This window comes from Pygocentrus nattereri, chromosome 1 (assembly GCF_015220715.1).
Source record: "Pygocentrus nattereri isolate fPygNat1 chromosome 1, fPygNat1.pri, whole genome shotgun sequence".
Lineage (NCBI taxonomy): Eukaryota > Metazoa > Chordata > Actinopteri > Characiformes > Serrasalmidae > Pygocentrus > Pygocentrus nattereri.
The window spans coordinates 39,258,942-39,403,120 of record NC_051211.1 but is presented as its reverse complement, the minus strand read 5'-3'; the positions used below and the strand labels follow the sequence as shown (position 1 = coordinate 39,403,120).

The following is a 144,179-nucleotide window of genomic DNA, read 5'->3' as shown; positions in this document are numbered from 1 at the left end:
CCTCCATTTTTGTATTTTATTTCACATAATTTGAGAACACCAGCTGTCATTTACATTGTGTTAAAATTTCATAACCAATGGACCAATAAAAATGGTCCAAATCCATTTAAAATGTTTACCTTCTACTCTTTATAAAGACACTGGAGATGCAAATTAATATATTAATTTATAATATATCTCAAAATTATCGCTGAGCAATACTGAATATTTTTATAATTACGACTGATGTAATAATGGCAGCATTCAGAACATAGCCTATATTAAGGGGCTCACATCCTACATTAGAATTAAGCAGACTGTTATTGTTACTGTGCCTGCAAAACTGACATGAACAATATTTCTTCTTATTGGCTGCCCTGGATTGGGCCTCATTCAAACAGCGGTCTAAGCTGAAACACTCTTTAGAACTTCACTATAAATTGGAGGAGCTGAATAGGTTGATATCCTATAAATGGCCTGGTTTTTGAAACATCGTAAAAGCAATGAATTCAACAAAACAAAGCTGTACATGCTAATGTAAGTGTCCCTTGTGTGTTAAAATATATAAATGTATAAAAGAACTTTTAAATTTGATTAAATTGATTAAACTTACTTTTAAATAAAATTGCCAAATAGCATTCTCTGGAGTGATGCCTTAGAACCACTTTCAGCTTTCTAAAGAACCTTTAACTGGATGGCTTCTTAAAATTCATGTCTTAGAAATCGTTACACAAATATCAAGACCCCTTTTACAGTTTAAAAAACCTATACATTTAAAGAACAGTATAGAACAATATATTCTTTTACTTCTGCTCTTGACAGTGAGGGTTCTTTTACTGTGATGGCATAAAATAATTATTTAAATAACCTTTCAAAGCTTCTAGAAGAAAGTTTTAAAGTTTAAAGAACCTCCAAACCATGTAAACATTCTTAATTAATCAAAGGTTTCCCTATAAAACCTTTTAGTGGATGGTTTTTAGAGAATTCTTTTTGGAAATGTGGAAATCCATGTAATGTCAAGTTTCTAAATGGTATGAAACCTTTACAACATGTAGAGGCTCTTAAAACCTTTAAAAGATTCTTCACCCTCACAAGTTCCTTCCAATGTGTTTTTTAAAGAACCAAAAGTTCTTTTCAATGCTACAAGGACCCTGTGGGGGCAACAGTGAGGATTCAACTGATGCAACACTGTTATTTAAGTATATTTTCCAGCTACTCTCTCCATCACACCTGTAACACATCTGTAGTACTGCATAGCATTTATTACTCATTCATACGCAGATTTGGGTGTCAGTAGGATAGTAGATGTAGATCTTGACTGACAGGTGAATGGCATTTTCAGTCAACATAGGGCTTAAATATCATTGCGATTCTAACACAATATATCAATCGGTTTCAGCAATTAATTCAGCCTTAATGCACACATTAAAATGGTAACACCAGAGACAGTAACACCAGTGACATTTTTAATGAATCGCTGCTACAGAGCATCAAACCTCATGTTGTCAATCATGGAATATCCACTAAAATATGTAAGTTAATCCATTTGTATTCTATTTTTTCCACAGTCACCTAAGAATAAGGCAGCTCACACCATGTCAACTAAAAGCTTCATCTGAAATCATGAGCTAAATGAGAAAATGTTGGACAACTGAAAAGACGTAGTGGACTTACCATGTGCTTTTCTCCATAGATCCTCAGAAAATAGGTAAAAGGAAGTCAGGTGATGTCATCAGTGTGATTATTTTTCAAAATAGATTTTTGTTATGCAGTGACACCAGTGACTTTCAATATATATATTTTATAATATTTATTTAGCATTTGTTTTCATCATGCCATTTAAATAATATATTTCATAGTCATGTAGAGAATATTTTAGTTAAAAACATGTTTTTACTTCTATAAGTAATTATATAATTCTATATAATTGATTTAAAAAACAATATTAGTAAAATTCAAGAAACAGTTCAAGAAGGTGTAATTGTTAAAATAAAACTGTTTTTTATATAAATAAATTCTAATATGTTGTTCAAGTGTAATATATCAGTAAATGCTAGGTACACAAAAATGGATGTTTATGTAAAATTACCCAGATCTTATTAACCTCATCAGATTGTCAGGAAAGGATTCAATTTGGACTTCAATACACTTTCCAAAATACCAAAATTGGTTCTTTGGAGTGATGACATAGGAGAACCAATTAGATAAAGAACCTTCGAATGAGTGATTCCACTGAGAGAATCACATTTGTAAATAAGATAAGCATAAAGAACCTCCACATAATGTAAAGGTTCTACACTTTAAACATAAAGGGTTTTCTTAAAACTGAATGTTCAACTCAAGAACCATTTAGGAAAGATTGGAATGTGTGTGTTTTTTTTGTCTTATGAAAGGTTAATTTAATTTCTGACTCACTATAAGACTCATGGCTATAACATATTCCTGGGCTTTTGAGAGATGAATCACGTTCAGCTTACCTTCCATGCCCTTTCTTCATGTTGCTAGTTTGTTGGTAGTGAACCTGAAGGTCATTTTCTGTTACTGACTGAGATGAATACACTTGAATACGCTGGCTGAATGTACTGTATGACTTTGAACATGTTGTACAGTATGTTGTGTTATCAGTGGTGAAGGATACAGTTTGAAATATAAGATACCTGCAGCCTTAAAACTGAATGTGTCAAAAGGATTCTTTGGAGTGTTCACAGGAACATTAGCTCACTGCTAAAAAAAAACTGAAAGCTTGACAGAGGAAATGGTGGAATGGTTGTCAGTAGTGGATTGACTGAGCTCAGCTCCACTCCAGTTTTCCATAAGGATGGCCAAACACAGAAGTGACCCCCTTCTAAACTTTCACTCATGCACTGAAAACAATGAAAATGAAAGGTTTTTACTAGTATTAGTTTTAGTAATGGTTTGAATTAACTACAATAACCCTTGAGACCCACTGTCCTGCACAGTAAACTATTCCCTGCCCCAGTACACCTGATCCAGCTCCACAATCAGTTGAAGAGATGGAGCAGGTGTGTTGAATCAAAGAATAGCCAGAAGGAGGCTTAAGAAGCATTGTTCTACAGCATCACTCCAAAGATCCCTAAAGAACCCTTCAGTGGATGGTTGAAAAACATCTAATAAAACCAATTAAATAAAAGGTTCTTCAGGGAACCAAAAATAGTTTTTCTATGATATTACTCCACAATCCCCAAAGAACATTTCAATGGATGGTTCGTTTAAAAAAAGAGTTGAAAGGTGCTTTATGGAACCAAACATGATTCTTCTCCAAAAACCAAGCATGATAGCTAAGCAGTGATTAGAAGAGAAAATGGAGAGGACATTCTTTTCTAACAAACAATGGTTCTTTTGATGGTTCCTTTAAAAATGATTTGAACCCACTCAATTGAAATGTTGTTTAGGAAATGAAAAGTAGCTCTTTCATGACATAATTCCAAAAAATACTAAATAACATTTAATGTCTGGTTCCCTAAAAAAATAAACTGAAATCACTCAAATGAAAGGTTCTTTAGGGAGTAGTTCTTCTATGGTATCACTCCAATGATGCCTAAAGAACATGTCATTGGATGCTTCTTTAAAAACTGTAAATAAAATTCCTCTAATAAAAGGTTATTTGAGGTTCTAAAGGGCTTCTCAACTCAGGTCCTGGAGGGCCAGTTCCCTGTACTTTTTAGCGCTTTTCCTGCTCCTAACACACTTAATCCAACTAACTAGCTTAGTACCAACATATTATTTGATGTAAAGTGGCTGTGTTAAAGCAGGAAAAAGCATTGGAATGTGGAGGGCAGGGGACCTCCAAGATCAGGGTTGAGAAACACTGCTTTAGGGATCCTTCCAATCAACTAAAAGGTTCTTTAGGGAGCCAAAAATGGTTCTTTCATGGCATCACTCGAAAATATCTCTAACAAACCTTTCAATAGATGGCTCATTAAAAATCTCATTTAAAACTGCTCAGTTGAAAGATTCTTTGTGAAACAAAAGTGGTTCTTCCATGATATTCACCCGCCCCCCCATACACAGACACACACACACACACACACACACACACACACACACACACACACACACACACACATACACACACATACATTTTCTAAGCCACTTCTCCCCTCAGTGTCGCGGGGGGTGCTGGAGCCTATCCCAGCGGTCATTGGGTGGAAGGCAGGATATACCCTGGACAGGTGGACAGGTTTCCAGTCCATCGCAGGGCTGATATTGATCGAAAGAACCATATTGAGTGTAAACTTCCTATGGATTCACTAAATGCTAAAATATAATACTTCTCTTTATCTGAGGCACTAAATACTTGCATGGTTTTGTGTTGGCAAATTAATACACAGTGAGTAATTTGCACAGCATACTTAACATCTTTGCTAATGCCGTGTTCAAAGCTTCTTTTTTTTTAATTAATTAAAGGAATGCTGCAATAATGTTTCAGTATCCACAGTTCTGTCTGGCTGCGATAAAGAGAATATCTTTTTCCCTTTGGATTAAAGACCTGCAGTTAAAGGAATAAGGATATAGGATGAAGATAGCATATCACACTTAATGGGAGGAAAATGACAAAAGAATTAGCCGAACATATACGCCCTATGAAATGCACTAATATTAATGAAACCAGCTCATTAGACAGGGCAGGCTGAGACACGAAGAAAAACAGAAAAAGGATGAAAAGGATATAAGACAAAAGACATAAAAGCAGAGTGAGCCACACAACAGGCTGTGCACAGGAGTCATGTCTGGTGCTGGAGCAACAAGCTGAATCACATTTCCCTACCACCTCCTTAACATGAAGGACAATAAGCTTCACAAGCTTCAGCAAGCAAAGACAATGGCCACTTGACGCATGACATGAGTTCATTGTGTGATCTTCATTTGCAGTGGATCAGTGAGCAGCAGAATGGGACGGCCTCTGCATCTGTGTCTGCACACAAAATGTAAAAGATGTTGATTTGTGGTGTCAAATTCCTGACATGGAAACAACAGAACCCCGAAAGGCGTTTCAGGATAATTCGTCATTGCCATTCAACTGCTGTCAAAGTGACAAAACTCAGAATGCTCTACTGAACTATAAAGCAATCTTAGAGATGCTGGACGCAATCTGAGAGCAGACTGTAACAATTGCAGGCCCGAAAGTCCAGACGCGGCTGATGAAATTCAACTGAAACTATTTCAGCGTGTGGAACTAAATTAAAAACCAACTATGACAAAAAGATGCTTGGAGAATAATGGGAGGTTTAATCTTAGGTTTGCCAACAGGCTTCTTGCTTCCACACATTTTCTACTATTACCAACTGCAGTGACCATCAAAGCCTTTTATCTGAGGTTTAGACTGTATCCAAGCTTTCTATATAAAGCTTTGTTGCAATCTGTAGGAATAATCTTAAAAAATATTCAGGTTTAAGGAAAATCTTTGTTGATCTTTGTGTCATTATCTGAATTACACTTAGCACATTAATTGAAGTCGATAGAGAATTCATAACAAATGCATTTAACAAAGTATTTATGAAAAGCTTATGCAGGTAATTCCAAAATGATATTTGATATTTTATGAAGTATATGACATTGTATTAACATGAGGGCCCTTAAGCTGAAGTGATGTACATTTGTTCCATTTGTAACACTGTTGTAAAGCATCGTTGCCAAGTATTAAAACCTCTAAGGCTTAGGCCTTAAAGAACACCATAAATACAACATGGTGAAAAAATGTGACAAAAATACTATGACACATAAATGAAAATATATAAATGAAAATGTACTATTGCATATGGTGTGTTTAACATTCTGATGAGCAATTTCAGCTAACCTCTTCAAATCCCAGGCTTATTACACATTAAAGCTTATTATTCAGTAATAACAGGAACTATAGTGCAAACTGGTTGGGCTATAAAATTGTAAACGGTCTTTTATTATTCTCTGACAAAGGAAAATGTGTCTTTGCTAGTCCTCCTCAATCTTTGTGCAGCATTTGACACAATAGACCTTGTTATCTTACTAGACAGACTAGAAAACCTTGTAGGGGTAACAGGAATAGCTCTTTCCTGGTTTCCTACCTCACTGATTGCTATCAGTTTGTTAATGTAAACAGTGAATCATCTGTCCTCCCAAAAGTATGGTGTTCAACTAGGCTCTGTTTTGGGACCTATGTTATTCACAGTATATATGCTACCACTGGGCACCATTATCAGTAAACATGGCATAAATTTCCACTGCTATGCCAATGACACGCAGCGAACTGGATGATAAAATCAAACGTGGCAAGATTGAAGACTGTATAAAAGACATAAAAGACAGGATGTTGAGTAACTTTTCCTACTTAACTCGGATAAAACAGAGGTCCTGCTTCTTGGTCCAAAAGCAGGTAGAAGCAAACTCTCTAACTTAACACTTAAACTTAACAATATCTCAGTTGCATCAAGCTCATCTGTTAAAATTCTTGGTGGTCTCATAGCCCCTGATCTGTCCTTCAACACACATATAACTAATATTACTAGAACAGCCTTCCTGCATCTCCGCATATTGATTAAATTAAGAAATGCATAATCTCTACAGGATGCACAAAGGTAGTTAATGTATTTATTACTTCAAGGCTAGATTACTGTAATGCCCTGCTGTCTGGATGTCCCAGCAAAAGCCTCAAAAAGCTTCAGCTAGTCCAGAACACTGCAGCTAGAGTCCTCACAAGAACCAGAAAATTTGACCATATTAGCCCAATTTTATTAGCCCTACACTGGTTACCAGTTAAATTTCACATTGATTATAAAATTCTATTGGTGACCTATAAAGCTCTAAAGGGACTCGCCCCTCAGTACCTGAATGAACTTCTCTCCTACTATGAACCATCACGCCTACTTAAATCACAAGGTGCTGGCTCACTACTGTTACCTAGAATTAATAAAGTTACATCAGGGGGGAGAGCTTTCTCATACAAAGCCCCCCAGCTTTGGAATAATCTTCCTGTTAATGTTCGGGACTCGACACAGCCTCAGTCTTTAAGTCTAGGCTAAAAACTTACTTGTATAGTCCAGCCTTTGGTAAATAGTTTTCCCTGTCAGATCTAGACCTGCTGGAGTCTCTGCTGCTCTGTTAATCCTGTAATCTGTGATCAGCCACCCATTACAGAACTAACTCTGTGTGTTTTTTCCTTTCTTTGCCGAGGTGAACAGCTGCCCATCCTGTGCGTCTGATGCTGTTGCCTCTTCTGCCTTGATTGGGTACACACAGCAAACCTGCCTTCTGGACCGGCTTGAACTTCTTGCTGTACAACGCTGTGCAATCCTCACTGTCAGATGCTGCTGCTGCCGTTACATAATCATAAGCTAATCAAATTAACCACTGCTCACCTGTTTTTCCTGCTTTCTACAATAATATTATAGTACTTTATACTAACAATGTTTGCTATCTGGCGTCGACCAGAGGATGATGGGTTTGAGTCTTGGGTCCTCTCAAGGTTTCTTCCTCTCGCTCTTAGGGAGTTTTTCTTTGCCACTGATGCCACTATCGACGCTGATGGGGGCTTGGACCCGAATTTTCTTTCTGTCATACTGATTGTTCTGTAAAGCTGCTTTGTGACTACACCTGTTGTAAAAAGCGCTATATAGATAAAATTTGCTTGCTTGCTATTCTTAGGTTATAGAAGTGTGTAATAAAACTTTGGCGACTCAAGGGTTAAATGGTTCTTTACATGGTGAAATAGTTCTTCAGAATGTGCTGTGTATGGTTATACACCCTTAAAATGATGGTTCTTCAGGGTTTCTTTAGTAAATAAAATGGTTCTATATAGAAACATGAACATTCAAAGAACATTTTCCATGATTAAAGGGTTCTTTGCATCGTGACGGGGTTCTTTAGATTGATGGAGAATGCGTTGTAGATGGGTCCTTGTAGAACCTTTTTGAGACTGGTTCTATATAGCACCAAAAAGGATTCTTCTTCCAACATTGTAACAATAGAAGAACTCTTTTTGGTGCTATATGAAACCTTTAAGGTTCTACATAAAACCACATACAGCTCATTCTCCATCATTCTAATGTATAATTTCTTCATCCAAAAAGCTATTTAAGCATGAAATGGTTCCATATAAAATGTATGGCTCTAAATAGATTCATTGCTTTTTAGTAAAGAACCTTGAAGAAACATTTTTAAGAGTGTAGTTTCAATTAGCTACAACAACTTAGTGCAGCCTGTTTCATTTTAAACTGAAAACTCAACGTTATGCAGCAGATATAAACAGATGTGGGGCATTTCTCATTAGGCTGAATGGGAGTTTTGCCAAGCTTGTTCAACCTCACAACAGAACCACGTGAAAAAAATCTAAAAAAAAAAAAAAACTTTAAAGCCCCTTTCACCTGAATGCCATGCCTGAATTAAAGGAAAGGTCTGAAATTGGCTGTTTATTGCAGGATTGTTCCGTCCCTGGTCTCACCTCCGGGCAAAGTTCAGATTCAATTTCCAGCACCGCTGACATTTTGCAATAGCGCGGAGCATCTCCTCTCATTTCCTGCCTATTCAGGGCTCCATGTTGTGCTGGGCTCTTAGCAACTGCTCCTGAAAGCACGTCTAATTAATACACATCTAAATGGCCCCTGGACTTGTTTACTTGCAGTTAACTACCAAGAAAAAAACATGCTTCAATAAAAGAGTGCCCTGTGGCACCTGTAGATGGAGAGAAGACTCGTTTTTTCCCCCTATTTGCTCTTGCTGTGATATTTTTTCCAGTGTTGGTTCAGCATGCATTGTGCATTACTATGAAAAGTCGCATTGTTATACACTTCGTCCCATTATGTAAAACAATGCAAACATGTCTTTAATGGCTTAGGTCCCAAGTGCATTTCTTCAGACTATACCTTTTCTGTCTTCATTCAGTTAGCTGTGTTTTAGTGCTGGCAAAAGCAGCAGCTGAGCATTTTCTCTCTGTTAGTGCATTAACAAACCATATTAAATTCATGTCTTAACCAAAATCTCCATTAATACTCCAACTCTAATCTACTCCATGGCGAGATAGCCTGAAGTCCTGCCTGCATTTTCTGCTTCCTTTTGTTATATATTTTAGACAGTAATAGTCAATGACATTATAGACAGTAATGGAGATTATAGAAGATTTTATGTATAAACATTGTTAAGAAATTCTTAGTTTTAAGTAGAGTTTTAGCAAAAAAAACTAATTTTCAAATTAGTTTTCAAAATTCTGAGAAAATCTCCCTGTTGCTACTATTCTTGCAACCCTGGTTCTGGAGATCTGCCTTCCTGCAGATCTAGATCAAACCATAATATGCCTCCCTGACCCAGCTAATTAGCTTCTGAAGTAGACCCTGATTAGCTGGATCAGATGTATGTGTGTTAAGTTAGGAAGTGGGCAGCATCTAGGTTGGAACTGAACTCTGCAGGAAGGTAGATCTCCAGTGGAATGGTAGGTGTGGATGCTGTAGAAGAATCACTGTGGCTCTCTAAAAAACCTTTTAGAGAATGGTTCCTTGGAGAAACACTTTACTAAATGTGTGAATGTGAAGAACTTTTTAAAATTTAACCCCCTGGGGTCGAAGAATGCACCCGTGCATGAAATTCTGTGTTTCTTTGTTTTTTATGATGATAAATATGGTCCTAACTTTTCCCTAATCTGTAGAGCATGCACTTTCAATTCCATCTTATCGTGAGATCATACGTGACTCACATCCAGATTTATAAGGCTATGAAGAGGGGCTGAGATACACATCATCTGTCTCTCGCCATGCATACTTAGTGGACTGTCTGTGTACACTTTGTGTGAAACTGACCAAAGGACTGACCCATCACGGCAGAAGGTCTTCATTCTTCATTTGGTCAACAACAGAGACACATGTAAAATGGTGTGCAAAGAGTTTACAACTGCTGAAGGGGCTGTAGTGTTTTTGGAAAATACTGATGGGGGCAGTCGTGGGCTGGAGGCTAGGGAACTAGCTCTGCGACCAGAATGTCGCTGGTTCATTCCCCTGAGCTGACAGGACGTGACTGAGGTGCCCTTGAGCAAGGCACCTAACCCCAAACTGCTCCCTGGGCACTGTGGATAGGGCTGCCCAAAGATGAAAACAAAACAAATATTTCTTCTATGGCACTGTGCAAAGATGCCATAGAACCATTTGGTCACAGCTTTTTTTAGAACCTTTGTTTAAACCACAAAAGAACTATGTATGGCAGTTTCTCCATCATAGCGAAGAACCATTTAAGCATGCATTCAACCAAATTCTAATGGTTCCTTCATTAGTTGTCATGATTCTATACATAAACCACTACCTCTATTAAAGAACCTTGGAAAAACTCCTTTTCCAAGGGTGCATATCTCATTTACAAGAGTTGTTCTTTAAAGAACCATCCACTGAAAGGTCCTTTAGAGAACCAAAAGTAGTTCTTTAAAGAACCATCCACTCAATGGTTCTTTAGGGAACCCAAAGTGTGGTTATGGCATTGCTCCAAAGAACATATTTTGGTTTCTGTTTAGCACCTTTACTTTTGAGAGAGAACTATTAAAGCATTATTCACACAACACAGAGCTGTTAATATTTACAGTGGTTGCTTACAGTGTTATGCATCATTTAAAATGTAATATTATTTCTACGGCTTATTGAATTAGGCCGTTCACACCGTTCTCTCTGCACGCAGTGTACTCTTTGAAACGCTTGAGCATTCAGTTATTGAATAATCTTCTTAATTGATCACCCATTTAATCGCTGCAAAAGACATGTTAAATCAAGTGAATAATTAAATCAATTTGGCAGCCCATTGTAGCCTGCAGGCGGTAATAAGGTTGACCTCCCAAATGATTCCTTTCAATGACTTACGCTTTGAAGTCCCACCGTACTTCATCCTTTTAACTTTTATGGTAGGACCTCTCTCACACTCCTAACTGTCTCCACACAGAGCGCTACATGTTTTAACACATTTCATACCTCATACCTTAAACAATAGATTAAAATATGGATTAAATGGAGCCCATACACAGGAATGGTTCAACAAAAACACTAAGTTATGCCTTTTTTCCACTGATACAAGAAATAGTCGATTAGCCTAGACATACATCCAAATTTTGCTCCCTCAGTTTTGAGCTAGAGCTTTGAAGCTAATTTTGCCAACAAACACACAACAGTCACTAGGGGTGTGAACCTCTTGGCACCTCACGATTCGATTACGATTCAGAGGGCCACGATGCGATTATAAAGCGAGTATCGATGCATCTTGATGCATCTTTTTTCTATACAGGATCTCTTTTTTTCTTTCACTGTGTGATGACTTGGTCCTCTTAAAGCAAAGTATATGTAATGCTCTATAATGAATTTACTTCCAATATCTTTTATTAATAAATCAAATGGAAGTGAAGTGGCAAGTGAACTGGAAGGCTCTCATTTGCTGCTTTTGTTTGGAGCACATGAGACGCTGCTGCCACTCATCTGCGATAAAATGCGCTGCTGCGGGGAAGTAATATCCTGTGATAATGGATGTCCATGCAGCACATGTTACAGCCGTCCTGCCTGTTTTTTTTAGTGATTTTATAACTCTGGATTTGGTCATGTTGCAGAGAGTCAGGGGTCACTGTGTTAGTAAAATATCTGCGAGACGGGACGTGCGCCAACATTGCGTGAAAGCCTTGTTTCTCAACAAAATGGCATGCAGATTGCAGGTCATTGAACAACACAGTCTCTCCTGGTTAGTAGAAAACGAAGAGGCAGAGAGAGATTTACGATGAACATTTTGAGATGATTGGACTTGTTCGCATTTATAAGCAGCGCAGTTGGTTTCCTGGAATGTTAAATCTGCAACGAGAGACTGTCAAACACTAAAATGTTCTAAAGCTGAAGTCACTTCTCTTTCGAATTTTCCCGTTTCACCTTAAATTCTGATTCAGATGCCGTTTAAGGTGGAACAGGAAAATTAAAAAAAAAGAAGCTGGAGAATAAGAAGCGACTTCAGCCTCGTAAAACAGTCGAATGATGAGAGACATTTTACAATAAGCTGCTCTACTTCTGAGGAAAGGTTTTCTGGCGGAGATGGGAGGAAAGTGGCTATAGCTGAGCTAAAGCTTAAAGCAGAGCGAAGTAAGTCTGTGTTTTCGTTTATATTGTTTAGCCTATACTAGGACATTATCACACACTGAGACATACTGGACATTAAATGTTGTGGCTCCCAAGTCAGTTTGATTTTTGTTGAAAGGACAAAATGGCTCTTCTGAACATTTGGGTTGTGACTCCTGATCCAACCTGGCTTTAACACAGAGCCGGTCAGATTTCTCACTCATCCAGTTGTGTTTTTGTTATGTGCTGCCACAGACTAGCACAGCACTTATCCACTTCCAGGTTCCGTCATATGTGTTCTGTCAAAATTTTGGTCTAAATTAAAATTTAGAAAATCGTCACCCAAATCTTGTTATGGATGTGGTTCAATTGGGCTGAGAGAAGTTCTCGGAATGTATTCCCTAAAAAGGCAATGTTAGCCTTATAGCTGCAGTGCTAAACTAAAAAAACAAACATATTTTGGCTGATCAACTGTTAAGGGTAGAAAGCAATTGTAAAGTACGTTCATTCTCTGTCCTGGTCTTTCTCTGTCTTTGCCTTTTTCTTGGTCTCCAAGTTCCATGTCTTTTGCTTAGGTCTGCCATTGCCTTTGTTTTCTTGTGCCTTTGTTGTTGTTTTGGTCTGTCTCATCCCTGGTCCTGCCCCCTTGCCGCCTGCTCCACCTCCATGTAGTTTGTAACCCTGCCCTCTCATTAGTCTCAGGTGTTTCTTGTCTCCCTTGAGTGTTTTTATACCCATCTGTTTGCTCAGTCCCTTTGTCTTGCATTATTTATACACCCTGTTGCTGTCTTGCCGATTTGTTTCTGGTTTAGTTCTGTTTTCTTTTTTTTGTTTCTTCATGTATTTATGTGTTAAACACCTTTGCTACCTTTGTTTTTGGACTCTGATAAGTCTGATTTAAATAAAAGCAACTTGCAGTTGCATCCCACCTCATCGCCTCCTTGCGCATTTCTGTTTTTTAACTATTTCACATTTAAAAATATTTTAGATTTACTTAAATTATTAAATATGGTTCTTATTAAAAGTGAAAGGACATCCAGAATAATAGGCTATCATGGTAAATATACCATGATAACCTTTTTTGTCCATACCAGCCACTACTATGTTAAAGGAATGGTTTACTGAAAACTCACACTTATACAATCCACTTTCACTAACAGGAATTAGTGTCATTGTAGAGGTGGGTTTTTCCATTTTTCTCTTTTTACCAAGTTGTTAGCCATGTTTCGGCATTCAAGGCCCAAAATAAAAGGCTTATCCCAAGGTTGACCACTGCTAGCAGCAGTAGATACGAAAGAATACATTAATGAATTGACATGGATAGGTCAAATGCCTCTCAGTATGAAGACAGACAGTGAATAAAGGGTATAGAACGTAAGGTGAGAGTCAACAGACGTGAACTAAAATCTGCCTGCACAGGAGATTAAGGAAGCACAAGCCCCAAATACACACTGGATATCTCTGGCTAATTCATATGCTCAGCCGCACCTCAAGAAGTTCAAAACCACAAACCGCAGATAAACTGCAGGACCTTGGACAGCTCCTGGAGGGCAGAGGAGACGCACTAGAAAAGGATTGTCGATAGAGGAGCAGGATATGGTGAAAACAGTTGCTCTGTGTTGTCTTTTCAATGCATCTTCTTTTTCAAGAGTGGAATATAAAGCTGTTTATTCTTTTATGCTGTAGAAAGATATCATAATGTTTGTGGTGTTCACAGTGTTGTAGAACTCTAAAGCCAGTCTACTAATTCTGTACATTGGGAATGTTTCCATTGTAATGTCATTCTGATTTCACACTCTAGTGTGAAAAAATTGCGTATGATCATTGAATACTTTGCAGTGTCAGGAGATGGTTGGAGAGCATTAACATTGGCCTGCTAATGCATTTCAGTAGCTGCCTATTGTCAATAAAAGAGATTACATCACATTTCTTTCTCGGAATTATTCGAATTTAATCACTTTCACTCTAAGCAACTACAACAAAAGCAAAATGCCACTGCAGCGCACCACAATGCTCAAAACACAAAGACATATAATCGTTTAGCTTTCCTGAGTGACAAATGGTGAAAGAAGGCAGTGGATTCAAGCAAGTCAAAACTCAGATTTAAATGTAAATAGACCTCAAAGGAGTGTGTTGAATGTCTGTTGTAGGAGACTCATGTAGCAGTGGGTGCCATCGAGATCTGTCATCTACAGGATGAGCACCACATATATTGCTAAGTAACATCAAATGTACAGTGGTGTGAAAAAACAGTGGCATTCTTTTGCATGTTTGTTACACTTAAATGTTTCAGATCACCAAACAAATTTAAATATTAGACAAAGATCACACAAGTAAACACAAAATGCAGTTTATAAATGAAGGTCTTTATTATTAAGGGAAAATAAATCCAAACCTACAGGGCCCTGTGTGAAAAAGTGACTGCCCCTCTCGTTAAAACATTAATTAACTGTTGTTTATCACATCTTTGGAAAGCTGAGTTCAATTTCCCTAGCCATACCCAGGTGTGATTACTGCCACACCTGTTCTTAATCAAGAAATCACTTAAATAGGACCTGCCTGACAAAGTGAAGTAGACCAAAAGATCATCAAAAGCTAGACATCATACTGTGATCCAAAGAAATTCAGGAACAAATGAGAAACAAAGTAATTGAGATCTATCAGTCTGGAAAAGGTTATAAAGTCATTTCTAAAGCTTTGGGACTCCTGTGAACCACAGTGAGAGCCATTATCCACAAATGGTGAAAACATGTAACAGTGGTGAACCTTCCCAGGAGTGGCTGGCCGACCAAAATTACCCCAAGAGTGCAGCAATGACTCATTCAAGAGGTCACAAAAGACCCCACAGCAACATTCAAAGAACTGCAGCCCTCACTTGCCTCAGTTAAGGTCAGTGTTCATGACTCCACCATAAGGAAAAGAATGGGCAAAAATGGCCTGCATGGCAGAGTTCCAAGACGAAAACCACTTGATGGTCCCCAAAACTTTTGGGAGAATACTCGTTGGACTGATGAGACAAATGTTGAACTTTTTGGAAGGTGTATGTCCCATTACATCTGGTGTAGAAGTAACACAGCATTTCAGAAAAGGAACATCATACCAGCAGTAAAATATGGTGGTGGTAGTGTGATGGTCTGAGGCTGTTTTGCCGCTTCATGACCTGGAAGACCAAAAAATCCTGAAGGAGAATGTCCAGCCATCTGTTTGTGACCTCAAGCTCTAGTGCAGTTGGGTTCTGCAGCAGGACAATGATCCAAAACACACCAGCAAGTCCACCTCTGAATGGCTTAAGAATAACAAAATTAAGACTTTGGAGTGGACTAGTCATAGTCCTGACCTGAATCCAGTTGAGATGCTGTGGCATGATCTTAAAAAGGCGGTTCATGCTCGGAAACCCTCCAATGTGGCTGAATTAGATGAGTGGGCCAAAATTCCTCCACAGCGCTGTAAAAGACTCATTGCCAGTTGTCGCAAACACTTTATTGCAGTTGTTGCTGCTAAGGGTGGCCCAACCAGTTATTAGGTTTAGGGGTGATCACTTTTTCACACAGAGCCCTGTAGGTCTTTCACTACAGGTCCTGTACTCCTTTTCCCTTAATAATAAAGACCTTCATTTATAAACTGCATTTTGTGTTTACCGGTGTGATCTTTGTCTAATATTTAAATGTGTTTGGTGATCTGAAAATTTAAGTGTGACAAACATGCAAAAGAATAAGAAATCAGGAAGGGGGCAAACACTTTTTCACACTACTGTAGATGCAGTGTATAAGGTGACATTGAGCCAATATACCTGAGAACCATTGCTAGCACTAGCTATGTTCTCAAAGTAGGTGGCATGTACTGTTGTTACAGAAGAAGGCTGGTAGTTCTCACAGGTCATTTATAACATTCATGTTTTAAAACAAAGCAAAACTATTATACATTGTATGAATTTGCAAATCACATAAAACAATGGACTGGACACCCCAGAGTCCAGAAATCAACTTCACTGAATGCATTTGAGATTACTTAGAGTTTAAGAAGAAAAAAATGCAACTAGCTTCTAAGACTGAACTTTCAAGGTGTGGAAAAATATCCCTGCTAATTTCTTTGAAAAGCTAAATGCAAGTCTACTGAAAAAATTCTAAAAAAACCCAAAGAATTTTATATTATTTTTGTCATTATATTTGGGCTCATGTTTTCACACAATTTGTCTGTGAAATATGTTTTCTGCCTTTTTTTCCTTTCACTGAAAAATGAATGACTTGAAATTAATGGCTGTTTTGACCAGAAAATAAATTAATGAAAAGTAAAGCAGTTAAAACTGCATCGAGATCTTCATCAAGGTTATGGAGACTTGTTGGTGTGGGCAGCCGTTTTAGACAGAAAATCTGTATTCACAAACCACCTCAGGAGTAGGAGTGCTGATCTAAAATCTATATTTCCAATAGGATCTGATCCAAGATCAGTCCTTCTTTCTAAATACCAGCCCTGGTACTGTCTGAAGTGGCTGCAGTGAAGTTTTGTTGATATTTGTATCGCAGAGTAAATCATGCTGTGCTCTAAACCACGTTAACTGGTCTGTGAATCCTTAATGAAGACCTGGGTGTGGTTTGATCAGGGTAAGAGATGTTTGGGAGATGTATTTTTACAGAAAGGATTTTGAGCTGTTTGGGTGACTATTGAGTTCTAGTGTTTGTTTTTGTTGAAGGAAATTTCAAAATTTGGACTTTAAACATGTCCTGGCTGATTGACTACATCTAGGGTAAGTAGAAACCTGGCCAAATTAGATTTTCCCCCAAACTATTTAGAGCACTCTTACTGGTCCATATATAATTAAATGTTAACACAACATAAAGAGCAGCTGAAATGTTCCAATGATGTGAAAAAAATTAAGATCTGGAATAAAAAAGAGCTACAAGTGTTTAATATTGCTTTGAGAATATGTTTATATTAATCATTAGCTAGTACACTGTTTCATATTCAAAGCGCGGCCATGACGTTATTTGAAAACAAAAAAATCTGTTTGGTTCACAGATCGATGGTGATTTATATGTCTGGGAAATTAATCATAGTGGCCAGTTTTGAAAGAGCAGACGGTCTCTCTGGGCTCTGCTGGTGTTCTCTGTGACAGAATGAAGAATCAGGTTGTTGTTTATGGCTGTAAAGATGGAGCACCTCTGCTTAGCATAACAAATCCAATGCAAGCTGATAGGCCCTGGTTCATAATTACCCAAGCAGCCAATGCATTGGACACTCTGCTATTCAACAACACAATGCAGCTGGTTGTTTAATTCAGCTCTCAACATGAAGAACATGAGTGGGAGGTTGTAGCCACCATGAAAATGACGCAACCAGTATAGGCCTTTAACATACTGTAGATCAGAGATGAGTCAACTAAACCTACACTCAAGAAAAATGTTGTTACTTCAGTGAAATAATAAGCAAAAAACAAACAAAAAAAAAGTATAACACCAATTCCAATGAAGTTGGGACGTTGTGTAAAACATAAATAACAACAGAATACGATGACTTGCAAATCCTTTTCAACCTATATTCAATTGAATACACTACAAAGTCAAGATATTTAATGTTCAAACGGATAAACTTTATTGTTTTTTGCAAATATTCACTCATTTTGAATTTGATGAATTTGAATTTGCAACACGTTCCAAAGTAGTTGGGACAGGGGCAACAAAAGACTGGGAAAGTTGAGGAATGCTCAAAAAACACCTGTTTGGAACATTCCACAGGTGAACAGGTTAATTGGAAACAGGTGAGTGTCATGATTGGCTATAAAGGGAGCATCCCTGTTCTCAGTCGTTCACAAGCAAGGATGGGGTGAGGTTCACCACTTTGTGAACAACTGTGTGAGCAAATAGTCCAACAGTTTAAGAACAACGTTTCTCAATGTGCAATTGCAAGGAATTTAGGGATTTCATCATCAGGGTTGTACAAAACCAACTTGAGGAAAAAAAGCACCAGGTTGAAAAACTATTTAACTACTGAGTAACTTATAGAACTGTAACTTCTTAGTGCAGCTGACATCTATCAAGATAAGAAGTAAAGTTTGTTACCAGTTAGCAGTCCATTGTTAGCAGTCCTGTCATTTAGAAGCACTTTGGTGTAAAATAAAATGATAAACCTCAGAAGTCAGACTTGTGACTAATCACAAAACAGTACAGATGCTGCCTCCAACAAATAATAGCCTAATGAAACAGAAAAACAAATGTTTATGACTACAGTGAAACTCACTTAAAAGTAGATACATTTTCAAGGTGTTTGAGACAAAGTGAAAGTATTATTATTTGAAGATATTGGAAAGTAAAAATTGGTCAAAATCTCTCAGATGTAGGTGTCCCTTCTAAGTACTAAGTTCAGCTACAGTAAGGTGCAACCATTGTTAGGACATTCAGACATTCAATTGCACACAAATTACTTGTGCATTCGCTGTAGAAAAGCATTGCCAATAGAACAGGAAGCATTTGAGCTCACCTTGTCCCATTCAAAGTGTTAGTTAGAGAAGCTCCCAAATACTGGGGTGTTGAGCAGTGGACTAGTGCTGTATGGAGGCATGGGGACCCAAATATCTTTGGGATGAACTAGAGTGGAGTCTGTGATCTAGTATAAATCATCCAATTTCAGAAAGTGAACTCACTAATGCTCTTGTAAATGCAATCAAATCCTCACAGCAGTCTTCCAACATCTAGTGTAAAGCCTTCCAACATTTAGTGTAAAGAGCAGAGGCTGTTAAAGAGTTAGAGTTTGCTGTTGTAGGTAACCGAAAACCAGGCAGGTTGGAAACAGCTATGACCAATGCCACTATGCTAATTTTAGCTTGATTATATAAAAAAGCTAATCCAAAGGAAAGGATGACACGCAAATCTGTGAAGCACTCCATATTTTTGGGGGGGGAGGGGCAACCGTGGGCTGGAGGCTAGAGAACAAACCTTGTGACCGGAATCATGGATGCTATGTCCTCTGGGATAAAGATTACTCAGCTTGTTATCAGTGCACAGTTTAAAATCCAGTATTCATTATGGTAAAGGGGTGCATTAGTGTACACGAAATGGGTAAACGCACATCTGCATGGCTGCTGATCACACTCACCCAATACACAGCTTCTTCACTCTGCTGCCATCAGTGAGAAGACTGTGGGGTCTTTGGGCCAGGACCAGCATACTGGGGGACAGCGTCATCCATCAAGTTGTCAGGATGCTCAACTCTCTCCCTACACTCCCCAACACAGAATTCTGACAGTATTGGCCAAACACAGGTTCCTGACCCCCACTCCCCAATACTGAACTCTGATATTCTCAGGGACAGTTATGCACCCCTAACAGACTGTGTTCTGTTATGCTCTCATCACTTTAACTGCTCCATAAGCTCTAATTGCACTATTTATATCCACAGACCTTAATCTGTATGTGTCTTATGTCACAGTGTTAATTTCAGGACCTCTTATATTTCTATTATTTTTTTATTATTCAATTTTTTTTTACAATTAGTATTTATTTATATGATTAGTGTTTATTAGTGTCTATTTAAATTCACACTTTTCCTGTTTACTGTTTAATGTTTTTGTTACACCGTGAGGTCTGAGATTAATGCAATTTCAATACTCTGTATGTCCTGTACATATTGTAATATTGACAAAAAAGCTGACCTGACTTGACTTGATCTGGTTCCATTAATGTTGAATAGTATATACAGCTTATTTCAGCAAGACAATATGAAATCATATTCTGCATGAATTACAACAGCATTAAAAGAGTCCAGGTGCTAAACTGTCACCCACTGAAACATTTGCTGCATTATGAAATTAAAAGTACAACAAAGGAGTCCCCAAACTATTGAGCAGCTGAAATCCCATATCAAACGAGAATGAAAAAACATTTCACTTACAAAACTACAGCAGTCAGTCTCCTCAGTTCCCAAACGCTTACAGAGTGTTCCTAAAAGTTAAGGGGATGAAACACTGCAGTAAACATGCAACTTTTTTGGAATGTGTTGTTGACATCAAATTCAAAATGGACATATGTTTTATATATATATAAAAAAAACATTTTCAACATTTCATTTGTTGTCTTTGTAGTATTTTCCTGTAAAATATGGATTACATGATTTGCATATCATTGCATCCTATTTTTAATCAGATCAGACACAGTGTTTTGTTGTAATTTGTATGTTGGCAAATTCATAATTTCCAGCATACTTACTTTTGGCTAGGTATACAACATAGCCTTGCTTGGTAGTAAACTGGAATGCAATTGTTATGTTGTGACTTTAGCCACAGTTTCATCAGTTTAATTAGGCTCATTTTTCTATGAAACATGTCCAACTTGACATTTTGTAATTTGGTGTAATATTAGCAGGCTGGCAAATTTGCCAACATCTTCTCCACCCTTCTCATTTTGACTAGGTAAACAAGTCCTGCTCAGTGTAGCATTTTAAACTTGAAACCAAAGATGTGATGCTAAATACAGTGTGTTACATCTTCTTAGGTTGAAATAATATGAAATAGGTTTTGCCAAAGTTCTGTGAAGCTTGTCCAATGTGGCAGGAGTTGCTACATAAGTACACACTGGTGGGCGGACCATGGATAAGTCAATTTACCTTGCTTGGAGAGAAAATTAGATAGCATCTCATTTGCCTCTACTTTGTTGAGGAGAATAATTTGTCTTTGCACAGGCAATCTTTTTCAGCTTGAGCCTTATTAACAAACAGGTAGAGTAAAGCAGGCAGAGAGATCCATTCTGATCTCCATTTTGGAGCAGGCCAGCGAGGCCGGGCTCTAGGGATGAACCCACACAGATGCGCTCTATGCGCTATCCTGTTGTTTCACACAGGGTAATTATTTAGACATTATTGGACGTGACAGGCAGGAACAAACCACACGGATGCTCCAGGTATCGAGAGGAGCAGGAAAGCAGTCATGGATAAATCACATGTGCAGAGGAAAAAAAAGGTTCATGGTGGAGTTTAAAGTCTCATTTTCCACTGAGAGCGACTATCATGCTCCCACGCTCCCAGGATACTCTTTGATTGACATTTGAAAAGGGCACTGCCTAGTGATGAGACATCTATGTCATTTATTATTTTATTAGCTGAATTATTGAGGTTAATGCTGGTGGTAGATGCTTGTGCTTTCCCTCCTCTCACCTCCAGTCGTTCATTACTTGTGGCGGTTTATAGGTTTATTGGTTTATTTGGATCCCCGTTAGCTGTGCCAGTGGTGATGGATCTCTGGTGGACATTCTCATGCAGTGACTCTTGTTTTCTATGATATTGAAACTAAATGGCTGTTTATTTAAGGATGTACCAACATATGAGTTGTAGCCCAAATCCAATATCTGATATTTTTCATGCTTATATCTACTCACACTAATACATAACCTTTTTTTACATGTATAAACTTGGACTTCATTTACTTGGATTAGCACCCCAGAGAAATACAACCCAACCCAAATGTTTGGTTGGTGTCCTGTACATGAGTATGACTATTAGGATCCTCATCCACATTGCTCTCGAATATTCTCCCTCCATTCCTGCTTATCTAGAATGTTCTCTACCATTCACACTGTTCTGCATCAGGCTGTCCCATTTATATTGTTCTAGTATGTTCTGCTTAGTTCATATTGTTCATGAAATGGTCTCCTTATTTACACTGTTCTTAAATATTCTGCTCCTTTTAACTGTGCTCTTCCTCTTCACTCTCTTCACTATATTCAATGTTCTTCTCATCCACATTGTCCTAAAAAAATTCTACCTCATTCACACCATGCTAGAATATTAAACTCCATTTAAAGAGTGCTCAAGCATCTTTGAGTATTCTCTCTCATTCGCACCTCTCTTAATATTAGTATCCATTTAGATGGTTCTAGAATGTTCTCCTCATTCAAACTGCTCAAGGATGTTCTCCTCCATTCACACTGCTGTACAACGTTCTCGTACATTAAACTGTTCAAGAATGTCTCTTTTACATGGTTCTAGAATGTTGTTTCTAAGTCACACTGCTCTAGAATGTTCCCCTGTGATCCCACTGATCTAGAACGTTCCTTCCAATTTATACTGCTCTAGATAGTTTCCCCAATTCACACAGCTCTAGAACATCCATGTTCTCACCGTTCTAGCATGTGCATGGTTCTAGAATGTTCTCCCAATTAAACTGCTCTGGGATGTTCTCCTCCATTCACACTGCTCTACATTAAAAGAATACACTACACTGTCAAAGAATGCTCCTCTTATTCACACGGTTCTAGAATGTTCGCCCCAAATCACACTGCTCTAGAACATGCTCCTCTAATACTGTAATAAAATGCCATGCTCATTCATTGCTCTAGAATGTTCCCCTCTAAACTCCTGCTCTAGAAAGTTCCCCATTTAACACTGCTCTAGAACATCCATGTTGTCACTGTTCTACCATGTTCTTGAAAAAAAAAATTCTGTTTGGTTTTAGGCCACATCACAGTACAGAAACATCACTAGTAAAAATTGTAAATGATCTTTTATTATTCTCTGATGAAGTAAATGTGTCTCTAAACGTAAATGTGTAGTTCTTCTTGATCTTAGTGCAGCATTTGACACAATAGACCATGCTATGTTACTAGATAGACTGGAAAACAGTCTAGCAGTGATAAGAGGAATAGCTCTTTCCTGGTTCAGGTTGTCCCTCACTGATCGCTATCAGTTCGTTAATGTAAAGGGTGAATCATCTGTCCTTGCAAAAGTAAAGTATGGTGTTCCACAAGGCTCTGTTTTAGGACCTCTATTGTTTACAATTTATATGTTACCACTGGGCACCATTATCAGTAAAGACAGTATAAATTTCTCTGCTATGCCAATGACACTCAGTTATATATATCAAGCGAACAGGATGATAAAATCAAACTTGGCAAGATTGAGGACTGTGTAAAAGACATAAAAGACTGAAAAGGTAGTTCATGTATTTATTACTTCAAGGCTAGATTACTGTAATGCCCTGCTGTCTGGATGTCCCAGCAAAAAACCTCAAAAAGCTTCAGCTAGTCCAGAACGCTGCAACCAGAGTCCTCACAAGAATCAGAAAATTTGACCATATTAGCCCAGATTTATCAACCCTACACTGGTTACCAGTTAAATTTCGCATTATTAAATTCTATTATTGACCTATAAAGCTCTAAACCGACTCGCCCCTCAGTACCTGAGTGAACTTCTCTCCTACTATAAACCATCACACCTACTTAGATCACAAGGTGCTGGCTCACTACTGTTACCTAGAATTAATAAAGTTACATCAGGGGGGAGAGCTTCCTCATACAAAGCCCCCCAGCTTTGGAATAATCTTCCTGTTAATGTTCGGGACTCGACACAGCCTCAGTCTTTAAGTCTAGGCTAAAAACTTACTTGTATAGTCAAGCCTTTGGTAATTAGTCTTCGCTATCAGATCTAGACCTGTTGGAGTCTCTGCTGCTTTGTTATGCTGTAATTTTTACAGAACTAACTCTGTGTTTTCTTCTTTTCTTTGCCGAGGTGAACAGCTGCCCATCCTGTGTGTCTGATGCTGTTGGCCCTTCTGCCCTGATCGGGTGTCACTGCTCACCAGCCATCGGCTTGACCACCACTGTTGCTGCTGCTGCATAATCATAAACTAATCAAATTAGGCACTGATTTCATTTTTTCCCCACTTTGTTCTATAACACATCATAGTAACAATGTGTGACCAGAGGTCGAAACCAGATAGGTTTCTTCCTCTTTTAGGGAGTTTTTCCTTGCCACTGTTACCACTGGCTTGCTCATGGGGGTTTGGACCTGCATTTTTCTTTTCTTTCTTTCTGTAATACTGATTGGTCTGTAAAGCTGCTTTGTGACAACACCGGTTGTAAAAAGCGCTATCTAAATAAACTTTTCTTGCTTGCTTATCTATTTGCACTGCTCTACAATGTTTTCCGCATTTTTACTGTTCTAGCATGTTGTGCTCCCCTTCACACTATTCTAGGATGTTCTCCCTTTTTTCCATTGTTCCAGCCAAGTTCTTTGTCTATTTTCATTGATTCATTGGTCTGTTCTTTCTAATCATTCTAATTCATATGTCAGCACTATAATGTTGGTCTTTATGGCTGCTTGTTGAGTTGGTGTACTCTGGCCTTAAGAAATTAATGAATCAGAAAGTTTTTAGGCTGTTGGGTTTTGGCCCTTATACATATATATTATATTATGTTATTATGTAAATTACTATATAAACAAAAGTAAGGACATACCTCCTAACTATTGAGTTCAGATGTTTCACTGAGTGGGGTGGACAAGTACTTAAGTGCACAGTACCCATCTTCTGTTGAATCACTTACTAAAGAGTTCCAAATTGCCTCTGGAATCAACATCAACAGCAAAAGCACTGTGCATTAGAAGCTTCACAAAATGTGTTTCATGTCCGAGCAACTGTACATAAGGCTAAGATCAAAATGCACAATACCAAACAGGGTTTGAGTGGTGTAAAGTGCACTGCCACTGGACTCTGGAGTGATGAAATACTTTTCTATCTAGCAGTCTAATGGAAATGTCTGGGTTTGGTGAATGCCAGGAGAATGTTACCTGCCTGACTGTATTGTGGCAGCTGTAAAGTTTAGTGGAAGAGGGATAATGCTACGGGGTTGTTTTTCAGGGGTTGGCCTAGAACCTTTAGTTCCAGTGAAGGGAAATCGTAATGCTTTAGTATACCATGACATTTTGGACAATTGTTTGCTTCCATCATTGTGGGAACAGTTTGGGGAAGGCCCTTTTCTGTTCCAGCATGACTGTCCCCTGGTACACAAAGCAAGGTTCATAAAGGCATGGCTGGGTGAGTTTGGTGTGGAAGAACTTGACTGGCTGGCACAGAGCCCTGACCTCAACCCCTGACCTGAACACCTTTGGGATGAACTAGAACAGATACTGCGAGCCAGAACCTCTCATTCAACGTCCCATGACTTTTGTTCATAAATTGTATTTGGCTGATTCAGGATCCTAATCATGGGACCACATCATTTGTGTTTATACAATTGCATTCAAAACAAAAAGTGGCTGTGGGTCAATATAGATTAGTTTACATTGAGCATGTTTTAGAATAGGCCTTAATTCACAAAGGGGCTGATGTCCTCCAGTGGCATATCTACTGTATATCCTTTTGACTGCAGCTCTATGCTCTAATCATATCACATTATGTTAGCATAATTGGAATACCTGATGAATTCTTCTTCAAAGCTGCCTCAGGAAGCAAATACTGCTCTTGATAATGCAACAATTGGCTTACTGCCTCAAGAGTTAGATTGTCATGTTTCCTTTACAGATCAATTAAAGAATGCAATTTAATGTCTCACACAGGTTTTCCATCACGTCCTTACTCTATTCACTGTGACTGCGTCAGTCAAGATGGTCCAGCGAGACCAGCACTAGGTTGATCAAGCACTTCCCAGCGTTCCTGACCTCCATTACTGATTTCTAATTATAGCCTCCTGATTGGGTAAAGGGGCTGTGCTAATGGAGGAGAGATGAGAGAAGATCACTTCTCCTGTGCTTTTGCACCATGGCAACAGATGCTATTTCTGTCAATATACAGTATTTCTATTTCACCCCTGCGCTTTCAAACAAGTTGACTTTCAAAGAGTCACTATTCAAGTGAAAAGATTAGTGCTGTGTTGTCACGCCACATATGAGCCTGGGCTGAATTTTCAGGGATAACACTGAACGGATAGTGCAATGAGTTCTTTTTCCAGTCACTTATACACTCTTAAAAAAATGTTCTTCAAGGGTTCTTTAGTGAAGACAATTTTATATGGAACCATGAACCCATTTGCATGCTTACAGGGCTCTTTACATGGGGAAATGGTTCTTCAGATTGATGGAGAATGTGTTATATGTGGTTCTATATACCATAAAGTATTCTGGTATTGTTACAATACTGTGTTTGTAACAATAGAAGAACCATTTCAGTGGTATATAGAGCCATTTTCAAAAAGATTTTGTAAAGAACTATATACATCACATTCTCCAAGAGTCTGAAGAATGGTTTCACCATGCAAAGAACCATTAAAGCATGTAAACAGTAGTAAGAGAGTTCATGGTCCTATGTAGAACCATTGTGTTTACCAAAGAACCCTTGAAGAACCATCTTTGTAAGAGCGTACACAACAAAAAGTCATGTTGTCATGTCATGTTATCATGTTGCTTTTGCATTACTTGCAGCGAGAGTCAATAAACCGTAATGAACAAGTCTTGCAGTTGGAGTAATCATCATGATCTCCTGCACTCTTAAAATAAAGGAGTCAAGTAGGGTTCTTTAGAATGATGCCACACAAGAACCACTTATGGTTCCGTAATCAACCTTTCAGTGGATGGTTCTTTAAAGCACTGTTGTTGCAAAAGAGAAAAGAACCTTTTTAAAATTTAAGTAATCATGAGATTTTACGGTAACCGCCCACGGAGGAGGTTGTAGCAAATAACTGAGATGGTGCAGAGCTTTTAAAACTGTCTGAACACGCTCTTGCCTATTTATACACATAAATAGCTCAAATGGGTGAAAGATAAAGGTGAAAAGATGAAGCAGAAAGAGAAAAAGGTACAGCCATCTGAACAACTTCATTCGAATATTTTCAAGTAGTTTGGATAAATCTTTGTTTGGTAGAAGTTAAAAGAAATACCAACTTCAGATGACACTCCATTTACTTTAAAATCAAACATTCCTAATGTCTTTCTAATGGCAGAACAGAAAATAAATGGCCTATTCGGCTACTTTCGCAAGCTTAGCAAGCCAACAACTGTTCTTTTCTCATCAGTGCATAGACTGTGTTAACTGCACGTGACCATGAGACTGAATTAGGCTCTCTTACAGCTATAAAATAAAAACAATGTAAAATGGTGGGAAGGTAATAAATTGACCCTGTTGCCATGCAGATACAAAAGAATATTAATATCTCCTTGAACCTTTTCATCAGTAAACAAGGACTTCTTACACAATGGTATGTTGCATTTAAATCCTAATATTGTGTACAAAGCACAAGTTCAATGTAGAAAGATCTTGCTGGTGGGCATTCAGTGTAAATAACGAAGGAACTCTACTTTGGAGGTCTTCACTCTTAAGGTGAACTGACCATATCTTATCCGTTGGAAATGTGCAATAAATAAGAGGCGGCTTCACTGCATGTTGATTAGGTACTAATAAGATAATGTGTAAAGTGTAAAACATTCTTCAAGCCTGAGCTCCAGGCCAGCCAATATAACATCACCACAATTTTTAATCTCAAATTACGTTTCATTGGGCGAGTGTCTGGTTGATTTATGACTGAAATGAATAAAGTACATGATCATTTATTTCCCATCTGGAAGCTCATAATTCTAGTTATTATGAGGTTAGGCTACTCCAGAGAGCTCAGTTTGGGTCCTGAAGGGCTGGAGTCCAGCGGTTTGGCGAATTTCCCTTTCTAACACATCTGATTCTGTTCGTCTGGTAATGATGAGATATAGTAGAGCTGAAACCGACATAGCAGACTTCTGCTCTCAATATGTTGACTACATCAAAATGTGAACATGTGTATGTCAGAATAGTACTACAGATGACATAGAGTATCCAAGCCTTATTATTCATCATTCATGAGCTGCCTTTGGTAAACTAAAGAAAATATAGAACCACCAACACTTAAAGAACCCTTTGCATGATTACAGGGTACTTTGCATCATCAAAGCATTCTTTAGATTAATGGAACATTAATAAATGAAAAGGATACAATATAGAACCTAAAAGGGTTCTTATATTGTTATAATGTCATGGTTGTAATTCTAGAAGAACCCTTTTTGGTGCTGTATAGAACCCTTTTCAAAAAGGTTCTATATAAATCCATATACAACAATTCTCCATTAATTTGAAGAACCGTTCACGAAAAGGGCTCTTTGAGTGCTCAACGTTCTATATTCTTTACTAAAGGACTTTTGATCTTTTTTAAGTGTGTAGTACATCAAAGTCTGTGTGGAAACAATGGACACTATTCAATCCCAACACTCTACTGGTCCAGATGACTAGCAGACAGTTTTACACACAAATCATAATGTTTTCATCAATATGTTACTTGACTGAAGAAAATATGCATTTTTGGCAGCGACAATTCTTACACACTGATTTTCAGATTTTGGGACACATTCAACTGCTCACCATGTGGCCACGAGGGACAGGGATGCAGCCTCACCTCCTGCTCTAAAATGTAGGGGTGTGGCTGAAATAAGGCTCCGCCTCTGGATGGACGTTCTTAGTGTTTCAGTAGTGACATGGGACAGTATTTTAAAAATGTTTTTAAATAAAACATTTAACTCATGAAAGATCAAAATCTTTCAACTTTAAAATAAATCAAAAAGATCTTTTAAAAATAATTGTTTTTTTGTGTTATTTTGTAATATAAGTAAGTATTTCTTTCACAAGTATAAATTTAGGGTAGGTTCTACTGCAGCTTCTTCCCAATAGAAAATACCCAATAAATGATGATTTTACATATGCATATAGTTTATTGCTATCTCAATTAATGTCTTGGGTTCAAATAGATCATGAATTAGTCTTTGTAAGCAGCTAAGGTTTTTTTTTGGTTTTATTTTTTGCATCAGTATTTCAAGATCACTGATAATACAAGCTTGCAAATATGCAGTTGAATGTTTGTGAATTTATTTAATTGAAATAACAAAATAATTAAAATGTTTGCTGTTAAAGGTTTAAAGTTTAAAGACTGTATTGTGCCCAGCTGTGGACTGAAACCTCCAAACTCACTTGGATGCTACATTAAATATGCAGGAGAACAGTGAACTGCTGAGAATAAAGTGTGGTATTTAATACTCAACTTCTGGCTTAAGCCTGTTGCGTTAGAGCAGAGTCTCTAACCTCTGATGTAGAAATGCTGATTTAATTAATTTAATACTTACTGAAGCCCGGCGAGACCATAAGGTAGTTATAATTTTTTGGATTGTTATCTTGAGATCACGACTTAATTACCTTGATAATATAGAAAGCTGTAACTACCTCATGGTCTGCCTGGAGTAATTCTCTCGTTTTTTTTTTACTGTGAACGTGTTAGTTTGGCATAAAATGTAAAATGTTTTTTTCACAGTTCGACTCTTTCATGAAACCTGTCAGGCGGTCATTCCTCTGCCCGGCCTCCGTCTCAGAATGTCTGTCCTTCAGACTCCAATCCGCAGGAAAGCTCCCCACGTTTTACCGGGAGCACCCGCACAGACAGACACCAAGAATTCTGAGGCGTTTTTTTTTTTCATACCCGTTTTCCGTAAAACTCCGCCTCCTGCGCTATGATTGGGCAGTTGTCCATACACTTTCTTCAGTTTTATACATATTAATAAATGTAAAACAGATGACGTTCAACACACTTTGAAAATATTTATTTCTATCTGTGTATAAAATATATCATTTTTATTTTTTGTGTAAATAACTGTGTGTGTGTGTGTGTGTGTGTGTGTGTGTGTGTGTGTGTGTGTGTGTGTGTGTGTGTGTGTGTGTGTACGTCCATGCAAAATAGACTTCTGACAAACTGAAATGTCCAAAATGGTAAGACATTACTGTGGGCTGCTGTTCATGAGGCTACATAACCCTACATAACTGTTTATGAATGCTCATTACAAGAGGCATCATCTGTCATAAAGGCTACTTTAGCTGACTTTGATCAAAATTGGCAAATGTAAATCGAATGACGAATGTTGAAACAAGCATTTATAAACATTTATGTAGAGTTATGTCAATTGTCATGACAACCTTGTGTATCATGTTGCCTCATGACCAGCGCCCTACAGTAAAGTCTTACCAAATACATTATTGTGTGCAAACAATAATCAAAATTTACAGGTGAGGATTCTGATGGTCTAAGCCAGGGGTGCACCACTCGGTGTCTGGTGTCCGGCACAGTTTGATGATTTTCCTGCTCAACCACAGCTGATTACACTCATCTGTTACTTGTCAGGTTTAGGGGGTGTGTTTGAGAAGGGAAACCTCAGCACTGTGCTGGACACCGGCCCTCCACGTCCGGAGCTGTGCACCTCTTGTCTAAGCACTCAACGATTTTAAATAGTTTTGGTCCAAAAATATGCCGGAAAATCTTTAGTCATCACGGATCATTAATGTGTCAATCGGGGGTTTCTGTGTTTTTCACATATCAAAAAGTGCAAAATCACAAATTACAATATGTATTAAATTAATTAAAACACGGCTGTAGTTTAATGAAAATAACTGATAGAAATCGGTGCCGAATAGCCACAACAAGTCTATACAAGATGTGCAGCACGGAGTAGCACAGAGCAATTCATTGAGGTTGAACTAACTAGCCAATCATTGCGCAGGACGCGAACACTGCAAGCCAATCCGAGCGCAGAAGAGGCGGGGCTTCTATGAAAACGGGTATGGAGTGGAACGAAAACCCGAGTCGTGCTCTGATTGGCTGCTTGCTCCTCGTCATTCCAGGCTGCAGGAGGATGAAGGGGCTGTAGTGTTCAGTGTGGAGAGCGCATATGCAGCCGGGGAGCCGAGAGAATTAATACTGAACAAACACACGAAAAGAGACGCTATGCAGGACAGAAACGCGGCTCTGACGACGCGGACTGTCTGAGGGAGCCGCTCGCTCAGCGCGGTCTCAGCCACGCGTTCTGTGTTGGGACTTGTGGGGGGATGACAAGACGAAGACGAACGAGAGAGGAATTTTAATGACTGCGTTCTGGGGGTTTTGTGAATGAGGTTCCTTTCATGTTGACGCGGTTCTGGTGCAAGTTTGCGCGCCGCTGCCGGAGCAGGCTGGCTGAACGCTGACGGAGAGAACAGAATGATCTGTTGGCCCTGCTGACTTAATTTTTGTTCTTGGCTCTCTCTCTCTCTCTCTCTCGCTCGCTCTCTCTCTCTCTCCCCCATCCACTCTGTCGCCCAGCCGCGCGCTCCGCTCCGTCTGTGTGTGTGGATGTGAGGGAGTGAGAGTGTGAGGGAAGTTGAGGAGAACTCCTCCGTCATGTCTGTCTCTCTCTCTCTAGCCGGATCTGCTCGGCCTGCTGCTGGTGGTGGGCTGTGGGTTCTGGGGTTGTGGAGCTCTGCGCGCGGCGGCTGCTGCTCCTTCTTTTATGAGCTCCACCGTTGCTGAGATTTGGGCTGCTCGCCGTCTCGAGCCGACCAGTGCTGAAGTCCGTCTGTCCGTCCGTCCGTCCGCGCTGTTGGAGAACGATCTGCCAGAGAGGAGCGCGTCAGCTGGCGAGGTAAGCGCGAAGACCCCCAGCCCTCTAGCCCCAAGACACCCAGAGCTTTATGTGCGGTGAAAGACGGTACCAGCTCCTGTTTTTGCACCATTTCTTCTGGCATGAGTGACAGAAACATTATTACGCCCCAGTACTTTTTATTATAGCTAATAGTTGACGTTCCTGCACAGTTCTGCATCATAAGTCACAGTAATGTCAGTACGTCTACACAGCTTTACATCTTTTGCATCACTTGTTTTTTGCACACTTTCTGCTTGTTGTGCACCTTTTTTGCATCTTTTTCTGGCATGAGTGACAGAAACACCTCTATTATGCCTAAATAGCTCATTGTTTTCATTTGTCTTTGCTGCTTTTTAAAGAACTGTGGAAAGATGAGTGATTTTCTAGTTTGGTTTTTACATAAGTGTTTTTATGATTATTATGGTTTTATAGCTTTATGTGCAGCGCAGCTGATATTCCTGCACAGTTTTGCATCAACATCAGCTAAATGTCTGCACTGTGGTGCATCACTAATTTACAGAAATGTCAGTACACAATTTTGCTTCTTTTACATCACGTTTGCACACTCTCTGCAAATTTTGCACCATTTAGGCATCTTTGTGATCTTTGTGATGCCTAAATACAGCGTCTATTGATTTGCAGCTTTTTGAGTAATGTTTGAAATATGAGTGGCATCTGTGTTTTTTTTAAATATTTTTCATTATAAATATTTAGATTTTACAGCTTTATGTGGAGTATAGCTGATGTTTCTTCACAGTTTTGCAGAAACAACAGCTGTACGTCTTTGCACCCTTTGTTTTCACAGACTTTGTATTGCATCTGTTGCTTCTTTGCAGCTTTTTCTGGAGTGAGTGGCAGAAAACTCACTCATGCCTGAACATTCTTCTGCGTTGTTTTTCTTACTTCATTGCTTGGGCTGGTTTTTGGGGACTGATTGAAATGTCAGCCATGGCTGCACAAGTTTTGCACCTTTTTGCAGACTTTTACTGTTAAAACGATCATTTTGCAGCTTAAAGCAGAGAGATGTCTACACAGTTTTGTTCAACGACACTCAGAAACGAAACACATATTAAAGGCAACGCATTCCTGTTATACAAAAAAGATATATACTCCTACATTCCTGTTATAGAAGTGAGAACATTTCTTATAGGTTGGATTTGCGCACTAAATAGCCCGTCAGATAATAGAGGACACTTAGAAACTATTGCAGTTTTAGCTGATTTATAATAATGGATTTTGTCTAAATAAGCAAAGGAAAATATGCAGTGGTCCCATATGACCTAACTCACTGTCACAGCATACTGTCCTATATAGCCTAATGTCCCATAGTACCTGACCCTGCGCTGTATTTGAAAGCAGCGCTATGGTGAACATACAGCAAAGCATGCAGATGATATAATCTACCGAACAAATGTTCAGTGCCACATACACTGCTTAAAGAGACAGGGTTAACAAATGATGCAATTACGGAAACTTGCAGTTCTCCCTAAACATGTTCATTCATTGTTCAACAAAGTTCAAAACGAGACTTTCATTCATTGTTGAGTGTTGCTGCAGTAAATAAGAAAGTGAAAAACTGCAAATGGGTGGTAGAATATGTTTCAGACAGGCTGTACGTTTTGTAACGTATCTAGTTCTGCATACAGTGCGGATGCTCTAAAGACAACACAGAAGCACGTGGCGGCTTTAGCTTGAGGGATTTTGCCTTCTGGATTTTGAGTAAATCCCTAAAATAACTATTGAACTGGCCAGATTTCAGAAATGGAAAGCCAATCAGATGGCTTTTGAAAGGGGGTCCCTGCGGTTGCTATGCCACGGTTTACTTATTTCAGCCAGACTGTAATGAGCATTGAGAGACAGCTTGCAATTTCTTTGAAGTTCAAGCTCAAATTGGTCAGAACAGGGTCAAGTACTTATCATGAAGGGCTATAATTTTGTAATAGACCCTTATGATGCAATTTGGCAAGTCTGAACTTTCTTTAAACACATCACTATACTCCTTTCGTTCTGTCTCTGAGAATGGACGCCGAAAGCTGCCTGCTCTCTAAGGAGTTTATTTGTAGCTGAAGAATTTAACGAACGTCCTATTTTTCTGTGACCTTATTTCCGTCCTGAGGTTGTCATGTGTCCACTGAGCTATTTTTACATAACCTTTGATGATTGAATGGACTCATCTTTGGCTGTTAAGGTGAAATGTGCCAGCAGTTGTGCTTTTGTGAATCTGTGAATTTATGGCGGTTTAACATGTTACTGTGGTAACAGCTTCAAGTGGTGGTAAAAAACACCAAATCTACCATTTGTTGCTGGAAAAAAAATTGATTCATTGATTTATTTCATGCAAATGATAGACACTAGAGTTCCTACATAAACATAACTGAACCTTTAAACATTGGGTGGTATGATGTCTGACATTATGATGCACCAAACATAGAAGAGTTTGATAATGCAAATTAATCATTAATTGTGACCTCACAAATGTGTCTTGTGAACACAAGACCAATCACAATCACACGTGTTTCTGGAGGAGTTGAATTCCAGTCATTTGCATGATCCAGCGGATCCAAAGCGTCTGCACAGTGTTGTCAGACAGTCTCTGTTTTAGGTTATCTGAATAGCCATTAAGTTGCAGATGGGTATTAAATTTCTCGAGTAAGCCATACATGACCTCACCCACAGGCTGCTCATATACACAGTGGATGTGTCCGAAGCTGTGGGATGTTGGTCGTAATGGCTTCAGCTGGAGCAGCTGATGAAGCTGTTGTTGGGCTGGTTGTTGCAGGGACTCCTCTTTTCTCCTGATGATGTTCATTTGTGTGCTGCATCGGGGTTTTTGCTCCAGCACCATATTCACTGTGGTGCTGACTACACTCAGTCCTGACACTGTCCCATTATAGAGCCCTCAGTGGGACCACTTCATCCACTCACAAACACACACGCACAAAGGCATATATTTTTTCCAGAAGTTTCTAATTAGGGATCGACTCAGATTAGTAAAATGCATCTCAAAATTGGTTAAATTTAACTACATTTGTTTAGCCCAATACATGTCTTGCTAGAATCTCAGAGCTAAGGGACAGACTGGGTTTTGTTGCTCCAAGTAAGCAAGAACTGCTTACATTGACAGGAAGGGGCCATTGAACTGACATATAAAATGACCAACCACAGACTGTTGCGTTTTTATGACTTATAAGAGTAAAAGACTATTAAAAGCAGCGCTACAACAAAAACGAACCTGCATGAAACAAATTCCCATTTGCAAATACATGAAGATATCTTATTAATTTAAGGTGTAATAATATGTCATTGCCACAATGCATTGTGATATCACAATGTAAAACTTTGATAACGGGAAATATAGAGATACATGACCATGCGGTTTGGAGAATGGACATTCTATTAACCGTGTCATAAGTCTCCAGCGGTCTGCCCAAAGTGAGGTCTTTTAGCATGTACATAACTGTTCTAAAATGTGATTATTGTGCAGCATCAGCTCTGTTTTTAGCAGGACGCTATGTAGAATCAATTAGATACAAATAAGATCACATCATGAATCTTGTGGTAATTGTTCTTTTATTAATTTGTTTTTTTCAATTCCATTTCTTATTTTTACCACTACCCCTTGTTTTCAAGTGTCACTTTGCCCCTTGAAACTGAGTTACAAGGGATATTGGTTGAAATTTACAACCCTCAAATAAAAAAGGAACATCACTTCATTAACAGGCTATTAGCGGTGCTCTGTAGGCAACCCTGCCAGTCTGCAGTGACAGAGGAGGGTAAAGTTCAGTAACCTCGCTGCTGGGCTTTATTTAAATTTAGGGATTAATTTGGGAAGGGGCCACGCAGAACGGAGGGTTAATGGCTAAGAGGTAGGGGCAGGATGTGAAATGAGATTGGGCCTATATGACTTCTGATACTATTATTCACTATACCTGGCAATTGTGATGTGTTTTAAGTTACCGTCATAAAGAGATAATCATGAGAAGCCAACCATGGGTACAGCCATGTTTGTTTACATGGACATGAATCACTGCGTTCTGGAGATGAGGACAGCAATGTTTTACTGACATTATGTGGTGACATGGGTGGGTTATCCTCTGTTAATAATACACACTTAGTATGTTCTTCTGGGGTTCTTTAGTAAAAACAATGGCTCTGTTTAGAGCCAAGTTCTGTCTAGAACCATTTTATGCTTAAATGGGTCTTTGCATGGTGAATTAGTTATTCAGATTAAAGGAGAATGTGTTATATATGATTAAACCTAGCGCCAAGTAGGGTTCTTCTATTATTATGGTATCAAGAACGCTTTTTGGTGCCGTTATTTTCAAGAATGCACTGTGTAGAATCACATGTAACACATTCTCCATCAATCAGAAGAAGCATTTCACCAGGGAAAGAACCATTTAAGCATACAAGGATTCTATATAGAGCTCATGGTTACTAAAGAACCCCTGAAAAACCTTCTTTTTCAAGTTTTCAGCATTAACACCACTTACTTTTGAGTTTGAGGTAACGACTCTTGTGGCCGTTTGCGTTAGGCTAACTGAGTTCAACTTTGCCTGCTGCATACTGTGTGTCTGACACACGCCACAGAGCACAAAATACCAACAGGACAAATTAGACCAGCTTTTTTCAAGCCAGAAGAGCCCACTGAGCTGGCTGACAAAGCGGAACATTTCCTGGGCACAGCTAATGAAGACTAAAGGCAGGTTTCACTTACATTGATTATGACTAATGTGTGTTACCATGTTTTGGCTGCATATTTTTGGGATACACTGCATGTTATGAGAAGACAAATCAGCAGACAGATTTACTGAATAGGTCAAACATCCTAAACACAGTGTTTGAATCTCACCGTTAGGACTGTACTATCCAGAGACCAGCCACGTCAGATCCGACTATTGGGACTGTACTTGTGAAAGAGGTAATGCAGTTACATTGTTTGTTAAGCTTTTAAGCGGTCAGCACCGCACTCCAGCACACCTCCTGCCCCCTGCTCTTGTGTCGTTAGTAATGACTATTGTCATCATTTGTTTTAAGTATTGTGAGAATACTATATCATGAACACACTATCATGAATCATGGGCTGAATAGATAATTACACCGTTATTTCTTAGTGACTGCTTCAAATAAAAAAAGTCCAGAATAACTTTTATAGAAAAACTGCACTAAAAAAACAGGGCGTAGAGCAGACGATCTAGTTAATGTGCATATGCTCATGTCAACAGCTTACTCCAATGTTATAGATTGGATTGAAGATATTATCAGAGAAAATTGATGAAGAGACCTGGATTTTTACTTAGTATTCTTTTCCTGCCGCACATGTATATACCCTTAATCTGACTTCTTTAGCTTTTCTATATCTGTCTACATGCACAAACAGTAAGATGAAGAATAATAAACACTAAATGCTCATTTCAACATTACAACTGCAAAATGACAATGAACAGGACCATATTATGTGCAGAGAAGGACATGTAACCTCCTAAATAGATGCTGACGAGTGTTAAAAGAAAACTGCAGCAAGAAGTTTGAATTTTGCTGTGATTCTTTAGTGATTTATTAATGAGTTGCTAAGCAGTGTTAGAGATGAACGTTGTGTATGTAGAAATAAATCTGATTCTGGGTCACTCATGTAGACCCAGTGTTTCTCATTATCAGGCTACAGAAATGCTTGTAAATATGTGTTGCGTGAGTTATTGCCAAAATCACTTTTTCTGAGGTTATTTGATTATTTTATATATGTTCTGTTCTGTGTTCTGTTTTTTTTTTTCAAATGTACCCGTTCCAGTGCCTGGCTGTCTTTTGAATTCTCTGGTGATGGGAATAAGAGAGGCTGTCTCTCTTTTATCTCAATGAGAATTTTGAATGGCGCATAGCTGAGCTGGGATACAAACCTCTAAACTCAGAGCAGTATGACATAGTTGTGTGCAAAAGTTTGAACACCCTGTTTTGTTGATTTTCTAAGTGACAAATCCTCTACAGAGAGCACACTCTGGGATTTTCTGCTAATTGTAATGCAAAATCTCTATTTATTTACTGAGGTTGGCATATTGAAATAAAAGAATATAGAACATAAAATATAAAATGGACTGTAACTTTTGCGCAAGCCATATTATGAGTGTGTGTGTGTGTGTATGTGGTTTTTTTACACAATATATTAAGTACAGCAAATAAACAGTAAGTGTGCATTAACATGTGCAGATGTGTTCTCTGTAGAGAATCTGTTTTCGTATTTTCACTCACAACAAAACATCATTTGGCCAGTAGTGCCCAACCTTTTGTATGCGACTGTACCTCTGCACTACTAAGCAGTGGCTCAGTTCGGATTGGTATATCAGTTTATCGGTTTAATCTGTATGCTGACAGTTAAAACCATAACAATCCAGGTTTATTTCATATTAATTATTCAGTAACTACAGGGACATTGCAATGCAAACTAATGGTCCTGTTCTTAGGTTATAGAATCTGCATTATGGCTTGTTAGAGGTTAAAGAGAATAAAGATCATCTTTATTTTCATTTGGGAAGAGCGTAATAAATATTTACTGACAACGTTGGATATGTTGCAAGTAGAAATAGAAAAGTAAAAATCATCTGCATATGTACTCATCACATTTATTCTATATTACTAAGGAATTGTATTGTCTCATATGTAATATTTGAAACATTGAAAAGAATAGTTCTCTTGCAAATTGAAATCACATCATACTATCGCCAAGCCTGAGATCTAAACCTGTGCTAAGCAGTTCACTGCTTTTACTGCATGTACCCTCGCAAAAGAAGCATGGCATTATGGAAACGAAGAATGTCTAAAGTGTTTTGTGCTTTTCGAAACTTCTCTCCACCCTAAGATTTCATCCTCAAGCCTTGAATGAGCTTTCCTTCACCTCACCTTTTCAAGCACCAGCTCATTAGCATCAACACTCCCTTCCTCTCCAACTAGCGTACACATTCCATTCGTCACTTGCTTTTTTTCCCTCCCTGCATTTCCCCCCAGGATTCTTCCTTCCTTCCTCACTGTCAGTTTCTCAATGTGTTTACTTATCTCCTCACTGCTGTGGATAAGACCTTGAATCTCCGTCACTGCAGAGCATAAGATATAAGCAATAAAGGAAGCAATTGTATCTAAATAAATTCTGTGCAGGAGCAGTAGATGCAGGCATTTTAATCTCGCTGTGCCCCAACATGAGTCACGCAGCGGAGTGAGGAGTCAAGGTAAGACTCTGTGAGCATTCCAGTGCATGACTCAGTCTTATCAAAACACTTTACAAGAGCTTTGCTGCAAAACTCTCAAGGGTAGATATACATTCTTTGGAGGTGTTTTCAGTCTGTTTGAAGAAATCGCTTGACAGCGTTCCTCTGTGCTATCTGAGACCTGTTGGCCAGGCTTTTCACGGGCATGTTTATATAAGTTCTTATTCCATAAACTAACATGCAAGGGCATGAGCTTCTTTTAAGTGTATATTCTTACTGAAGTCTTCTTAGTTAAGAAAATTAACACTACAACAATACAGTTTAGAGTTGCATGTTGCCACTGTCCGAAGAAAACCATTTCCATTTTTGTTAATTTTTGTTTTTCTACATCATTTCAACACACTGGCTGTGTGTTTCACACGTTATGTGAAAATTTCATAATGAATGGACCAAAGGTCTAAAATAACCTCTAAAAACTTCTTTTCATTAACTTACATTGAAAGAGAGCCTCCTATTAGTTTACCATTTTTTTTCTTTGGACACCGACGATATAGAACTTAACACTTACTATTGGCTGTTTCATATGGATGCATAATGATACTGATTTCATATCTATAATGGCAGATGTTTACTGTAAAAATATATTGAAATTGGACAAGTGTTTAGATTTCCAAACTGATATTTGATGATGTATTTAGCACTCTCTGGAAGAGCATATTTGGTTGTGCTGCATTTGTAACCCTCTACAAAATAAATGATAGATTTCTACATAATTTCTATGCAGGTGGATTTCTTTCCAGTTTCTGTATTTTTTTTAAATACTTATGTATCAGCACCGGTATCTGCATCAGCATATGTGTACATGCAAAAAGTTGGAGATCAGCATCGGCACAGAGTTCCCATATCAGTGCATCGCTAGTGTTTCTTGATGTTGTAAATCAGCATTATGCTCACATTAAACTTCCTCCCCACCTTGTTCTTATATCTAAATCTTTGACAGACTGTAACTTCAGTCACTGGTTTATCTCCTGTATCTTTCCTCTGTATAATCTCAGTGCCTGTCTTTAATCTTCCTTGTCCAGTTGCATCATAAATCTACTGTCAGATATACCCCAGAGGAGTCTTGGTGCTCTTAGTGTTTCTTCTTTATGCTTCCTCTTGTTCTCCTTTCGAGTCTTGGTTCCTCTCAGTAGCTCTTCCTCATTCTTTTAGGGAGTATTTCTTTGCGAGTCTGGGTTCTTTTCAGTGGTTCTTCCTTAAGGTCTTATGGTGTTTCTTTTTGTGAGTTCTTGGTTTTTGAGACTTGATTCCTTCCAGTAATGCTTCCTCATTTATTCATGGTCAAGTCTCAGTTCCACTAAGTGGTTCTTTCTTATGCCCTTAGAATTCTCCTTTTGGGTCTGGGCTCCTCTCAGTGGTTCATTCTCATGCTTTTAAAGAGTTTTTCTTTGTAAGTGTGGGTTCCTCTCAGTGGTTCTTCCTCAAAATCTTAGGAAGATTTCTTTCTAATTCTTGTGAATTCTTGGTTCTTGAGTCTAGTAGTGCTTCCTAATTTATTTATGGATAAGTCTCAGTTTCTTTTGAGTGGTTCATCCTCATACACTTAGAGTTTCTCCTCTTGGGTTGTGGTTCCTCTCAGTGATTTTTCCTCAAGATCTTAGAGACTTTGCTTTTTTGGGTCTTGTTTCCTCTCATTGTTTCTTCCTTGTACTCATAGAGACTTGCTCTTTTTTGTGTGTTGGTTCTTATCAGTGTTTCTTTCTGATGCTCTTAAGGACGTTTTCAGGATTTCTTCTTCATCTTTTAGGTAGTCTTTCCTTTTGAGTCTTTTTCCTTTCCGTGTTGTTTAAACCCAGATTGAAAGCCAGATTGAGACCCAGATTCAGCTCAATAAGTCAGTTCTAACCAGAAACACATAGGAAGTACCTCAAGGGAGCCATAGAGACAGCAATATGAAGCTCATTCAGAAATTTGTCCTCCTCATTAGTCATTAGTCATTTAGCTTGATGCCGGGTTGCCATTGTGGGATGCTGCCCAGTATCACAGATGTCATTTCTGAGTGAGTACAGTTACACCTGACTGCAGGAATAACCATTATTTTAGCTTGTTTGCTCCCACTGTGAGTTGAAGCCAGTTCCCATTGTAAGGAGTCATTTGTGTCACCAGTTATGCAATAATGAAGGCTGATGCACATCTTTCTCTGAAGCTCATGGAGCCATTCAACACATCTTTTATACTACAAATTGAATTTCGTCAAGCAGCTCAGTCCACAAGAAGGAGAGTACTCACTTTCCACTCTGTGCTGTAGTGAGTTGATACTGTTGCAAATTGATTCTATCAGTAGGTATACACTCTAAAAATAAACGTTGCTGTATGGGCACATGGTTCTAGATAAAACATTCAACTGCTATAGAATTTAGGTGTCGAGGGGCCTTCCCATCCTTTCTACCCAATGAAAGCACAGCCAGTTGCACTGTCCTGGACACTAGACAAAAGTAGTAATAGGACTTTGTTTTATAGAAGTAGTGACTCAGCAACTCATAGACATAGCTGTACTTCATATATTGATTTTTAAATGGCTGAGTTGGCTCAGAAGATTTCATAAGATTTGAATAAGAGGCAATGGTGGCTTCAGGACCATGGACAGCATTTGTCAGCGGTACCTTGCCTTGCTTTTCCAAGCTGTGTCCCATTCCAAACTCTTGTTTTTAACTAGGGCTTGACCAGTTAAATGTTGTGGCTCAAAATATTAAGGAGCTGTAATATTATACCTGATAATATTGTCTAATATTTTCAAATATGATTGTCATACTGATAAACTGGGATTTGTTTGTGATTATTGGCCAACCGATACGATGGCCTGGCTGTGTTTTCAAAATGAACATAATAACTCTCTTGGTGCTGTTAATATTGTTCAGAGTATTGCACATTTTGATAGAGTGAGTGGGCTTGACCATACAGAGCGTCTGCAGATGGTTAGAGTTGGAGGCGAATGGCCATCTGTTGTCCTCCCAGTTAAGTGTTTGCAGGCAGAGCTGTATTGATATGGTGAGTTGTGTTCACACTTTTTCAAGGAGAGGCCTCTCCATTTCACCTGGCTGTTAAAAATCTTCTAAAGAAGCGTTTCAACACCTGGGGTCCATTGATCTGGCCAGTATTGAGCTGAGCTCAGCCAGACTCGGTTAGGTGCCACCTCTGCCACAGGCTAATAACACACAATCTGCTTAGCTTTTATTTAGAGGCTTTCTGATCTGATTTCATCTCTTCTTTTCTTTTTCAAACTACTTTTATTGGTTTGTTTCTTTGTTTCATTGTTGCTTTCTTTCCTTAGACTATTCTTTCTGTCTTTATTTCTTTATTTCTGTATTTATTCATTCTTTTAATTATTAATGCTCTATTTGCTAATTTTTTTTTTCTTTTGGTGATATTTTCTTTTGCATGTTTTTCATTCGTAATCTTTTTTAAATTTTTCTTTTCTTTTCTCTTTCTTGTTATATTATTTTCTTTCTTTCCTCTTTTGATCTTTTTTCCTTTCTGTCTACACTATATTGCCAAAAGTACTCGCTCGTCTGCCTTCACACGCATATGAAATTCCCATAAAATAACCCATAGGGTTTAATATGATGTCGGCCCACCCTTTGCAGCTATAGCACCTTCAGCTCTTCTGGGAAGGCTTTCCACAAGGTTTAGGAGTGTGTTTATGGAAATTTTTTACCATTCTTCCAGAAGTGCATTTGTGAGTTCAGACACTGACATTGAACGAGAAGGCCTGGCTTGCAGTCTCTACTCTAATTTATCCCAAAGGTGTTCTGTCAGGTTGAGGTCAGGACTCAGTGCAGGCCAGTCAAGTTCTGTCATTTTACATGGCCTACTGCTTTGTGGCTGATTTGCTGTCATTCCCAATCACTTGCACTTTGTTATAATACCACTGGCAGTGGATTGTGAAATATTTAGTAGTAGAAAATTTCTTAACTGGATTTGTTGCACAGGTGGCATCCTATCACAGTACCATGCTGGAATTCATTGAGCTCCTGAGAGTGACCCATTCTTTCACAAATGTCTGTAGAAGCAGTCTGCATGGCTAGGTGCTTGGTTTTATACACCTGTGGCCATGGAAGTGATTGGAACACCTGAATTCAATTATTTGGATGGCTGACTGAATACTTTTGTAAATGTAACATTTTTAAGAAGTTCTCTGATTTGATCCGTCTTCATTTCCTATCTTAAACTGCTTTTAGCTTTTCTTTCTTTCTTTCTCTCTGTTGTTACTAATGTAACAAATAATCTTTGTTTTTTTTCTTGTGGTAATAGTTTCTTCATTTTTTTTATTCTTTTTCTTTTTGCATTTTTTCTTTCTCTTTCTTTCTGTTTGATCCTTTTTCTTTTCTGTCGTAGAATTTTTAGAAGCTCTTTTCTTTTTCTTTCTTAAACTTCTTTCTTTCTTTCTTTCTTTCTTTCTTTCTTTCTTTCTTTCTTTCTTTCTTTCTTTGCCAGTCTCCCTTCCTTATCTCATTTTTCTCTCGTCCTCGTGCTCATTTCCAGCTGTTGGTCACATGTGTCATGCTCATCTCTATAAACAGTGCTCCACTGCTGCAGGGACAGTGGTGGGATTACATGCTTTATACACACAGTAACATATCAAAAGCTTGCTGTTCTGTAACACATTGAAATAGATTAGCACATAGCAGCCCAGCTCCCATAGACCATAACCTGGATCCATTTGTCAAATGCATGACATGCTGAGGGCATGGACTATTTTGTGGTGCATATATATGTGCACATTATATATATGAAGATAAGGCGAAATGAGATGGGCCATTGGCTGGTTGGAAGCTCCAGATGCTTAATGTGCTAATTTTTTATTATGGATTCAAGTGGCGCTATGTGTCGTTTCCAAGTGCACCATTTGCATAAGTGGAATGAGTTTTAATGTGACGTCCTGTAGCCCAGAGCGAGTATCATAATGGCCCATTGCAGTGGCTGGATGCGCTGCATGTGACTGCGATGGGGTGAGCTCATCGATTCACCTCCATTTGTTTTCTTCTCCTTTATCACTCTGCTAAGCTTCACGGATTGGACAGGAAGCAGTGAATTCTGAGGTGTATGCGTGTGTGTACACGCTGTCATGCTTCAATGCCGCTGCATATTTGTGCTGTTGACAGACTGTACGCTATGACGGCTCTGCTAAGGCTTCTAGACCTCATTTATGGACACAGCAAATCTCTTTATTCTATAAAGAATGACTGACAGGTATCTCTAAAGAGCGTCTCAGAGGAGGGCTCTGCTGAGATTACAACCCAGACAAATCACCGACTGAGTCCAGCCCTGACGACACACAGATACAGCTTGTTTTCACTTTGCATTGGCTAATTCAGGCGGTTTCATTTCAGAATCTGTTCGTCCCATTTACATTCTAGGCTTCATTCTCCAGTGCAGTTATGATCTAGATCTGTCAGTGAGTTTCTCTCTGTAATTTGATTCTGTTGTTTGGAACAGAAGAGCGAGGGGGCCTGTCAAACAGATGGCTGAAGGATTTGAAGTTTATTTGAATTTCAGTGGTGCTGATGTATTTCATTCATTATTTGTTCTGTGCTCATGTGGATTATGTGGTTGGGATTTAGCGCTACTTGCAGGGCTTACAACTGTAAGTCTGGAGAGAAACCTCAGTGCAGCTACACTATAAAAATAAAGGTTACTGATTTGGTTCTTGTTTCAAAAATAAGGTTCTAGGAAAAAAGACATTAATTAGTGTAGAATATTTACATGATATGGGGGTTCTTTAAGCACTAAAACTTCAAGACTTTTATTACATCCCCAATATTATTATTTAGAGATACAACTGTTGAATATTCATTCATTGTGGAATATTCTATTGTAAATGATCTGGATGGTCTATTATAATAGGAAGCTTTTTTAAATCATGTGCAAAAATAATTGAACACCTGGTCAAATTCTGTGTTTTGTTAATTTTCTAAAAGTAAAGAAAAGTTCATTCATCCTCCACAGAGAACACATTTAAATATGATATTTTACTCCAAATGTATTGTGTTATTTGTGTTTCTGTGAAAACATATAAAATATTCAGCAAACTAACGGAATTGTGCATTAAAATATGCAAAAGTTTATTCATTGTAGAGGATTTGTTAGCCTATTTTTATTTAGAAAATAGTAATGGAAAATATGCTGATGAATAAATAAAAAGGTAAACTGATTAATCATTATATTTATCAGCAAGTAGAATAAATGCTATTCTGGGGGATTCTGTCCAATTTGGCAACACTGGTTACTGGTGCTGTCCGAGTGTGTCCGTGATCACAGCTGTGCAGTCTTTTTAACCTTCAACTTAAAAATGAAAACAACTATTTTTTGGTGAACTCTAGTCAGTAAATGGAGGGGAGATTTAAGTTTTTGATGTAGCACATTATAAAGCATGTCAGCGTCTTCTTCCAGTGCAGTTTCCTGCTGTTTTGGACATTCACACACATTCACACTATTTATTTTTAGACGTAAACTCAACTGAGAGCTTTTAAGCCGTCTAAAGATCTGGAACAGTAGAAAACTTACTTTGGACTGCATCTGGAATTATAGGGCCCATATCATGGAAAACAAAATTTAAATGGAAACTAAACTGCAAAACAGCCCATTTTGAATTCATTGTTTTTGTGATGTCACACATTTATCTATTCAGCCCACATCAGTTTAGCTCTGTCCATGCGCACTGAAGTTAAGCAGTGCTTCATGCTTTTTTGAACGTTTAAGGGATAAAGAGAGGTTAAAAAATAATGTAACAATGTAAAACAATGTAAAAATGAATTATGAACTTTTATTTTGGTACATAAAATGGCTCTCAGTGAAAACAGTAAAATACAAGAAACAAAATGGACACCGTCACTTCACATCAGATGTTTAGGAATCTTCTGTATACCTGTAGCCAACTGCTGTGTGCTACTGGTGACAAGACACATTCATTTCCCCACTGAGGTGTGTGGTTTCGTAAAGTGATAAAAGTGTTGGTTATTCCAATTTGTTTATACTTTTTTGGATATTTTAATGATCTAATTCATCAAATATTATTAAATATTTGCTGCAGTCCTATTATTATTCAATGGTTACATGGAATCAGTGCAAAAGAGGTCTTAGGTTATTGGAATGAGGAATATGAGTCTGGAGCCGCTAACTGTTTGTGGAGTTTAAACTTTAAACGATAAAAAGATTCTACACACATTCACAAAATATTTTTTAAGGAATCTTTTTTTGTGTTTTTCAAGGATTTCACAATCAATGCATAGTAAAAGCATAGTTAACTTTCTTTGGAGGATCAGGAGAAAAATGTAATTTTGCCTTGCTTATGTCTTGTAAGATTCCTGCTCCACCTAATCTCTTCAAATTATATTGAATTGGCTTTGTTGGGTTACTGAGGCAACAATCTTGTTCATGCTTTGGCCATTTTGTACGAATGTCTGCTCTTCTTAACACTTCTGGCCTTGGAGGCTGTTTTGGCTGAAATATTTTCATGCCAGCACTTGCATATCCATTTGTAACACGTAGTCATTTTTATCGGTCATTTTCACTGTTATTATTGCCTCCTGTCATGCTTTTAAAAGTCTTTCTGGTTTGAAGGGCCCTTGTAAATGTAAATGTATTCCTTCACTGAACCTCTCTACAGCATCCACGCGTGGTAGAGGAGTACAGAGCCTTGTTGAATTTGCATTGAGGATTGTAATAGCTTAAATGATGGGGCATAAATGCATGAGGGTCAAAAGGGGGAACTTTTTTTCTCTACTTCTCAACTTAACCATTGGGGTAAATTGAAGTCATTCCCCATTTAGTTTGCATTGATTTCCTGTAGTGACTGAATAATAAGCCTTTGAATGAAGTAAAGCTGGGGTGTTAAGTTAAGGTGTTAAGGGGTTAAGTAACCTTTTAAAAATACAGAAAAATGTGGTCAAAATGAAAGGAAAAATATTATGAAATAATAGCATCACCACTCACGCATGCTCTTACCTCAGCACAATAATTTGGTATTTTGAATAAGTTGTATTCTATGAACAGAAAAGTTCAGAGATCTTCTAGCGCAAAATGCTGTTATACCTTCTTGGGTAATCTCACATTTAAAGGGCTCATATCCAGTCATAGTAAATTTGTACATGACTGTTTTCCAGCCTCTGTTTTTCCTTTAGTATTAAACAGGCTATTTTTGTTACTGTACCTTTAAGAATGATATAGAAAATGATATCTGTTCTGATTTACCGTCATGCATTGAGCCTCATTCAAAAAGGAGTTTGAAATGAAACAATCAGTAAAACCTCACTGTGAGTGGGAGGGGCTGAATTGCTAGGCTGTATGGGTGCAGTTATCACAAAATGTTTTACAGCTTGGACTGTATGGACTCAAGAGGGAATGGTACGTTTTGAAACTTTACCATTGTTTACCAGCAAGCCCAAAGTTTTATTACACACTTTCTGTAACCTAAGAATAGATCAGCTGGTTTGCTCTGAAGTCCCTGTAGTTACTGAATAATAAGCCTTAGTTTGTAATAAATACAGGATTTAGAAGGTTAAACTCTTTGATTTACAATAAGTGATGAACTTTGATGTCCTTTAAGTACTAGTGTGATTTTTTTTTTTGTGGATTTGTTTTGGGGGATGTGGATGTAGAGATATTTTTATAGGGCACATTGTTATTTAAGGTGATGGTTCTTTCTGTAGGGAATTGCAAATGCATCCCACAAAAAAGACCTAGTTTTGACAGTAAATCATAAAAACGATAGTGTGCCTGAGTAAAACAATGTTTGCAAAGTTGTTTGGTTTGTTTATGGCATTATTAGTTTACCAGTGCTGTGGAGTTCATGTCTCCAGCATGACGGAAGACGTGAGGGAAGATGTGAGGAAAGCTACTCTAGTGTATTTTAAGGGGTTTCATGGCAGAATTAGGCTGAGAACCACTGATTTAAAGAACTCGCAGGCAGGAATAGACTGAATGTGTTTAATCTGTGTTTGAAAAAGTCAGTGGTGGGGTGAGGTGCCACTGGGAGGCGTCCAGGAGGCATCTGGGTCAGATGCCCAAGCCACTTCAGCTGGCTCCTCTCAATGTGGAGGAGTAGCAGCTCTACTCTGAGCTCCTCTCAGATGAGCGAGCTCCTTACTGTATCAAATAGAGTGTAGCCCGCCACCTTACGAAGAAAACTAATTTCTGCCACTTGTATTCGCAATCTTGTTCTTTCGGTCATTACTCACAGCTCATGACCATAGGTGAGGGTCAGAATGTGGACCAACCGGTAAACAGAGAGCTTTGCCTTATGGCTCAGCTCCCTCTTCACCACTACAGTCCGGTACAGTGACCGCATTACTGCTGCCGCCTGTCCCAGCCTGCAGCCGATCTCACGATCCCTGTTCTGTGAACAAGACCCCAAGATACTTAAACTCCTCCACCTGGGACAAGTCCTTTCCCCTTACCTGGAGTGGGCATGCTATCCTTTTCCAGGCTAAGACCATGGACTCAGACTTGGAGTTGCTGATCCGCATACCAACCGCTTCCCACTCAGCTGCAAACTGCTCCACAGAGCGCTGGAGGCATCCATGTGATTCAGCAAACAAAACAACATCATTTGCAAAAAGCAGAGATGCCACCCTCCGGCCTCCACACATAATGCCCTCCTGACCCCGGCTATGCCCTGACATTCTGTCCATGCATATCACGAACAGGAGTGGAGACCGGGCACAACCCTGGTGGAGTCCAACGCTAACACTGAAAGAGTCTAACTTAATGCTGATTATACAAACACAGCTTTCACTCCGGGAGTACAGAGATTGAATGGCCTGGAGTAGTAGCCGTGGCACCTCATACTCCCAGAGGACCTCCCACAAGATATCTCAGGGAACACGGTCGTAAGCCTTCTCCAAGTCCACAAAACACATGTAGACTGTTTGGCAAACTCCCATGCCCCCTCAACAATCTGTGAGAGGATGAAAAGCTGGTCTATTGTTCCATGGCCGGGACGGAATCTGCATTTTTCCTCCTCAATCTGAGGTTCAACTATCGGTCGAAGTCTCCTTTTCAGCACCTTGTCATAGACTTTCCCAGGGAGGCTGAGCAATGTGATACCCCAATAGTTGGCACACACCCTCTGGTCCCCCTTTTTAAAGATAGGGACCACCACCCAGTCTGCCAGTCCAAGGGTACTGTTCCTGAGGTCCATTCAATGGTGTGTTAGCCACAACAGCCCCACAATATTCAGAGCCTTAAGCATCTCCAGACGAATCTCATCCACCCCTGGTGCCTTACCACTGAGGAGCTTGCCAACTACCTTAGTGACCTCCACCAGGGAAATGGAACTTGACACACCAGAAGCCTCTGGCCCTGACTCCCATGAGGGAGGCATGTCTCCCGGATTAAGGAGTTCCTCAGCGTGCTCCTTCCACCGACTGACAATATCCTCATTTGAAGTCAGAGTTTCTCCACCCTTGCTGAATACAGCTTGGGCGCAGCCACCCTGACTGCTCCTGAGTTGCCGGACAGTTGCCCAGAACCTCCTTGAGGCTGAACGAAAGTCTTTTTCCATAGCCTCACCAAACTCCTCCCATTCCCTGGATTTTGCTTCTGCCACCGTAGCGGCTGCCACCTTTTTTTGCCTGTCGGTACCTATCTGCTGAGTCGAGAGTCCTTCGGGCCATTCAGTCCCTAAAGGCCTCTTTCTTCAGCTTGATGGCCTCCCTTACCACAGGTGTCCACCAGGAGGTTCTTGGGGTACCGCCCCGACAGGCACTCACAAACTTTTGGCCACAGCTACACCTGGCAGATTCCACAATGGAGGTTTTGAACAGTGTCCATTTAGACCCCATGTCCCCTACCTCCTCCGGGACATGAGAAAAGCTCTGCCAGAGGTGGGAGTTGAAATCATTCTGAACAGGGGCCTCCTACAGTCATTCCCAGCACACCCTAACTGTTTTCTTTGGCCTACTGGGTCTGACCATCGGTCTTCCCTGCCATCTGATCCAACTCACCACCAGATGGTGATCAGTTGACAGCTCAGCACCTCTCTTCACCCGAGTGTCCAGAACATATGGTACCAAGTCAGATAAAACGACAATAAAGTCGATCATTGACCTTTGAACCAAGGAGCTCTTGTACCATGTACTCTTATGAACATCCTTGTGTTTGAACTTGGTGTTTGTTATGGACAATCCACGCCTGGCTCAGAAATCCAATAGCAATTCACCATTCGGGTTTAGATCTGGCAGGCCGTTCTTCATAATCATGCCTCTCCAGGTCTCCCAGGAATTGCATGAGTATTGAAATCTCCCAGTAAGACTATGGAGTCTGTAGGTGGGACCCTTTCCAGAATTCTGCCCACTCTCTCCAAGAAGGCAGAATACTCTGACCTGTTGTTTGCTGCATAAGCACAGACAACAGTCAGAGTTTTCCTCTCTGCGATATTAATTCGCATTGAGATGACCCTCTCGTCCACCAGGACAAACTGCACGGTCGCCAGCCGGGGACTTGTGAGTATCCCCACACCCGCCTAGTGCCTCTCACCCTGTGCAACCCCTGAGTAGGAGAGGGACCAACCCCTATCCAGGAGTTTTCTTCCAGAGCCGACACTGTGGGTGGAGGTGAGCCCAACTATATCTAGCTGGTACCTCTCAAGCTCCGGCTCCTTCCCCCCCAGTGAGGTTACATTCCACGTGCCTAGAGCCAGTTTCTGCCGCAGGGGCCTCGGCCACCAGGGGCCTAGGCCACCAAGGGCCTCCCTGCCTCTCCCACTGCCCCTACGTCACTGCACCGCTCCCCCATGCTGGACCTTGCGGGTGGTGGGCCCACATGGTCTCCCCACGTAGCCTCTGTGGGCTGCCCGGCCACCAGGCACTCACCGAGGAACACCACCCCCAGGCCTGGCTCCAGGGGTTGGTCCCGGTGACCCTCACTCGGGCAGGGTACACAATTGTTTGTGTCCTTTGTGTATGGAGTTTTTGGACATCAAATTCAGTTTAATATGGGCCCTTTAATAGCCTGTTTTATTTCCTAACAAAGGAAAATATACTGTGGTCTTCCACCAATGGCTGGTGATGCATGGAAGATAATTAGTTTGTGAAGTGGCCCATTTGCATTCATTATCAGGTTCAAGTTGTTTTTGATATGGGTAGTGACACAAACCTTTTCTTTCTTTCGTAAAACACTGATTTTATTATGCTACAGTTTGTTATTCAGGACGCAGCAGTACCCTAATCTCCCTGTTGCCAACAGGGTGTCTGTCAAAATGCGGTGGTCTCCTATAGCATGTTAATGAGGGCCTAAGTAAGATAATAGAAAATGAAACACATTCTACGCCTCTAATCAATATGTTTTCTCTGGACAAGCGGGGCTCCATTTTCCCCCAGCAAAGCGTCGGAGTGCTCTCCTCAGCATAATTGGCTCCTCTTGATGATGAGAGAAGGGGGAAGGAGGAGGGGTGGAGAAAAGGGGCCAGAGAGAGGGAAAGAGACAGACACAGAGAGAGGGAGGTAGAGGAGTCTCTCCAGCTTCTGGAGAAGATACTGAGAGAAAGCTCTTCACCTTTGAGCTTCTCATTCTGGCTGCCTGACAGGAACTGCACTCAGAGGCACAGGAAACATGTGGTCTTCCCTCATCTGTACTGCAGGAGAGATTAATAGACTTCTCCAATTACCTCAGACAGTGGAGGTGTTGGATTGGAGCAAACGTGACAGGCTTAATACGCTGGTTAAGAAGACTCCACGGCACAGCATGGCCTAGTTATACAGTCTGAGCTGTTTCCATGCGGCCTTGTTTTTCCCTAATGTGAGTTTAGGAACCCATTAACGGAAGGGGACGACAGTCCAATGCTCTTAAGGATGTGAGCGCTGTTCTCTCCATTCAAAGTGACTTTATAGAAGTCACATTAGATTTGGTTCCAATCATTGCTAATGAGGTCCTGCCTCTTTCATCAGCCGGAGTAGTGGCTCTCCATTAGCTTTTTCACTGGTTTCATGTAAGGATGTGTACAAGTTATCGAAAACTTGCTCAGCTGTTTCAGGTGTCAGTATTCAATGCACTATTCAGGTATTCGTTATGAGCATCAGAGGAATTCAAGGAGATAATTCAGTGAAATGCTGGATTTATGTTTTAGCAGAGCTGTGAAGTTGGGATGCATGACGACGAATCATATTGGTTATTATATACGTTATCAAGACTGATATATAAATATATCTGTATAACTTCAGTATAAGTAAGAGGGGCTAAACTGCTGTAGGCTGAAATGGATGGATATATGTACATAAAGTAGTTTTTATGACATCACAAACGTGAATTGACAGTGGACTGTTTTGCAGCTGAGTTTCATATGTATGCACTATATCAACTAGGGAATGTTTACATACTACATAAAAAACTTTTATGAAAAAATTATAAATATATAATCCTCATTTCTTATTCTTTTGTATGTATGTCACACTTAAATGTTTCAGATCACCAAACACATTTAAATATTATACAACGATCACACAAGTAAACACAAAATGCAGTTTATAAATGAAGGTCTTTATTATTAAGGGAAAAAGGAGTCCAAACCTACAGGGCCCTATGTGAAAAAGTGATTGCCCCTAAACCTAATAACTGGTTGGGCCACCCTTAGCAGCAACAACTGCAATCAAGCGTTTGCGATAACTGGCAATGAGTCTTTTACAGCGCTGTGGAGGAATTTTGGCCCACTCATCTTTGCAGAATTGTTGTAATTCAGCCACATTGGAGGGTTTCCAAGCATGAACCACCTTTTTAAGATCATGCCACAGCATGTCAACTGGATTCAGGTCAGGACTATGACTAGGCCACTCCAAAGTCTTAATTTTATTTTTCTTAAGCCATTCAGAGGTGGACTTGCTGGTGTGTTTTGGATCATTGTCCTGCTGCAGAGCCCAAGTGCACTTCAGCTTGAGGTCACAAAGAGATGGCCGGACAGATTTTTTTGGTATACAGCAGAATTCATGGTTCCATTTACCACAGCAAGTCTTCCAGGTCATGAAGCAGCAAAACAGCCCCAGACCATCACACTACCACCACCATATTTTAATGTTGGCATGATGTTCCTTTTCTGAGATACTTCTACGCCAGACGTAATGGGACATACACCTTCCAAAAAGTTTTGGAACTTTTGTCTCGTTAGTCCACAGAGAGTCTTGGGGATCATCACGATGTTTTTTCTGGCAAAACTGAGATGAGCCTTTATGTTCTTTTTCCTCAGCAGTGGTTTTCGTCTTGGAACTCTGCCATGCAGGCCATTTTTGATGTCTCTTTCTTATGGTGGAGTCATGAACACTGACCTTAACTGAGGCAAGTGAATGTTGTTGTGGGGTCTTTTGTGACCTCTTGAATGAGTCGTCGCTGCACTCTTGGTGTAATTTTGGTCAGCTGGCCACTCCTGCGAAGGGTTCATACATATATATATATATATTGCTTTCAGGAGACACATATGCAAGGATATAGGGCTCCCAGTCTTGTCTTCTTTACAAAGTAAGAGTCTTTGGTGCTTTCATTCTGCAGCCATGATGTGAAGGATGCTCTGATGACCATGCAACTTAATTTCCTTCCCCTAATCCCTACAGCTTGTTTTGGGTTAGCGTAGTGTCCATCGTTCCTTCTCATCATCCTTTCTGCTTCTAACTTGCATGCCATTTTGTTTGCCTATAACAGCCCACCTGCTTTCGCCGTGATGCACCTTGGTCGGTTGAATTGCTGCCATTTCTTTCAGATCATAATGATACAGCTAAAATGGCTTGTTCCCAAGCAGTTAAATCTGAAATGTCTGAATGAAAGGGAATGTAGCAGTGGCAGTAGCAACAGCAGCAGCAGCAGCAACTGCGTACTTGCCTGCGTTTTGTCAGCTGTCGCACTACATTGCCTGTGGCTGATGTCTAAATATGGATTCCCTCCCACTGGAGGTTAAGGGATGAAACCAACTGCTGCCCGCCTGAACTGCCATGCAGTGTAAGTCGCCTCAGCACACTTCAGCTCCCATTTGCAAGGCCGTAGACCCACGTGGCAACATTGTGGTAATAAGCTGTGAAGATGTCTCCTTCTTTTATAGCACTTCGTCTACGGGGCATAAGGGCAATAATTATCTTCTCTGACTGACTTGTCTTACTGAAGCACGTGACATGAGGTCAGGTACATGGATTTTTCTTTGTCAGGGACCAGCACGTAAAATGGTTTGAGGAGATAACAGATGTGTGGTGTGCGTTGCTTTGTTCAATGTCTTTGTGTTGTGTGCCACTTTGTCACTGATAGCGGCTACCGCAGACTGCTATATCACCATTGTCACAGTATAAATGGCCGGGCTCCAACCTATATTATTGCCACGTCACCTTGGCTTCGCCCCTTTAGAGTGTTTATTCTGTAATCTTGCCTTTTAGTTTAATTTCAAAATGCTGTATATCCATTTATAACAAGTTTGGATATAACCAGTTTTTGACATATAATGGAAAACACATTTTTATTTTTTTGATAAATGTGGTATTCATCATAATATTGCATTGATATTACTTGTATGTATAAAGGCCACTCCCAGCAATGCATATTATGAAGAAAAAAAAACCTGTTATGCCTGTCCCAATTATTATATATTGCATCACTTAACTGCAGTTATTTGAGATGATTGCAATTATTTAAGCTGGAACCATTTCACACAGTTGTTAGATTTCAGAGTCGTGTTATGCTGCTTGTCGTATGCTTATCATCATTGAAAATACAGAGAAAAAACAGTGTTCTAACATGTTCAGTAGGCAATGCTGAGTACTGTTTGTTTCTTAGCTCTGCAGCTAATTCTCGTTTTTAGTGTGTATCCTGAATTAGGCCCAATCCCATTTCTTCCTTTTACCCCTACCCCTTGTTTTTCGAGTGTCACCCTAACCCCTTGGAATGGAGTTACAAGGGGTAGTGGTTGAAATCTTGCCCTACAAAATAAGACAAACAAAAAAAATGTTGCTTCATTAACACCTACTAGCGCTGCTCTGATAAAAGAGAAGGGAAAACTTCAGCAACCTTGCTGCTGGGCTTTAGTTACATTTAGGTCATCATATGCTTTTCAGGAGGGGGTATAAGACAATTATTTATTATTGCCTACTGCTAATTCTTTGGTGATACAATGCTGAAGTCAGATATTCGCCAGCTTCTTGTTCGAATTTTCCCGTTCCACCTTAAATGGTGCTGCAGTTCCATTCTGGCGCTTCAGGCATCAACACTGCTCGACGGGAAAATTGCTAGCTACTGAAATTTTTCATGCTTGTTATGAAGAAAATGACCATAATACATTGAAACGACATTAAATATTAAGATAAATACAACAGTTATCATCGTTTTTTATCTGAGAAAATACTTACATTTGTGGGTTTCTTTGGTCGTTCGCGCAGCCATCTTGCTGGTTTTTCTTTTTTTCTGATACTGCTCCATTTGTGCTTTTGAAAAACCTCCGTTTGGAGGGCCATATAGTCCTAAAACTTCACCCTACCCATCTATCTCAACATAAATTGGGACACCCTAACCCTAGACGTGAACGTGCAAAACCGAGGGCTAAGGGCTAAGTGGTAGGGGCAAGGGGTAAAATGGGATTTGGCCTTAGTGTTCTTTGGCTTATATTTTTACTCTTGTGAAGAACGTAGCTTTATTTGACTCTACACTTAATTTCGCATAACTATAGACATTTGTGTGGGGTTTGTGTGTAGATTAGTATGCAAATAGTTAGCTAATCAGGAATTTGGCAATTTATATTATTGTACTGTGTAATCTATTAATTATTTTACTGTAATAATTGCACACAGTGACCAAGAAAGGACAATTAAATCATTAATCGCAATTATTTATATGGCAGTTCATATCCGACCAAAATTTTAGGATCATGATAGGCCCAGAAAGTGGGCTATAATATGTTAAAAACCCTTTGATTATTGTCTATTGTCTGCACCTGTCTTGCTTAATCTGTGTAGTGTATTTAAAGAACATTACGCAGGCAAGTTGTATTCATTGTTCATGTCAAGTATTGAGAGAGGGGCTGATGCTCAGGAACTTGTCCTGTACAGGTTTGATACCACTTAAAAGCATGACACCCCACTCAATATGCGGCACACAGTAAAACAACAAAAGCAGAAATGAAATACTAACACTCTCCAGCCACAAGGTTTGAAGTGACAAAAGAATTCACAAATCACAGTTTGAAAGTACAAATTAAATGGCAAAAAATATGAAAAGTGAAAAAAAAAATGATGGGATTCATTGCAGATGTTCTCTTGTCGAGCATGCTGGGTTTAGTCAGCAATAGAAGTTTATTTTCTGTGTCGTCTTGTAGTTTTTATGTTTAGTATGTTCTTTAAAAGCATGAATGAAACAACAGATGAAAATGGTTTTCAGTCTGGAATTTTCATTTCATCACACCACTAGATACTGTATTAATAAATGAACAAATAGTAACTAAGTTAGCTTATCACTGCACTTTTTAAAGCTGATCACTTGTGAATGAAACGTTGTGAAAGTGTATTTTATAGCTTTTAGAGACAAGTGGCACAAAATACTGACATTAGTGCATGTGTTCCTGTTGTTGTAGTAGCTGCTTTAAGTCAAAATACACTTCATTTCACACAGCTGTGCCCTCACCAGTCCAAGAAAAGTCTTTACCTGGAAACCGAGACAAGGCTGAGTAAAAAAGATGCAGAGCCCGAGAAAATACCGAAACCATTCATTTGCAATATTGAAATCAAAATATGACTCGAGTTCTACAACACAAATAGGCCCTGATTGGTCCAAAAGCTGTTAATTATTTGAAATTTTATTGTTTGAACTTTTAACCTGTCCACAATCCTGACAAAATCCAGGATTCCAGGATTAAAATTGAACTATGCTTAAAGCGAGCTGGCCTAGCAAGTAGTCCGGCTAGATGAGACCCCTGGTGTGTTAGAGCAAGGAGAACGCCAAGGACCATTTTACTCCAAGACCATTTTCATGTGAGCATTTGCGAACTGGATGAAGAGATCTTGAAAAATGCTGTTGAAGTTAATAGAACCCAGATACATGGTCATGAAGTATTGATCTAGCTGGACTTAGCACTGTAAACATTGTGATGAGAGTTTACTGAGATGTTCTGAAGAAACCGTTCTGCAAAATTCAAGGTGATGTTATGCAAGGCTGTGTGGCTCATATCTCTGGAGAAAATCTGCTGGATGCACAGGAAATCTGTGCCCACACACCTCTCCGCTTCAGCGTACTGAATGTTTGTTCCCTCCTTCTTATACTTTCCCTTTTCTCCTCACTCTCTTTACACAGTGCCATGCACCCTCTGGCAAACAGCTGTTGCCCACATAGAGGTCTCTCAGCCTCCTGATCGTGTCCTCTCCGGCCACAGAGGATGCTGGGAATTTGTCGTGGGCGCAGGAAGTTCCTGGCTGCGTCCCTCGCACTGCTCTTCATCCCAGCCCTCACCTGGCTCTACCTGTCTGCTGCCAACTTCTCAGGTAGGGGTCTGTAGTGCCGTAGTCGGCTGTCAGCGACGTGGTTGTGCCTATACAGTGTTACCTGCCTTATTTAATGTTTACAAGACATTATATCCCTCTGTCTCTTTCTTTCTCTCTCTTTTTTCTCTATCTTTCACTCTTGATCTCTCACTCTATTTCTTTCTCTTTCTCAGCTTTTTGTGTTTCTTTCTTTCTTTCTTTCTTTCTTTCTTTCTTTCCCTTTCTTTTACTCTCTCTCTCTTTCCATCAATTTACCTTTTTTGTCTCTATTATGCTTTTTTTAGCACCATTTGATGTTATTATTTTAATATTCAGATATGTCTCCATCCCTCTTTTTTCACTGCTGTTTATTTATTGTATATTCTTTTTTATTTGTGTACATATTTCTCTCCCCCTCACTCTCACTCTCTCTAACTCTCTCTCTCGGGTAATTTTTCTTTTCTCTCCGACTGAAGAATGGTCCACTCTTTCTAATACGCTCTTGTTAGCACTATTTGGTCAGCTTGACCTTTCTCATTCCTTTGCATTATTAGCTAAGTAAGACGAAAGCTGAATTTGCATAACTATGGCTTGACATAATTCTGCTTCTGAGTGACCCAGAAAAAAAGCCCCATTACACTCAAGAGTGACTCGGCAGTAGAGCGCTGCAGATCTTCACTTTCAGGAGTAAATGTATACGCCGCAATTCTAATCTGCACATCCTTCTCTGTGTAAAGCTTTCTTTTTTGCAGTCAGCTTGGGACGTCTAGTTTTATAGCTTAAGTAAAGATTACCTCATATCTCCAAAATGCTGAATGATATGGGGAAAAAATCAAAATGGAATTCTAAGGCTTTGATATGACAGCAGCGAAATACTTATCTATAGCCAGATTTGGCTGGAATTAAATTTACATGTTGTCATGTTGGGTGGGGTAAATTTGTCTTTTAAAGGTGTTTTACTCAGTCATTTTATTTTCATCAGGATCTGTTATGCTGGTGTGTGTTTCTCTCTCCTCCCCTTAGAAAATTGTAGTCAGAATTACCAGCTGTATTTAACGGAATTAAGGGGTTTGATCTAATTTTAGTCCTGTCCTTATACGCATCTGCATGGTTGTCCAGGAAAAATGTATTTTGACCACTCCTGCTCACCATATTTAGTCCCCTAGTGCTTTCAATATTAAACACTTCTCAAATCATGAAACAAAGGAGGCTTTAAAGGTATCTCTCAACCATCCTGTGCACACTTATAGAGCTTTAGAATGAGGAGATTGACTACAGCAAAAGTGAGATCCCACAGATTACTTAAAGAGGTGATTAGAGGTATAAAGCATGTTTATATTCACAATATCATCGACTTTTATTTTTCTCTGATCATATGACTATGTGAGAGGCAAACAACTGGGTTTATAGAAAATACAACCTACTAGAAACTCAGTTTCGATAACAGAGCGTTATCACTAAAGAGTAGGCCTGTCACAATTATATGAGGTTGTAACGAGACAGTCAGTCAGATGCTCGTGAATAAAAAGAGTAAAAGAAGCTTTACTTGTTAGTACGTTATCCAAAGCCGTCATCAGAAAACAGGCAGGGGTCAAATCCAGTAAAGAGAAAATAAGAAAATGGATGAACATAACAAACAAGATCAGGAAAACAAATACATCCAATTGTTGAGGCAAAAAGGCAAAGTTCAAAACAGAGTAGCAAAGTCAGAACCATAATGGAATACAAACCACTCAGTAGCTCTAAACAGAAGCAATATCTCACAAGCCCGGTCTTATAACTTATATAAGAGTCCTACAAAGTGTCAGAGCCAAAGGGATGGGCAACCGAGGTGACTGCATTTGTATATCATTGTTCCCAGAAGAAAACTTCAAATTTCCAAAATGGTCACTTCACAGGAGAACAAAAAACCTACTTTAATTTTAATGTAAGTCATTGGAATCAGATATTTTCCCAAGTCATTTTGGGTCGTTTGTTTTGGTCCATTCTTTATGAAATTTACACACAATGTAAAGGGCAACAGATATTTTGAGATTATGTCAAAAACTGAAAAGCACCAAAAATTGAGATACAAGGTTTTTGTCTGACAACAGCGATAAGATAATTACAGTTATTTTCCACAGCCCTCAGATTACACAGTTATACTGCATCACAACATACAAAATATCAGTTGGGTGCATTTTCATAGACACATTAATTGAGATGCATCATTTAACTTAGTGCTGTCACACTTTTGTTAGCTATTAGGTAAATGGCTTATGCTAATATCATTAACATGTGTAATTGCAATGTTTTTGCTCATATTTTCACAATTAAGAGAAACATAAATTTTAACACATGACTCTGTGTAACTGTTGACAAATATGTCAAATATTCAGAATTATTTGTAATAATAATAACAAAATAATAGTAATAATATGACATTTAATTTGTATAGCATATTTCCCAAGCCCAGTACCACTTTACAAAAGTATCAAAATACACAATGAACAATAAATTCAACAACACTCTCACACACATATACACACACACACACATGCACACGGCTCCCCAGCTGGCAGGTTGAAAACTCCCCAGATCTCCCCTATAATCACTTTGCCAGCCTGGAAAAGTCCATAGCTGTGGAGGGAAGGCCCCATAACTGCAGTGTAGTGCCACACAGGCAGCTGCCCTGGTAAGCCTGTTGCCCAGAAAAAGTCCTTAGCATTGGCTAGCATTGGTTGAATTGCTCAAGTAGCTTCGAAGCTGCAGTGTAGCGTCACTCAAGCAGACGAACGCTACTAGGCCAGGCAGCCTTATACTGCATTGTAGTGTCACTCAAGTGGCAGAGAAGCCTCTAAACCATGGGTGAAAGCCACTCTTGGCCGCTATCTTAGTGTGACGGCAAACTGCTCAGCCAGCGGGGAAACATCAAAACATACTCACAAACAATAAAAATGAATAAATCTGATGTAAAGCGGTAGCTATATTGTGCTAGCATACTTACACTAGAACCCAAACACACACACACACACACATATATATATATATATATACATCCATCCATTTTCTAAGCCGCTTCTCTGTCAGGGTCGCGGGGGGGTGCTGGAGCCTATCCCAGCAGTCTTCGGGCGAAAGGCAGGATACACCCTGGACAGGTCGCCAGTCCATCACAGATATACTAGAAAGTAATTAAATATTAAGTATTGCAATACTTAAAAAAGTTATATAATACTTTATATAATAAAAATTTCCCAATTGTGACAGGCTTACTAAGGAGACGTATAAAAATTGCATTAGAGGTTCCCCCCACAATAGCCTAACCCAATCCAAACAGGGCTTTGGATTGAAAAAACTACATATATATATATAGACACTGTCATGCGTTTCTGCTTCCAATGTAGTGCCGCCAAGTCTCCAGCATATGTTCTTCTAAAATATAGTGCTGCCAAAACGGCCGATTCCTGAAATGCACAGCACCACCTCTGTTGTTTTTGTTTCATGATGTGGAAAATGTAAGTTTGTAGGAAAGGAAAAAAAAGACGGTTCTGCAGAAACATGATTATCACCTCGTCTTCAGTGACCCAGAAAATATGAAAAGGTCGCGGTAAGATGCGCCTGAAGTAACAGTTGAGGGGGAAAAACAGCTACTCAAACACAGTGGTTTGAAAATAGATCATCCTCGCCCCCCTGCGCTGGAACACTTCCAGCAATTGTGCTGTGGAGATTTCCATACACCTCTGAATTATTTAACAGTAGCCACAGTTAAAGGAGTAATCTACTGGAACATGAGCCTTGAGAGGCGTATATCATCCACCACATTAATAAGGCTAATAAACATGTGCACAATAGGTTCACTCCTGTATTTACACTGCTAGATTGATTTCAGGGGCCAATGTGTGAATCCTGTAGTTACAGGAAAATGCTTCTACATTAATATAAAGACTTAAAGGCACCTTACAAGGTCTGGGCCATGTTACTTCATGTACAATTAATATGACTAGTGTGTTGGAGTGTGTGGAGGACGTACAAGTGGGCCTGAAAAAATACGCTAATCCACTTTAAGAAAGTAAGTCTTTCTTAAGCCTAGCAACATGCATTAAAGTGTGTGTGGTTTTTCTCTGAGTAAATGTGAAGTTCAGCAAAAAAAGCACAGAATTTGACCTCAACGTGCAGACGGTGAGTGTGTAAGAAAGTGGTGACCCTGATTATTGATTAAGCCTGTGTCCCTCATGGCTTATACACCTTCAAAATACCTCTTCTTTTTATTATTTCTCACTTTAGGCTCAAACATAGTGCAGACTCTAAACATTTAATCGATATCACATTTGTGCTTGTAAGTAGTAGAGAGATATTTTATGATTTGAATTTGACGTAAAAGTCATTGTTTGCTCTGCCTTGTTTTCCAGAAAGAAAAACAAGACTGTGCCATATTTATTTTTTTAGCAGATAGAAAAAGTCAAAAGTGCAGACTTGAAACTGTTGACACTGAATATAAATCAAATATAAATATAGTTCTGTATGTAAATAACTATAATTAGGATTTTGACCATGTACGTCTTTATCAACATATATCGAAAACAGCCATGAAATCGATGTGTAATATTTTTTCCCTATTCATTTTGCATGCATGAGCATTCTGTACACCAGTCTATTATCTGAAACTCCAATTCTGGTTTCACTTTATTTAGGCCCTGTGAGTGAAAACCAGATGACTGCTGTCAGAATAAGATGCTGTGTGTTTTTTTGTTCTTAGTTATAGTTTAATGTTTAATCATCATGAGTTCTGTTTTGACCTGTTCAACACACTGAAACTTTCACATCAAGTCCAGTGCGTTTTATTTGACACTGGCTATGTTTACATGCAAAGACTTTTACCCGACTGATTGAATACTTTCCGATTGCAGATTTAGACTGAGGTGTTTATATGCTCACACTACTCAATAATCAGCTTCTAAGCTATGACATGAACGCAGAACATACTTACACATTCCGAATGGGAATGTAATCAAATACAAGCGTTTACATGGCCATTATTCTTCTATTTAACAGATTATTTACAGGATTATCCACCTCATTCAGTCCAATAGAAATCGTACTCTGAATAGCCTCAGTTGGACTATTATCTATACTATCTATTCCAATTGAGGTGCATACATGGGCATATTCTATTCCAATTGAGTTAAGAAGCTAATGAGGTAATTTGCTGGAGCCAAAGGTGGATGTGGTGCTAGTGCTAATAGGCTTTGTTAGGACCTTTTGAATCGTCGTCAAAATGGGCAGAGTAGTGCAGGGACAGCGATCTAAGGAAACAACTGGAGAACAGTGTGAGTAAAAACACAGAAGAAATCTGGAATCTGCTTCCTCAACCTTCATCCTAGTTCCTCTGCTTGTTCTCTCCAGTGAATACTCTTGGTCTATCTCTGAACACAGGAGCTTTCTTCTTCAGTGCTTCCTCTATTTTGCTCATTGGCTAGGAACCCCTTCTCCTGAGGCAGTTAAAGTGGTCTTGTGAATGGGCTTGTACTGTAGCTTAGATGCAGAGTAATCATACCAGCATTATACAGGGCTTCACAGCCTTTTTCCACAAATTTGACAAGTTAAAAAAGGCTACTGCACTCCAGATGCATTAGGTGAATGACAAGCAGTGTTAAAAGAAAAAAAAGCACTACTCAGCATCTTAGTAGTACTGTACTTTATTAAACCCAGGGCAGAGCACAAATCCATAGTAGGTGACGTGACTTTAAACTTACTTTAAGACAAAACATACTGCCAAAAGTAAATGGACACCTGACCATTACACCTTATATGCGCTTGTTGAACATCCTCTTCCCAAACCATGGGCTTTAATATGTAATTGTCCCTCACAGCACAACCTTTGTGGCTATAACAGCCTCCACTGTTCTGGAGACTCTGGGAATTTATACTCATTCAGTCAAAAGAGCGCTTGTGAGGTCAAGCACTGATTTTGGAACAAGGCCTGGTTTATAGTTGACGTTACAATTTATCCCAAAGGTGTTCTGTAGGGTTGTGGTCAGGGCTTTGGGCAGGCCTCTGGAGTTCCTCCCCCCCAACTCATCCAACCATGTCTGGGACTCGCTTTGTGCACAGGGCAGAGTCAAGCTGTAACAGCACTCTGACTTCCCCAAATTGTACCACAAAGACAGCCTCAGATCATTATCCCTTTTTTATCAAACTGTTGGCACTATGTGTTTCAGTAGATAGTGTTCTCCTGGCAGGTGCCAAAGCCAGATGTGTGCTTCATCAATCCAAAGAGCATGTGTCCACTGCTCCAGAGTCTGGTGCCAGGGTTCTGTACACCACTCCAGCCTTTGCTTGGCATTGCGCACAGTGATCTTAGGGTTGTTTGCAGCTGCTCGGCCATGGAAACCCATTTTATAAAAGCATCTGATGCACATTCCTTGTGAATGTTGCGACTAAGTAGTACATTAGTACCACTTACAGTTGACTGGGACAGATCTAGGAGGATACAAAATTACTGGTGGCAAAGGTTACTTCAGTACAAGTAATTCTATGGCTTTGACACACTTGTGGCAATGGGTGTGTCTGAAGCACCCAAATTAGAAAGGCTGTCCACATTCTTAAATATCTCACACAGTGGGTTTAATCACAGTTTTACTGTGAGATTTTTACAGCAAAGCCTTTCATGACTCTTGGGTCATAAACCTGGGTCTCACATCATTAGCTTATTTTCACCCATAAGCTTTTCTTTTCTATTTGATTGCTTTTTAAATATGTGCAGTCTGCTAAATTGGCCTCATCTTTGTGTCCACAGAGAAATTTGCTATCAAACAAATGGGATCAAGTGCATTTGTAGCAGATCTGGGCCTCAATCTCAGTAGAGCTTGCTTTTTTGTGCCCATTTAATTATTATGAGGGAAAGTGTAAAGTGGGGGTCATTGTTAAAAGGGAAATGCCACATCAATTCTTAGGTCCGCTGACAAAAAATTGTACACAGAACTGATTAAAGTGGACTCCTCCATAGTTTATCCCCTGCCCCAGCAAAGGACAAGACAGGACAGCCGCCTGGTCAGACCGCGCCCGTCCCTTTGTATTTTGACACATAACTCAATTTATTTATGTCTTCACTGTCATGGTGTCCTGTTGCCCAGTCAGTTTACCCTCTGCCCGCGTGCCAAGAATGCAAAACAATTTTTCCTGCCCTTTTCAGAGACATTTTAATCTTGGCTCTGAGCCAGAATGAAATTGCATTCCCGTTTGCGGAAGAGCTTCGACTGGACGTTGAAATAATATCAAAATAACAGTGAGGTAATGCCATGCCAAGGTCATGGCTCTTTCTCTCCTGTCCTTCAGTCCTCACACTGGATAAATACATTAGAATGCAAATCGTCGCTTATGGAATGGACCTGGAATGGACTGGAATGCTGCCCTGTGTGAATGCAGAGGAATCTGCCGTAGAATAAAAATCTTAAAATGCATTTATTCCAGATCAGAGGTCTTCACAAATGATTTGTGTGGCCATTGATGGATTTTATCCATTGAAGATTATGAAGAGCCTTATGTGGTTTACATTAATGTAGCTTGGAGGTGTGTTGATGTGTATGTATATAATCAACAAAGAGACATAAGCCTCACCTTTCCCACTTTGGATAATCCCCACGGTCCACTGTAAGTAATGCCAGTGTTATTGAGGGAATAATCATAGCTGCTGTTTATTGAAAGCGAATCACTAGGCTCAGTGTGGACCTGTGATGTGCGGCAGCTTGTTAGACTCTCACAATTCCAGATGACTGTATCAGTTTTAACTCTAGGCCCTATGAGCATTTGCGTTTATTTATAAAAATAAATAAAAAACATGCAGTCCAGCTAGCTGTCCAGAGCTGAAGAACATGTATTACGACCACATGGGCTGTTAAAGCTGATGTGGCTGATTTCAGCATGTGTTATAAAGCAGCTTAAAAGCCTTCATCATTCCCCATGTCAAGTGACAAGAGTTCACCAAAAAGATAGTTAGTTTTTTTTAAGATGATTATTAAAACGATGCTGTCCTGCTCTCCTGCGGTGCTCGCTGCTGTAGCTAGTTCAGGGTTGCCAGATTGAGTAGAATCAACTTGTTAGGAAACAATTATTTAACAGGCTTTTTTTATTACTTTGTAGTGTAAGTTATGTCTATCATGTCTGATTGGCCTGACAGAATGTCTTTGGACTGTGGGAGGAAACTAGAGAACCCTGAGGAAACCCACGCAGACACAGGAAGAACATGCAAACTCCACACAGAGGACCCTGGTCGCCCGGCCAGGGAATCGAACCCAGGCCGGGCAACAGCGCTACCCACCATATATTTATCAACGTCTTATCTCGCATTCTACACTGAGCATTGTTCTTTCTGTTCGATAAAAAGGTGCTTCCACGTGATTTCTCTGGCATCTGTCGGCTTCAGTTGGGGTGTGAAGGTGATGCAGTTTCTATTGCTCTGAGACAAACTGATATGGATGCCTGTCATGGATTTATGATGAACAAAATAAGCTGTAATGAATTCATTTTTTGAGTATTTACCATATATAAAACAGGAACCAGTCAAAAGACAATTGCACAAAAGCATGATTTTTATAGCTTAAAAAATGCAAAGCTCGTGAATAATAAATAGAGGAACACTAATATAACAAACAAATACCTTTTTATTATTAAGGTACCAAATATCTAATATAGATTAATATAATTGGGCCACCCTTAGAGATACCACATAACGAAGAGGGCATGACGCGTCATGACAGATTCCCAAAGGGGTGCCATCCCCCCTCAAATCAAGCCCTGTCAGTTGGGCACTAATTGCCATCCTAACATGTCATCTTGTCGAGTTATCTACATCAGATCTAAGCATGTTTGAGAACATACTTCTCTATGATGAGACTCGAGCTCAGCATTTGCTCCCTCATTGATTACAGCCTCTAAAAGAGACAAAGGACACAGTAGCAAGGATCATTTAGCCAGAGTGCTGTTCTAAAGCAATTTACCGCCGCCTCTACTTTCCCTCTCATCACACGACCCCAGTTAGAATCCCCCTCTCTCTCTTTGTGATGTGAAATTAATTGTGCGCATCAAAAACAAACCAACAGTAATCTGTTTTTAATTGAAAGCGGGTGTCCGAGGCCGCAGGGGCAAGAGCTGTTCTGAATGAATTGTCCACTTTGTTGACTAAAGGGATTGTGGGTATTATGGGAACTATTTTAAAACCTTAACTGCCTTGATTATGGACTCACAAAAGTGGATTGTACATCACTAAAGAACTATCAAAATTCACTCACCCAGTAAAGAGACCTCTTGGTCATGCCCCCTGCCATGCTTCACTTGATGTCTCTTATTTACCCACCTTGTACCCTTAACTAAAAATAAGAAAAGGAAATATATTTACGTCTCATTTCGAAATGTATTTATTTGGTATATATTTGTTAGGGCATGACTGATACTTATGCAATGGCAGGCTGTATTGATGGCTTGCTGTTTTATTGGTGTCAGAGATGAAATTATAACAAACTTCATCCAACAAATTAATGATTTTTTAATTTAATTAATTAACTCCCGACTGTTTTTTGTTTTTATTTTTTGACACAGGATTGCTGAGATTTGAAAGCACAATCTTCTAGCACTAGGGCTAAACTGTCCACAGCTAAGCCAGTGTGGAACCCAACAGCCAGCTGTTACATTTTTTGCAAAAACAACTAATTACAAATAAGCAAAATAAAAGCTAATAAACAGAAAGTAAACTGTAAATATTTCTGGTCCCCAGCACAACAGTATGTATATTATTTCAGACAGTGAGTTTCTGTTGTTTATTTGAGTTTAAGCAAACAATTGAAAATGGGCATCAATATCAGTCTCATAGGGCCAGGCAGAGTCTCATAACAAGAGCATCTGGGGACAACCATGGCAAATTTCAACCTCAACGTAGGTGGGAATGTAGACTTACTGAAGTGGGAGTGTGTTTTGCTTTGTTTTGCAGAGCTCAGAGTAATGTGTGCTCGTTGACATTGTCTGATGAACAGCAAGCCTGTTGAAGGCCCACAAGTGTAATGTAAATTATGAACTGATGAACACATGTGTGTTGCATGTGTGACGATCACATTACACTGGCTAAAAATAAACAATACTTCTTGCAAAAAAACAAAAACAAAAAAAAAACAGTTCCTTCCCAGAGTTTAGAGGGTGTATCCTTGTTTGCAGCTGTGAATTCTAAGAGATCACACCTGGCCCAGTAAGACTAAATCAGGCAGTAAAGCACTTTTTAACTAAAACTGCTGGAATTAAGGTGCAAAATAGCAATATAAAATTATGTTAACCGATATTATCAGGTTTTCAGATAATTGTTATCAGCCCTAGACTTCACAGGCATGTATTTCAATATATTGGTCTAAAAGTTAATATTTCATCTTAGCACATTTCAATGTATTTAAAAATAGACATCATTTACTAACAATGCATATATAATTAAAATGAGCAAATATGCATGCACATGTTTGAACACACCTAGACAAATTTTCTAATTTAAAATAAGTTAACACATCATCTACAGAGAACATGCGTAGGTTTAGCACTTTCTGCAAATGTTAGTGCACAATTTCTATTTATTAGCTAAGTTTAACATAATGGAAAAAAGTAAAACATGAAACATTAAATATGTCAAAGACCACATTTTATGTTTTAATTTTTTCCAATATGTTGAATAAATTCAGCAATGAAAACAATAACTGTGCATTACAACGTGCAGAAGTGTGTTCCCTGTAGAGGTTGTGTACTTTTTACACTCAACAAAAATCAACAAAGCATGTCATTTGACCAGGGGTACTTAAACAGCTGAGTATGACTGTCTATATACATGTTTTTCTTTTATTTATCCTGCCCAAAATATCTCTTTGTGGTGCGTTTTTGGGAGTTAATCTAATTTATTGACATATTTCAGTCATAAAGAATCCCCTTCACTCACTCTGTGTCTGCGTAAATGCAGATTCTATTAGAGGTTCCCACCAGGAAAACAACAGAAATAGAGCGTTCCTTAGGCAGCCCCCCAGTTTAAAGAATGGTGGATTAAGAATTTATTGAAAATGTTCTTAGTGTAATGAATAGCTTTAGGCCCAGTATCCATATTTGCTTTTTTTCTTCTTTTTCCTAGTCTTTCCTCCCTCCCTGAAGAAGCCTTCATTGGGGAGTTAGTGCAGAGATGAGTGATGATGCCATACAGTAAAGCTATCTATCCTCTGACCATGATCAATAAGTGCAATAACAGCTCACACACCCATTTACTTTCCTGCTGTATGAATGCACTCTGTGTATGTGGTGCTGCTGGTGTGTGTGTGTGTGTGTGTGTGTGTGTGTGTGTGTATGTGTGTGTGTGTGTGTGTGTGTGTGTGTGTGTGTGTGTGTGTAAGTGGAAGATGAGAACATGTGTCCTCTGGCTTTGTGGAGGGCTATTAGTGATTTTTGAACAAAGATGGACACCACTGTTTAGAAGTTTAGGAATCACTGCTTTTAACAATATATTAATAAATTTATGTGCAGGTACACGTATATCTGATTGCAGACACTCCATCTATTGAATGATTGCTCCTTTCTACTTTAAGATGTTATTGTTTGTACTAGAGCTGAATGATTAGGGGAAAACACTCTAACAATTTTTCTGACCAGGATCTATATTCTTTAAGCTGAGGTCCAGGCTTGTTTGTTATTTCGTCCAAGCAAACCAGAATGTCCTCTTTTAAGACTGCGCATTGTTTGTGGATGTGCATGTAGACAGCGCATCAGTGTTTGTTTTTTTTTTACTAATTTAACTCATCTATAGGCAGTTCACAAGCCATTTCAAACATTGTTGATAATGTTGGCTATAATTACACCTGCAGCTCTTGCAGTTTAAAAAATTGCACTCTTTCAAATTACAATATTGATATGGGATCTTCCAGTGCAGCTGCACATGAGCCTAAGTTCACCATGCCCAGTACCAAGCATCAGCTAGAGGAGTATAAAGTCCACCAAAACTGCCCTGTGAAGCTGCATTCTCTGCAATGGAGCGCCATTCAGTACCACCCAATTCTCGACATTACTAATGCTCTTTAGGCTGTATGCAATGAAATCCTCACAGTAATGTTCCAACAACTAAAACCTTTTGAGGAGAGTAGATACCAGTAAAAGTGAGGGCAAACACCCTTTAATGTACTTGATTTTAGAAGAAATATTGTATGAGCAGATGTCTACAAACTTTTGGACATTTTAGTGGACATGTATAAAGTGATCCTTTTGTGAAGCCAGCGTTCTGTAGCTGAATAGGTTTCAACTAATTTAGATTTTTTTTTTGCAAAGTTTTAGGTATGTTTGGAGTTAACAGCTTTAGAGATGATTCCATGAAGCTGTGTAACATCTGATAATGAATTTATAATAAAATAAATATCCAGAATGCCTCACATTTCAGAAGTGATGAGATCTTGAAGCACATAACCTGACCAAATCTTTTGTAAATGATTCTTATTGTTCTAGGTTAACTTAAAATGCTGCATAACACATCTATAAACACCTTCTGATGTTTAGTTTCCAATAGAGTTTACACTGTATATGTCATTGAATAAAATGACCATGTTTAAGGTAATTCTAAACTTATCAGATGTACTGTATACAAACCATCAATCCTTTTTTTTAATGCCTGTTTTCTCTTATCTGTGCCAACAGTGAAGCCTCTGCCTCTGTCTCCGCTGGAGCCTCAGTCCTCCACTCTTGTGGGGGGTGCTGGTGAGCGGCAGGCTCTGGAGCTCCGGGTTCGAGAGGTGGAGGAAGAGAACCGTGCGCTGAGGAGAGAGCTGAGCCAGCCGCCCAGAAACCCCACCCACACCAACCACCACGGCAACGGTCGCCATGGCAACCAGTCACACGCCCCAGTTGTTCGAGAGGGGTCAAGGCATGGCGAGGCTCCAAAAGGCGCCGCCACTGGCAACAGCTCCGACTGTGTTTCTCAGCCTGTGGTGGACAAGTGTGAGGTCAGTCTCATTTAACACTTTCACAACTAAATTCCTAAAATGCTAGTTTCTGGAAATGACAAGCTTGCACTGTTGTTTTTAGGGAAAGTGGCCCGTCTGCTTCTGTACTGTGTTTATTGTACAGACACACATACATGTGTGTGTGTATATATATCTATATCTATATATATATATATATATATATATATATACACACACACACACATCACTGTTGTAGGAACAAAATTTCATTACCAGACGTCTTTCCATGTCATTTTGGGCCGTTTCTTTTGGTCCACTCATCATGAAATTTATATACAATGTAAAGAGCAACAGGTCCTTTGAAATTATGTCAAAAACTGAAAAGTGACAAAAATGGAGATACAAGGTTTTCTTCTGACAGCAGCGAGATTATTTATATATATATATATATATATATATATATATATATATATATATATAATGCTAATATGCTGTTATGTGTGCCTTTAAAACTGATCTGAAATTCTCTCCATAGGACTCTGCCTCTGCCCTGTGGTATTTGACACAAAAAGATGTTAGCAGCAGATCCTTTAAATCTTCATAATGTTCTTCAAACCTTTTCCAAACAGTTCAGGCAGTATGGCAGGGAACTTTATCTTGCTGAAGTGACCACTGCCATTGGGAAATAGCACTACCATAAAGGCCAAAATGCTGTGCCACAATTTTGTATCACTACCAAAACACAAAAGTTGTGTTTGAAATAGCATACCGTACTGTACACTGCATACCACCCTTTATCAGTAGCATACTGTACAGTTATTAAATATAGATATAATTTAGCATAAACACTGAGTTGCCAGTTTATTAAATACTAGGGAAGCATGATATCAGAAAGTTGCTATCACAAGATATTTTCTTAACATTTTACCGGCCTCCCACAATCCCACCTCTCCGTGGAAAGCTCGCCAAAGGACATAAGATAAATGACCAGATATTACTTGGCTGATTGACTGCTTTCAGCACAGCAGTGACACCAACATGTTAGTGGCATGATATTGTGTGTTGCACTAGTATGAGTATGTCAGGCACAGCAGTGTTTCTGGAGTGAACTGGTAACACAATGGAATATTCAAGCAGAGTTAGTGAAATTCAGACCCAAAATCTCATCAAGATTTAAACAGAGAATGAGCGGTGTTCCCTTTAGTAGAGATTTGCAGACTCAAATTGGTGCTTAGTGTTTAGAGACTTGCAATAATACAGTACTGCTTAAAGGAACTCCTCTGTCTGCTTTTAGATATGCTAGTTCAACTCAATGCATGAATCTCTCTCTCTCTCTCTCTCTCTCTCTCTCTCTCTGTATGTCTCCTGTTCCTACCCTTCTTCTCTCCAGACAATTCATATGGCTATAGTGTGTGCAGGGTACAATGCCAGCAGAGATGTGGTGACGCTGGTGAAATCTGTCCTGTTCCACAGGTAAGATATTTTATTCCATTGTCATTTGTGTCCTAAGTCATTCTAAATGTCCATTATGCAATGATTCTTGTTTAATTGTATAATTAATTTATTGTATAACTGAGAGTGGTTTAAATTGTTGGTATGAGGTTTACTGTGACAGAGGGAGACCAAAGAGTTTCCAGCACAGTCAGACAGTAATTTAGGCTTGGGAGAATGTGCACTAATATCAACTAATCATGGCCATTGATGAATGATGATAATATTGATAGTGTGGGTGTAGCAAGAACTGCTTTTAAAAGCAAAAAAAGGACTACTTTGCTATGCCACCAGCACACCTTTGGATTTCATATCTGGATTAATGCTCTTTACACCAAATCCTGACCCTACCATTGTTCATATTGCAGAAATGGAGAGTCATCAGAAAGGCAGTGTTTTTCCAATGTTCAGTTGTCCAATTTGTGTCAGCGTGCGCTCACATTAGAGTCAGAATCCTGTTCTTGGTTGACATGAGTGGAGCTCAATGTGGTCTTTTGCTGTTGTAGCCCATCCACCTCACATTTCGACATGTGCATTCAGATACATCTGATCGCCACCGTTGTAGAGAGTCCTTATTTGAGTTACCAAAACCTGTCAGCACAGTGCAAGCATGTTTTCAGAAAGAAAGTGCTGTGAATACTGACTGAGCAACTACTTCTAATTTACAAACTGCAAATTCTCTTAATCTGTATCTGCGGCTGTTTTGTTCAGTAATGTCCTTGAGCTCGGTAGGTTATGTGATAACAGTACAGAGAAGCTGCAACAACCATTCTTAGAAATGTGTAAGCTAACTGTTCTTGCTGTGTTTTGGTAGTTCTTGGTGTTTGGCAGTTTTTGCTATAAGTTTAATAAACTGTGTGTTTACAGCCTTTCAGTCCGTACTTGTTAAACCCTTAAAATCCCAGGCTGATTTCTAATGTTTATTATTCAGTGACTGCAGGGACTTAAGTGCAACCCTTTGAAGCTATTTTTAGTTTATATAAGTGTGTAATAGATCTTTGGGCCCACTGGTGTGTCCTGGCCATTTAAGGGGTTAAGATAATAAAACAGGTTATCTTATCATTTGAAGTTAGCGTGTCAGCTGGTGTTTCTGTAGCTGTTCTTTACTGTTTTGTTTAAGGTCTGTAATTGTAGTTTTTTTTTCTTTTTTGTTCTTGTGAATTGTAATATAATCACGACACTAATAGATGACATCTATCAGTGATCCATGATTGTCAGTTGGCTTAAGCCTACAATGGCCTATTCTATTCTATTCTATTCTATTCACCCATAGTATACTGTATAGTGCTCTTATAGAAGATTCTCTGTTGCCCTGTTTAGGTTGCAGTGTCCTGTGGTGTATTTTTAACCTCAACTGCAGTGGTATGAAGCCAAAAACAAAACTGGTGCCATGTCATCAGCTGTGGGCAACTTTAGCATCTCTTCATTTTCTGCAAGATCAGCAACACACATAAACACACACTCTCTCTCTCTCTCTCTCTCTCTCTCTCTCTCTCTCTCTCTCTCTCTCTCTCTCTCTCTCTCTCTTCCTGTCTCTCTCTCTGTGCTGGCCTCGCTGTTGTCCTCTCCTTACAAATCTGAATATGCTTCTCTCACGACTGCAGACTGTTGCCTGGCAACGTAACCTCCATGAACTTCAGCTCTCATCCAATTTCTCCTCCTCTTCTCCCAAACAAGGTCCCACAGTGTAGAGAAAGAGAGAAAAGGAGAAAGAGAGAAGAAGAAAGAGGAACTGAGGGAGAGAGAGTAGGAAAGAGAGAGGTAGAGACAGCTAGAGAAGGAGACCATGAGAGATAGAGAGAGAAGAAATGAGAGGGAGGGAGACAGAAGGAAAGAGGCAGAGAAAGGAAACTTAAAGAAAGGAGAAAAATAGAGGTGTGGAGAGGAAAGAAAGAGAGAAGTATGTAGAGAGGTAGAGAGAGGAAGGACAGAAAAAAGAAAGAGAGGGAGAGAGTTGAAGAGAAAAAAGATGGAGAGAGGGAGGTAGAGAGTGAAGGGACAGTTGGAGAGAGAGAGGAAGGGGAAAGACAAGGTACAGAGAGAGATGAGGAGAAAAAGGAACAGAGGAAGAGAGAAGGGACAGAAAGAGAAAGGGAATGAGAGAAGGAACAGAGAGAGAGTGAGAGAAAGGAGAAAGAGAGAGGGAGAAGGAACAGAGAGAAAAATGGAAAGAGAACAGATAGTTTGAGAAGTTGAAAAGGCTTGCTGTGTGATTTAAACTGATTTAAACTGCATGTGTGGTGAGGCTGCATATGTAATAAGGTTGTGCATGTGGTGAGGTTGCGTGTGTGGTAAGGTTGCGTATGTGGTAAAGTTATGCACTGTGGCAGATGCCAGGCTTCCTAAAGATTTAGGAGATATCTGGAGATCATGATTTGAGATAAACTATTCAGTTTGAATTTGAAACCTTTGAGGAGGTTTTAACAAAGGCCATGTAGTCTTCAGATACTTTCTGCCTCTGTGTTTCTATGCCCGGCAAAACCTTGAGCAGCTCTGGAACACTGAATACATTTTCATTGCTTTTCATGCAGACTTTTTTATTTATTTCCATCTAGCAGGTATGCATTTTCTGCCCATAAAAGTGCTGCACTCTGCTGTTATTTACATCTTCTGAATTTAAATGCTTTGTTTCAAAGACTGGTGGAAATAGGCCTGTCTGTCTGTTTGTTGTTTATATGTTTCTCTCTCTCTCTCTCTCTCTCACTCACTCGTCCTGTATGCAGCCAGCGAGCATTTTTTATGCTGATTGTTCTAGCTTTCACAAATGATGAACCGTCATTATCTAATCATTTTTATACAGTCCAATGATGATACAGAGGAGAACTCTAAAAAACTGACAGTCAACCAACTCTACTCTGAATGAGCGCTGCTGGAGAATTTGGATTGAATGATTGCACATTTGCAATTCTTCAAACATGATATGGTTTTCTCCTCTCTTCAAAGACTGGGAAAGGCTTAGATCCTTCCATTATCTAACCCAGCTCACCCTTTCTGCATCATCTGGACAGCTCAACCAATGCTACATATGTTTGTAATTCATATATATATATATATATATGCCTGTAATTGCAAGATGATGTAAAGTTTTATGAAGCCAGTCACATTACACATTAAATAGCATGTTTATAAAACAATATGCGTTTCTAAACAGCTTATAACAGTAATCCCAAAATGACAAAATTTTTAATGAAGTAAATGGCAAAATGGATTTTACACTAAAGTGATCCATGATCCATTTATGACACTGTTATTAAGCATCATTTCAAAATAATGGAAGTTAAAAGGCAAGAGATCTGTCCTATGGAAGATCTCAATGCCCTTAAACTGTGTAGCATAACTTGCACAGGTCATTTTGTATGTTTTAATCCTTTCCAACGTGTTAATTTCAGAAAATAAACAGTAATTGTACATAAAAATGTGCAGAATTGTGTTGTCTGAACAGAATGTGTTAACATAGTTTCACATGGAAAATCAACAAACCGTCTAAGTTAACCAGGGACGCTCAAACTTTTGCATATGACTACATGTATAAAAGATAACACACCTTTCTTGACCAAGAATGCAGCATTGTTTTTTACCAATGCAACATACTTCTACAATCTACTTCATTTTTAGAGATACCATTATGCTATACAGCATTAGAAATGGCATAGGCAAGTCTATTTGAGATTCACCTCAACACAGTTTGTGATACGTGTGTGGTGATTTAGGCTGAGGGGTGGATTAAACCCATAAAACCATTACTTGCTATTTTGTTCAAGTTTGCATGGTGCTAATTTGTGAGGTATAAGCTTCTGTTAGCGTGTTTAGTCCTGATGCAAGACAAAACAAGGAAACTTTGCACACCAAACTTGTCTTGGCTAACCTGGTATATTTGGAATAACTCTGCTATCCATGTAGGTGCATATTTGATAAAAGGATAATTTAACACTTTGACCTTTTTGCTGGGACATTTGCAGTCTTGTGTTCCTCGTTGTTCAGAAATCTGTTCACTCCTTCTGCTTATGAGTGGTGTATATTGAAGTCTCCTCCCCAGCCCCCTCCATTAGCACAGTAAGCTGCAGGTATTGAGCTATTGAGTCGGGCCCTTCCAACCAAATGGAGCGTGTAAGACGGGTATGACATGACATAAACTGAGATTAGCCTCCAGTGTATAATTCTGCATAATGGGCTTACTTTCTCTGTCTGGAAATAATGCACTCACAGCAACATTTAGGTATAACAAAGGTGTGTAAGTCTTCCCTTGCATGCACTACAGAATCTAAAAATAATTCAGCCATAATGCTGTTTTTTGCTTGCCTAAGCTTTTTTTAACTAGAACCCAAAAAAAGTCACTACAGTTTCCCATTTGTCAAATGGTTTAATTTGCCTATATTGGCTCCCTGTGGAACTCTACACTATGGATCTGTGGGTTTTACTAAGCATCTGGAGCTCTGTAATGGATGTGTGGCTCCTTACCAAGAGCACCTGAACTTATCCTCTGTTTTGGAGGAAGTTGGAGTTTTCGTTCAGTTTGGGCCTCACTACACGCACACTCCAATTGGCCAATTGAGCAGCTGCTGTCGAGTCCCAGTTGAGGTGCTTTTTGTTGTTAGCTGTGCTAGTGTGATGTGCAGTGAAAGCCTCCCACTGACAAAGCTGATGACCTCCTCCTTCTCGCTGCAGTACTGAGACAGCATGGGTCCTGTTCTTTAGCCTGGAGCTACAGGATAATGACAGTAGCACCATTCTGCTGCCCCAATCGCAACCTGCCAAATCAGCAGCCAGCTTTCTGTCCAGGCCTTATGCACAATGTGTGTGCCCTCAGTCCAGAGAATGGGTCTGTTTTAACATAAGCATTCTCTCCTCTGTCCATTCAGGTCACAGTCCAGCATTGTCATTGTGCTTCTGTGTTAGAAGGAATATTCAAGCGTATTTCAGCCTCATCTGTATCTGCTGTGTGTGTATCGTATACACAAGATAATCATTTTGAGGCATTTCCCTACACAAAAACAACAGAAAACTGGGTGGGTCTGAAACTCATTTATAGTAGAAGCCATTGGGCAGATGCTAAATTGTGAGAATGGTTGATATACATGATTATATAATGTAATTTCAGAGCTTTGCAACATCATAAGGACTTGTGCTTTTTAACCAATCTGAGTGTTCAGTGTCCATTCAAATGCAAACCATTCCACTTATTTAATATATAATGTTTATTCCTCTACCTTTACAATCAGAATACACTCTGTAGCCAAATGTTTTTGGACACTCCTGTTCTGTAACCATTATTCAAGTATGCTTAGCAACACCTTAGCAACCACCAGGGGAAGGATAGCAATGGCTTTGCAATACCTTAGCATCAACCTATAGTTACTAATGGGTTAGTAACACCTTACCACCACCTTAAATATCTTACAAATGGCTGAGCAACCCCTGAGCAACCACCTAGGATAACATAGCAATGGCCTAGCAACACTTTAGCAACCAAACGGGATAGCATAGCAATGGCTGAGCAACATCTTAGCAACCACATACAATACCATAGCAATGGCCTAGCAACACCTAAGCAACCACCTGGGATAACATAGCAATGGCTTAGCAACACCTAAGTAACTACCTGGGACAGCATAACAATGGTCTAGCACCACCTTAGCAACCAACTTGGGACACCATACCAATGGCTTAGCAACACCTTGCCAACCATCTGGAATAGCATAGCAATGGCTGAGCAAAACCTTAGAAACCACTTGGGATACTGTATCACTAGCCCAACAACACCTTAACAACCACTTGGGATGTGATAGCAACATCTTAGCAACCACCTAACAACCTCCAAGCAACGCCATGTCAACAAGCTGAAAAACCATAGCAACTTTATAGCAACACCATAGCAACTACCAGGAATTACTACATAAACCCTATTAAGTATCAAGAAACAGTGTCAAAAGATTGTCTGTGATATTGGACCATAGGCTGTCTATACAGTAGACAGAGATTAAGTTGAGAAACAGTGGAATATTCCATTAAGCATATGCAGTAAATATGCTTTCACTTTTGAGACCGTTGGCTGACTCATAAGCACACCTGGTCCATGTACCTCATTAGTGTGTGTAATTGCAGTAAAGTCAATTAATGTATGGCTGTTGCATGAAAGAGTGTATGTTGCCTATCAGGGTGCATTGACAGACTCAGCTTAACATGCGTGCTGGATTCTTAAGGCCTTGTGCATCCTCACAGCGCTGTGTCAGTCATGGTCATCGCTTCCCCTATAGCTTTAATTCAGTCTGGCAGCTGGAGGACTCCAGCTGTGTGCCATTCTCTTTGTTTAACATACAGCACTAGCATATTGTAGATGACACAGATGTATATGTCGTATTTTGTGGCCTTTTCTTTTGTGTTACCAGTTCAGAAAGCCACCAGGGCTTCTCAGTCAGGGGTTTTCTATTGAGATATTCTATTGAGCAGAAAATCTTAGTGTCTTTAAACACTGACCTGACTTGGCCCTTTTTACAGTGTATCCAGCAGAGCTGCAAACAGACTTATATTGTCTCCACACTGTGGTGTTCTTTCATCTCCTATAAACAAGGATCATTCAGGGCAAGCTGAATGAAATTCCTCCACCACTCTCTTTATTGTTTTCGTGCACTGTTTTTGTATCTGCTGTTTAAAAATACACAACATAGCACTGGAGGGAATTGTAAGTGAGATGGATTTTTAGTTCAGTCTTAGGTGCATGTATTAAAAGAACACTAGTAAAACTGGTGAAAATGAATTAAAATCTCACTCACTTACAATTACAAAGTCTTTTGTACTACAAAATACAAAATCTTCCTGTACTTAGGAAAGAACTGAAAACCACACTGACTCATAATTCACTTTCAGTAGAGCCGGTGAGCAGTTGCTGTACTCTGTTGATAAACGTTTTAAATGTATATATTATACACAAACAACCATAATATTAAAACTTCCTAAAAGGTTCTTGTGTGTACACACATTGTCCATTTGATCTGCTTGACTTACCTTATAAATGCACTTTGTAGTCCTACAATTACAGACTGTAGTCCACCTGTTTTTCTGTTTACTTTGTTAAGTGATACTTTATTAATCCCACAAACGGGGAAATTCCACCTCCACATTTAACCCATCCGTGAAGTGAAACACCACATACACACTAGTGAATAGACACACACACACACACACACACTAGGGGGCAGTGAGCACACTTGCCCGGAGCGGTGGGCAGCCCTATCCATGGCGCCCGGGGAGCAGTTGGGGGTTAGGTGTCTTGCTCAAGGACACGTCAGTCATGTGCTGTCGGCCCTGGGGATTGAACCGGCGACCTGCCGGTCCCTAACCTCCAGCCCACGACTGCCCCATTGTTTGCCCCCTTTTACCGTGTTCGTCTATGGTCAAAACCTCTGTGGGACCACCACAGAGCAGGTATTATTTGTGTGGTGGATCATTCTCAGCAGTGCAGTTACACTGACGTGATGGTGTTGTGTAAGTGTGTGTTGCAGAACGACAGAGTGCCCCATATGGTAATTGGAGCTGATAAAAAGGACAATGAGTGCAGAAACAAGGAGGTATTTTTAATGTTGTGACTAATTTGTGAATAGTACAAATATGAAACTACACTTTTTCACTCTGTGCAGGTCTTTGGTTGAAGGGATGAAAATTTTCCAATTTTTTAACACTGGACTAACGGTGTAGTTCAGCAACTGCCCATTGACTTCTGTTACAAATGTGCTTTGAGCAGTTGGGCTTTCTGTTCTCTCCAGGAAAAAATGTGTCCAAACTGTGGCAATCAGTCATGTGGCATACAGTGCAGATGCTGCAGACAGAGATTACTTTAATGAATGTTACTTTAATGAAGGAGATCATGCATTGTTACATTGCTCAATATCTATTTACTTGTTGAGTTTAACATATATGAAAAAACTAAAGATAAAATATTTTAACATGCTATTTTAAATTTTGCACAGGCCATATTTTTTTTCTAATATGTTAAATTCTGTAATTGTGCATTAAAATGTGCAGACATGTGTTCTGTGTAGAGGATATGTACATTTATTTTCCCTTAGAACATCAATGCACAAACCTCTGCATGCAACACAAGATTTTATTATTTTTAAAACGATCTTAATTCTAGTTTATCTATCTAATGTTTCTTATTTTCAGATTCACTTAAGCTGATTTGTAGCTTATTTCTAGTTTTAAGCAATTTTATTAAGACAAATTCTCTCACTATATTGGCAGATAATTTTGCAAGCACATTTCTTAAAACAAGCAAAATTACCTACCAATATAGTGAGACTAATTTTTGTAATAAAATCACTTAAAATAGGTAAAAAAATCTTTGGAAAGAAGTTAAAGAATCTTAAAATAGGCTTACAACATCAGTGCACAAACTTCTGTGTGCAACACTAGCTGTAACAAAATGTGCCCCTTTTGAAAGAAAAAAAAAATCTGTCTTTAGGGTCAAATTTGGGCAAATCAGACACATGCAATTAATCACAATTCATTTTACAAAATGATATGATGAATCATGAGTAATTGTTTTTATCATTTGGCATTCCCTCTTTGACAGTCTAGCATGGTCTTACTTGTGCAGTAGTATCAGATAGATGGCAAATGGAGAATCTTATCTTTAACAGAGGGTTAAGACCCCTATTGCTCATCACACTGAGAGAAAACAAATAGAATGTCTATTGTGTACTTTCCTCTACTCCCATTCATATTTGAACAGAATGAGGGCTCAAGAGAGCTTTGTGTTTACTTTGGTGAAGTGGTAGTACACACTTATGTTTCTTCTCAAAGTGTGATCACCTTGTGCTCTCTGTGTGTGTGTGACAGGCGAAACCCTCTCCACTTCCACTTCATCACTGACTCGATCGCCCAGCAGATCCTGGCCTCCCTGTTCCGCACCTGGATGGTGCCGGCCGTCCGGGTGGACTTCTATGATGCTGACGAATTGAAGGTCAGTCCTGCTGCTGAACCTGGATCGGATTACACTTGCTGAGTGGTGGATTAAACCTGTGGTGTAACACTATTTTCTGCTATTTTCTTATTTCTTTCCTGACCTTTGAATTTGTTGACTGGTCAGGCCTGAGGAAGTACTGCTGATGTTTTCAGCATCTTGTGTTTTCAGCATATTCTCAGTCCTGTACTCGGTTGTATTTTCCATAAGGGATAGATCAGAACTTAGAACTTGGAATAACTGTGAAAGTCATAAATTAAAATTTAAAGATCTTGATGAGAAAAGAAGCTTCTTGCTAATGTCATAAGTAAGTCGATGGATGCACCCTCAGGTCAAATTCAATATATATATATATATATATATATATATATATATATATATATATATATATATATATATATATATTTTTTTTTTTTTTTTTTTTTTTTTTTTTTTTTTCTATCCTTGCAATAATACAGTGCAGAAATATGGTTCAAACATTTCTGAATCTCTTGAATTCTCTTCCATCTTATTATGACATCATAAATGACTCCCATCCTATGAAGGGAGGGTTTGAGATACACATCATCTATGAAGAGGGGCTGAGATATGCATCATCTGCCTCTCACTATAATGGGTGGATTCATGTGTTTGTCTTCATTTTGTGTGAAACTGACCAATGGACACTCAGGAAATCACTAAGGACTTACAGATCATGTTTGAAACCCTTCATTCTTTATTCAGTTGACATCAGAGACACATGTGAAATGCCATGCAAAAGTTTACAGCATCAAAAGTTGCTGTAGGAGTTTCTCATTATAGAGAGAGCTGAGATTATCCTGATTGTCATGTCAAATCATATTGATAGGCAAATTTAAGAAGATATGCAAAAATCAAGAAAATGTCCTTAGACCTCTGAGGGTTTAGAACTAGAATACATCTGAACTCCACCAAAGAGCAGTGTAGAGCCTGCATCTTATGTATTTGTCAGATTTTCTTATAATGAAACCCCATTGCAGCCATCTAAAGGGTACCCCATCAAAAGCTTTACAGGACAGCGCTGATAAGCATAAAGCTCAATCTCATTTTACAGTCTTATTTTGCCTATTTAATAGACTAAATCTATCAATGCCATTTAGTTTCCTATCAGCTAACAAACTTGCTGTTTGATGTATGAGGTGAAACAAATTATAGGGGAATAATTTTCCACCAACTTTTCAAAATGCCTACCTAATTCAGATTGGTTTGGTATGCTCCATTCTAGAGAATTACACTGTACTGATTTGTTCACAGTGGACATGACAGGGTCCAGATATCCAAAGAGTTAAATACTACTAAAATCTCCTCCATAGAAAATATTTCAGTGAAACGCATTGTAAATCTTTTTCTGCACCAACGAAGAGAGTCAAGAGACTGGGTGCAGCAAGGCCGTTTTCATTAAGCAGCATATTATAACATCAGTAATGGCCCAGTCTTTGAACAGAGCTGTCTATCTGCACTTTCTCAGACTGCCATAAATTTAAAAATAGGCAGACTTTTCAACATATAATGCTGGAAACTTGGAAGTACTGAATAAAGAAAGAACATACAATAAAACAAAACAGAAAATTCCACAAGTGGTTATGAATACACTTCCTGATACTGGAGACATTGTTTCATGATGATTATTTTGGCATAAAATGTTTTTTTTTTCTTGGCAGAAAGGTACATGCAGCCTGTTGTAAGGCAGATTTTTTTTAGATTTGCCACTCTTTCACTATTCTAAACATTGCATACAAAAACTCTAAAAAAGCATTCACATAGATTCCCTGGTAGCTTAAAATAGCAAAAAAATGTCCATATTTACATTCTAGACATCATGACCCATGGATCCTATCAAGCCCATTGTAAAAAAAGTTTATAAGTTTCTTTAAAATGCATCATTTTACACTAAACCACTCTGAATGACTTCATTTATATCCCAAGAATTACAATATCAAATACAATTACAATTATAATCCACTTTTATATGTTTAAGATATACTGTATGACTAGGTTAGTATTTTTCTATTCTTTTACAAATGATACCTTGCAAATTTCAATATCAAGTTTGACTGAATGCCCATGCCTGCTTTCCATTGCTTTTTCCTTTTAGTCTGAGGTGTCATGGATCCCCAACAAGCATTACTCTGGTATCTACGGCCTGATGAAGCTGGTTCTGACCAAGACGCTGCCTTCTGACCTGCAGAAAGTCATTGTTCTGGATACTGATATCACCTTCGCCACGGACATCGCTGAGCTATGGGCTGTGTTTCATAAATTCAAAGGTTTTTCACATTTATCTCATTATCTAGATTTCAGGCATTCAATATCTCTTCTGTGTTTATTTTCAATTCATTTAAGACTCTTTACAGAATGCAAAGGTTATTCATTATCCTGGCAAATCTTGTTGCCAAATCTATGCACTCTCTCTAAATGTATGGTACATGCTTTGAATTAAAGAATTTTTTTTGTCTCTGGAATTATGAAGTTGCAGTAGATTTCATGGCAAGCAGTGCCACAAGGTTAAGCTCATTCATTGAGAAAACCATAGGGAGCATGGTGAGCCCTTCTTACAGTGGATCAGCCTGGCACTTCTTCAGTCATGAGTCTTAAGCTTTTACCCCTTTGGCCATGTGCGTGTAAAACTGTACACGGTGCAGGATTCTATGAAATCATCTGCACTACAGCAGAGTAAACACTGGCAAGCCTGAGTGGTAACAGACAAATTGGAAAACATAGGAAAGAAAGGGGGGAGGACATGGGCGCAAAGAGATGTCTGGAGAGCACTGCATGGGACTGCAATTCCCGAGCAATGTAGATCTCTGGGGGTCTGGATAAGTCTTTATTATGGGGTCATTCCTGTGGGTACTGTTTCTTCTGCCCTTTTACTCACAGACAGAGCAGCAGGCTCTCCTGTGTGTGTTCCTCTAGAGGAGCCATTATCACAATCAATCAGTGGAGTTCCTCAGGGGCTCGTTTTAGGGACCATGCAGTTTTTTTTTTCCCACATTCCAGACCAATAATGTACTAATGAAACTGAAACCATACCACAAGTAGAACACTGTAGAAAAGCCTCAGTGAATAGTTCACATCCAATTTTGAAATCAAAGAGAGTGCATAAGCAGCATGGTAAAGTGAAATGAAAGTTTTCTTTTGACAAATATGTTTAAAGCTGTTTTTCCTGGTACGAGAATGCTGCTTAATGACATCTAGTACAGGCCTCACCAAAAACTGTATTCACCACTCAAATATCTTGCTTTTGATCATGTATCAGAGAGTGGGTGATATTCTCAGTGCTTAACTTGATCTAGATGTAGCTTTCCTATCAGGAACAGGCACTATGATAACTGCAGGATAAAAGTCTTTAAAGAACATGATTGGTTTCAGTGCACAGCTAAAATTAGGAGAAAATACTTGCAGTCTAACTGTCAAAACCTATGTGGGTCTACATCATTCATTATGGAGGCTCTCTCCAGCACACAGGACTTTATGCCTCATTAGAGAAAGACTAATGAGCTGGGTAAAATTAGATAAACAACAAAAGCAGCAAATTATATCCATAATGGGTCCACTATGCTTGACTATTTAAGGACTTATTGGGAGTGACATAACAAGCCGTTTCTTTTAAACCCTAGATTGACAAGGTCTTTCATAATAGCAGAGACGTGCATATTATAGTGCACTTTTTAACATTATGCTGCATTTTTTTGCAAGGTACCATCTTCTTCGGCAGTCAGAATCTGAAAGCCAATCAAACTTTATATGAAACATGTCCCTTTGAGCCTATTCAGACAAAACCAATGCTCACTCCTTTCTGCTTCCAACAGTAACTTCTCTGGCCTTGAAATGGCTAATTAACTTTCTCTGTTAGCTTCTCTGCTTATTGATCCCCAAATCAACGATGTATTCACTAGAGGTCTTGCCTCTCAGGCAAAAGCCAATACAGGCAATTTAGAGATTTATAAGGGTTACAAAACAGTAAAACTTTCCATGCGCCATTGACACTGGGTTACAGGCACTTTAAAACTGAAGCCATATTCAGCAACGCTGAGTGCCTGTTAGGAGCAGCTAGCTATTTATATCTGTATCTAGAAGGGTGACACACTGTATCACATGAATGTATTTATCAGCATTGAAGCATGGGGAGATTTCTATCAGTTTGCAGCTTTTTATGCAGATTATCTGATGCTGCCGCACATTAACAATCACTGACAAGGTCATCAGAGATTCATGCTTGCATGCACACTCTTCCACATTCAAATATGGCTATAGCTGTTCCAGCTTCGCCACTGTCACTGAAAATTCCTCATTTGTATTCATATAGTTACGTTTGACTACAAGGAATAGGAAATAGGAATACATTTTTCAACCTAATCTCTATAAGTCAGTGCGCAGTTGGTTTAAGTTTTGTAATATTTTTTCATAATTCAATCAATAAGGTGTAAACAAAGTCATTCTGAGTGGTTTAATATGGAAAGAAGCATACAGAGTGAGAATTGTTCACAGTGGCGGTGAAAGGAACCAGATGTCTGACATGTCTTGCTAAATGCCTCCAAAAGATCCTTCACTGAAAGTTATTACATAAAGTGGTTACAAATACACTGCATGATGTCTGAGACATAGTTTTATGATAGTTTAGAGATAAGATGTTGGCTAAAAATGTATTTTTAAATTCATCCAAGTAAACTACGTTTACTTAATTACTGTCCACCAGTGCTTAGTTCTAACAAAGTGTAAAATCTAACCATGTGGAGGGTGTACTTTAGCCTGTTTAGTCCTCAGTATGAGTTATTTATATGTGTCAAAATTGTGCTATCGCCATCAGTGCCCACCAATGGAGAGATTACGATAAAATAGATGTGAACTCTCACAATGCTCAATTGTGTGTTGAAGTCATTCAGGATGAATCTCATGAAATATTTTTCTGATTTCTGTCAGTCATAGATGTTGCTATGGGGATACAAGGATGTGACTAAAAGCATGTTCTGCTTGAGCCTAATTAAATACATAAATTATCCATGTTACATTTGCCCCGTGTTAGTTTGTGCCCTGCTCTCCTGTACTAAATAAATAAAGACCCTGTCACATGAAAGGCTGAATAATACATATAAAAGAACATTCTTAGAAGACTCTCAGCCAGCGAGATATCCATGCCCTCTCTAATACCCATACGCACAGACACACGCACACAGCAGCAGTATATGGACATAGTAGTCTCATTAACGTATACGTCAGATGATGTTTAGCCAGTAAATGAGTGTGTTTTCCACACATGGATGCAGAAAATTCTCAGGTGAAGATTTCACTGGAAGGCCACATAATGTAATAGTAAAAGATCTTTTCACTGAAATCTGTGCATACTGCTGAAGGCTGCTCTGTATAGCAGCTATGAATTTTTGATTTGCTCAGCAGATTTTCTGGCCCAGTGGCAATTACAGATGTAGATCTGCACATGGATCTAAAAGAAAAACATGTTTTTAAAATGGAACTAGTTCATATGCTTTACTGCATGGCCATGGATTTTTTTTTTCAAAGCTTGTAGCTACAGACATAGTATTGTGATAGCAGGGACTTTCCCCTCTGCTTCTGTTGTTCGGCTGTATTCTGTGTATTCCACACAGCCGACTATTTTTCCCCACTGTTGATGTGCTGCTGCTTAAACTGTTTGAATGCATCTGTGCAGATCGGTGCAGGATTTTAATCAGTTCTTGTTTATTGCCGATTATATATCATTGTTACATTATATTATGATTCAAATGAGATGCCAATATTTTGACACTTCAATGAAGTCCTATTTAATGTGTTGCATTTTTCAGCCTATTTTCTATTTTTTTGCCTGAAAAACCTAAAGTGCGATTTTTGACCATTTGGCCAAAATTAACCTCTTATTCTCCAGGGTATATTTTGGTTTGTCCATCTGAATTTACATCACCAAATCTCAAGGCAAGTTATTCAGTAACTGCATGAAATAAAAGTAAAAATTAGCATTTATTTGATTTGTAAAAACTTTCAAATTCACAGAAAATTTGTTTTATGATCATACAAATATTGCTATATGCTTACAATTTACTGCTGAAAGCCAAAAATCTTTGATGCTCTTTGTATTATTTCATAAAAATCATTTTTGTAGAGCAGATCACTGAAGAAACATCATCTGTTTATAGTTTATAGTCCAGATTTGTGGAAAAATGGGTCAGCTTTCAGTAGAAAAAGAAATTGTGAGGTCAGCTTCTTTTATTATAAGGGTTTAAAATTGCATTACCCATCTATTTGACTGGAAGGAAGCCAGTTACAGCGTTCATGACACCCACCCCTTTGAACGTAGCTTATGAAATATGAAAGTTACAAAGAATATGACAAAGTGCGTTTTGGAACCACTGGTGGAGCATAAGAGGCTTTGTGTCTTCCACAATTGTTGCCTCTTACTGTTCTTATAACTTGTGGAGGGTCTGAACAAAAATTCTCATTGAAAAGCTTATTTATTTTCCCAGAAAAGTATTTCAAAATCTTTGACAGCCTATTTAGTTTTATTAATCACTTTAGTCCATTTTAATTGTTCAGCCCTTTTCAAAATCTTTGATTATTTGATTAATCACCAAAATAATTAGTAGATTAGCAGTAGAAGGGTGACTAATATAATCAATAGCAAAAGCCCTGCATTGAACGTGAAGGCTCACTAAAGTGAAAGGGACATGACTGTGATCTGCTTCCAGTTATTCCAGTCAGTCAATCTGATTTAATTTCATTATTACTTTGTAAGCCTATGCATCTACCCATCTATGTACCTCTCTCTCTCTCTCTTTCAGGTCAGCAGGTGCTGGGGCTGGTGGAGAATCAGAGTGACTGGTATTTGGGGAATCTGTGGAAGAACCATCGGCCTTGGCCTGCTCTGGGCAGAGGCTTCAACACAGGTGATCAACACAATACAGAAAGATGATATGACAATGAAACTGTCACAGTGTTGTCAAATATGAGTGAAATAGAAACAAATTCTAAGAAGTACAACTGTAAGATTGAGTTCATTTTAAATAGCTGAACCATTATATACTTGCAGTACTGTTTTCCCATCAAAAAGGCCATTACATGGAAAATAAAAGTTTAGTTTTTCAGCATCAAAAAAGCAGAAAACATATTATAATAGAAAATGACACAGATGCCTCAACAAGTACATTTTTCAGTATATAAAGTCCACTTTGCCTTTATTATAGCTCCCATTCTTTTCAGGAGACTCGGTTTCAGTTTTTCAAAGAAATCTGCAGGGATATTTTTCCATACTTCCAAAGTTCAGTCTTAGAAGTTGGTTGTATTTTCTGCTTCCCACCATCCAAGTATTCTCAAACACATTCAGTGATGTTGAGGTCTGGACTCAGTCCTTTCTTCTGAAAACACTAGCAGCTTCTTTGTTTGTTGCAGATGTTCTTTTTTGTCCATTTCCCTTTCTCAGTAAGGGCTTCATGGCAGCTCAACATCCATTCATATCCAACTCATATTGTTGAGTCTCCTCAAAGTGGAAAGATGGACACTTTTTTTAGTCTCTGACCTTTGCACAGCACAGTCAATCTCTTCAGAGCCTAACTTCTTATACTTTGCTCTTTTTTCCTACAATCTTAATTCAGTTACTATGCAATAACATCTAAGCATGCAATGAATGCAAAACCCCTCACCTCATCTTCAGCTTATTCTCAGCTCTACAGTTCATCAGCTTTTTAAATCCTGGACTATGGTTCAGTCCCATTTCCTTTGCCCCTGCCACTTAGCCCTTATTGCTCTGTTTTATGCATTCACATATAGGGGTGGGGTGTCCTGATTGTAGTTGAGATAGAGGGGTAGGGCAAAGTGTTTTGGCTACATGGCCCTCCAAACGGAGGTTTTTCAGAGATACAGTTTAAACAATGTGCATTGAGTGAAAAAATACAACTGTCAGGATGGCCACACAAGCAATCAAAGAAGCCCTCAAATGTGAATATTTTCTCTGTTAAAAAATTATGATAACCATTGTATTGTCTTAGTTTAATGTCATTTCAATGTATTATGGTCCTTTTCTTCATAAGTAGCATAAAAAGTGCAAGTAGTATGCTGCAGTCTCAGTAGTAGCTAAATTTCCTGTTCCACCTTTAATGATGCAGCAGTTACATTCTGGCACCTCAGGCATCAGATCCACCATTTAAGGTGGAATGGGAAAATTCAAGCAAGAAGCTGGCCAATAGCTGACTTCAGCTTCACATCACCGAAGAAGTAGTGGTAGGCGATAATGAATAATTGTCAGATCTCCCCTCTTTCAAAATATATCATTCCCTAAATTTAAAGACTCGCAGTGAGGTTGCTGAACTTTACCCTCCTCTGCAATCACTGCAGTCTGGCAGGGTTGCCCACAGCGTACTGCTAGTAGCTGTTAATGAAGTAATGTTAATTTGAGGGTTGTCGCATTTTCTAGGGGAAGATTTCAATCACTACCCCTTTTAGCTCAGTTCCAAGGGGCAAGGTGACACTCGCCAAGGGGTAGGGGTGAAAATAAGAACTGGAACTGGGCCTGAGTTTCTCTCTCAATATAGACTTCAGACTACAACCAGAGCATGAGATGCCAGGGGAGGCGAGGGGTCAAATGAATGACAAAGCATCTCTCTTTCAAAATGTCTATTTTGGATTAATAGGATTTCATTTATTATGATTTTTTAGGGGAAATAAAAAGTTAGTTAACATATCAAGAGGCACCAGCAAATGATCTAACATTGCATATAGTGAGTAACTAAATAGATGCAAAAATTTGTGTCTGGTGAGCTTATGATTGTAGGAAAAGCCTTGAATTGGTATAGAACCTTTACATCATGTGGGGGATCTTTAACAAGGTTCTTTACATTCATGCATTCATTTACAAAAATGGTTCTTTGAGAGTCCTCCAGCACAATATCCTTAAGGAACCCAAAGTGGTTCCTCGAAGATGTCTCTAACCCATTTTTGATAAATTTTTTGTTACATTTATGGCACTGTTTTTATGTGTGGGGGATGTGTGCACATTTGTGTGCGTGTTACAGGTGTGATTCTGCTGCTGTTGGATCGTTTGAGGAAGCTCAGATGGGAGCAGATGTGGAGACTGACAGCAGAGAGGGAGCTGATGAGCATGCTGTCAACATCACTAGCAGATCAGGTACAAACACACATACATCCACACACACAGTTGGGGCTGCTGAGCATATTCATGAGTACAACAGGTACAGCAGAGTCTCTTTCACTTCCTTACGTCCAGTTCATGTGAAGAAATATGTTGACATTCAGCGTACGCTATTGAAGTGCATTCTAATTGTACTGTTCATTAGATAAAACCAAGTAAATGATTTCTCTTTAAGACCTAAAGCCTCTGTTAGAAGCCTTTATTCTCCTGCTGTGATATTCCTGCTGACTCCACAGTCTCATTGGATTACCATTCACCAACCCCATGTCATCACCCCTTTATCACTGCTTTCATTATCTAGATTATAGCTGTTAATGCAGGCAATTAAATATGGAAAGTCGAGCGATGCAGTGTCTTTAGGAGGCCTTTTATTTTACAGCCGCCTTATATCGAATGAGACTGGTCCATTTCAGTCATGTTCACAGATGCCTTGGGTTGTTTGTATCTGATGTAACAGAATGTAAGGCTTGGTGTTGTGCTTTGCAGGATATCTTCAATGCTGTGATCAAACAGAACCCCTTCCTGGTTCACCAGCTGCCCTGCTTCTGGAACGTCCAGCTGTCTGATCACACTCGCTCTGAGAAGTGCTACAAAGATGTGTCCGACCTCAAGGTGAGTGGAAAGAGAGTGAGAGATGGAAAGGATGGTGGAAATATTAGAGTGATAGAGCAAGAGAGAAAACGTTTGTGTAAAAAAAAGTTTCACTCCATTTTACCTTCTTGCTGTTACTGCTATTCTGTTTAGATAGAGTAACAATAGTGTTGGACACTGCATCAATTAAAAATACGCACCAAGCCAAAACAACAGCAGTACACCATGCAAAATGTGCAGTAAGGTAAATAAGATCTATTCATGATGAAGGTCAGTAGCACACCAGTGTCTTTTTAAAAGTGTTTTTTTTCCTAGGCAGGGGTCAATCAAAATAAATATGTAAATGAGGTCATTACATATTAAAGACCCAAGTTCCATCTGGCTGCCAAAGTAGATACAATGAAAGAAACAGAAAACAAAGAAATCCAAAATTTTCACAAAAGCTATGAATTATGTGGGAGGCAGTGCTGGCAAATAATAGTAATTCTTTGAAGTAGTAATTTCTTTGAATGAACTACTACTACTGTAAAGATGCAGCAAAATTTAATCAGTAGAAAAAGATACAGGAGTTAACCGTGGAATATATAAACTCTGCTGCAGAACATTTAACACAAACTGTTACCCACTGTCAAAAATGGGGCAGGAAGAAAAAAAGAAATGTGAAAGGAAAAGGTTCCAGATTAGTAGGAGTCTCAGAGCCCAAACATATCAAATCATTTAACTTTTAATTAAGAAACTTTATCAGAAAATGTTGTTGATAGTTGAAAAAAATATGTACAAAATGAGTAAGAATTGTTAAGATTTTCACACAATTAACAATCATATTGATATGCTGAAATTAATTACAATGCAAGCCACTATAGCTATATTGTGTTTGACTTGAACTCAGAATTGAACTTTCTCATATGAAATTAAAAGTCCACTTGTAATTATTACATTTCAATTAGTAAAAACTTATTTTCACCAGTAAGGAATGAAAAATGTCATTTTCACTTGTGTAAATTGAACTCCTTTGTCAAATACATGGTATGTTAAAGCTAAAACTGCTTGCAGTAGCCTCAGTTCATACATGTAGTTTGAATCTCAACATGTCAGATTATTCTTCACTTCTTTGGATTATAGGCTAAACCTACTCTCCATACACAGTGGGGGATTCACCAAACATTTGATCAGGATCAAATAAGTTGGGGTGGCATCTCTACTAGGTGCTAACATTAGCAGTGTAGGCTCCAAAAATGCAACGTTCAACAATTTTGTCTGAAAACCCCTGACAGACCACAAGAAACAAATCTTTGTTTGTAGTGGGCTGTAGTAGTCGATTCTATGTAGATTAGAAGCTACTAAAGACAATATCAGATCATTATAAACAGCCAGAGAAGAACATAATTGAGCCCTTTGTTAACAGTGAGGAGTGGACCAGACTGACTCAGCCCCCTGTTCGTTTACCAAATTCTGGTTAATTAAACTATAGAACAGGGTCATCTTGGAGCTGCTGAAGTGTTTTGTTTAAGACTCATGGCAGTTCCTCTTTTGCAGTGTAGCTTAAACCAAAACTCACTTGCTCCAGCATGGTCCAACCACTAGGTGGGTCTGTGATTTAAATGTAAGCTACCAAATGATTAATTTGTTTCTGTCTGATTGGACAGGTGATCCACTGGAACTCTCCTAAGAAGCTGCGGGTGAAGAACAAGCATGTGGAGTTCTTCAGGAACCTTTATCTGACCTTCCTGGAGTATGATGGAAACCTGTTGAGGAGGGAGCTGTTTGGCTGCCCGAGCGAGACTGACCACAACAGTGAAAATGTAGGTACAGGTCAACATGTTCACATGTTGGAGAACATTGAAGAATACTGTTTCTACAAGCAGCTTTGCTGTTCGAAACCCCATGTAAAACCCACAGGAGTATATCTTTGTACCTTATCTTGCTTTCACCACCTTTTGTGACCGTGAATGAAGAACCACTAGAAGTCATTTAAAACCGGGAAAATCTCTTCTTTTGTGGAAAAACTGTGGAGTAAATCTTTAATGATGTGCAATAGCAAATATCATAACAAAACTCAAATAGTTTAACATATTTGAGTAAAAACTCCCAGCCAAGATTTAGTAAACAGTTACAACCTCAGAATCCACAGCAGCTGCAATAATGCCTGGCACAGTAGTGTACATGTAGGTCACGCAGCAGAAAGTCTTAACACAGTGCAGTCTCCAGCATGTGTCAGTAAATGCATTCTTTCATGCTGTCTGACTGTTTTCTCAGCTCCAGAAGACTCTGCTGGAGCTTGATGAAGACGACCCATGTTACGAGTTCCGACGGGAGCGTTTCACCGTTCACCGCACACACCTCTACTTCTTGCATTATGAGTACGAGCCCAGCGCTGACCAGAGTGACGTCACCCTGGTGGCCCAGCTCTCTATGGACAGGTATGAGGAAACCAAAATCACTTGGTGTAGGTTTGTACTTTGAAAGCCTGAACTCTTTAATGCTGTACAATTCCAAACAATATCTTTAATATTTATGTTATTCAGATTACCTCCCTATATAGGCCAAATAAAATTAAAGCTTTCAAAAAAGTTCCTGCTCACGAAGATTTTCATGGGAAAATGTAATGATATGCCCCATGGGTGGAGGTATAAATACACTGTGTGCACAATTATTAGGCAAGTGAGTTTTTTGAACATATTACCATTTTTAGGCATATTTTCTAACTCCAAGCTGGATAAACTTGAAAGCTTAATGGATTTAAGCATAGCAGGTGATGTGTATCTGTGTAATGAGGGAGGGTGTGGCCTAAGGAGGTCAACACCCTATATCAAGGTGTGCATAATTATTAGGCAGCTTTTTTCTTTAGGCAAACTGGGCCAAAAAAGAGATTGAACTGACTCTGAAAAGTCAAAAATTACCAAAAGTCTCTCAGAGGGATGCAGCAGTCTTGAAATTGCTAAGATATTGGGGCGTGATCACAGAACCATCAATTGTTTTGTTGCAAATAGTCAACAGGGTCGCAAGAAACGTGCTGAGAAAAAAAGATGCAAAATAACTGCCAAGGATTTGAGAAGAATCAAGCGTGAAGCTGCCAGGAACCCATTATCTTCCAGTTCTGTCATATTCCAGAACTGCAACCTAGCTGGAGTATCAAGAAGTACAAGATGTTCAGTGCTCATAGAGACATGGCCAAGGTAAGGAAGGCTGAAACCCGACCACCACTGAACAAGACACATAAGCTGAAGTATCCAGACTGGTCCAAGAGGAATCTGAAGAAAGATTTTTCAAAGGTTTTATGGACTGATGAAATGAGAGTGACTCTTGACGGACCAGATGGATGGGCCTGTGGCTGGATCAGTAACGGGACAGAGCTCCACTTCGACTCAGACGCCAGCAAGGTGGAGGTGGGGTACTGGTATTGGCTGCTTTTATTAAAGATGAGCTGGTTGGACCTTTTCAGGTTGAAGATGGGCTCAAAATCAACTCCCAAGCCTACTGACAGTTTTTAGAAGACACTTTCTTTAAGCAGTGGTACAGGAAGAAGTCTGCATCTTTCAAAAAGACAATGATTTTTATGCAGGACATGCTCCATCACATGCATCCAAGTACTCCTCTGCATGGCTAGCCAGTAAAGGCATTAAAGATGAAAAACTTATGACGTGGCCCCCTTCCTCACCTGACCTGAACCCACCTGAGAACTTGTGGGTAATTCTTAAACGGGAGATTTACAGTGAAGGAAAACAGTACACCTCTCTGAACAGGGTCTGGGAGGCTGTGGTTGCTGCTGCACAAAAAGTTGATGGAATCCAATCCATGAATGGAAGGCTTATCACTGTTATTGAAAAGAAGGGTGGCTATATTGGTCACTAATTTTTTTTATTATTATTATTTCTCAGAAATGTTCATTGGAAAGCTTTGAGTTGTTTGTTTATAATTCTCACTTGAACAGATGAAAATAAGGTCAGATGGGAAAATGTGTGTTTTTCATTTAGCTGCGTAATAATTCTGCACCATTATAGTTGCCCAATAAATGTGTACATATAGATATTCTCCTTAGAAAGCCAAAACCTCACTTTTACTTTCTGAAACATTCATGTTTGAGGTTTATTAACATTTTGGATTAACCGAGAGCACTGTAGTTGGTCATTAATAAAAATAATCCTCAAAAATAAGACTTGCCTAATAATTGTGCACACATTGTACAGTGATGAACACTGTCCACTTCATTACTTTAGAGGTGGAAGAACTGTGACATTAGTTTTCTTCATTATTTGCTGATTTTATCTTCATCTGATCTGAAAGCTGTCAAATAGAATCCTTATTTCAGCACTAGATTAGGTTATGTAAATGTTAAGCCCAGCATTATTTGTGTGTCTCAGGACTAACGTTGCCATTTAGGAAAAAAAACATTTTATGAGGGTTTAAAATATTATTTGATTAATACCATAAATCACTTGTACATTTGCCTCATCCTCACAATAAGAGGCTGTCAGGGAAGATTCATTTAGTATCCTTTATGAGAGCTGAGAGAGGTTTATTATTATTTTCTTTTATTATCTGCCTCAGTTATTATAGAGTTTTAAGACTTGCCCATTCAATTGGAAATCTCTCTTGAAAACTCATTGGAAATCTCTTTGGAAGACTCCCTGGATTCTTCTGTATCTTTGAGCTTAAGACTGTGAAGGTCGTAATGATTTTTTGATGAGTAAGTAGACGTATTGTCTTTATTGACTTCAACTGTTCCAAGCGTTCAGTGGCCTGATGAAAGCCTATGGTTGCTAATAAGCACCATTTCAATAGTGTGTGGAAGGTTTCTACTTCAGAGCCTTTGTTTGTTTGTATTGTTTACAACAGGAAAGCAGAAACTTCTGACGGCTCGTATTGATAGCCCTCAGGACAACAAGTTGGAAAGGCAACACAGATTAAGCCTTGTTGCTTCAATAAACAGCTCAGCAACATAGTAGCTCATTTCCACTTTAACAGAAAGTGGTTTTGCTGTTTGTCTACTGCAGGCTGCAGATGCTGGAGGCCATCTGTAAACACTGGGAGGGCCCCATCAGTCTGGCTCTTTACCTGTCTGATGCTGAAGCCCAGCAGTTCTTGCGCTACGCTCAGGGCTCCGAGGTGCTCATGAGCAGGAGCAACGTGGGATACCATATCGTCTATAAGGAAGGCCAGTTCTACCCGGTTAACCTGCTGCGCAACGTCGCCATGAGACAGGTCAACACCCCCTACATGTTCCTGTCTGACATCGACTTCTTACCCATGTATGGACTCTACGAGTACCTCAGGTAAGATTGCCCCCTACAGGAAAGGGATAGCAGGGAATAGTTAAATTACTAAGCATTGCAAGAAATAGCTGGGTGCCCTGAATGTTCTTAATGCTTCTTAGAAGAGCTGAGGCTTTCCTAGAGTTCCCAGAAATTATGCAATATGTACAGAACTGTGCAGAGACCACCCTTCATTTATTTAATTTACAGTCAATGTTATTCATTTTAGGAGATATTTCTGAGGAAATTAAATCAACTGAATCCAAAACTGGAGTTAAAAAATTTGTGAAAGTTGTAGAGAGAATGACTCCTAAAAATTGTGCAAGACCTGGTAGACCACCAAAACTCACAATTGCATAAATATTACTTAAAGCTTTATCTTTAAGAGAAAGGAGAAAATCAAGCTCCACTCTTGCTTCAAATCTGAAAAAATCCACAGGTGTTTCTGTCCATCTGTGGTGTGTGGAGAGTAAGAGAGCTGGATGTAAGCGCAAGTAAACTTTAACGAACAAGACAAACTAGCAGAAACGCTAAGTATGACAACAGCTCACAAACCACAAAGCTTTAAACTAAGAAACACACTGAGCAGAGCAAACCAATCGTAGGGCAGGCACACAATTACAACATGCAACCAAGTAACATAGACTACACAACCATGGACTGAAACAAAGGGCTTGATATAGCTTCTAACAATAGGGAACGCCTGGGTGAGGGAGGAGACAGGGACTAGAAAAATCCTAATAGGGAAGGCAGAAAAGGGGGCAGAGCAAGGAACCAAAACAAAACACAAGTACATGAACAAACAATCAATAGGCACGTGGCTACAACACAAGGGAACAAACAGACACACACGCACGCACACACAGAGAGACAATGTGGAAACAGTAACATCATCATTCCACTGTGAGAAGACAGCTCAACACTGTGGATCTGAAAGGATGTGTATCTGTCAAGAAGCCATTACTAAGAAAAGCAAATAGACAAAAAATAAGCAAATTCGCATTTGTGTATTGAAACTGGACATCTGACTTGTGCAGCAAGGTTTATGGTCTGATGAGTCTAACTTTTAAATTGGCATTACTCGGATTGTGAGAAGCAGTAAAATACAACCAACTGACTGACTGAACTTCGGAGGTGTGAAAACATATCCCTTCAGGTTTCTCTGAAAAACTGAAAGCATGTCTCCTGAAAAGAATGTAAGCTGTAATAAAGGCAAAAGTGGACACACTACGTGCTGAAAAAAAATATTTTATATTAGCTTCTTAATAATTTTTTTGTTAAAAATATATTTTCTCAGTTTGAAAAATTAATAACGTACTTAAAGACCAGAGCATCTCAACTAATCACATTTCCAGATGAATGATTCTGTGGATGTTTTTATGAATCAAGGTTTTCATATAATCAAAGTGTGAAAAGACTAGGTCAAAACAATCCAAGTCAGAATTTAACCATGTAACAGTTTTAAGTCATCAATTTGTTTTTGATATATTGCAAGGCATATTACAATCACAATATGTCCAAATTGCACAGCCCTACTTCATAATTAGTATCTGAACCACATATGATAACCATTTTGCAGGAAGTCTGTGGTGCAGCTGGACATGGCTAACACTAAGAAGGCTCTGGTGGTGCCTGCGTTTGAAACGCTGCGTTACCGGCTGTCCTACCCTAAATCCAAGGCTGAGCTTCTGTCCCAGCTCGACATGGGAACGCTGTTCACCTTCAGGTAAACTATAGGTTAAGGCATGTCTGTTGTGTTCACAGCCATGAGTGAATGGACTTACTGGGGATGGGTTGTCCTTGAGGATGCAGTAATGTCAATTGTACTCTAGGACAGTGATTCCCAACCCGGTCTTAGGAGCCCTCCTAGAAGGTACACATTTTGCTCCAAGACATATAGATAAGGGAAAAATCTGGACCTTCTGATGGCCCTCAGGACTGAGTTAGGAACTACTTCTCTAGAGAACAGAATTCGACCGTGCATCTGACAGTACATGTAAACCTTAGTAACTGTAATTATTTGGTTAAATTGCATGAATTACCTTATCAGTTTCCCAGCAATTTTGGAGCTAGATCATGGTAAACATAACCATCCACACAATGTGCAGTAACCCTGCCATCTGTAGCCTGTATTGTGTTTTAGCTGATCCAGTTCCATTCAGTTCAGTACAGACTGGTTAAATTGGCAGTTGCTTTGCCCAAAAAATTTAACTAATGTCTATTAATCTTAATTTTAGAATGAATAACCAAACACTTCATTATATCAATGAGGAACTGCAATTGTAAGATTTATTTGACTGAGTTACAAATCATGACCAAGGAAGGTAGAACATCTCAACTGGTCATTTGTAGGCTAGGCCTGGATGATATTTTTTTTGCCTATAAACTGATGTAATGAAAATCTGTGATTAAAATCACATAATATTATAAATGTAAGTGACTCAGCACCTTTTGGTAATAATTATTTTACCTCCTGTTGTGAAAGTTATAAATGCCCCCCCCACACACACACACACGCCACCCCCAGTGGAGAAACTTCAGACTGCCAAATGGCAGATTCTTTCAAAGAAACATTGTTAGGACTTTTATGTAAAAAAAAACCTGGTAGCTACAGATGTCTGTGGGAAACAATGAGGTATATAATTTTTATGTTCATAGTTGAACAGAAAATGCTAAGGATTTTATTCAGATGATATGTCACACTAATGGGAAACTTGCTACAGAGACAGTGGAAAATTTGCTTCACAATAGCTTAATGTTTTATAAAAGCTGCTTCATTATCCAGTGGTTTTTAGAGTTAAAGTGAAAAAAAAACATTACATGAACATAATATTATTTAGCAAGCTGTTTACAATCAGTTACTCCTGTCTAGTTCTCTATCAGTTCCCTTTCTCATTATAGCAAACGACACACGCATCATCATTGAGTTCCTTGTCAATCATCACTGATATCTACATCGCCTTTTGAAACACTTCTATCACCCAAGAATAGCTCAACTAGTTTGCGCTGAAGTCCCTGTGGTTACTGAACAATAAGCCATAGTATGTAATAAACCTGGGATCTTAAGGGCTTAAAAGCTGTTTCAGTAAACCATCTCAAACAAGAAAAGTTCATTTATGATCTGTGGTTTTATGTGAAAGTAATTGGACTCATTAATTGGTACTGGCTGAGTTGATTTTACAAATTTTTAATCTTACCTACATGCTTTTAAATGTAGTGAGCTTAAAAAGGACAAATGTGGCTTTAATTCTGTTCTTTATTAATTTCATTAGCATTCTACACCTTCTGACCTTTACAAATCAATTCCTCAGGTATCATGTATGGACAAAAGGCCACGCTCCGACTAACTTTGCGAAATGGCGAACAGCCACAACGCCATACAGAGTGCAGTGGGAGGCGGACTTTGAGCCGTATGTGATGGTGAGGAGAGACTGTCCTGAGTATGACCGCAGATTTGTGGGATTCGGCTGGAACAAAGTAGCCCACATTATGGAGCTGGACGCACAGGTAACTTACTTGACCTGAACTTTATGCTCACTTATTTGAATAAGCCAAAGAAATTTTGCTGAAGACTTAGAGCAGGGCTCAGACAGGCAATTAAAAAAAAACTGAGCAGACACAATATATTAATTTTGTCGATTCTTGTCTTCAAACACCAGCATAATATTCTCAAATCAGTTATATAACTGATTATAGTTTTTACTTGACTTATCTCTTTAAGTGCCCATCTAGTCTGAGTCAGATAGCTAAGCTATTTTTCTTGTTAGTGCAGCACAACAACAATCAGGCTTGGTTATCTGTCTAAATCCTGTTTCACACATATGCCTTGCTTTTCATTTCAGTGCTCATATTAACAGGTCAGAGTTTTCACACAGCCTCCACAAGCAGAGTGGCAGTGCATACCAGATGCAGCATAGAAGCCATGGATCATTTAGAAAATAGCCAAGGTTTCTATTTTGTATGCCATGCAGCAAAAAAGTAGGTCTATTGGGAAAATCATCCAATAACAAATCAGAAAGCTGTCAAGTAAATATGCACCATACTCTGTTTTTATTGAGTAAAGACACTGATTTGACTGAATGGAAAAAGGATGACTATAGAACATGCTTGCAAATGCTGGATGTGTGTATGGCCACTGCATGCAAGATGCTGTAGAATGCTTATGGGTAAAACAGACCTAATGTGTAACTTAATGCAGTATTATGTTTAGAAAGCATTTATAGTAAACTCAGTTTGCCTTGCATGTTTTCCATGAACTGTGTAAGAGGTTAAAACAGAACAAGCAATTAGTGGATAAGCTACGAACACCCTATATAATTGTACATTAAGCATAAGATGTGATCTTGATCCAACTAAATTTAGAAGGTCAGACTAGTGGGTTACATCTAAGAAACAGTAAATAATAGCTAGATGAATGGACCAAACAAGCTTCATCAGAAACATTTATTAGTTTGTTATATAAACTAACATTATTGTCCTTATGCTGGGTTCACATGAACTGACCATGAAAATCCAGTGAGAGCAACAGTTGCTGCATGTTCCAACCTGTGAGTGTGTTACATACACAGTGAATGGTTCCTACTCTTCCATGATAGTAGCTTCTCACTCTCACTCACGTTCAGGTCCAACTGTGTACCTTAAATAAGGTTTTCATAACATAATGTTTGTAACAGGGAAATTCCACCTCCGCATTTAACCCATCCGTGAAGTGAAACAACACATACACACACTAGGGGGCAGTGAGCACACTTGCCCGGAGCGGTGGGCAGCCCTATGCAGGGCGCCCGGGGAGCAATTGGGGGTTAGGTGTCTTGCTCAAGGACACCTCAGTCATAGGCTGTCAGCTCTGGGGATCAAACCGACGACCTTCTGGTCACAGGGCCAGCTCCCTAACCTCCAGCCCACGACTGCCCTAAAAATATGGAGCACTTCACAGATTTGTGTCATCCTTTCACAGGGGCCATGCTAATCTTCTCTGTATCGATCCCATTTTAGTATATGCGCTGCCGTAGCGAGTAGATGTACCCTTGAAGGTACCACCTCAGTGATAAGAGGCGTACTGACCCAGTGACAATTTTGTGGAGAAGCTTTCAAGGGAAACTGTATCTTTCCACTTTGTTCTTGCTTTTGTTAGTTTGCTACTCATTGATTTGGCCATAGCTGTGTGCACTGTCCAGCATGGTTTGCCAAAGGTGCTAAAAGTATTGTTGTAAAGGCCATTTAAAAATTAGCAACTGGGTTTGCATTAATGCGGTTAAAAATGAGCGGCATTAATAATTTATTGCATTAGTGCATTATTAACTTGTTAACTTTGACATCCCTATTATGTCAAATCTTAAAAAAAGTAAATCCTCCAAGTTGTCATTATTTTAAATGCATTTATTTTAAAATGTAAGACAAGTGGCACATTAAACCTTTAATACAATCAAAATGATCAAATTATTATGATGACAAGACTGCATTAATCATGCAGATGTAAAGGTGGCATTTTGCCCTAAACCTTCTGCGTCCACGTCTAAGATTATCATTTCCTCTTATTTTGAAGCAAAATTGGAATATTAGTAAACTTCTTTTTGTGCTATGTATACATAAACTGCATGAAGCTAATAACTACACTTTGTTTCAACACTCCCACAACCTAGGAGGCTTCTGCACCAATTAAATGACACTGCTGCACATCTTGCATGCCAAATGGTCATGAGAACATTGTGTGGGTTAATGGAGCACATTGAAATGATTTATTTGATTAATTAAAATAGATCAAGAAATAATTAATTCAGATTTTAATCTGCAGTGTTTAATACATTCCTTATTCTGGCCCACTTTGTTGACAATACTGTAATCAATCCTCTTCTTGCTTATGTTTTATTTTCTTTACCTTGGCCAGCTACTTAGAGCCCTGAGTATTTATCTCTGGTCTGTATGCATTTGCATCACTAGGAAAAATAATCCAGATACACCAAAATGAAATGTAGATCACACAGTATCTCTCTGTGTAACAGTGTTTTTCTGCACCATTTACCTCAGGTTTTATCAGTGAGGAGCCCTCAGGGCTTTCTAAGCCTTCAGAGAAGGCCTATTGATTTCCAAGAAATATATAACAGTATTTTTTACTTCATTTTTATTTAATACAGTCTTTATGCTTAATGCATGTAAATGCTGCAAGCATTTTAGTACTGCGCTTATTACGTTGTTAAGTTTTGGTAGGAAACAAAATGTGTGTGATTTTGAAATGAAATGTTTTCTTGTAATATCTTGGTACATACAGCCAAGCAAGCCTCCCCATTGGTTAGGCCTTCAGGAGCTGGATAGAAGGCTTCACACACTAGATTAACCACCACCATAATTAGGAGGTGACAGTGGAATCAACCAATTACGTTTTGAGTTCCAATTGGTGGGACAAATTTTGTGAGAAGAACACATCACTCTGGACCTATTGGAAGTCTTGGATACATCACTGACTGAGAAAACATGTTGATGTCTAACCAAGTTTCAGTCAGTTGTTAGAAACTGAAAAAAGTGGTTGCTCTTTGCTGGAGCACTTTACTGAGTCACTGTAAAAGTGTTACACACAATGTAAAAGGTATGTTATTGTCTAAAAATATAAAAGTATGCAATATTTTGTACAAGTTTCAAATGTCCACGATTATTATAGAATGGCCAAAAATGTTCATTATTAGCATTTGCTTACTCACACTGGGGATTAGAAAAACTTAACAAAAATATTAAGTTAAGTTTTTTGTTTTATGTCCATGTTTTTGATATTTATGGCCCTAACTAGAACCCTAGTAATAGTCACAGTTCATCCTGTGGTTTTTATGATTGATGTTGAGACAAGTACAGCATTAGAACTTTCTGTCAGTGTTATGGAATAGTTGTCCGTTCATATGTCATATAATAACAGAGGTCCTAAATCAGCGCAGATCAATAGGAGTCATAAAAGTAATATTTAAAAATTGCAGTCTATGGAATGAATGGATTCACATCTGATTCTTAAAACTGTCATAGTACAACAAAACGAGCATTGATTTGAGCCGCAATTGGTCAGTCAGTTTCTGCATATTATTTACATGAAATATCTTAATGTATTCATGTATGAGCCAAAAGTAAAGGAATCTCATACCCAGTTAGTCAGTTAGTTATTATCCTTGATTAAGTTTTTATTTATGGCATTTGGCTGATGCTCTTATCCAGAGCGACTTACAATTTGATCATTAATATTACTAATGATTTTGATTATTTAACCGCAAACAAGCATTTTTTCTGGTTGTTATATGTTCACTTCACTTCACTTTTGACCAAACAGAAGTTTGACTGTGCTAAAACGCCAAAGGTAAACAAGTCCGTTGTGTCTGTATAATAAGGGCTGATGTCATTTTGATGACATGATAGCTTTTATTATTTATTAAGCTCATTTTCTGGTTTCCTTTCACAGGAATATGAGTTTGTGGTTCTGCCGAACGCCTACATGATCCACATGCCTCATGCGCCCAGCTTCGACATCACCAAGTTCCGCTCGAACGAACAGTACCGTGTTTGCCTCAAGACTCTGAAAGAGGAGTTTCAGCAGAACATGTCCCGACGCTACGGCTTCGCTGCACTTAAATACATGACCGCAGAGAACAACAGCTAGCAGCCTCTATTCTGCTGAAACTTAGCAGGCATTGCTTCTGAGTTAAAATAGTGATGGACACTAAGTGATGGCTTCAGAACAGAGCGGCTGGTACGCTCCGGACAAAACAGAAACTGCAGAGGGATGAGTGACTTTTTATGCACATAACTCCGTCCACACCTCCGGCCAGATGGATTTACATGGGAAAGAGTTAATGGTTAATCCAGTAACCTGCTTTAAACCGGAAATTTGCCTCTGATATGTATACATTTTCTTTATTTTTTCTTTTGTCTCAGCACGATTTACTAATAGCAGAACAACTTCAAAACAAATTTCAATATTGTTTTATTACTTTTAGGTCATCTTTTAGCTTGTTTGGAAGGATTTATGTTCTCAGTGTAATATCTCCTTAATTTGTGCAAAGTTAATAAATTAATCAGATTACAAAAATGAGGGTGTTAGAATGGAGATATTTACACTGGTATAAACCAAATTTGAATATATGAAATGGTAAAAAGACTTTAAAATCTATGTTCCAACCTTAAATGTAAAATGAGAGTGAAATACAGTCACAGAATCAGTTCAGCAGCCAGGCTTTCAGCATCCAGTGCAACAAAAGTTTGAAAATAACCCACATGAGATTAGAAACCTGAATTGGACTGACTCAGATGAATCAGCTGTAGATACAGGAACCATTGTGGTCATTAATTAGTTAGTGCCATTAATTCACTCACAAAATGAAGACTGAAGGTGGCTTATATGTTCATACATAAAGTGGGTAGAAGAGCAGCAAACTGTTTTTTTTCTTTGTCTTTGACAGTGCAGATTATTCAGTATATTTGGATCTCTTCTCCTTGAAAATATCATGCTGTACTTTACTGTTATGGTGAAAACGACATTATGGCACTAAATGAAGGGCTGCAAGCGGTTCCTTTGAGTCATGAAAAATTCCAGAATAATGATGTTAAAATGAATATGTTTATTTTGATAATAAAAACATCTGGACACACATCACTGTCTTTGATCTTCAGGTGTGCCTGTGTACACTACCATGCATACCATACATTGTTGTTTTTATCTTTTTTTTAATGCGTCATCTGCATGAGCAAGCTAGGCCTACACAACCGTGTTCATTTATAGTCTGATGTGTAAAAGGCTGAGTCATGTTCCACTTGGAGCAGCCAAATCTTCCAGGCTGTGGCAGAATTGGGTAACGAGAAAAGAAATCCAGTCACTAGCTGTCATTGCTTCTTATAAGTAGACTCAAAATGACCCTCCACGAAAATATCACTCCTCCAACGCTCGTCCTGTAAATGCAAAACATTTATGTAGGGGAAAAGTCCCATATAAGATCACGTACCCTGTAAGGCTGTTGCACTTTTTTATTGTTCAATATTTTTTAAAATGCTAAAAATACTTGAATATGAATGTTGAATTTCATCCAATAAACACACAGATTGTGTGTCATTGTGAGTTTTGAGCAGATATAATTAATTTGGTTTGAAATACACTATATGGCCCTGACCATCATACCTATTTAAGCTTGTTAGACCGCCCATTCCAAGACCATGGACATTAATATGGAGTTAGCCCACCTCCCCACCCTTTGCAGCAATAACAGCCTGTACTTTTCTGGGAAGACTTTCCACAGGAATTTGGAGTGTGAGTGTATGTATGTGGGAATTTGAGCCCATTCAGAAAAGAGAATTTGTGAGATCAGCCACTGATATTGGACAAGATAGCCTTGCTCACCTTCAACGTTCCACTTCATCCCAAAGGTGTTCAAATCATGTCTTCATGTGCACTGCTTTGTTTTCAGGGGTGCAGCCATGCTGGAACAGTAAAGAGTCTTCCCCAAACAGTTGACACAAAGTTAAAAGCATATAATTGTTTAAAATGCCTTAGTATGCTGCAGCATTAACATTACCCTTCACTGAAACTAAGGGGCTCAATCCCTGAAAAACTGCCCGAGACCATTATTCCCCCCCTCCACCAAACTTTACGGTTGGCACAATGATTTCCAGTAGGAAGCCTTCTTCTGACATGCGCTAAACTTAGATTCATTCATCAGACAGCCAGATAGTGAAGCATTTTGCATCACTTCAGAGAACCTATTTCCACTGCTCCAGAGTTCAGCAGTGACATGCTTTACACCACTCCAGCCGACACTTGGCACTGTGCATTGGGATTTTATGCTTCTGTGTAGTCACTCAACCATGGAAACCCATTTCATGAAGTTACACACAGTTCTTGTGCTGACGTTGCTCCCAGAGACAGTCTGGAACTCTGTAATGCACACTACCTGTATATGCTTCAGTACTTGACATCCCCACACTGTGAGTTTGCGTGGTCTACCACTTTGTGGCTATGCTGTTGTTGTTCCTAGATGCTCCCATTTCACAATAATAGCACTTACAGGGGGCAGATCTAGCAGGATAGAAATTTCACAAACTGCCTTGTGTAAAGGGGTCATCCTGTGACACAGCCACGTTTAAAGTCACTGAGCTTTTCAGTAGGACACATTCTATTGCCACTGTTTGTCTATGTAGGTTGCATGTGCTTGATTTTATACCCCTGTTAACAATGGGTGTGACTAAAACACCCGGACTCAAAAATTAGGAGGAGTGTCCACATACTTTGGGCCATATAGTATAGTTCCCAGAATATGATGGGTGCTCATGAATAACATGTTCTGTAGAGCAGAATGATGAATCAACTTATACATGGATTGACACCTGCATGACCCAGAAATATCTACAACTTTGTAAAAATAAACAAAGTGAGCGTGTACAACTAACAGTACTAATAAATGTGATTAGTAGACTGAGAGAATCTTAGTCAACTAAAAGCACTATGATTAGTCAACTGGTCAGCTTAGATAGAGCAACCTGAGTTCAAATGTTCTGTTGTTCATAAAGGCATCAATTATTAAAATTAAAAGGTGCAAGTGGCTCATTTAAGCCCAGACCATAATTTCATTTTCATTGTCCGTACTTCATTCAGTATTTTTTTTTTTAATAAATCAAAATAAAGTTGCTTGAATATGTTAAAAAGTGGCTAATCTTTATTTAATTATAAGATAAATCCATATGAAAAATGACATTTCATTTTATTTAGGTGGGTTTATTGGGTGCATTCCCCCTACATTGAAAAGAAGCATGCAGTAAGGATTTAATACTCTTGATTCCAACTTCCGACCTGAGGAAGCAATTAGTTTGCTGGCTAACTAAACAGCTACTGTGTTTGTGTGGATCAGGCAAGCAAAGAAAGGGAAATTCAATCACTATGTGTGACTGTTTCATTTTAGCAGACACAAAACAGACCTTCACAAAATGTCACCACTAGAAAACTCAGCTGTTATATCCAAGAAACCTTTTCCTAGAGTTCTCAATCAGCGCTTAACCCAGGGTGCATGAATCATGAAAAAGGCCACAGCAACCACTTCCATTCCTTCTGCTGTGAAAGTCTTCTGTGTAAGTGTTATTCAGTCAATCTGAGTTTGTTAAAGAAAGCTATTCACTTTTCAGGCTGAATGGGTCTGATTGGACAGTCGTGTGGTCAGAGGGCTTTTATGCTCTGCATTTGTCACTTAAGCCTTTTACTCAATGTTTTCTTTTCTTAATTTGATTCAGTACTTTCAATTCATCCTGGTCATAGATATTACACTTACTTATACTTATATTACACTTACTTATATTACATATATAACTACAATTCTAGACCCAATGTTTTCAGTGATATAAAGCCAGTTTGGTGACTTTGGTGAAAATTATTATAATACACACTCTTTAAATAGAGATTCTTCAAGGGTTCTTTAGGAAGGGTAACTGCTATACAGACACAAACTATTTAAATGCATAAATTGTTCTTTGCATTGTTTAAAGAACCTTTTAAAGATGAAAAGCGACAAACAGGGTTCTGCTATTGTTACATGTCATAGAAACTTTCTTTCGTACCATTTCGTACCTGTTGTCTACGAATACACAAGTCCGAGTAGGAAACTGTAAAACTGTGCCCAGGAAGATGAATAGCACTGCAGATGATTCTCAAATGACTGCATGAAGTTATAACAAAGCCCTTACAGGCAGTAGTCAACCATAATTCTTAAACCTCAGCCCACTGATCTCCTTCCCTCATCTGAAAAAAAAACAGTCTAGTTCACTGTGTCCCCTCCCACAGTATTGAAAAAGTTAAGAAACCAAAAATAAGACAATAGTTCAGCCTTAAAAGGCAACAAATAAACAGCACAGAGACAGTTATCACATAAACAAAATAGATTAATTGGGTAAGCAAAATGCAAATCCTCCTTACTCATAATTGCAAACTCATACAAGCTCTGTGAGAATATGGAGATAACAGCCCGGGGTTCACATCACGACAACACGCAAAACCAAGTAGCCAGGAGCAACAGACACATTAGCGTCAGAAAAATGACCAGTAATGCTGCAAAATGCCCGTTTTCCCAAATAAACTTTCATGTAACACAAACAGTGTCAGGTGGCCAAAAGCCAGCAAATTTTAAATAACCTACCCTTTGATCAGGGCTTTTTGCTTCATATGGCTATGAATGGATCATTTGCCTTTAAATTCATCAACAATTGCTTCTCAAGCATTCTGATGGTGGTGTGCTGACTTGGGCAAACTTCCTATCTCAAAAATTTCATCTGGCCCAAGCATTAGAGCTTTTGCTCCTTGGTGGATTCTGTCATCCAGGTGTATCATGATGTAATTGCCGGAGTTGAAATACCTCTTAAAGCCTATTTTGCACCAAATTAAGCTCTGGTGTAGGTCATCCTTTGCCGATTAACTCCAACCTTTCATTAAAAGTGAATCTAGAAAGTGGTATGGATGATCATTTTACAGCGATAACCTCTTGACTAGCGGTAACGTTACTTTTGGCTTCTATGATGAACAAACAAGCTAGGTAGTTTTTTTTCACTAGCTTTGTGTCTCTGGATAGAATCTGATAGACGCTCAGTTTGAAGCGATTGTGTTTGCTCAGATATGGAAATCTGCACTAAAGAAGAAATGATTCAGAAGAAACTTTCAATTTTTTTGGTAATATTAAGTTTTGACATCCGGCCATAGTCCAGAAAGGTATGATGGTACCTGAAGCCCTGAAATAACATTTTTGTGAAAGGCTGGTAGCTCATGATCTAATGATGATCACATTTCTATGTAAATCCATTCTTCACTGGCCATTGTTGCCAAGTTGCACAAGCTTTATATGTTGGCAAAAATCCTGTTCAAGATAATGAGAAATTGTACTTTCTTGTCAAAACACACAAATTAGAGTGATAATAATTTCAAATGATATGACGATATGAAAAGAGAGAACAGGAGTAGGTTTACCATTATATTACATTATAATTTAAAATATATAATTTTTTGACAACTGAAGACAAAGAACTTTGTGCCATTCTTCTGTTACACAAGACTTCAGCTGCACCATATGGGATCTTCATTGTCATGTTTTTGCGCTTCATAATGCTCCAAATGTTTGCAGTGGGAGACAAGTCTGGACTGCAGGCAGGCTGGTCTAGCATCCACACTCTCCGATTATGCAGCCATGCTGCTGTAACATGTGCAGCATCTGGCCTGGCATCATCATGCTGAAATAAGAATGGACATCCCTGAAAACACGTTATCTAAAAGACAGCATAAGTTGCTCCAAAATGTGCATTAAGGGTGCCTTCACAGATGTGCAAGTTAACCATGCTATGGACATTAATACCTCCCATAACATGAGAGAGTCCATTATCTTAGGTTGACTCATCAGACCACAATACACATTTCCACTGTGCATCAGTCCAATTCAGACCAAGTTTGACATATGGCTTCTGGTGTGCATAGCACAGTCTTAACTTAGCATTTATAGTGGGGAGCAGTGTTTATTGATGATGTTTTTTTCCTGAGCCCACAGAAATATCTCTTTTTAATGCAGGACTGAGGGACTGAAGGCCGTGGGCATTTCTCCAGATTTTCTTTAATCTTTTGTCCTAACTTTTTTTTTGGAATTATTGTTTGGTTGAACAGGATTTCCTTCTGGCATTCTGTAATGACCGTCTACATGCAACAGTTGTCACAAAAAAGATTGAAAAAGATTGCATATGTGGGCAGGGCATGGACAGGTCTACTGAGAATGAGAATCCTGCTTATATGAAGACAATTAGACCAGACAGCAGTTCAGCATTTATACCAAACCAAAGAAAATGAAAGCTACTAATGCTGTTGGGTCTCTCTGGAGACTGTTAGGAAGGGTCTCCTTGAACAGGAAAGTTAACCCTTACAGTGACCTTGTGCACCTGCCAGTCATTTCTATTACTGTTTACCCTGTATGCTCTTACAGCCTTTCAAACACTGAATCAAGGGTCATTTAATTTTTCTCGCCAAATACTCAATTGGTCTGATACATGAATAGTTCCATCATGAAAACAGCCTCTCAACTCTAACAGACAATAATTCTTTTATGACAATACATTATATGTGTTTCTAGCCTGTTGTAAAATAATATTTGTGTGAAATGGTTCATTGTAGAGAAACTTACCAACTCCGATTTCTTTACAGCAGTGGTGATAGGAACGAGGGGTCACGATGTCTACAACAGAAATATAGCCATTTTGTTTACTATTCAGAATGACCAGTGTAAGTGTTGTGTAAATGCTCTATGTTCATAATACATAATTACTAGTCATAAACATTTCTATAAATTCTTGTGATAAATGAATAATCTGTTTAAGGTTAAAATGTCTGTGATTTGAGGTAAAGTTAGTTGTCACAGTTAAAATACAGCAAGTAAAATTTCATACATCTCGCGAGAATGTGCTGTGTTTACCGAAACTCAGAATTGGGGGAGGGTTTGTTTTTTGTTCTCATAGACTGCAGACTAGCGAACGTCTCTCACGAGGCTCTGTTATATTGTATTTAACGTCTTAATTTGGATGCCAGAGGCCAAAACGGACTATCTAAGAGACTTTCGGAACACTTTCAAAGAGTCAAGAACCTCTTTTCACAACAAGCGGCCAACGAGGTATTTGTTCTACTCGTAGAAAGTTTTGTATCATGCTAATGCTAAGCGCCATTTCATATTTGTCTATAAACGGTGTATTGTACGGTTTATTTATGTATTTTGTACTATATTCATTTAAATATATAGTTCTCACGGCGTGACAGAGTGACAAGACGTGCCCAAGAAATAAACGCCTGTTCCAAAGAACCAACCTGTGTTCGTGTTGTTGCGAAGAGAGCTACAACCAGTGAACCAACACATGCTCCTGGGTTTTTCTCTTTGGCGATGATGCTAAAATAATGGGGGGTTCTTTGGGGTCTATTTTGCCTTATAATGCCCTGCAAGTAGCCCTCTGCCATTAATGGCTTTTAAAAAATGTTTTGGGTCAACATTTTCTCTCAAAACAATGTCTCAGCATCAGGCAATGTATTCGTAACTATTTCAGGTACTTGCTATCTTTGAGGGAGCTTTTAGAGGTGGACGTCTGGTTCCTATCGCCACCACTGTGAACAATTTTGACTTTTCAATTTTGTTCAGTGTTTATTTTTCAAGTTTCTTTAGAACATTTCACACCAAACCACTCTGAACGACTGTTAACATTGTAACCACTTAATGATGCCAAAATTTTGAAACATCAGTGGACTTCCTCTTTTAATCCCTTATACTAAATTACATACTAAGGCTTACTATTCAGATATATAGAAGTATGTAATAAAACTTCGGACCCACTGGCGAGCCCTGGCCATTTAAGGGGTTAAGTGACCAGCAGGAAACAAAGAATAATGCTTAAGAGGATGTAAAAAAATATTTGACAGTTCCCTTTGATTTTACTTCATATTAGTAAAATGTGGTTGGTTAGTGTAGTGGTTAACACCTCTGCCTTCTACGCTGTAGACTAGGGTTCAATCCCCCACCTGGGTAAACACCCTACACTATACCAATAAGAGTCCTTGGGCAAGACTCCTAACACTACCTTGTGTAAAATGATCAAATTGTAAGTCGCTCTGGATAAGAGTGTCAGCCAAATGCCATAAATGTAAATGTAATATTTGACTAGGCATTGATTTCAGGCTTTACATAGTGCAGTCGCTTCTTACTCTCATGGAGATGCTACCTATACACTGATTATGAAGTACATTAGAGAACTTTCATTTTATATGTAACCTTGTCACTCTTACGGTTGTATTTGATGCGTGAAATAGGAAATGAATTATTGGCTGGGCACCCATCCCTGCATCTTTTGTGAAATGAAAAGCGAGATGAGTTTGTCTTGGAAATCAATAGGATATTGCTGCAGATCTCTCCTCAGTGTGATGATGTCTGGATTTTCATTATCAGTTGTTTACAGTTAGATGCATGGCAAGATTTTCAATGGTCTTCACCTTAAAATGCACATTTCAGTTTGTGGCAAGGTTGCAGCAGCTCTGATGTGGCTTTCGTTCTGCTTCTGAACCTCTGTGAATCATTAAAGAAGTTAATCAGTCCACTGGATCTTAGCTCGCTGCCCATCCACTTTCAGTGAGCTTTGTAATGCAATGTGATTACAGTTGACATTACCAATCAAGCAGATGATTAGCTTTCAAAGCAGACATGAAATATATTTCAAATATGCTTCGGTTTAGTGCTGCAGACATTCACAGCTGCCTGATTGCTTTTTCTAGTGTTTCAGGGACACAGTCCAGTACATAGGATCATAGAATGACTTATTTTCAGGCAGATTGACAGGAAAGTTCTGCATTTTGAGGCCATAGCTTACAACAGATTCATGTAGCTTACAAAGGCCTCCCTCAGTATAATGGTGACATTTGGAGAAATCTCATTCACCCTAATGAGAAATTGTAGTGCACAAGATTCTTGTCAAAATACAGAAATGTATTGTCATTAAATTAAGTGTTATTGTGTTATTAAATTAAATGTATTATTAATTTCAAATAATATATACATTGTATGCAAAAATGTGAGCACCACTAGTCAAATGACATGTTTTGTTGGTTGTGTAAGTGAAAATAAGTTACACATCCATTCATCTGCTGGGAAAAGTATAAAACATTAAATGTGGCCTGTGCAAAAGTTATGGCACATAATATTTAGTCTTTGTTTCTCCATAATGTTAAACTCAGCAAATAAATGGAAATTGTGCCCTAATGAACCAAACACTGAACTTTATTTCCTGTAGAAAATAAACTTCTCTTAGAAAACCAACAACAAGTGTCATATGACCAAAGGCTTACAAATTTTTGCATACGACTATACACATGTGAAAGGTCACACTGTTAAGATTGGGTGTAGTTTTTAAGTCTTGCAATCAAGCTAATGTTAGCATGGTGGCAAATTCATCATTCTGATTCATGATTCATCATAGCATTTTAAACTGGAAACAACGTTTTGTAGCCATTCTAAAATCATTAGGCTGAATCATGGATGGATTACAATGTTCTATTGGCTCCAGTGCCCAGGAGCCTCTACCTGCAAGGGGCTTCAAAGCACAAGGCTCAACACTTTGATGATCAAATAGCTCTTGAATGTGTATAAATAATTAAATAGATAAAGTAAACAAAGTGAAATGTCATCTGTTCTCAGGTCTCCAAAGTTCTAAATTATATTTAGAGATTTTGTTTTTGATTGAAACAGAAATAAAATTCAGATCTTACACAAAAATCTTCAGATCATCACGAAAGCACATCCGTGTCTGATATAGGTCATTGAATAATGCTAATAAAACTGATAGCCAGTAATACTCAAAGTGGACACATATAAACAACATTGTGTTTAATCTCAATCCTCAGGTCTTGTTATTGTATTTTTTTAATTTTGGATTATTGTTTGAGTCTTTGGCCTCCAAAGACTCCAAATACACTCTAAAGTCTGTGATCCTTCCCTGGAATGAATGGAATTTTGGCCAACCTTTTGTAAAGCTTGTCCAAAGTTTGTAACAGAATTCTATGTACATACCTTAATTTAGTTTAGGACTTTTTAAGACCAGAATTTCCTACTGGGTCGGTGGATTAGTGGGAAGTGCCTAAATTGTGGGGAGGAAGGGTTCAGAAGAAACGGCATGGACATCTGTAATGGAGTGGAATGCATCTTTGAGATGGAAATTTTCTGTAAATGACAGCTTTGTGTACCAGTACTTTGATTGAGAAATAAGACATTTATGTAGAAAGAGTGGAAACAATAATAACAATAATATTGACAAAGCTTTTGTGTTTACATGTTGGTGGTAGGCAGTTAAGGGCAAACAGATATGCCTTTGTTAACATAGGAGAGCAACAGAACGTTCTACCACCTCCAGTTGCAATGGGAGCAGTCAGTGAAACATTTTGTTAACAATTAAATGGTCCCAATTTTTTTGCATTTGCACATTTTGAACATGAGGGTGAAATAAACCATAGCGCAGAATCAAGTGGGCTGACATAGCAGAGAGCTGCTGTACTACATATAATGCATGGCAGTGACAGCTCAAGTTCAGTTTTGCACTTTGTATATATTTAATGACATACACTTTATACATAGTTTATCATGCTCAACATACCTCTTCACAGACCTCTTCTGTTTCAAGCTGAAGGATACAAGGTGAAAAAATGACTAAGTGTAATAACAGCTGAGTTAACATATTAACATTTGTTTGTTTTCCCATCTCTTCTTTTTGCTAGCCATGTGTGATCTACTGTAGCTTTCTGTTGTCTTGATACTGCTTTAATTTAATGTGACTGGAGTTGCCAGTTTGCACACCTTCATTAAACACAATGCTTTTGAATGTTTGCACACTGTGAAGTGATATATCTGGTGTGTGGTTGAAGTGCATGGTGTCAACTCTGCGACATCAGCATTGTGTTTTCACGCCATTATTGGTTCGAGGGATATTTTGACAGATGTATGTGTTACTACAGTAAAGAGTTTGAGCTTGAGTAGCATTAGTGTGTTTTACAAGGCTGCAACAGCGTTCTAGCTTGCTAGCACAAAACAGCTGTCTCCAGCCCTCAGTACGACTACATATCATGTCACCATGATTAGATGCAACTCAAAAAAGTGGCTAAATTATATTAAGGATGGTTTAATTTGCCCTCTGTTCCTTTATCAAAGTCTCTGGTGCTGTCTTGATGAAAATTAAATGAAGTAAAGTAATTGAATCGATCGCCCCCAGCAGCATGAATCAAGAGTCGGAGTCAACCTTCCATATATCTCTCTAATGTTCTCTTCCTCAAAAACAACTTACATCAACATTGCATCTGACTACACAGTGGGAGACGAGCCAGGCAGCTACAAGGGCTAATGCTAGTGTGTTTTGCACTTTATGTACATTGCGCCATCTGGCTTATTTGAGGCATACAGGTGAAACTAGTACCTTAGGAGGAATTCCAGCTGATGTAACACTCACTACCAGTGCCATCCCTTAAAATACCCAGACAACTTGGAGTTACTTGTTATTGTACACAAAATGTAGACACAAGTACATGATTTGCAATGGAATTCTCATTTGGCCTAATGCTAATACAAGACAAGACTTCAAGAGAATATACAAGATACTGACTTCCATGCAGCTCATCAGTTAATTAAGTTAACACTAGGCAAACACTGAACTTTGCAGTGGGAGAATTTGAGAGGCTTGGGTTTTTGGAATCTTAGCTAATGAAAACCTTGGAGGATAGCTTGGTTGATGAAATAGCCGGAATTCAACAAAATATTATTTCATTTTTTAAAATTATTTATTTACTTTCAGATTTTGTCAGTTGTTGAAAGTTCAGTTCAACCTGATGCAACCACTTACAGTTATGTGCAAAATAATGGCAGTCTAACATCACTAATGTGTTTAATTGCTGATTTTGGCAGAAAAGATAATACAAGATGGGAAAAAAATTCATGACTAGGTGTAGCCGAGTAATGGGCAACCAACAGAATCAACAGTTATGACATGCACACTGCTAATTCGGGTGTAATTGACTCATTTAATGAAAGGGGTGTGTTCAAATTAATTGCAGTGTGGAGTTCAATTAATGAGGTCGTTCAAGAAACAGTTGTCAATTATTTTCCCTTATTTAAAGAAGAAGGGCATCAAATGTTGTACCTGCTGGTTTTAGCCCTTTCTCAGTGAGTAAAATGGGTCGTTCCAGACACTGTACCGAAGGAGAAAGAACTTTGATCAAGGAGTTGATTGGAGAGGGGAAAACATAGAAAGAAGTGCAGAAAAGAATTGGCTGCTCAGCTAAAATGATCTTAAATGCTTTAAATGGCAAACAAAACCCGAAACACATGGTAGGAAAAAAAATACTACCATCCGCATATATCATAAAATAACAAGAATGGCAAAGAAGCATCCAATGATCATCTCCAGATTAGTTCAGCTTCAGATGTTCGTTGACTCCCTGCCACACTGAAGTAAAGCAGTTATCAGAAATATAGGTTATACAACTTAATATTAGTTCAGTGATTAACAGAAAAGCTAAATCTCTAAACAAATTTCAGTTTATACTGTAAATATTCGAGTTTGTAAACTGAAACAATGAAAAGGGGAATTTTTTTTGAACAGCATATATTTTCTTCATTTGCAGTTTAAAATTTGATATTTTGTTCATGTTTTCATTTGGAATTGAATGTGCAGTGCTCCCAGTGCCTTCCTGTATATGGAAATAAATGCTATTATGAGGACTGAGCTTTTTCTCAGTTGCTTTAAACTCACTGCTATTATTTTGCATATAAACATAAATGCTAGAAAAGAATATGCAATGCAGAAGAGCCCTTGATCCACCTAGTGAGCACTTCAGCACTTGAACCCTCACGTTAGAAGATGAGTATCATAATCTCATCTTGTGTGCATGTTGTCTTTGTAGCTCTTCACGCATTCCAGACACAATCAAAAGGTACCTCAGTGAGAGCATAAAGAGCTCATCACCTCCTCCCTTCACCTTCTCTTGTTCCTTAAAGGTCACACAGAGTTTTGCTGGAAATATTGTCAGAACAAGATGGGAACTGAATGTTGTGCTCACCTACATCTTTACTTTTCAGTGTTTTTACTTTAAAAAGCTTTAAATCACTCATCATAATTCAGAATCTGAGCACTGATAAATATATCTAATACAATGAAGATTTAAATTTTATGAACCGGACATTTTATTTAATATTTCAAGTCTTTTGCTTGGCCAAGCTGGAATCTGGCAGAGCAACACCATCAGCTTCACTAGAAGTAAATGCTATACAAGTCACTCCCAGCTTCCAGTGACAACCGGTGACAGTTAGAGCTGGGCCTTCTGTGCTAGGCCTTCAGTTCAAACCATAAATGTCAAAATAAGGCCATAAACGATGGGAAAAGACACCTCTTTGACAGGGCAGGTTTCTACTAGCATGCAAATGGGATAAGTTAGCTCTTAGCTAAAAGCAACTCACATTATCTTTTTTGTTCTACGTTAAACATGAACAGTTGATGCTTGTAAAAACATCCCATGTTTTATTTGAAGTTTGCAACAGACATATTAACATATTGCCAGTGTTCAAGGGAGTAAAAGTATCTCCAAAATGGTAAGTTTACCAAAAGGCACACATTTTTATTACATTTTAATGTAAGTTCATGTTAAGAGATTTTGTTCCAAACAGTTTTGGAGCATTTCTATTAGTCTGTACATCATGGTATTTTCACAAAATCTAAAAGGTCAGCTGCCGTGCACAAATGATGTAGAAAATCACCAAAAATGAGGATATTTTTCTTCGGACAGTTAAGTTTACTGGACAGTGACTCTTGCTGTAAAGATGTAAAGAGTTATTTTTACATTGCTGACTGAAACCTGTTTGGAATATGGCTCAGTCACAGTCAGTGACAAATCCAGGAGTTCCAGAAGGTGTATACTGTTGTTTTCTCTTAAAAAAATTGGTCCCACCAATTTTCAATCAAAATGTGCCTGGTTGATTAAGTTGTCAGGAGCCAATTATATTAATGGTTAATCTGACACATTAGGCCTCAAGTTTATCCTGAAGTCCCAACCACTGGGAGAACAAACCTCCCTAATCTACATACATAGCAAAGAGAAAAAAAATCCTGATTAGAAACTTTTCCTTTGGGCCTTTCGAGAAAATGAAATACATGTAGTACTACACTACTTTCAACATGCATGGTGATTCTCTGAGATAAAAATAAGGCATTTATTTGTATTTTTTATTTCACAGAAATCCTTTGGTCTTGAACATAACAGCAATATTTATAGAGTATGGTTGCCTCCATGGTGAGCCCCCACAAACCCTTTCTGGCAACAGAAAAGCAGCAAGCCTGCCAAGTTTGGCTACATGACTCCCCACGATACATCATCCAAGACCATCCCTTAGGCTACCCTTAAGGGAGGAGGAACTGGCTGGTGAACATCAGGCCTTTGTATGTCTGACCTGCTCGCCACAGTGTAGCACAGACCAGAGTGATGCTTGTTGGCTAATCACCTCAACAATCAGTCAAAAGATGATACTGAAGATTTTTCTTTTATCATTGAATTCTTATTATATTCTGACAAAATTTGCTTTGATGAAAATATCACAAAAAGTGCTTTTCAGATTCTTCTGCAGTTTGACCCTTTAAGCCAGTTCCCTGAAGTTGAAGTTGGCTTCCTATTTGCCAGCTTCCATTTGAATATTCCATTCCACCTAATTTTTCCACATATTTTTGAACAATGCTACAGATTTATACCACAGAGTTCAGTAAATTACTAACCGATTCAACAGTTTCTATAACTACAACTATCAAAAGATCGGCCTGTTTTTCACTTTGTGTGGAAAAAAGGTAAAATGAAAGGTTGAGGTTTACTTTTTTGAATATGCTTTCAACTATTAGAACTTTATCCCATGCATAACCTTTGAAAACAACAGGTTTTGCATGGCCATATGATTTTTTTCTTTCCCAGCATTTCATGTGCTAAGCATTTAAATTAATTCATGCCTCTGCCTTTTCTCTTCAAGTCAATGAAAGGAGGAGAATTTTACTGCGCTTCATTTAACCTTCCATGATTGAGGAGGTATCATTCATGTCAAAATAAAGCACAAGCTAAAAGATTTAAGGCACTGAAGGTAAAAGGTGGAGAGGGATTTGGAGCTATTGCTTATTTCATCTCACTCTCAGTAGATGACTTTATAAATCCTGACTTACAGAAGTTCTACAGCCCACAAAATGATTAAGAGAGGCAGTACAGTCTACTGCACTTACAAAACTGCACCAGAAAATGTCTGAAACTTTAGTTCTCAACCCAGACAACCAAGCACTGTAGCACTGTCAGGTATTTGTTCATGCACAAAGCCAGTGTAACAGTTCAGTTTATTTGTACAGTCATTTTTACAACACAGTTTCACAAAGAAGCTTTCCAGAATTTGAAGTCTAGTCCCTTAAAAAACTAAGCTAAAGCAGGTGAATTATGAGGAAGACACACAGTGTTCACTCCTGAGCAGAAAATGGGCCAAGCCCAAAATCCTGGTTTTACTGATTATTTTGGCCTGGCCCGAGTTTAGCTTTAAACCTTATAGAGAATATTTGGTCTCATATAAAAAAACAAACTAGCTCAGCAATGGTTTTCAACTGTTCGAAGCCATCAGTGCTGCATGGAACAATATTGACTCTTCTTTCTGTAAAAGATTGTTTGTTTGCCAATTTACATTTAAAAACTTCAACATTTATAGAATCAAATGGAAAAGCTCCATCATATGAAGTTACTTTATCTATTTATTTAAGTATTTTGCACTAGGAACATTAAAAACTTAATGTTCTGCCATTCTGGGCTTTTTTGCCTAGGAGTGTACAACCCCAATTCCAATGAAGTTGTTACGTTGTGTAAAACATAAATAAAAACAGAATAATGGAATGTTCCATACAGGTGTTTTTTGAGCATTCCTCAACTTTCCCAGTCTTTTGTTGCCCCTGTCCCAACTACTTTGGAACATGTTGCAGGCATCAAATTCAAAGTGAGTGAATATTTGCAAAAAACAATAAAGTTTATCCATTTGAACATTAAATATCTTGTCTTTGTAGTGTATTTATGTTCATTGGCATTGGGGTTGTATATCTCAAAAATACATTAGAAATCACTGGTAAAATCTAAAAAATCTCACAAGTCTACTTCTCTTTGACAAAAATATCCTAAAAGGTGTCTTACGATGTTCCGTCGAGGTTTCAAGATACCAATCTTTGCAATGTTTATATAACATACAACTATACAATAGTAACACTTTGTATATAGTTTTTTGTGTATTTATATATATATATATATATATATATATATATATATATATATATATATATATATATACACACATATAAAGGGTGATTAAAAAGTCACAAGACACAGTTTTATTTCAGAAACAAAAATGAAAATGACATATCTGAATTCCCCAGCAAGTAATGGGTGAGGGGGCCGATCTTTTAGGCTATGTCCGGAACATGGACGCCATCTTGAAAGCCACCGTTTTGGATCAAGGGCAAGTTTTTCCAATGGGAAGGTGGTCATGGAGCAGATCAAAGAAGACCAGAACTGTCTCAGAAATCGATTGCCGCAATCAGATTTGCAATATCTCTTGTGGCTCAAACGTTATCAACACAGAAATTTGCAACAACAACTGGGAACGTTGCCTGTGATGCACAGCTATTTTACGTATTCAATGTCTTGTGCCTGGTGCTGAACACAGAGCTGAAGACACAGGATCCAATCGTTATGAACCTGCATGAGAATCTCTGGAGAAATGCTGTCACAAACCTCCATGATGTGGTGCTGAAGGTGGTGTTTGTTGTGGATTTTCTCAGCATACACAATTTGTTTGAGATGACTACAGAGATACAAGTCGATAATAAGAAATAAAACGGTGTCCTGTGACTTTTGACTCACCCTGTATATATATATATGTGTGTGTGTGTGTGTGTGTGTGTGTGTGTGTGTGTGTGTGTGTGTGTGTGTGTGTGTGTGTGTTTTGCTGTTGATGGCCTCATAGTTCCAAAATGGAAACTGTACAGGAAAAGAAAAAAAACTCACTTTACTTTTAATGTAGAGCCAGACCTTTTTCCAAGTCATTTTGGGTTGTTTTTTTTTTTAATCCATTCATCATGAAATTTACATATAATATAAAGGATAACAAGTATTTTCAAATTATGTCAAAAATAAAAAAAAATCAAAGATTTCTTTGTTTGTATATATATATATATATAATATTCAAATAAGTCTATAGTCAACAAAACAGTATAGTTATACAGGTGCTGGTCAACGAATTAGAATAATTTGAAATAGTGCAATCATGAAATTCTTTGAATGCATTTTTTGTGCAGAAAGCAAATCAGGTGTTCACCGCACCTGTCCTACTCGTTAGACTAATCACAGAACTCGTTACCTGTAGAAAATTTGCTCAGCTGAGCTTTCCAAAAGGCCCATTTAGGCCATTTAACTGTGACGCTGTTGTTTTATTGAATTAGAATAATGGAGAAACCGTTTCATTGAATTAGAATAATTTTTATTATAATTACAATCATCACTTTCTCAGTATTTTGTGGCTGCCCCCTTGGCTTGTATGACTGCCTGAAGTATCCGCGGCATCGATTTGACCAGCTTGTCGCAAGTTTCCGCACTCACAGCTTCCCAGGCAGTGGCGATGTTCTGCTTCAGTTGGTCCAGTGTAGTAGGCTTTCTGTCGCGAATTTTCCGCTTGACGATGGCCCAAAGGTTTTCAATGACATTGAGGTCAGGCGAGTTGGCCGGCCATGCCAAAACTTCAAGCTGTTTTTTAGTGAACCAATCTTTGGTCGACTTTGCCGCATGAGCCGGTGCAAGATCCTGTTGAAATATGAAGTCTTCTTCGCCGAACTGTTCCTCAACAGTCGGAATCAGGAACGTTTCCAGAATATCTTGATATACGGCAGCATTGACAGTCTTCTTGAGGAAGCAGAGTTTCCCTACACCTCGAGCGGACATGCATCCCCAGACCATAACGCTCTGGGGAAACTTGACAGATCTTTTCACGCACTCGTGGTTGTAGGTTTCGCCACCACGACGCCAGACACGAGGACCTTGGTCACCGAAGGAGATGCAGAAGCGTGATTCGTCACTGAAGACCACTTTCTGCCAGTCTTCAGCAGTCCACTTGCTGTGTTCTTTGGCCCACTTCAGCCGTTTCTCCATTTGTTTCTTGTTCAGCATCGGTTTTACTGCTGGAACGCGAGATTTGAAGCCGAGTTCGCGCAGACGACGGTAAGTGGTTGATCTGGAGACGTCAGCACCGGTCTGCTTGTTCCACAAGTCGGTGAGCTCGGAAGTGGACTTGAACCGGTTGCTGACTGCGATCTTTCTCAGCTGCTTGTTGTCGCGAGCAGAAGTTTTTCGGACGCCGGAACAGTTGGTGCGCTTGCTGCAGTTTTTCTTGAGAGCTTTGCAGACGGAAGACTGGCTGATGCCGAGCTGCTCAGCAATTTTAGTTTGGGTCAAGCCTTGTTGGCGAAGGGCTTGAATTTGAGCCACTATTCCGGTTGAGAGGTCGCGCTGCTTACCCATGATTGATTTTACAACTTAGAAATTCTACTCAACCCTGACTTTATACTGCACAGTGAACACTCTTCACAGAAAACAAAAATTCGAGCATTTATTCTAATTCAATGAAACGGTTTCTCCATTATTCTAATTCAATAAAACAACAGTGTCACAGTTAAATGGCCTAAATGGGCCTTTTGGAAAGCTCAGCTGAGCAAATTTTCTACAGGTAACGAGTTCTGTGATTAGTCTAACGAGTAGGACAGGTGCGGTGAACACCTGATTTGCTTTCTGCACAAAAAATGCATTCAAAGAATTTCATGATTGCACTATTTCAAATTATTCTAATTCGTTGACCAGCACCTGTAGTTAACAAAAACATTCAGGTCTGTTGCCAATAAATGAAAAAATAAATAAACATAACATAACGACTGGCTCTTTAAATTGAAAGGTGGGACATTTTTATTGAATTGCTATGTTGAGCATTATTAGCTTTTCCACTCCTTTCTTTCACATTCTTTTTCCAGAGGTTTCCTCCTCTGATGATGTCAGAGTTTCCTCCTCTGACAGTGCCTCTGGTGTGAGGCAGGTTTTCAACTTCAGGAAACAGGTATTGCAGGGGATTGCAGTCACACAACTTATTACACATGAAGACAGAAGTTCAAAAGAGCCATGATGGTATGTTCATAAAAATCTTTTGAGTGATCAGGTGAGGCTTTTCATCACAGCAGGAGGCTGATCGGCACATGCAAATAGCTCCAAAGTGGTCGAGTAGTAGTTTGCAGACAATGCTGCCTCCACTGTGCAGTATTCTATAGTCTTGTCACAAAACAATAGTCTTGATTTCAGGTTCATGTTGGGAAGCTACTTAAGAATGTTAACAACACAATGAACAGAAACAATTACTTTTGTTGCAGTAGAACAACACATGATCTCACCTGTCTGCTTATCATTTACCCCCATTCAGTTGTGGTTTTGATGTTGCTTGATTCAGCCAGTTAAGATCTCACAAAGACACCCAACAGATCCCAGATGACTGTTTTCTGTTGCTTGGTAACTCCTAAGTGAAGTTGATGGCATAATTGCTGCCCAGTGTTGTTTCATTTAAAAATAGTGAAAGAATTTTCCCTTTTTCACTCGGATAAAGGCCAGGAAGGCTGTCATATCCAAACTTCACAACTCCATTCTCTTTTTTTCTTAGTTCATTATTTTTGTTTTTTTTTTTACTTAAAAAAATAGAGGTGCCAAAACTACTACTTTTAGCTCCCAATATGTGGTCAAAAAGCAGTTACTATGTTTGTAAATAAGAACAGCCTCTACATAATATAAAGATTCTAAACCAGTTCACGAGTGAGTTCTGACTCCAGCAGTCTGCTCAGAGTGAGTTCTGCAGAATCAGCCCACTAGTTACATGTAAACAAGATCATATGCTGCGGTAATTCTTCATTAGCCCGATTTTTTTTTTGGAGTTTTTAATGAAGTGGTGACACTTAATGACTACTGATTCTGTTATTCACTGAAACTGACAAATATAAACTGTTATTTCAGAAAGTTAAAGTAAACATGCACGTGGGTGCTGCCATGTTTGTTTACATTGTCGTGGATCACTGCATTGTGAATAAAATGCTGTAAGTTATGCTGAGGTCATGTAGTGAGATGGTAAAGTTGTCCTATATTAATAATACCTACCGACACAACATAATTGCAAAGCTTAGTTTGAGTTTGTGGCCATTTGCATTAGCCTGTATTAAACTTTGGCGAGCCTGCTGCACGCTGTGTCTCTGACACATAAGACAGACTATAAAATATCAAAAGCACAGATCCCACCAGTGAGACTGTACTTAAAAGGGTTCATAGAACTACACACACACACACTGTATATTGCTGCTCTCAGAACAAAACCTTGTATGTCCAAAATGGTACCTTTACAGGAGAAGAATAAAACATACTATACTCTTAATGAAGGTCAATGGAACCAGGCTTTTTTACAAGTAATCTTGGGCCATTTCTTTTGATCCATTCATGATGAAATTTACAGGGTAACAGGCATTTTCAAATTTTATATATATTATATTATATATTTTCATATATATATATATATATATATATATATATATGAGTCTGTAACAAACAGTCTTTATTATTTTGGCATATAGATTCAACTAAGATTGAACTAAGATCAACTAAGATTTAAAAAGGAACAGTTCAACTAAACTGTGCAAGCAATGATTGAGTGACCACTAACAAATGGACTAATAGAAATGGTCCAAAATTACATTTACAAACTTTAAAGTGAGGAATATTTCAGTATGAATTTGTTTCTTGTTTCAGTGGAGCAAAGACTGACAGGCTTAGTAGAAGGAATCACATGACCTGTGAAAGCATCTCACTGATTGGTTGACAATCTTGAAGAAACACCCAAAAATACTAAGCATAAGTAAACATTTCAGGCCATTAGTTCTTTTGTTAGTGAGAATTCTCAGCATTAAAAGTTTCAGGATGTGCTGCAATGTGATAATGAGCTTTGCTGTCAATCACAAAGTAAACTTCTACCACAAAGTGTGACTTGGAGACTTTTCTTTTGCACTTAAGACTGCATTTTGAGCCTGATTCATGGCACCTATGCTTAGGGCTCTGATAGGACAGCTTTTATTATGGCCTCCTCCGTGTCCCCTGAGACAGCTACCCCTCTGCTGCAGTAAATCCCTGTGTTAGAGGGGCCAAGGCCTCTCTCACTCTCTCTCTCTCTCTCTCTCTCTCTCTCTCTCTCTCTCTCTCTCTCTCTCTCTCTATTACCTCTGAATCCTAATGTCCAGAGGAATAAATCATACCATCTCATATCTCCAGCTCCCAATGGCTTTCTCTGACTTATGACCATGTGACCTGCAGCCTCTGTCAGCCAGTGCAGAGCTGTGCTTACTGATGAACTGCTTCATAGCATCCAGCTTCAGTGTGACTACAAATAGTGAGTGGCTCTTTCATCTGTGGGACAGCAGGAGTCTTGATTTGACTTGAAAGCATTTTTTTTTTTGGGCCAGACGCTTTTCATATACATCCTTTGATGCACATAATTAGCAAAAATGAAAGCAAACCTCAAAAAGGTTGTTACGCCAAACTATGCTAACCACACTCTTAAAAATAAAGGTGTTGAAAAGGGTTCTTTAAAATTATGGCCTAAAAGAGCTACTTTTGGTTCTCTGAAATCCTTTTGGTGGGTGTTGTTGGTAAAACTTTAAATGATACTTTCTACATAATATTCACATAATCATTCCATAAACATGGCATGGTAGATGTCATATGCTGTCATGAGTTAGCATTAGAGTGTTAGCATTACTGCAGAAGTCAGAGACCACCCTTACTTTATTTAATTTCCAGGAAAAGATTAGATACAAGACAATCCACTTACCTCCCATGTGTCAAACACAAAAGTCAGGCTTGTGACACAGTCCTATTCCTAGTCCTGCAAAATTATTTGAATTTTCTATTCTTATTGGCCCATTTCACCCTAAGATGCAGCATAGTCCCCAGAATGCCCTGCAATATAATGTGTATTCTGACCCCCTTCCCCCAACAACATTCTGTGGGCCAGCGGTCCCACAAAAAGAAAAGATGCAATGTGTCTAATTTGAGCAAATAATTTTTGTGGCAGTTTGGGTCTATTTTGAATAAACAACGGCCAAAAAAAAAACAGCCCTTTTAGTGTTTGAGTTTGACACCCCTGACTTACATAAAGAAAGGGAAAATCAAAGAAAGACTATAATTAAAAAAATGATGAAAAGAAACAAAGAAACGGGACTCCTAACAACCACGCAAGACCTGACAGTCCACCAAAACTGCCACCAACAGTACTTTCATATTCGAGAGAGAGGAGATAATCAAGCTCCACTCTTGCTGCTGGTAAGAAGTACTTTTGTTATAGATTCACCTGAACCTGTCAGTTGAGATTCAGAGGGTGACAGCAGTGCAGCAGGGTGACCTTGCAGATCAGCAGGAGGATCTGAGGCCTGCTGTGCTACAGATAACTAGCTCCTTCTTGATTAATGGCAGGAGTAGGCAAGGGACTTAAACAAAGTCGACCTTGCACTTTTCCTTCTGACATCTGGCGTCTCTGAATGTAGTCTTTACACTACACTCACACCAACTGGAAAGGAGCACTTGGGCTTCAAGTAAGGTTAGTGTATATATTATCGTTACACCGGTTTACCTGATGTTGTTGGCCTGAGAGCTGAGACTATAACAAGAAGGGAGAATATACTTAAAACACACTTCATAGCCACAAACTGAGAGTGGGGAACCGTCAGGGCCTTCTAGCCCTCCACAGAAGACCTACTGAATTATTCCATGTCTGTAATTTTAGATTAGTAGAATCACTGTTGTATTTAAACTCATTGTTTCATTGTTATATTTTGGTTGGAAATAAAAAGAAAAAAAAACTTGAAACATCCAACAGAAAACTGTCCCCATTTGTCCTCACTGTCCACACCCTTAAAAAAGGTGGTTCGTCAATGGTTCTTTAGTAAAGACAATAGTTCTACATAGAACCATGGACACTCAAAGAACCCTTTTCATGCTTGAATTGTTCTTAGCAAGGTAAAAGGTTCTTCAGAGTGATGGAGAACACATTCTATATGTATGGTTCTATATAGCACCACAAGGGTCCTTCTATTGTAACAATAGGCAAACCCTTTTGGAACTATATAGAACAATTTTCAAAAATGCTCTATAGAGAACCATAAATAACAGTCTGATGAATGTTTTCACCATTTAAGCATGCATAGAGTCCTTTGAGTGTTCATGGCTCTATTTAGAACCATTGTCTTTATCCTTGAAGAACCATTTTTTTAAGAGTGTACATATATCCAGCCAAGTTCTGCTAACTTGACATATCTGCTACAGAGAACACATGTCTACACATTTTAATGTACAGTTACTATTTATTTGCTGAATTTTAACATCTTGGAAAAAAAGTAAAGCAGTAAATGGGGACTGTACAAAATTTATAGCACGTTTTAAAATCATATGGGTTGTTTTTCAATGTTAAAAATGGCAATTAAACAGAAGTTGTCCTCTCCAAGTGCCAAATGCCATATGAAAATACAATCCAGTTTCCATAAAAGTTGGGATGCTGTGGAAAATGTAAATAAAAACCAAATGCAATGATGTGCAAATCATTTAAACACTATATTTCATTAAACATTATTCAAAGACAACATATCAAATGATGAAACTGAGAAATGCACATTTCCATGATGTTTCTCAACATAAAATAGTAAAGAATTTTTGCTTTTCATCATCTATGGTACATAACATTAAAAGAGAGAATAATGGACAACCATGATCTTTGGGCCCTCTGATGGCACTGCATTAAAAACAGAACACTGTCTATGAAAACAGTTTGTTGCTGCATCCTCAAATACAGGTTAAAACTCTTAAATGAAAAGAAGAAACCATACATAAACAGGATCCAGAAATGCTGCTACCTTCTCTGGGCCCAAGCTCATTAAAATGGACTGAGGGGAAGTGTAAGAGTGTCCTGTGGTCTGACATATCAACATTTGAAATTCTTTTTGGAAATCAGGTACAATGTGTTCTCTGGGCTAAAGACCACTCAGTTTGATATCAGTGCACAGTTCAAAAGCCAGGATTCATGATGGTATAGGGGTGCATTAGTGCACATGGCATGGGTGACATGCACATCTGTGAAGGCACCATTAATGCTGAACGATATATACAGGTTTTGGCAACATATGCTGCCATCCAGATGACATCTTTTTCAGGGAAGGCCTTGCTTATTTCAGCAAGACAATGTCAAACCACATTCTGCATGTTTTGCAACAGCATGGCTCTGTATCAAAATTGAATTGACAAAACATGCAATGACCAGCTGTGTTCAAACTTTTGCATATGACTGTACATCTCATATTTCCCTGCCTCAACACTTCACTGAATGTAATTGGAAATGCTTATACTTCCAAAATTGATGCAGTTGAATTTCCACCATCAGATCAATGTGAAACAATATACTGATGCACTACTCGTTATCATTTGGCAATCTGGTAATGTTCCCCACAGCTCACATTCACCTAATCTAATGAGCTGTTCTAGTTATTGAATGTTGCTGCACAGACACCCTCAATTCATTTGTTACTGATAAATAATCAGTAATATCGAGCATTGCAATATTACAGATGAACCTGGAGTCTAGCCTGAGATTGCTCTGCTTCTCTGATAGAGGCAACAGATGGTGAACAGTGGGGCGTGAAAGATGATCTGTTTGATTCAAACCAATAAGCCATAAAGTGATTCTCTCTAAACAAGGTCCTTTACAGATGACGGTGTTCGAGAGAGCTCACTGGAGAGGCTTGATATTCATACTAAATCAAGTGCATGGCAGGTGTCAGTACAATAGCAGTGAAGCAGAGGGAGAAAAACAGAACAAGAAGGATTTTTTAGCCTCCTCCAAACCCACCCACTCACATTTCCAGAGCAGGCTGTGAGCCTCATGTCCTCAGTGAGTGTTTGAGTGATGGCAGGGGGGCGGCTAGCTGAGCACCCTGCTGCAGCACTCTTTAACTCTGCTGACTTTAACGTGTCTGTTTACAGCCAGTGGCTCAAGTTCAAAAGCTGTGTGTTGAGTTCTGATGCTTAATGGATGTAATTTGTGTTGATAATTCTGCATGTTCCTTCTCTTTCATGCATTCCACAAACACATTTCTTAGATGTTTTTTTAATGGCCTGTCCTTGATTACCTTAAAGAAGCATCACTCTCTCTGCGAAAGAAGCCAGTCTTCACATGCATTCATGCTTGCTTTCAGATACTTGTCATCAACTTTTATCTGTCCTCAGTACAGTGCATAAAACATCTTGCTAAACAGGCTTTAAACCATAGACGTAGAGGGACTATCCATGGCAGGAAAGTGTGGAAATCCTAAACAGGTAGAATGTTGTACATGTCACTCCAGTTTTGGGTTCTGTTAACCTATCCATCCATAGGCTAGGTCGAATGAGCTTTCGAAAACATTGGCCATACAACCTTAGCTTGGTTTGTTTAGAGTTGTTTCCAGTTGTTGTAGCTACTTCAAACCAAGCAAGGCAAGTTTAATTGTTAAGTGCTTTTCATACACAGTGACAAAGTGATTCACAAAGACACAAAGACACAAAGATAAAAGCATCAAATAATGGTAAACAATGTGGCATCAGTGAAGAAGAAAACTTGGGAAACATAAAGCTTTAAGCGAATGATCCTTTATCAAACACATCGGCAGGGGAGAACTGTTGCTCAGCGCTGCTGAATGGCCAAGAAGCAAGGCAAGTCAACTCTAGCCACACATCTCTGGTCCATGGTAGATACATAGACTCCATATCTAACAGCCCAACACAATAACGCACAAACAACAGAAGAACACCCTTTAGACTACTGGCAACAGTTACTTACAACATTTAAGTCTCTTCTTGAGTGTAGCATCTCCCAAGTCTCCATGTTTGGCGACAAGGTCATGTCTCCCAGTGCCCAGTAGCAGGATGCTGCAATAACAAAGCTTAAGTCCTAAGAAAAATTCTAAAAATTAAAAAAAACAAGGGATTTAAAGGAATATAAATAGTGCTAAGATAAAGTGCACTGCTAAAAATGGCACAAGAAAACAAGAACATTTTTAATCAGGACTTAAAGATGGCAAAATTTGGCGCATATCTAACCTTGTCTTGGAGTTTGTTCCAGAAGTTGGCTGCATTATGACTGAATGCTGCCTCACTCTGTTTGATTCTGATTCTAACTAATTGCCATGTCCCTAGTGATCAGAGAGGCCTCCGACAACTGGAACTGGATTAGGTTTATGTACTTCAAGCACATCAGCAATTTCAGAGCTTCATATACAATTAGAAGTTCTGTAGTTAATTGGTAGCTATTGTAGTGACTTGAAGATTGGAGTGATGTCCTGCATTTTGAATAAGTTGTAGCTGTCCAATTGTAGTCCTCCGAAGGCTAGTAAAAAGACTACCGCAGTAGTCCAGCCTGCTGGACATAAATGCATTACTTAGTTTTTCTAGGTCTTGTGGTATATGAAATGCAGATGTGAATCAATTGTTATGCCAAGATTTCTGACTTGATCTTTAGTCCTCAGAGGTCCACATATACAACTCAATTTCTAAAAAAATTTGGGAGGCTGCAAAATGTAAATAAACACAGAATTCAATGATGTGTAAATGATTGAAACCCTATATTTAATTGTAAGTAGGACAAAAACAACAAATCAAATGTTAAAACAGAGAAATGTTATTGTTTTTTGAGAAATATAAGCCCATTTTTAATTTGATGCTAGCAGCACTTTTCAAAAAAGTTAGGACAAGGGCAACAACAAACAAAATACAGGGTAAAGTTCTGTAATACTAAAAATATTAACCTAGTGAAACATCTAGCAACTAACAAGGTTAATTGGCAACAGGTCAGTAAAATGATTGGACATAAAAAGAGCATCCCAGAAAGGCTGAGTTTTTCAGAGCTTGGGGTTTTAATCATGTATGGTACATATATTGAGAGAATCTGGAGAAATCTAGCTGGGGGGTGAGGGAAACCAATGAGGCTGAAAAACCAATACTGGATGGACATGATCTTTGAGCCCTCAGGCGGCACTGCTTTAAAACGTGGTCCTGCAGTGGAAATCATTGAATGAGCTCAGGAAAACTTCCAAAAATCACTGTCTGTGAATGCAGTTCATCGCTACATTCACAAATGCAAGCTAAAACTGGACCATGCAAAGAAGGAACCATATATAAAAAATATAAACAGAAGCCAGAAATGCTGCAGTTTCTGAGGCAAAGTGGAAAGGTGTCTTGTGGTCCAACAAATCAAAATTGGAAATTCTTCTTGAAAACACACTGGTAAACATTTTCCATCCCAACTTTTTTAAAATGTATTGCTAGCAGCAAATTCAATTTAAACATAGACTTAAAAAAAACAATAAAATTTCTCTGTTTCAACATTTGACATGTTGTATTTGTACTATTTTTAATTAAGTATAATGTTTAAATAATTTTCACATCACTGCATTCTGTTTTTATTTTCATTTTGCAGAGCATCCAAACTTTTTTTGGAGGTTGTATTCACTCCTTACTACCAAATACAATTAATTCTGGTAACAGCAACAAGAAATTTGCCTCCTTGCTAACATTAGCATGATTTTATGAGGAAAAATTATATCTAATCTGTCCTACCAGTGCTCCCGTCCACATTCATATAAAAATAAATACCTTTCAATTTCTATAATTTCTTTGTCACGGTTGGCTCCTCCCACTACTCCACGTGCCCCTTTATTTTGGTTTTGGTTTAGTCCAGCCCCTTGTTTCATGTCCCCACCCATGATTGTTTTCACTTGTTTCCTGCCTGTCCCTCGTTTACCCTTTGTTCTTTAACCCCTGTGTTTGCCCTTAGTGTTTGCTGGTTGTTGTTTGCTCGTCGTGTTTGCACTGTTTGAACCATTGGATCCTGTTTAGTGGTTATCCCGTCATGTCTGTCCCCCAATCGCTTCGTGTTGGATGTATGACCTTGGACTGTTTTGACCATGACCCTGGATTTGCCTAGAATAAAAGTCACTTATCTCAGCGCATGCGTCCACCTCATCGCTCCACGTTACATTCTTCCTATGTTGAATGGGATGTTCTGTAAAGCCAGTCCAACCTGGCTAAGAATTATGGTTATGAAACACTAAAATAACAGCGTTAAATTTAAATGGATGTAAATAGATTTTTTTTTTCAGAAAACTTGTATTGACCATTAAAATCAACAAAGCTTTGACAGTGAAAATACTTTTTTTCCATGTAGGCCAGTCTTGCTAACAATGATCAGGTCAGCTTGTCTCAGTTTACCCACAAATTCAGATTAGACTGCACCATTGCTCCGTTTCTTGCTAAAACTGTAGAAGACTCAATTGTTTCTGCAAAAGTCAAGATAGCGGCATTCGAGACCAGCCTTCCCCTCGTGATTTGATTTGCTTCTGACAGAGAGTGCATACAACCTTCAGAAGATGCCATCCGGTGGGACATCTTACCACCTTAGAGAGCTGAGCAGCAAATCAGAATTTAAAATCACATGCCCTGAGGAAACATCTGAGGAACATCTTCCTTAAAGACCTGCTCCACTGCAGTCACTGCTGGACCATTCCACCATGGAGCTAATAGCAATAATATCCTGGGCAGTTTAACAACACCATTAGACTAACTAACTGCTAAGAAGTACTTTTTAAAGACGTTGTTTAGCAAAAATATTTACACAATATTCTCCTTACATCTAATACAGTTGCTCCACCAGGTCGTGTCTGGTGTCTAACATTTGCTTCTTTAGTTTTTCTGGCAATACAAGCTAATGTTGCTAACAAGCAATGAAAGCTTATACCTCAAACCCCATGCAAAGTGCCTGCCTAAATGACACATATGGCACCAATAAGAGTTAACAGTGTGTCAGCTACCTGCATTCGTCTCTCTTATGTAAATTGACTGCTATCCCGCTGCTCAAATTCCCAGACAAAACTCCCAGCAAGTAAATTATTTAAGCTTTTGTAAATATATCAGTGCTTGTTATGAAGGTTCCTGCTTCCTACTTGCATTAGCCACCTGTTGCAGAATCCTACTATAAGTGATTAACTTCATTTACATGAACACAATAGCTAGCAGTTCACTATAATCATAAGAATAAAATGATACAATAGCTTAGTATTGCATTAGTTAATCCCTCCTCCAAATACGACACTCTGTAACTGTCCATTACAGGCATGGCACATAGTAATGCACATGATTTCTCTACCAAATACAAGCATGCTGACTCATAATGGGAGCGTGACCTTTCAGGAGTACAGTCTCACAGTTGGCTAGCCAGCTATAGATCACAAATATAACGTCAGAGCTGAGCTTCAAAATCTCAGACACAGTATGCCTGTGATTTACCTGTCACACGGTGAAAGCCTGGGCCCCCCACAGAAATAAACTTCAAAATGTAATTATATTTCTAAAATTTTCAGAGACTGGACGAGAAGAGTGAAGTGGTCTATTTTGTTCAGTGTTTTGTCTGATTCTCTGTGCTGTGATTCCCATTTTTGTAAAGCTGCTTTGTGACAACATCAGTTGTAAAAAGCGCTATATAAATAAATTTGATTTGATTTGATTTGATTTATTTTCCTGTGATGGGGAGGCTCAAATGTGTAGGGCTGAACCTAACACACCACACAGTTCTGAGCAAGCAGCAGCTTGGAATTTTTGGAGGTAAACCATATTGACAGGGGCTTTAATAATAATTGTTTTTGTGTATTATTGTTTAATCATTTTCTTTATTATGATTATGCCTAAGACACTACTAAAAACATCATAGGCACATCTTTAAATTGTATCATTAATGAACAATGTGATGATCTATGAATATGCATGTTTATGCAAACTCTAAACACCCACATGCCTTCACCCTGCCCTTCCACAACAACCTTACATGTCATGTTTTATCAGATGATGCTGAGCGGAAACAATGCTCCCTCTGTAACTTTAAGACTCTGTCTTTGTGTCACCCCCAGTCACTCAATTTTACTTGTTCAGATTTTAATCTTTATCCTCTGTACTTGAGAGCTTCAGTGAGCTGGAAGGAACTTGTGTGGTTGTGTGGATCTGTTTAAACTTTCTCACTATCTAGCAATAGCTTCTAGTGCTAACAAGCATAGCGATTTAAATGTACTGTAGCATCCTGTTACTGGCTAAATTGACTGTAGACACATGGGAGGTGTAGCCATGCAGAATGGTAGCATGGGTAGCTTCATGGCAGCCGTAAGAGAGACTTAATTCTTATAAATAGTTGTGTTGTGGATATTTTTATTGCGCTTATGTATTACAGATACTACAGTACTAATGTGCTGGGCCATGGGGCTGGTTAGAGGGTCTGTTTATGTATTATAGATGTGCAAATGTGCTGTTTGTGTTACAGATGTGCTAATGTGCTGGGCAGTGTGGCTGGTTAGTGGGTCTGTGTGCTACCATCAGAGTGAAATGCTTGGCTGTGGGTGACCTCCACAAAGGTCCTGTCTCTGAAAGAGCTATGACTCCTATGTCTTCATGTCTGCCAAGTTGTCACTCTGGTGTCAGAAGTGGGATCACCCCCAGCAGACTGGTAAGGAATAGCGAACCCAGTCTTTATTCTCTTTATTTTGCTCCATTGAGCTGGAATGAATTTGCATCATTAGGAAAAGCTATTCGCTACTAATGTTATGAAGGACAGTAAATCCGAAGTAGCTTAAGCTAACAGTTCTCCACACAATTACAGAATTATACTGCACAGTTCAAAATTTTAAACAACTAAGCTGTGTTAGCTGTAAGTACCTTTTCTGACAATACATCGTAATCTTCTTATTATCATACTTTTTTTTACAATGGATGGTGATTTGTTCAAGCTTACTGATGATATACAGAAGCTGCTACATAGCACCCCACTAACTTCTTTTTTTGATGTATTGAGAAAGCCTGGTTTCAATGGAAATGTGAACTCTGCACTACGGTTACACATTTGACTCAGAGATTCTATATAATCATAATAAGCCATTCAGGAGGAATCAACCATCGAAAAATACACATTTGGAGTGCAAGGGGTCTTAAACAACTTGGCCAACTTGTGGTGTGAAGCAAGTATGTAACAATGTAGACATGTAGTTTCCATTACCTAAGCTCCCATTTCTTTTGATAGCTGCACTATATTACCAAAAGTATTCAGTCATCCATCCAAATCATTGAATTTAGGTGTTCCAGTCGCTTCCATGGCCACAAGTGTATAAAATCAAGCACCTAAGCATGCAAATTGCTTCTTCAAGCATTTGTGAAAGAATGGGTCACTCTCAGGACCTGTGAATTCCAGCATGGTACCATGATAGGATTCCACCTGTTCAAAAAGTCCAGTCGAGAAAATGATCTTGCTACTAAATATTCCACAGTCAACTGTCAGTTGTATTATAATAAAGTGGACGTGACTGGGAACGACAGCAACTCATTCACGAAGTGGTAGGCCACGTAAAATGAGAGTGGGGTCAACGGATGCTGAGGCGTATAGTTCACAGAGGTCACCAACTTTCTGCAGAGTCAATCGCTACAGACCTCCAAACTTCATGTGGCCTTCAGATTAGCTCAAGAACAGCATAGAGAGCTTCATGGAATGAGTTTCCATGGCCGAGCAGCTGCATCCAAGCCTTACATCACCAAGCGCAAAGCAAAGCGTCAAATGCAGTGATATTTACATTTACAGCATTTTGCTGACGCTCTTATCCAGAGCGACTTCCAATTTCATCATTTTACACAGGTAGGCCAAGGTGGTGTTAGGAGTCTTGCCCAAGGACTCTTATTGGTATAGGGTAGGCTGCTTACCCAGATGGGGGATTGAATCCCAGCCTACAGCGGAGAAGGCAGAGGTGTTAACCACTACACTAACCAACAGATATAAATTCTCTACTCTAGAGCTGTGGCGATGTATTATCTGGAGTGAAAAATCATGCTTCTCCACCTGGCTATCTGATGGAGGAGTCTGGGTTTGGCAGTTGCCAGGAGAACGGTACTCATTTGACTGCATTGTGCCAAGTGTAAGAGGGGGCATTATGGTGTGGGGTTGTTTTTCAGGAGTTGGGCTCGACCCCTTAGTTCCAGTGAAAGGAACTCTTAATGCTTCAGCAGACCAAGAGATTTTGGACAATTTCATGCTACAAACTTTGTGGAAACAGTTTGGGGATGGCTCCTTCCTGTTCCAAAATGACTCCACACCAGTGAACAAAGCAAGGTCCATAAAGACATGGAAAAGCAAGTTTGATGTGGAAGAACTTGACTGGCCTTCACAAAGTCCTGACCTCAACCTGATAGAACACCTTTGGGATGAACTGGAGCAGAGTCTGTGAGTCAAGCCTTCTCATCCAACATTGGTGTCTGACCTCCCAAATTCGCTTCTGGAAGAATGGTCAAAAATTCCAATAAACACACTCCTAAACCCTGTGGAAAGCCTTTCCAGAAGAGTTGAAGCGGTTATATCTGTAAAGGGTGTAAAGGGCATTAAACCCTATGGATCAAGTTCATATGCATGCGAAGGCAGACAGGTGAATACTTTTGGCAATATAGTGTACATTGGCCTTGCAGCTATAGTGCAAAAGTAAAGAAGCAAACCTTGAATATTAAACATCTTGGATCTTTGTCTACATTTAGTTGAAAGGGGCTGATACATTTATAATGTGGTAATTCAATTTTAAAGAAAATATAATAAAGCAAGCTCAGGGTCAAACATTTCTAATCTTTCCTCCAAGATATAAACTGATAATTCAAGACTTCCGTAAGCTGAAGTCTCGCCTTGAAATCTCTTCTACATCTCTCTGAGGGAATGAGGACTCATCGTCTGCGGCTCTTCACAGCTAATAACGTTTGGATGACTTTAACCTCTTTGACTCAGACAGTCAACATCACCTCTCACAATACCCTTCCATTTACTAACCCAGTACTTCAACAAAACATTTACAGTTTAAAGCACATTGATGGATTCCACAAGGGCATGTTGGGCAACCTTGTAACATGTTGCAGTAACAGGACTAATTCACATATTTCCCAACACACCTTTTGGTGATTTGCAAACAAAAGGCAAATAAGAATTTACAGTTTCTCATCACTAATCACTCTTTGGAGGTTTTGCCAAATGAAAGCTTTTGATGAGCTGCTCTCTAAGGCTGCCCTTGGAGATTGAGAGGAAGAGAAATTCAATAGAGCATTGCTATTGCAAGTAAGCCGCACAGTTCATTAAAAGCATCTCAGTTTGCCAGTCATTCCAAATCCAATGCACTCTTAGCATAGGCTTGTGGAGATAATCACCAAATAAACACTGATAATACTTATTGATTGAGCTGCAGTTAAGGGTAAATCCACTTTTGAACATTTGTGCAGAAATTCTTAATATCAGCTACATTACACAATTAATTTCAAGTAGAAGAGATTAGATGTCTAGATTAGATTAGAGTCTAGATTTCTTATCATTTCTACAGCAATGATAAAGCAGTTGGGACAATATGTGAACTGCAAATACAGCCAGAAAGCAGTGATTTGAAAATATGCCATGAACAATATTTCAATGAAAACTGTACAGACACAAGATATTTAATGTTTTGCCGATTTATACACTGTTTTTGTGAATATACTCTCATTTTGAAATTGATGCCTTTTTTTGATCATTTTTTACACTATATTTTTGATATTCCACAAAAGTTTTTGATATTCCACAAAAATTAGGCTGGGGGAACATCTCAAACAGATGCTGGGGGCTTCCAAATGGCTTTTCCATCTAAGCGTTGACCTCTATCAACAGGAGATCATGAGATCAATCTCCAATGATACTATGGCCATAAGTAGCCAGGAGTGTAAGAGAGCATAACTGGCCTCACCCTTTCTGGGTGGGTAGGATTGCCCTCCCCTCAGCACAATGTAAGCCAATTTCATTCGTCTGTTAGCCAATGTAACAGAATTGGCGGTTAGTGTTCTATGATTTATTATTAAGACTTTACAAATGAGCAATAAAGTCAAATGGAGTCAAATTATCACATTATTAAACTACTTTAGTTTAGATTAGAATAGATTAGATTAGATTCAACTTTGTCATTGTGCAGAATACAGGTACAAAGCCAATTAAATTAATTTAACATCTAACTAGAAGTGCAAAATACAGTATTATTTAGATAACAACTGCAGAAGGATGGTAGAGTGGTAAAAAAATATGGGTATGCAAGTATAAATATAATATGTATACAAAATCTATAATATAATATAATATATTATAAGTAAGAGAGTAGCAAGACTTCTAAAATAAAATCTGAAATAATATGCAAGCTATCATTATCATAAGCTAATAAGTAATTGACACATCATTTACTAATGATTGTAAATTACATAAAATCTAAAATACTAGTTTTTATTTCTATTATTAGCTAATGATGTACTCTTATGGTATAGTGTTAACTTTTCATATATCTCATATTAGTTTCATGGACAGTGCTAAAGATGCAATGCTAGAGCTGTAACTCTGTATTCATAACAGTTACACCTGAGTACCTGAGGGGCAGATGTGGATCTAGATATAATAAAGTTATGTGTTAACAAGTACAGTTGACTAAAAGAACTTTCATTGCTATGCTTAACCTTATTTCTTACATTATGTAATATCATCTTGCTTGCAATAAGATATTGAGTCTCACTTTATTTGGGTAGCCCACTATAGCCCCTATAGATTATCTACAGATGCTCAAAGTGTTAATTGTTAAGCAGTGGTGCAGTTAGGGTTAGAATCTGGACCAGGGTTAGGGCTGGGACTAGAGTGAGGGCTGGGTTTAGGTTTTGGGTTGAAGTTAAGGTTAGGGTTAGGATAAGAGGCAGACTTAGAGTTAGAAAATAACTTTGAAAATAATGGTAAATTCAGTAGATGTTTTGTTTAATGTAACTTGAAAGTAAATTAAACATCTAAAAAACATATAAAGTGGACTATCCTAATAAAGTGCTACCAGATATTGATTTACAATTTATCCTTACTTTTTACTATCTTACTTTTTTATATAGGTATCAAATGATGTACATTTCTATGCAGTTTCTCTTATAATTAGCAAAAGAAACACTTGGTTGCCCATATCAAATCTAATTCAAGTAACGAAAGCCAAAAAGTGGCCTGTAACTCGTAGTGTTTTGGCATTTTAACTCATTAAACAGAAGGTTTATTACTCTGATTCGTATTGTTTACTAACTACTTTAAATTATTTGTAAGCTACTACAAAATTAATACGTACTTTGTGCAGTTCTAGGAGAGAGTGAAGTACTGAACCACATACATATCCTTGCAGTTTGAGGGATTAAAACAGTGGCATAACTGGCAGTGCAGGCAGAGCAATCACACAGAGGCCTGTAGCACAGGGGGTTCTTGGGTAACTGAGCCCCCTAATGCCTTTTTGAACCACTGATATCATTATAGGTATTTAATGCCCATGACTTATGAGCAACTACAAAAAGTTAATAATATACTGTAGTGTTAGAGAACACCATTCATTATTTAATTTCCAATCAAAACAGCCATTAAGTACTAGTATTTCATATTTCAGCATCACCAGAAAAATCAGGAAGCATACATTTCACAGAAAATTACACAGAAGCACAAATTAAATATAATATATATTTTTCAGTATTTAGTGTGTCCAAACTTTGCCTTTATTACAGCTTTCATCCCTTATGAGTAATTTGCTTCTAGTTTAAGGGAATCTGCAGCGATATTTTACCATACCTACAAAGCTCAGTCTTAGAAGTTGGTTGCATTTTCTGCTTCTCACAATCCAAATAATCTTAAACACACGATGTTGAAATCTGGGCTTTGGGATGGTCAGTTCATTGTTCTGAGGTCTCCAGCAGAGAATTGTCTTCTCACAGTGGAAGTATAGCCAGAAACACCTGTGGATTTTTTCAGATCTGAAGCAAGAGTGAAGCACCTCTCAAAGATGAAAGCTTTATGTGCTGTTTATCTGATGGTGACAGTTTCAGTGGCCTACCAGGTCCAGAGTCCCCTTTTTTTCTTTATAACTTCTAATAATTTTTTGAGCTCCTGTTTTGTCACTTTTTTTTGTCAAAATTTTGTCACTAATTTGACTTTTTCCATCATTTCTGCTTATGCAAGCGGACCATGTTGTATCTACTACTGAGAAATGATTAATCTTATTGGCCATGAAATTATGAAAGCATGTAAATTAAGGGTGGTCTTTGACTTTTTCACAGTACTGTACATCAATCTCTGGCCTGCATTAGAGTATCAATGTGGCTGACTTTGCAATAGTGAGTAAAGAAGTAAAATGCATTTTGCACGTCTTGCAGAAATGTTTTTCTTTAATTAATTTAAGGTCTTGTCCATAAAATAGGCCCATTAATGATTATTTTATACATCTTTTTACATATAAGATCAGATCTACTGGATTAAAATGCTGTTTAACTTGCCAAGCTTTCTGTCTTTGTTTTGGTTGTTGTTTTTTGCTTGTTGTTTTTTTTTTAAGTACAACCTATTACTGCCTTATTGTATCACTGTAATAGAAGAAAGTTGCTAGATGTGATAGCAGCATCTGTGGCAGCTTCTGAGAAGAAATGAAAGAACAGTGTTTATTTATTTATTTATTTATTTATTTATTTATTTATTGTTTAATAATGACAGGTATGTTTGTGTTGAAAATGACAAGGAATAGTTTGATGCCATATAAAATTTACAGTGATACGCTAATTTGCAGTGTTCTTCAGTTTCCCATGATCTTATGAGGAGTTAACGGAAAAATGCTTTAACCAAACCTAAACCCTGTGTGCCTCTGCATCAGGTGCCATTGTGAGTCAGACTGTGAAATGAAAGCGGGTTTCATGTTTTTGTGTTGAGGATGCAGCTAAATAAAGACAGATGAAGGTGGGCTGGGTGTGTGTATCACCTCATTACTCTGATTCCTCTCACATTATTCCACTGGCACTTTCATACTAACAAATCAGACAGTGCAGCTCTTACCTTGGAGTTCCACATCTCTACCATTTATCAACACCAAATTTCTTCTCCCTGGCAAATTATCATGATTATGATGAGGAAGGCCAAACTTATTGGATTTCATATAAACAAAAAATTACAATTGCTAAATCTGCCACTGGAGCCCCCCACTTAACAATTCATATTGTTTATTCTTTTTTGGCCCAAACAAACTTGCAATAATGAGATGCTTTACTTTTACACCCTTAAATTCCCTTTTTACAATTCTAATGGTCCCAAACACGTTTGCATAATGTGGATATATACATATCAGCATTCTATCCCCTGTATACCCTACATCTCATTTATTTACCTCAGACTTACAAATTCCATACATGGAATGTAATACACATATATATATATGTGTGTGTGTGTGTATATATATATATATATATATATATATATATATATATATATATATATATAAAACTCTTCTTCTATATACTTCTATATAACTTTTTTCTCAGATTTTTTTGTATTTAAGTTCTATAAGGGAGCGACGCACCTAAGATTTTCATTCACCTTTGCGCTTGTGTAAATGTGATCATAAAGGTGATTTGATTTTATTTGGTTTGATTGATTTGATTTGATGTTGAGGTCTGGACTTTGGGGAGGTCAATCCACTGTTCTGAGAACAGCAGCCTCTCTGGTTAAATTACAATTTTTTTTATCTATTTCTTTTCTTGGTAAGAGCTTCTTCACAGCTTTCACATCCTTTCAGACTCATAGTGTTAGGTTGTCTTCTCAGATCTGAAGCAAGACTGGAGCTTGATTTTCTCCTCTCTCTCAAAGATGAAAGCTTTCAGTACGTTTATGTTATGGTGACAGTTTGGTGGTCTACCAGTATGAAAGGTGGTCTCTGATTTTTGTTTGTAGTTCTATATATATTGTTTTCCTTCCAGTACACAAGTAGTGGCAAATAAGGCATACAAGAATACAGACAAAACAGCAGAAGTCATATGAACAAAACTCAGCACAGTCAATTAGAAAATGCTAGACATCTTAAAGTAGCCTTAAAACCAGTTATTCATGGTGTTTGAAGCAATCCTTTTCTGTACAGAAATACTGTAATCTCTGAGTCAGCCCACCAGTACTATGGAAACAAAGAGCAGCTAGCTGTCAATTTTCAGTCTTACAAAACAGCTCAGTGCACAATGTATGGTTCTCCCAAGCTCATGCTGATTCAGTTACAAATGGAAAAAGTCAAGAGAACCTGTCAACATGAAGAATCTGTGGTAAACTAATAAGACAGAGCCAAAAACTCTATTTCTGAACTCAGCACTATTCTCATACAGCCCTAACTTAAATGTGGTGGCTTGTATCAATAATGGTAAATGAGGTATTGTGGCAACCAAATCCCGTTGCAGTTCACGTTGTTTATCCTGGTCTGTTGTTGTTTAGCCATTCATTTGAATTAATAGGCATGAATAAGCAGTTTGATCCAGGACAAGAGGTTTAATAATACCTGTAAACACATGTTATTATGACAACTTTTATTGTTTATCAGACAAACTGAACATCTTTATGGCTGCATTAAGCTGTTATCTGTGAATGCTCTTTCTGTTTGTCCTTCATGTTCATTTTCTCACAAACCTGGGCTTCATGGACCACTCACATGATTAAATCAAGGTTCACGGTAGTGAAATTTGAGCCCCAACACATATTTAGAAAATGACAGCATTCCAGTCCCATTGGGTTTTGACAAATATTTTATTATGTCTAATCTAGATGTCTCTCTGGCCGGTGCAGTTGGGCAGTTAGCTAATTTTGAAAGCACTGCTGAATGATGCTGTGTAACTGGTAATTTCATGCTAACCCAAGGGGTACAAAGCCAGTTGTACTGTCACTGACCTCTGGCACAGTTTCTGACATTCAGGCTGTCATCTGGTTCCATGCAAATGGATAACAGATGCAGAATACAAAAAAATGGCCTTGGTGATGAAGAACGCACTGACTGTGGACATGCTGACATTAAATGACAACATAGACAACAAGGGTACTATTCTCAGACATGTTCAACTCAATTTTGGACTAAATTTTAGTGACAATGTTGTTTCACCATTAAATGTTCTATTTAGTCTGGGCTTTAATCTGCGTCTGGGGAAACTATCTCTGTCTAGTTCTATCTATTACAGACAGTAATGATTTTCCCCAGGAGCTTTACCTTGTACTTTAACTATTAGAACTCTGGCATCTGGGAATAGCCAAACAGCTCTACTACAACAGCAGGCGAAGTCCACTCAGTTTGGGCGGGTCTGGGTTGATCTGTGTCTTTGCTAAATGATCTACCCATTGCTTGTTCCACTGTTTGCTAAGGCCATCCTCCTTATCCTCACTGTTCAAACATGCCAAACGGTGATCTGCACACTTAATTGTTCACTCACTCACTGCACCAATATCTACATCTCATGGCCCAGAGTATAGAACAGGCATCATGGGGTTTGAGTCTTCACCAAGGCCAGCAGACTTCATCAAGCAGGGAGTGTGGGACATTGTTCATTCCATGCCTGATTCTACAGCTCACTACATCCATTCAGCTACTGATTTACTGTGTTGTCTGTATTGAGCACAAAAAGGCTTGGCTTTGGAAAGTTCAAAAGGTTACACAGAATGCCTCAGTGCATCAAACAGATCAGAGGGGTGTATTGCATTTAAAGTCAACCTGAAATAAAAATTGACATTTTTATCATCTTAGTGCTGGTCCCTGGTCAGATGAAACACCATTAATCATATTATTTAATTTGATAAATCATATGATAAAAACTTCTTGGTTCACTGTAATTATTGATTGAAGTGTAATGATTTTTTTTTCTGCTTCTAAAATATCTGCTTTTTGATTACATCACCTGAGATTCACGTACAGGTACAGTTTGACTCAAAAATAAAAAATAATGGTTATGATTTCTGATTTTCTTCAGGGTGATAAAGTAAACCATGACAAAACACAATATAACAAATATTGTGTAATATACACCAATGTTCAAGAAATAGTCTAAAAAATTATTTAAAGTAATTCGTCTACAATATGTAGTTTTTAGGGTATGGTTGCCAAGCTACATGTTATTAATATTGCATGAATTAATACAGAATTAATTTGATGTTTGTGGTCATGAGTGTTACATATTAAAGAAATAAGCCAAGAAAGGTCATGCAGTACAGTGATTTTATAAGTGCTAATTGGTAGGCAAGACACAAGGCCCATTGTAAAGCTTATGGCAGGTGCATTGTAAAATCACTGTATGTACGGTCTCAAGTGGCTTCTTGCTTTTATAAAATTACAACATACAATAATAATAATAATAAGTTCAATTTATATTGCACCTTTCACAAACCCAAGGACGCTATACATCCTCATCATCAGAGAGGGGGAAAAAAGGAAGGTTTTTAGCAGGGATTTGAAGGAAGACAGAGAAGAGCAATTACGAAGAGTGGAAGGTAGATAATTCCAGAGTTTGGGGGCAGCACTGAAAGATCTGCCACCCATAGTAGAAAGTCTAGTGGAGGGAACTGTGAGGAGTCCAGCATTAGAAGATCGGAGAGCACGAGAGGGACAATATAAAGAAATGAGTTCAGAAAGGTATGTCAGAGCCAAACCATGTAAAGACTTGAAGGTAATTTTCTACCTAATCCTAGAACTAATAGGAAGCCAATGCAACTGTCGAAGAATAGGAGTGATATGAGCTGTGCGCTTGGTGGAGGTAAGAACTCTGGCTGCTGAGTTTTGGATGTACTGAAGACAATTAGTTTAACTGAAAGGCCATAGAAAAGTGTGTTACAGTAGTCCTTTGCGAGAGAAGATGAAGGCATGCTATTGCTGCCAAGCAATGATGGACTGCTGAATGTGGACAAGAACTTTCAGTTTTCCACCATTATAGTACCTTTTTACATTTTTTGGTCATACAGTGTAATTTTCTAGTGCCTCTATATGATTTCCTGGATTGTATTAGCACCAAGCTAACATACTACATGTAATTATTTTCCCACACCATGTTTAATACCATTCATGGCAGGCCTACCGAAAACAGACATTGGAAGTGAATGCTGAATCCTGTTGGAAGAGCCTGTTAGCTATCTATAACTACCTTTATTATTCAGTTATAACTGACAGTTATCAGAGGTGCCAGTCAGCTCAATCAAAGAAAGAGGCAAAGTGTGCAGTATTACCTCTAACCCTGCCTTGGCAACAGAAATCAATACATTTCTAATAAATAGTAGGTCTGCTAT

At 38.7% G+C, this 144,179-nt stretch overlaps 1 protein-coding gene and 1 pseudogene across 1 annotated transcript; one reads left to right on the top strand and one right to left on the bottom strand.

The window, feature by feature from the left end:
* Window positions 1-30,480: 30,480 nt before the first annotated feature.
* Window positions 30,481-103,927, top strand: LOC108425356 (LARGE xylosyl- and glucuronyltransferase 1-like). Its single transcript, XM_017693947.2, has 15 exons — window positions 30,481-31,244; window positions 56,738-56,925; window positions 69,577-69,881; window positions 71,233-71,315; window positions 80,169-80,292; window positions 82,406-82,577; window positions 87,099-87,203; window positions 89,325-89,437; window positions 89,948-90,073; window positions 91,699-91,854; window positions 92,309-92,472; window positions 95,047-95,325; window positions 96,884-97,030; window positions 98,616-98,811; window positions 102,740-103,927. Exons 2-15 carry the CDS (start codon window positions 56,820-56,822, stop codon window positions 102,935-102,937), a joined length of 2,274 nt encoding a protein of 757 aa, XP_017549436.1. The 5' UTR covers window positions 30,481-31,244; window positions 56,738-56,819; the 3' UTR covers window positions 102,938-103,927.
* LOC119264473 lies at window positions 100,219-100,319 on the bottom strand (annotated as a pseudogene).
* Window positions 103,928-144,179: the final 40,252 nt, after the last annotated feature.

Coding starts and splice junctions, on each gene's coding strand:
- LOC108425356 (XM_017693947.2), top strand. CDS start 56,820: ATGCTGGGAATTTGTCGTGGGCGCAGGAAGTTCCTGGCTGCGTCCCTC. Junction 71,316..80,168: donor AAATCTGTCCTGTTCCACAG/GTAAGATATTTT, acceptor TGTGTGTGACAG/GCGAAACCCTCTCCACTTCC. Junction 98,812..102,739: donor TTATGGAGCTGGACGCACAG/GTAACTTACTTG, acceptor TTCCTTTCACAG/GAATATGAGTTTGTGGTTCT.